Genomic DNA, 144,179 nt, shown 5'->3' on the forward strand with positions numbered 1-144,179 from the left:
TTATTAAGGTTAGGTCTTTGTTATGATGTGAGAAAGGAAACGTGAAGGTAAGTAAATGTATCAAATAGGAACCCCAAAGGGTGTATCAAGTCACAGCTAATGATAAGCAGCAGGTAGCCTAGCGGCTAAGAGCATTGGGCCAGTAACCGAAAGGTCGCTGGTTTGAATCCTCAAGCCGACTAGGTGAAAAATCTGTCGACGAGCCCTGGAGCAAGACACTTAACCCTAATTGCTCCAGTAAGTCGCTCTGGATAAGAGCGTCTACTAAAATGTCAGATATGATATTGCATGAAAAAGATGTCAGCCATGATTTGCACAGACAAAAGATCATGACATTTGACCTTATTCACTACCTCCCAAAGAGTTCACTTGCATGAAAATGTGATTTCTCAATTGTAGTTATAACATACTTCTCATACTTGTGTTCAACTTTGACACATTATTCTGCTTTTTACTGTAGATATGTAATTACTAGTAGGCGTTTTGACACTTTCCCACTGAGCTGTGAATTCCTCTCCCGCTCAAGAGATCCTATTTGTTCCCTGTGTGTCTGGCGACATTTCTAGCCCACGGGCTGAGAGGAGGGGCGTGGAGGGTGTGTGAATGTTCTTGTAAATGCCATCGCGGAAGTGAGTCACCATCACTGGAAGAACACCGACACAGGAGGCGTCTGGCTGCTGCCATTGTTTGTGTTGCCGCGACAACACTTTCATCTCATCAGAGACACGGTTTGTGTTTATGTGAATCTGTGTGGTAAGACCCACTCATCTTGAGCAAATGGAGGGAAACGTTGGCCATTAAGACTGAGATCTGTGATAAAATACTCCCCTGTATCTGTTGGCTTTCTGTGCTGCTGCAAACACGACTCAGCAGGCGTGACTCATGCATTTGCATTACACATATAGCAGGAATATACAATAAGCAGCCAAAGCAGCAACTATCAGAGCAGATGAAATCTGCATCTACCGTAAAGATCTGTAAACATTGAATGGTTAGGGCCGAATGAAGGGTAAGTGATTTGGGACAAGAGGACTCAGCGATGCAAAGCATTGAAGAGAAAGCTCACCCATTTTTACATATGGCCTTATTTTCACTATTTCTGTGCTTGTAGTTGATCCCCCCCAAACTGTTTTAGGATATTTTGTTTTAAGAGAAAATTGGTTACGACATTTTGCTGAGTGATCACTTGCCATTGACTACTATGCATTATGAAAATGTGTGTAAAGCATGTTATAAAACAACTCATAATGCATCAGAACCTCATTCTGCATAATGTCCCAGCACATCCGTGTTTGAATGATGTCATTTAAAACAACTAAAATATGCAAATATGGGACAGTGGAACATACAAAAATACATCTAAATAAATGTAGTGCAGAAACAAAATCCACAATGACATTCTGATGTAATAACATACGGTTTGGAGTGTTTCAGCATTTTATATAACATGTCTAGACACATTTTCATAATGCATTGTAGTCTATGGCAAGTGATGACTCTGAAAAGAGACAAAATATGGAGATTTTTTATTTATTTTTACATTTGGGATATCACCTTCAAGCACAGAAAGAGTCAAAATAAGGCCACGTAAAAATTTGTGAATTTCCTCTAACAAATGTGTTTTAATCTGTAAACTCATATGCGGTCATTCGGTAGGCAAATGATGCCATACCCATCTGCAGCAAGGTAAAATAAACTGTATTTTCAGTCTTCACAGAATACCATTCTGCTGTATTTGTGAATGCCAGTTTGATTCTTAGGCCAGATGGTGAGAAGGCGTAGAATCCAGAATATTCCGGCTATCCACCCCCTCACCCCATAGTTTCATTCACATATGGCAGTGTGCATCTCACGAAGCCACACACGACTAGGCTGAACACATTCATAACCAATTTATTTAGCTTTAAAAATGATCGAGACAAACAACACTACAGGACTTTAACATGAGCACATTTGCACTAAAAAAGAAAACATTGTGATACAAAAATATACACTTCCAGGACTATGTGACTATTAAAGAGCATTCCCCAGATAGGAAGAATGAAGCTTCATAGAATGAACTTACAAACAATATGCAATAAAACAACTTAGGATAAAAATAATAGGATACAAGTACATTATTCCATCAGCCATTATCTCAATAACCCTCCCTTATAAACTAAATGAGTCTCGAGCTTCTGACAAAGAAATAGGAAACAAGTGGTTCACTTTTTCCAACACTTATGCAAAAATATTGTCCTTAACTTGATAAGTTGCAGTTAGTAAGATCAAACAAAAAACCTACATAACACTTGCATTCACAAGGAAAAATACTAATTTTCAAGTCAGAGTTGAACTGCAACACTGCATCAGTCCAATGAAGTTCAGCACTTGTGAAGAGGGGACCAGTTGGCATGCAGGTAGGGATAGAAGTCCCAGTAGCCAACACACCTAGGTGTATCTCCATAATCTAAAGTGGCATCCTTACAGGGTCCTCCAGACATCATTGAGACTTCCTATTTCGTACCTGCACCACTTCTTTCCTCTCCTTCAGGAAGTTCCCGAAGGCTGTGCCCTCCTTGCTCTCCTCAGTCACTGAAAGGGATGATATGTTAAGTCAACAAGGGAACTTATATTGACAGTATTTTTGTGTGTTTGATCATATTTTTGTAACAAATCTTTGCTTTCCACGCAAGAATCATTCACGAATCATGATTAGGCTTGTTGTTAGGAATACAAGGTGATTTGATGTTATGGGTTAAATCAATGATAGGACCTTGAGGCCACTAAAAAGGTTTCTCCCCTTACCGTTGTGATCTATGTCATCCGTGTCGCTGTCCTCCCCCTCCTCTTCCTCATCCTCATCAGGGTTACCACGGTTGAAGATGAGATCACTTCGGCCCGCCACATCAGCTTCCTCTGGAGGACAGGAAGTGACATTTCATTATTTATTTCACAGAAAACCAATCTCATGTACCTGATCCAAGCATATAATACACAAAATGGGATCTTACACTCACACAATCAAGCACGTAATGCATTGGGGGTCACTCTCTCTCTCACACACGGACACACACACACACCTGTCCGTGAGGTCGTCTCCATGGCAACAGCTCCCATGTCCTTCTGTAAATGCTCCATCTGCTCCTGCTGCTTCCTGCTCTGAGCATCGGCCTGGAGGACATACCAGGACCGTCAGAGAATGATAGATGTCCCGTGCACACACACTGGCAAACATACAGTAGTTCTCAGTATTGTGCACAGACGTAGCATTGGTATTTAAACACTCACCAGTTCTTTATGAAGTCTTTCATATTCAGGACGATAATCCCTGAACACAAAACAATTAATTTTCACACAAATATTACACAGTGGTACACAGTGGTGTGCGTGTTTGCAGAGCAGCCCCCTCACTCACGTCTCGTACTCCTTTGCAGCCTCTGCCACCTGAACAAAGAAATCGTCCAATCCGCTGCCTGTGACTGCAGACACACCCACAACCTGCACATGAAACACAGACGTGACCAATCAGAGGGAACACGCGATAAACCCTCTCCAAAATGCACAGAAACACTTCCCCATAGGTTGATGTAAAAGTCCAACACAAAACTCATAGAATATTGTCTCACATACACACACACGCAGATCACACACAAATAATACTACATACAGTTCACAGAAGTGTGCACTGAAGAAGCATAATGTATTGAAAGAGACACATACCCGTAAGTTGGTGTAAAACTCGTCCAGCACAAGGCTCATGGAGCGCGTCAGGTTGCTGACGTAGGACGTCTCCTGGTTCAGAGCGTCCTGGAACACCTCAAAGTCCTGCATCCACTCCACCGCAAAGCTGTGGTCGATTATGTCTGTCTGAAACCACACAACACAGACATGTACCAAAATCTGTGGTTTGTTATCTCTGTATTATTATCCTCCCCCAAAAACATATTTCCTTTGAGCATGTCAACACCTACGACTACACACCTAGTTTTTTCCCCTCATTCAGTAATTCACTGTTACCAAGTTAAAGTGGTTTGATGAAAGTGTTCCAATCATTTCCTACCTTGTTCATGATGACAATGAAGGGCAGCTTTGTCTTGTACAGGATGCTGGGGGGTAGGGGGGACACAGTCACAAAGTGAACAAGCAAAAGCCCCACACTAGTTCTTTATTGCCTATATGTAAAATATTAAATTTGTTCGAACCAATTTGTGGTTTTATTTGACCATCGGAAAGTAGCTAGTGCTCCCTACAGTGTCAGACCTGCAGGCGTAGAGCATGTTGGACATGAAGGTGACTGGGTTGACACTGCGAGACGTGTCCATCACGTAGACCACCACACAGGGGAAGGAAGAGGCCTGGAAACACATTCACAGACACACCAAACAGATCACAATTATGTTGCATCTAGTCATATCTTTAGGCCTAAATGTTATAACACATTACTACTACACACCAGAGTTTCAGTGATGATGGTTCCAGATGCTGACCAGGTGAACACTTCTATCTGTCCAGGAGTGTCAATCAACACATATCTGTAGACATAGGTCAAAGGTTAGGGCAGGTAGGTACACACCAGAAGAGGGGATGGCAAAACAACAGTACAATGCTGTACTAACTATGCTTCTTCTATGCTTACCAGGAGTACATCTACTAACTTTCAGATTTAAAAAAAATACTTACTGGTGATTGTACTGTTTCTTCTCAATGAATTTCATGACCTGAGAAGGCAAAATGGGAGATTTTGATTCATAATATTCAAATTGTGCAAGCAATAATAGTGACATCTATTGGACAGTCTAGGTGTCAAATACACGTCCTGTTATAACAGAAAAAGAGTTGGGCCTACCTGATCAAACCTCGTAGCAAAGAGATTCAACGAGGTGACAATTCCTCCATTAGGACCTAGGCCATATTGCTTCATTACTTCTTTGTAATTCACTGTGTCACGAATATCTACAAGGGGACAATAAGCAGCTTTCAGTTACTTATTAGCCATGCTAGCTAGCTAATACAATAATAGTGTCGTGGGATATCAACATATTTACAATTCTTGAATTCTATCAATAGAATACCAAGGGGAAAAAAACATACCTTTCTGAACATTCAACAAATTAATGATTGGCAAGAAGTATTACAGTATCAACATGACACATGCCAGACACATGCATGGTTATGCATGGTGGTCTGAATGATTTCTTACCGATGTTGGCTGGGAAAGGAACTTCGTGCACCGCAGGGTCTAGGTTGATTACATATGGAGGAGACTTCTTGGTGTGAAGATGAGCATTGAGTCGCTGAGAAGGAATATCAACAACGTCAGCTCTAGCTAGGTAACGTTAGCATAGGTAGCTAAGTTAAAACCCAGATGTCCGTGACTTAGCTAATATATACCGTTTCCAAACTGCTTGACTAAATAGCAAAGAAGAAAAAGACAAAATTCCAGAAAACAATTGTGCTTAGTTTGGTTGAGCTAGCATAGCTATGTCTCATACACCGTACTGGTAACGTTAGCTAGCTAACTTACCTAGCTACTGTAGTGCTAACAGTTAGTTAGCCAACATTAGCTCGTTTTAGCTTACCTGCACAAAAGTTGTTTTTCCAGACCCTGCCATGCCAAGCACTATGAGACAAACGGGTTTCTTCTGCGAAGCATTTCCCGAAGTAGTCTCTTTTGCTGAGTCACTATTGTCGCCTCCTCCATCGTCGCATTCACTCCTTTCTCCTTCTTGACAAGTGCTCCCAGACGCAGTAGCCATGCTTGTTGTTGGTAGAGACGGTTGCTGTGAAGTAGTCGAGTCTGTCGCAAAGGGCCAGCCTGTCTTTCTTATTTCCACCACTAAGTGATGCTATTACCCGCTCTTTTTGTTTCCGTTTTTCTCCTTCAGCGTAAAAAAAGGAAAATGGTATTCAATGGCGTAAAGTACTTAAGTAAAAATACTTTAAAGTACTGCTTAATTAGTTTTTTGGGGTATCTGTACTTTACTTTACTATTTATATTTGACAACTTTTACTTCACTACATTCCTAAGGAAAATAATGTACTTTTTACTCTATACATTTCCACGGACACCCAAAAGTATTCGTTACATTTTGAATGCTTAGCAGGACAGGAAAATGGTTTAATTCACACACTTATCAAGACAACATCCCTGGTCACCCCTACTGCCTCTGATCTGGCGGACTCTCTAAACACATGCTTCGTTTGTAAATAAATGTGTTGGAGTGTGCCCCTGGCTAGCCATACATTTTTTTTTAAACATGAAAATGGTGGCATCTGGTTTGCTTAATATAAGGAATGTGAAATTATTTATACATTTACTTTTGATACTTAAGTATATTTTAGCAATTCCATTTACTTTTGATACTTAAGTATATTTAAAACCAAATACTTTTACTCATGTAGGATGTTACTGGGTGACTTTCACTTTAATAATTTCTATTAAGGTATCTTTACTTTTACTCAAGTACGAAGACAATTGGGTACTTTTTCCACCACTGTTACTATGGTACATCTGGGGATATAATTTGAATATTGAAACGATGTTGCAAATGTCAGAGACATTTTATATTAATAAACAAAGTTTATTCAAATCTCTGCAGTTGAAAACTAAATGTTAGTCTAAAAGAAATGTAAGATAATGTCTAGATGCTTTTTATAGTGGAGATCAAGTTTATAAAGTTGTCACACCCTGATCTGTTTCACCTGTTCCTGTGATTGTCTCCACCCCCTCCAGGTGTCACTTATTTTCCCCAGTGTATTTATCCCTGCGTTTCCTGTCTCTCTGTGCCAGTTCGTCTTGTATGTTATGTCAAGTCAACCAGGTGGTTTTCCCGTACTCCTTTTGCTATTCTTTTTTCTAGTCCTCCTGGTTTTGACCCCTGCCTGTTTCTGGACTCTGTACCTGCCTGCCTGATCATTCTGCCTGCCTTGACCATGAGCCTTTCTGCCACTGTACCTCCTGGACTTCGATCTGGTTTTGACCTTTTTACCTATCCACGACCATTCTCTTGCCTACCCCGTTGGATTATTAAACATTGTAAGACTCCAACCATCTGCCTCCTGTGTCAGCATCTGGGTCTCGCCTTGTGCATTGATAAAAGTGCCTGGATGGGCTGATGAGACAGTGAATTGCGCAATCAGATGGAACAGAGTAAATGGGCATTTTAAATTCATAGATTTAGCCGGTGGTAACTTGTTGGATAGACACTGGCTGGAATGCGATTTTTATCAACATTCAGGATTAGACCCACCCATTGTATAACGGCTGGCAACATTGTTATCCCTTGCTGGCTAGCTAGCCAACTACGGCTAATTTACAGTCGCATCAAAAAGTACAGCCAGAATAACAGCAAAGTAAAGCTGTTTTCTCGTGACATTTATTTGGATACAGCCATAACAATGAGCTAATGAGGTGTGATTTTGCCTGGCATAGAAAATGTTCTCACTCGTCAGGACACTTGTTCAGAGGAGCTAGCCAACAACACAGCTAACACAATCACTTCAAACTGGAGCTGAAAAACTGCAAACTAAATGCACTTTGTTTCGTTTGACCTTTTTTCAATTTACATTAATTTTTATATATCCATAAAAATTATGCCAGCTGATTCATGACTTCGACTGCTGAGAAAAGCTGCCGGTCTGTCTGTCTCGTCCAGACTCCCGACACGTTCATTACTATAGGACAGCTGGAGGTCAAATTTGAATATTGAAACAATGTTGCAAATGTTGGAGAGACAGACAGTAAGGTTTATACAAATCTCCGCTGTCGAAAACTAAATGTTGTTCTAAAAGAAATGTGAGATAACGTCTAGATGTTTTTATAGTGTAGATCAAGTTCATAAATTGCATGGCTGGGCTGCTGAGACAGTGGATTTCGCAGTCAGATGGAACAGAGTAAATAGGAATTTTAACGTCATAGAGTTAGCAGGTGGTAGCTAGTGGCGTAGACACCGGCTGGAATGTGCTTTTAACCAATCAGCATTAAGGATTAGACCCACCCGTCGTATAATACTGTACATGTTAGAATCACAGTTGGCAGCAAATATAGCTGTGAATCTTTCTGGGTAAGTCTCTAAGAGATTTGCACACCTGGATTTGACAATATTTTCGCTTTAATCTTTAAAACATTATTCAAGCTCTGTCAAGTTGGTTGTTGATCATTGTTAAACAGCCATAGATTTTCAAGCCGATTTAAGTCAAAACTGTAATTAGGCCACTCAGGAACATTCAATGTCATCTTGGTAAGCAACAGTGTATATTTGACCTTGTGTTTAAGTTAATTGTCCTGCTGAAAGGTGAATTTGTCTCCCAGTGTCTGTTGGAAAGCGGACTGAACCAAGTTTTCCTCTAGGATTTTGCCTGTGCATAGCTCTATTCCGTTTGTTTTCATCCTAAAAAAAAATATCCCCAGTCCTTGCCAATGACAAGCATAGGCCTACCCATAACATGATGCAGCCACCACCATGCTTGAAAATTTGAAGAGTGATACTCAGTGATGTATTGGATTTGCCCAAATATAACGCCTTGTATTCAGGTCAAAATGTTTAGTTTTTTGCAGTATTACTATAATGCTTCATTGCAAACAGGATGCATGTTTTGGAATATTTTTATTCTGTACAGACTTCCTTCTCTTCACTCTGTCATTCATGTTAGTATTACAGAGTAACTACAATGTTGTTGATCCATCCTCAGTTATCTCCTATCACAGCCATTAAAATCACCATTGGCCTCGTGGTGAAATCCCTGAGCGGTTTCCTTCCTCTCCGGCAACTGAGTTAGGAAGGGTGCCTGTATATTTGTAGTGACTGGGTGTGTTGATACACCATCCAAAGTGTAATAAATATCTGCACCATGCTCAAAGGGCTATTCATTGTCTGCTTTTTTACCCATCTACCAATAGATGTCCTTCTTTGCAAACCATTGGAAAACCTCCCTGGTCTTTGTGGTTGAATCTGTGCTTGAAATTCACTGCTCGACTGAGGAACCTTACAGATAATTGTATGTGTGTAGTAATTTAAAAATCATGTTAAACACTATTATTGAACACAGAGTGAGTCCATAAAACTTATTACGAGACTTGTTATGCAAGTTTTGACTCCTGAACTTATTTAGGCTTGCCATAACAGAGGGGTTGAATACTTATTGACATTTCAGCTTTTCATTTTTAATTAAGCTGTAAAAATGTCTAAACATAATTCCACTTTGACATTATGGATTTTTGTGTGCATATCAGTGACACAAAAACGAAATGTATTCCATTTTTAATTCAGACTGTAACACAACAAAATGTGGAATAAGTCAAGGGGTATGAATAGTTTCTGAAGGCCCTGTATATGTAAATATATTTATGTCTATTACTTATCCATATGTGGTAGTACGTATTTTCCATACAGTACCGTTCAAAAGTTTGGGGTCACTTAGAAATGTTCTTGTTTTTGAAAGAAAAGCAATTTTTTGGGTCCATTAAAATAACATAAAATTGATCAGAAATACAGTGTAGACATTGTTAATGTTGTAAATGACTATTGTAGCTGGAAACGGCTGATTTTTTAATGGAATATCTACATAAGACTACAGAGGCCCATTACCAGCAGCCATCACTCCTGTGTTCCAATGGCACGTTGTGTTAGCTAATCCAATTTGATCATTTTAAAAGGCTAATCGATCATTAGAAAACCCTTTGGCAATTATGTCAGCACAGCTGAAAACTGTTGTCCTGATTAAAGAAGCAATAAAACTGGCCTTCTTTAGACTAGTTGAGTATCTAGAACATTAGCATGTCACGTTCTGACCTTAGTTCCTTTGTTTTGTCTTTTGTTTTAGTATGGTCAGGGCGTGAGTTGGGTGGGTTGTCTATGTTAGTTTTTCTATGATTTTCTATTTCTGTGTTTGGCCTGATATGGTTCTCAATCAGAGGCAGCTGTCAATCGTTGTCCCTGATTGGGAACCATATTTAGGTAGCCTGTTTTCTGTTGGGTTTTGTGGGTGGTTATTTTCAGTCTTTGTGTGTCTGCACCAGACAGAACTGTTTTCGGTTGTTTCTTTGTTGTTTTGTTATTCAGTGTTCAGTTTTTGATTATTATTAAACATCATGAACACTTACCACGCTGCACCTTGGTCCTCACCTTCTTCCACAGACGACAGCCGTTACATAGCATTTGTGGGTTCGATTGCAGGCTCAAAATGGCCAGAAACAAAGAACTTTCTTCTGTAACTCTTCAGTATATTCTTGTTCTGAGAAATGAAGGCTATTTCATGTGAGAAATTGCCAAGAAACTGAAAATCGCTGTGTACTACTCCAACGCTGTGTACTACTCCCTTCACAGAACAGCACAAACTGGCACTAACTTGAATAGAAAGAGGAGTGGGAGGCCCCGGTGCACAACTGAGCAAGAGGACAAGTACATTAGTGTGTCTAGTTTGAGAAACAGGTCACACGTCCCCCACGTCCTCCTCACACGTCCTCAACTGGCAGCTTCATTAAATAGTACCCGCAAAACACCAGTCTCAACGTCAACAGTGGAGAGGCGACTCCGGGATGCTGGCCTTCTAGAAAGAGTTTCAAAGAAAAAGCCATATCTCAGACTGGCCAATAAAAATAAAATATTAAGATTGGCAAAATAACACAGACACTGGACAGAGGAACTGCGGCGCCGACAGAGATGGCCGCCTCGCTTCGCGTTCCTAGGAAACTATGCAGTATTTGTTTTTTTATGTGTTATTTCTTACATTGTTACCCCAGGAAATCTTAAGTTCTATTACATACAGTCGGGAGGAAATATTGGATATAAGAGCAACGTCAACTCACCAACATTACGACCAGGAATACGACTTTCCCGAAGCGGATCCTCTGGTTGGTCCACCACCCAGGACAATGTTTTGGATCCCAGCCGGTTACCCAAAACAACGCCACTGCAGAAGGGGCAGACGGAGCGGTCTTCTGGTCAGGCTCCTTAGACGGGCACATCGCGCACTGCTCCCGAGCATACTACTCGACAATGTCCAGTCTCTTGACAACAAGGTAGACAAAATCCGAGCAAGGGTTGCTTTCCAGAGAGACATCAGAGATTGTAACGTTCTTTGTTTCACGGAAACATGGCTCACTCGGGATATGTCATCAGAGTCGGTACAGCCACCTGGTTTCTTCACGCATCACGCCGACAGAAACAAATATCTATCTGGTAAGAAGAAGGGCGGGGGTGTATGCCTTATGATTAACGAGACGTGGTGTGATCATAACAACATACAGGAACTCAAGTCCTTTTGTTCACCTGACCTAGAATTCCTTACAATCAAATGCCGACCACATTTTCTACCAAGAGAATTCTATTCAATCATAATCACAGTCGTGTATATCCCCCCAAGCAGAATTTTATATCCCCTTAATTTTACTCTATGTAAACTGGAAACCACATATCCTGAGGCTGCATTTATTGTAGCTGGGGATTTTAACAAGGCTAATCTGAAAACAAGGCTCGCAAAATTTTATCAGCATATCGAATGCGCGACCCTGGCTGGCAAAAACCTGGATCATTGTTATTCTAACTTCCGCGACGCATACAAAGCCCTTCCCCGCCCTCCTTTCAGAAAATCTGACCACGACTCCATTTTGTTGCTCCCAGCCTATAGACAGAAACTAAAACAGGAAGCGCCCGTGCTCAGGTCTGTTTAATGCTGGTCCGACCAATCGGATTCCACGCTTCAAGATTGCTTCGATCACGTGGACTTGGATATGTTCCGCATAGCGTCGGACAATAACATTGATGAATACGCTGATTCGGTGAGCGAGTTTATTAGCAAGTGCATCTGTGATGTTGTACCCACAGTGTCTATTAAAACCTTCCCCAAACAGAAACCGTGGATTGATGGCAGCATTTGCGCAAAACTGAAAGCGCGAACCACTGCTTTTAATCAGGGCAAGGTGACCGGAAACATTGTCACGACTTCCACCGAAGGTGGCTCCTCTCCCTGTTCGGGCGGCGCTCGGCGCTCGTCGTCACCGGTTTACTAGCTGCCACCGATTCCTTTTTCTTTTCTGTTAGTTTTGTCTTGATTGTTTTCACCTGTTACTTATTTGTTGTTAATTATTGGCCTATTTAAACTTCCAGGGCCCGCTGTCACGTTCGTCATAAAGATCGGACCAAGGTGCAGTGTGGTATGCGTACATTCTTCTTTTAAAGAAAGAACACTAAACAAACTAACAAAACAACAAAACGAACGAAACGTGAAGCTATATGAATAGTGCAGACAGGCAACTAAACATAGAATAAGAACCCACGAACACAAAAGGGAAAATTGCTACCTAAATATGATCCCCAATCAGAGACAACGATAAACAGCTGCCTCTGATTGAGAACCATATCAGGCCACCATAGACATACAAATACCTAGACCTACAAAACCCTAGACCTACAAAACCCCTAGACATACAAAAACCCTAGACAATACAAAAACTAGCATACCCACCCTCGTCACACCCTGACCTAACCAAAATATAAAGAAAACAGAGATATCTAAGGTCAGAGCGTGACAGTACCCCCCCCCCCCCCCCCCCCCCCCAAAGGTGCGGACTCCCGGCCGCAAACCTGAACCTATAGGGGAGGGTCCGGGTGGGCATCTACCCTTGGTGGCGGCTCCGGTTCTGGACGCAGCTCCCCCTTCTTACGCTGATCCCTCCGCCTTTGTAGAATCGGACCGTGGATCATCGCCGGAGGCCCCGGACTGGGGACCGTCGCTGGAAACCCCGGGCTGGGGACCGTCGCTGGAAACCCCAGGCTGGGGACCGTCGCCGGAGACCTCGGGCTAGGGATCGTCGCCGGAGGCTCTGGACTGCGGATCGTCGCCGGAGGCCCCGGACTGCGGACCGTCGGTGGAGATTCCGGACAGTGGACCGTCGTTGGAGGTTCCGGACTGTGGCCCGTCGTTGGAGGTTCCGGACTGTGGCCCGTCTTTGGAGGTTCCGGACTGTGGCCCGTCGTTGGAGGTTCCGGACTGTGAAACGTCGCCGGAGGTTCCGGACTGTGAAACGTCGCCGGAAGCTCTGGACTGGGAACGTCGCCGGAGGCTCCGGACTGGGAACATCGCCGGGGGCTCCGGACTGGGAACTGTCGCCGGAGGCTCTGGACTGGGAACTGTCGCCGGAAGCTCTGGACTGGGTACTGTCGCCGGAAGCTCTGGACTGGGAACTGTCGCCGGAAGCTCTGGACTGTGGAGGCGCACTGGAAGCCTGATGCGTGGTGCCTGAACTGGTGGTACCGGGCTGGGGACACGCACCTCAGGGCAAGTGCGAGGAGCAGGAAGCACCACCCTTCCTGACTGGATGCTCACTCCAGCCCGGCAAGTGCGGGAAGCTAGCACAGGACGCACTGGGCTATGAATGCGCACTGGAGACCTGATGCGTGGGACCGGTACAGGTGACACCGGGCTGATGACACGCACCTCAGCACGCCCGCTCTACAGCGCTCTCAATGCTAGCACCTCTCTCCGGAATCTTGCGTCGAACTCCTCATCCGACTCCCTGACTGGCTCTGGTTCGCTCCTCGGCTTCGCCGACTGCTCCATGTGCCCCCCCCTGTGGCCTACCTCGTTGGTATAACTCCTCGTAATATCGCCGTTCCGCTTTCGCTGCCTCTATTTCCTCCTTCGGAAGGCGATACTCCCCAGCCTGCGTCCAGGGTCCTGCTCCATCCAAAATCTCCTCCCAGGTCCATTCCTCCTGAACACCTGCTTGGTCTATTTATGGTGGGTTCTTCTGTCACGTTCGTCATAAAGATCGGACCAAGGTGCAGTGTGGTATGCGTACATTCTTCTTTTATTAAAGAAAGAACACTGAACAAACTAACAAAACAACAAAACGAACGAAACGTAAAGCTATATGAATAGTGCAGACAGGCAACTAAACATAGAATAAGAACCCACGAACACAAAAGGGAAAATGGCTACCTAAATATGATCCCCAATCAGAGACAACGATAAACAGCTGCCTCTGATTGAGAACCATATCAGGCCACCATAGACATACAAATACCTAGCATACCCACCCTAGTCACACCCTGACCTAACCAAAATATAAAGAAAGCAGAGATATCTAAGGTCAGAGCGTGACACCCGCCTGCTTTTGTGTGGGCTTATTCTCACTGTCAGTGGTGAGATTGTTGCGCTTACGTATTTTGCTGTCTGTTATTTTCCCTGGTTTTGGGGACATACCTGTTTATTGGTATTTTTGCCTGTTTGTTGGCTAGACCCAGCTTAATAAACGTATGCATTGGAAGCATTGCTCTCTGCGCCTGATACCACACCCACCACTCCTAGCTATCCGTGACAGAAGCCCGCACCCGAAGCCATGGAGTCAGCAGGAGCAGCTGCGCCCCCTCTCCCATCCATGGAAGAGCGTGTCCTCCATCACACAGCCATCCTACACCAAAACGGGACGGCGATGGATCAGATGATGGAGAGAATGGACAGATGGGAGAGGAGCGGCCTCCCTACGTCGTCTCCAGCTCCTCCTCAGCCTGCGCTACCAACTTCTCCGGTGGCGTCCGGACCCAGCGCTCTTCGGCTCGCGCCCCCGAGGGAGTACAATGGAATGGCGGCTGGGTGCAAGGGATTCTTGCTCCAGCTAGGGCTTTACCTGTCAGCACTGTCAGCACTCATTTGTATAGCTTCACGTGTCATTTTGTTATTTTTGTTTGTTTGTTCAGTGTTCATTCTTATTATAATAAAGAATGTACGCATACCACGCTGCGCCTTGGTCCGATTCATACGACGGACGTGACAATATAGCTGTACCATGATATTTGCATTGCTACTAAGTAAACCTCCAATTGGTCCCTACTATTCCACCCGCTAAAAGCCCTCCTCATCCCGAGTTGGGTTGTCATCCCAATGCCCGGCAGAGCACCCTCGACCCCCCATATCCCATAGCCCTGAACCGACTGGGATCCATCCTTTGAAAAGAGCATACAGTGCCATTTACCGGATTGAAGTAGATCAACTGCCAAATGCATTTCCATCGCCCTCACCTCGATTTGTATTATATATAGCTGTGGATTATCCTCTATTGTCCCTAACATCTTTTACTCCTTCACAACAGTTGTGGGATACACACATACACCCACACAACCATAAGCTCACATTCTCAACAATTGCACCATCCCAGAGCCCAACTCAAGATAGGTCTTGATTTACAAATGCACTTACAGTTGCAGCTGCATGAGAAGGCCTGCAAGACCGTGCAAAAAATGGGCAGAAATTGAGAGACTTTATTAAACATGGTCACATCCTAGATGATGGAAGTCAAATGTACACCTTTTCCCTGAAACACCCACAATACGGTCACCCGTATTGACCATATTCCCAAGCATCTCCATGCAGTCAGACTTTGATTTTGTGCCACCAGGGTCACAATAATATACCCCCTCTCTGAATGTCCGAGTGTGACCCCCTCCCCATGGGTTACTGCAGCTGGTGTTGCCAGCACTGCCACTGCCTGGGTGGGGGTACCCCACCGGAATCCCCACCGGCTAGGTACAAGGTCGTCAAGGTTCTCATTAGCAGCTTTGAGAATTTCCTTGTATAGTATGCTCTCCCTATAGGGGGCTTTGGCTTTGCAGGACCAATCCTGCCAAGCAGGCTCAGAATCTTGAGGGGGCAGTGCTACTCTTGGTCTCTGAGCTCATTTTGGCTGCATACAGACCGCTTACAGCAGGCACATAAAACAGTTAGGGACTTCTCCTTAGTATCTGGGTCATTCAGGTGGGTGTCTAGGGTATAGGGTCATGGACCGTACCATTAAAATAGGATCATAAATAAATAATTAGATATAATTTATTTTAAAAAATTTTGTTCCCCATGATAGGACAATAAATACATTTAATGTATAATTTATTTTAAAACTGTTCCACCATGATAGGACAATAAATAAATAAGACGTTATAAAAGTATATCCATCATCTGAACAACATTGAAAGCCCTCTCATACCCCGGTTCACAGCAATTCATTGGTTCTGGGATATGCAACCATTTCATTACTCACTCACTCAACTTTCCAAACATAAGAAATAAAATAAAAAATAAACACACACCACACCATCCACACATACTGTGCCTTCTGTTTACTTAGTTTTTATCTTCACTATGTTGAATATGTGCTTGTGTGTTCAATTAGTTATATGTGAAGATATATAGAAAAACTATATTTTTTATTGTATTGTTACAATCCATAACCGGGCTAGAATTGTGTTTATTTTCCTCATCTATGAGAACTTTGTAATTTTTTAAATAACCATGGAGTAGTCTTTGTGTCTCTGAACATCTGGTTATCAATATATAGTTTATCAACGACGAGAGCTACTCGTTTCGCTTTTAATCTATTTTCTTTGAAAATTGGATACAGAACTTTACGCCGTTCTGCAATTTCCTTCGGAAACTGATCATTCATGCCAATTTTGGTCCCAGCAAGTCTTTTACCCAGGCTTTTAACCATTATTTTATCTTTAAATGAAGCAAATTTGGCAACAATTGGGCGTTCATACCTTTGGCCTCTGTCCGAAGCGGTGTACATGTTCAAGTTGGATTTTGTTGATAGCTTCGCGTGGGATCTGAAGCGCTGTAAGGAGGAACTCTCTAACTTCAGATTCAGGAACTTCCTCTTCTTTCTCCTGGATGCCTGTAAGTACCAGATTCTCTCTCATGGATCTAGTTTGTATGTCCAGTAAGGCTTCCCTCAGAACGGTGTTCTCCTTTTTAATTTCATTCACTTCGGTTTCAATCTTATTGACTGTCCCTTTTAGCTTGTGTGTTTCCTTCTCCAATGTCGTAGCTTTTTCATCACTCATCTCGAGGCTTACCTTCAACTCTTTTATATCCTTACTAACTAATTCAAGTATACCCAGTTTGTAATTTATTGATTTTAACAGATCGGTTTCGACCTTTACCATTCCCGCTGGTGAAAATATTAAATCGTCTGTGTCTGTAGAAGAGTCACGTTTTCGTTTTGAAATCGGTTCCCCTGTCTTACTCTCGGTCATGTTTGGGTGTTGCTTGTTTTCGTCATATTTGTCGATAAATGTCTCTAGTCTTAAAATTTGTTTTGTGTTATTATCCAGATTGAAGGCCCACCACTACCAAATTATGTAGTGGTAATACACTGCTCAAAAAAATAAAGGGAACACTTAAACAACACAATGTAACTCCAAGTCAATCACACTTCTGTGAAATCAAACTGTCCACTTAGGAAGCAACACTGATTGACAATAAATTTCACATGCTGTTGTGCAAATGGAATAGACAAAAGGTGGAAATTATAGGCAATTAGCAAGACACCCCCAAAAAAGGAGTGATTCTGCAGGTGGTGACCACCGACCACTTCTCAGTTCCTATGCTTCCTGGCTGATGTTTTGGTCACTTTTGAATGCTGGCGGTGCTCTCACTCTAGTGGTAGCATGAGACGGAGTCTACAACCCACACAAGTGGCTCAGGTAGTGCAGTTCATCCAGGATGGCACATCAATGCGAGCTGTGGCAAAAAGGTTTGCTGTGTCTGTCAGCGTAGTGTCCAGAGCATGGAGGCGCTACCAGGAGACAGGCCAGTACATCAGGAGATGTGGAGGAGGCCGTAGGAGGGCAACAACCCAGCAGCAGGACCGCTACCTCCGCCTTTGTGCAAGGAGGTGCACTGCCAGAGCCCTGCAAAATGACCTCCAGCAGGCCACAAATGTGCATGTGTCAGCATATGGTCTCACAAGGGGTCTGAGGATCTCATCTCGGTACCTATTGGCAGTCAGGCTACCTCTGGCGAGCACATGGAGGGCTGTGCGGCCCCACAAAGAAATGCCACCCCACACCATGACTGACCCATCGCCAAACCGGTCATGCTGGAGGATGTTGCAGGCAGCAGAACGTTCTCCACGGCGTCTCCAGACTCTGTCACGTCTGTCACATGTGCTCATGTGCTCAGTGTGAACCTGCTTTCATCTGTGAAGAGCACAGGGCGCCAGTGGCGAATTTGCCAATCTTGGTGTTCTCTGGCAAATGCCAAACGTCCTGCACGGTGTTGGGCTGTAAGCACAACCCCCACCTGTGGACGTCGGGCCCTCATACCACCCTCATGGAGTCTGTTTCTGACCGTTTGAGCAGACACATGCACATTTGTGGCCTGCTGGAGGTCATTTTGCAGGGCGCTGGCAGTGCACCTCCTTGCACAAAGGCGGAGGTAGCGGTCCTGCTGCTGGGTTGTTGCCCTCCTACGGCCTCCTCCACGTCTCCTGATGTACTGGCCTGTCTCCTGGTAGCGCCTCCATGCTCTGGACACTACGCTGACAGACACAGCAAACCTTTTTGCCACAGCTCGCATTGATGTGCCATCCTGGATGAACTGCACTACCTGAGCCACTTGTGTGGGTTGTAGACTCCGTCTCATGCTACCACTACTGTGAGAGCACCGCCAGCATTCAAAAGTGACCAAAACATCAGCCAGGAAGCATAGGAACTGAGAAGTGGTCTGTGATCACCACCTGCAGAATCACTCCTTTTTTGGGGGTGTCTTACTAATTGCCTATAATTTCCACCTTTTGTCTATTCCATTTGCACAACAGCATGTGAAATTTATTGTCAATCAGTGTTGCTTCCTAAGTGGACAGTTTGATTTCACAGAAGTGTGATTGACTTGGAGTTACATTGTGTTGTTTAAGTGTTCCCTTTATTTTTTTGAGCAGTGTATTTAGTCTAACTTGCCGATATTGAATATTACGTTTTATCTTGAGGTGCTCTACATAACTTCGTTCAGTCCGCCATTACCTTTACGTCCGCCATTACCTGTGACTCTCTGTGAATCATTCTGAACCTTTTTTGAAGTCACGAGGTCAAATGACCAAGGAGCTATTGAAATTCTAAATTTTGAAAAATTAATGTAAAATCATGTTAGATGAAAATCGACAAAAAAAGTGTGTGCAATGTGTGTCTATGCCATCGGGTTAGCTGCAACCAGTTTTGACAGTTTTAGGAGTAATGGTTAAAGAGCTATTGAAATTTGAAAAATTTGATTTGTCACTATGTTGACATTCCCTAACTGCTGTTGGTGGACTTAAGGAAAACTACAGGCGAATATCCGTTGAATATCCAACCTGAAACTGTCTTTACCTCGGTGAAACACATTGACACAGATTTCCACGAAGTTCCCACTTCGGAATTCCCACTTCAAGACCCAAATATACTTTGAATAAAACGACAACTTATTGACTTAAATTGTTGTGCAACATCATGGGTAAACTCTGGGCATATTCTTTCAGCTGAAAAAAGGGGATTTTCGCTTTTGTGTTACTTTAACGATGCTCCTACGAAGATTCTAACGATGAACTTACCCTTCAAGATGCTTTTGAGCTGTGCCAATTGATTATACACTACCAGGGCCGACGTTATGAGCTGGCCTTAGGGGGCCTGGCCCACCCTACCGTAGCTCCTTTCCACTGTCCAAATAAAATATTGAAATATTGATCATTTATTTGACCGAGACGAGCGCCTACAGAAAGATGCACCAATCTCAGATAAAGCATCCGAGCGAGCGAAACAGCATCCCTCTATCTGCATATGTGTAGACCATGCATCTGATTCTGTCTGGACAAAAGGAGCATGGCATGTCAAGCTTTTTCTGTCCACAAAGCATCAGATACATGGGCTACATATAGTAAAACAGAGCGGCGCTGTTTCGCACGCTAGTTTCAGCAGAGATGAAGAGGCGAAGCGAGAGGGCTCACTCTAGCCAAAATATGTCCTTAATAAGCCCAATGCGTTTCGATTGGCATTATATGCATACCTAAGCTTGTCGCCTGCATTCCTGCCTTTGGTTCCCCTACATACATTGCAGCCTGCCTCAGCCTCAACACTGAGCACCACATCACTGTCTGGCTCAGTAGTCTACTCTTTGTAAAGCAAAGTTATTATGAGAACTTAGTCGCATATTTTTTTTGCTCTTGCTGAGGTAGGCTCCGTTTAACGTTATCTTGTTACTTCATTCATCCTTCTTGCTGGCTAAGTAATGTTAGCTCTTCAACATTACTGCAATAGAAGTCTCTGCTGGCAGCTAGCCACGGTACCTGACTGACATATCTATAAGGCACTATTTACCAATTGTGCAATCAATTTCTCCGAGCAGGGGTGGATTGGCCATCTGGCAGTTCTGGCAAATCCCAGATGGGCTGGACCGGTACCATTCTTTGTTGTGTGGGCTAATAAAAAATAGAAAAGGTGACATGGCTGGTTTTCTGATAGGCTAAGCTGAGGTCACACAAACTCATTCAAAGTCCAATGCGGCATCAGAGAAATGCTCCGACTCCGTCATCAGTTAGATCATGGGTCACACATACGTACACTGACACCCCAACACACGCACGCACGCACGCACGCACGCACGCACGCACGCACGCACGCACGCACGCACGCACACACACACACACACACACAAACACACACACACACACACACACAGTCAGACACACACACACTACATACTGTACATGTGTACTCTCCACAAAAAATAATATGGTAAAAGAAAACTTTTGTCAGAATGGTTATAAACCTTTTTCAAACTATATTGTGTTTTGTTGTGTAACTGAAAGTGTTGGATTTTTCCATAAATAACAATAAAGCAACGCTTTACCCTGATTTCAGAACGTTAAGTGATTTTGTACACCACTCTCTGTCCGCTAGACAAAAAACAGTAACAGGCAAGTCAGAGTAAAGTGTTGCATTAAAGTGATCCTAAATCCAATGGTCTTTAATGAAACTCAGTTCTGCTGGCCAGGAAATCATTTTAGTAGCAAACCCATATATTCAATGTTGTACATGGTAATTGCTAAATAATTACATAATAAGTAATTGTTAAAGGAATTTCATTCCTATATGTTCAATTAAAACAATCTGCCCATTCATAAGAATTTGTAAGATACTTATTTGCATAAAATGGACAGAAACCAGTCTCAAAATCAATCAATCAATAGTGTTTATTCTCGAGAGTACTGATCATAGTACAATTTACATCAGGTTATATAATAATAATGACATCATAGGTTTTAAAATGTCCTTCCTCCTCTCGGATACAATGGCAATACAGTTCACAGCCTCCTTGCATTGTCTGCCACCTGTTAAACAATCTACAACCAGCCCAAGGTCTCTCCCCTCCCTGGGTAGAGATAGAAATTTCCTGTAAGGAACACATCATTCCAGCCTGTCTGATGATAACTCCATTCTTTCTAACAAGGAACAGACATTCCTTGTTCCAATTCTTGATTAAAATTACACACATTATATTCAGCATTATGATTATAATAAGATTCATACATCCATACAGTAACATAGTAGTATTCTGTTTAGTTATAATTCTAAGTGAAATGTATACATCATTTAGTCATTATTCATAAAAATCCCATAACAGTAATTGAATAGGATCTCTGTGGTAATCATATTTCAAATGTAAGCAATTACACTCCGGTGATGTCATCTATAAAATAGCCTCCAACACTCTACTCAACAAACTGGATGCAGTGCCATCCGTTTTGTCACCAAAGCCCCATACACTACCCACAATTGCAACCTGTACGCTCTCGTTGGTTGGCCCTTGCTTCATACTCGTCGCCAAACCCACTGGCAACAGGTTATCTACAAGTCTCTGCTAGGTAAAGCCCCGCCTTATCTCAGCTCACTAGTCACCATAGCAGCACCCACTCGTAGCATGCGCTCCAGCAGGTATATTTCACTGGTCACCCCCAAAGCCAATTCCTCCTTTGGTCATCTTTCATTCCAGTTCTCTGCTGCCAATGACTGGAACGAACTGCAAAAATCTCTGAAGCTGGAAACACTTATCTCCCTCACTAGCTTTAAGCACCAGCTGTCAGAGCAGCTCACAGATTACTGCACCTGTACGTAGCCCATCTATATTTTAGCCCAAACAACTACCGCTTCCCCTACTGTATTTATTTATTTATTTTGCTCCTTTACACCCCATTATTTCTATTTCTACTTTGCACATTCTTCCACTGCAAATCTACCATTCCAGTGTTTTACTTGCTATATTGTATTTACCTCGCCACTATGGCCTTTTTTTGCCTTTACCTCCCTTATCTCACCTCATTTGCTCACATTGTATAAAGACTTATTTTTTCTACTGTATTATTGACTGTATGTTTTGTTTATTCCATGTGTAACTCTGTGTTGTTGTATGTGTCAAATTGCTATGCTTTATCTTGGCCAGGTCGCAGTTGCAAATGAGAACTTGTTCTCAACTAACCTACCTGGTTAAATAAAGGTGAAATAAAAAAATAAAAAATAAAAAAACTCCTCTCTGTATTTACAGTATTTGGACAGTGAAGCTAAAACTTTTAATTTGGCTCTATACTCCATCATTTTGGATTTGAGATCAAATGTTTCATATGAGGTGACAATACAGAATGTCATGTTTTATTTGAGGGTATTTTCATACTTATCTGTTTTACCATTTAGAAATGAATTCATCTTTGACATTGCAGACTGTAGGTTCTATCAATTTAATTGTTTATAATTTCTAATCCCACCTTATTTTAATTAAATGTTTTACTTTCTCTAAACTTTTTGCCCTACCATCCCTACCCTAATTGGAGTAAACTAACAGACAACAGTACTTCTATTGCTACTTACAGCTACTTTGCTCACATCTATGGTACCTGTAGTTAAATAATTTTAACTATATTCCTAATTTCCTCTTTCTTCAAGTGCTGGATTTCCACAAACAGCAGCCAATCCACCATTCATTCTGATCTTAACTCCAACCCTCAGATGTCCACAGATTAACCCATCTTTCCCAATATAATGCCATCTTGCTATTTCGTTTTACAATACATCCCTCCATTTTACTATGATGTCTTACGAGGATACTTTACCCGAGAGCATAATGATATTTACCAATGACTGTTCAGGGTTTTTCAGATCCCCTAAAAATACAGTTTGCAGGTCCATCTGAACCCTGATATTATGACATGACATAAACATTCCTGGACCTGACTCCAAAAGCGAGTCGCAGTACCAGAAAATATGTTCTATTGAATGTGTTTCCTAATGGCAGAGTTTGCACAAAGCTCACTGTCCAATGCCCCATATATTGAAAATTATTTTTGTAGCAAGTATTTTATATAATTGTTTAAATTGAAACGAATGGATTGATGTGTCAATTGTTGTTTTATATGTCAGTTCATAGACCCAATGCCAAGGTATTGGGACATCCAAAAACCTGTTCCCAACTGACTTGAATTTTATATGGTATTGCTGTCAAACCTTTCGACAAGTGAAACTGATGTATTTTCCGATTTATACTAATCATTTTAAGCTATTTATTATTTTTAATGGTTTGCATACAGACTAATTCTTTAATTTCTTCTTTAAGTAATTGTCTCTTCCAATTTTGTGGCAGAGCCGCGATGAGATAATTATTATAATTGTTATAATTATTATAATTGTTATAATTTTGTATTGAGCAAACACCTCCATACACTGTTGTTAGTTACTTGTATGACATAATTTTACCATTCTTGTTAACAATGTCCTTCATAAAATACTATACCCTTGTACATTTCTTCTCTATCAGTATATTTGAATTTAGCCATATTATTTACTGTAATATTAAATCTGGCTGTTCTGGAAACCACTTTATGTATCTAGTCCCCCCATTTGAAGGTGTCATAAGTGTCACGTTCTGACCATAGTTCTTTTGTGTTTTCTTTGTTTTAGTGTTGGTCAGGACGTGAGCTGAGTGGGCATTCTATGTTGTGTGTCTAGTTTTCACGTTTCTATGTTTGGCCTGATATGGTTCTCAATCAGAGGCAGGTGTTAGTCATTGTCTCTGATTGGGAACCATATTTAGGTAGCCTGTTTTGTGTTGGGGTTTGTGGGTGGTTGTCTTCTGTCTTTGTGTCTATGCACCAGATAGGACTGTTTCGGTTTTTCACATTTGTTGTTTTTGTATTTTGTAGTGTTCATGTTTTTTGTCGTTATTAAACATGATGAACACTAACCACGCTGCGTCTTGGTCCGATCCCTGCTACACCTCCTCCTCAGACGAAGAGGAGGAAATCTGCCGTTACAGAACCACCCACCAAAACCGGACCAAGCAGCGTGGTAAGGGACAGCAGCAGCAGCGGCCAAGTACACAGGACTCCTGGACATGGGAGGAAATTCTGGACGGTAAGGGACCCTGGGTTCAAGCTGGAGAATATCGCCACCCTCGAAGAGCTGGAGGTAGCTAAAGCCGAGAGGCGGTGGTATGAGGAGGCAGCACGGAAGCGTGGCTGGAAGAGAGAGGCAGCCCCAAAAATGTATTGGGGGGGGCACACGGGGAGTGTGGCGAAGTCAGGTAGGAGACCTGCGCCAACTTCCCGTGCTTCCCTGCTCCAGAGGGCTCAGGACCTCAGCCTGGGGTGAAGGTTCACCTTGCAACAGGACAGCAACCCTAAGCACACATCCAAGACAATGCAGGAGTGGCTTTGGGACAAGTCTCTGAATGTCCTTGAGTGGCCCAACAAGAGCCCGGACTTGAGACCGACTGAACGTCTCTGGAGAGACCTGAAAATAGCTGTGCAGCGACGCTCCCAATCCAACCTGACAGAGATTAATTTGATCTACAGAGAAGAATGGGAGAAGCTCCCCAAATACAGGTGTGCCAAGCTTGTAGCGTCAACTAAGTACTGAGTAAAGGGTCTGAATACTTATCTATATGTATCTAACTTTCCGAAGGCCCTGTATATACGAAAGGGTAGTGTATTTTGTATCAAATGATGTTGACACCCAAGAATCCTGTTCATGAATGCTGGTTAATGCTGATTAAGAGACACAGTACAGGGAAATTACATGGGGTTAAGACACATGGGATCGTAAAACATTAGGGAGTGCAGTTGTGCAGAAGTGATAGTGAGTCCATTTATAGCCAGGAGTAAGGTGGATGGATTACAGGTTAGCACAGCCAGGGTGGATGAAGAATGGATGGAGTATGGTGGCTTGATCAAAGGGGAAGCAGCCGGTCAGGTGGGCAGGTCTGTGGGTGGACAGGATCCGGGCCAGGATGGGTGGCCTCACGGGCCCCCAAGAGGGGGAAAGGGAGGGAAGCAGGGAGTTAGAAAAGAAGACAAAAGCATAAAGGATCCAGACATAAACATATTTGGAAAGTAAATAAAATATACTAAATGTAACAAAGGTTAAAAAGGTGTGTTTTCTGCATATTCTTCAAAATTTAGACTGAATCTGCTGCCCAGACAGAGGGATGGTGCGCTCTAGGAGAAGGCCTGCCCCTAGTTTTCTGATATATGTGGAATAATGAGAAGGCCGGCTTCCTGTGATCTGAGGGATCTGATGGCTTAGTATTGTATTAATATGTCCTTAAGGTAGGTGGTAGCGTGTCTATTTAAGGCTTTATACTTATGTTAAGAGTTAGACTGTAGGCTGTACCGAACTGGGGAGCCAGTGCAGTTAGGCAAGAATTGGGGTGATATATTCAGATTTGTTGGTTCCTGTTAGGACTCTGGCAGCAACATTCTGTATGACATGTTTTTATTTAATTTTATTTGTGGCGGTACAGCCTGATAAAAAGGTGTTACAGTAATCTAGACGGTGTCACGAATACTACCGAAGGTGACTCCCCTTCCCGTTCGGGTGGCGCTCGGCGGTCGTCGTCGCTGGTCTACTAGCTGCCACCGATCCCTTTTTCCTTTTCGTTTATGTCTGTCTAATTGTTTTCACCTGTTTCTTGTTGGGGTTTTGGGAGGTGTACTATTTAGGTTAGTTTCGCCCGCTAGTGTTTGTGCGGGCTTATTGTGTGTTCATGTTACGTCAGGAGTGGATTATTTGATTGTGGGTTTTTCGCTGTCCAGTTTATTTTAAACAGTTGGTCTGTGGGTTGTGTTTGCGCCTGTGTTTTGGCGTCACCCCTTTTGTACCTGTTCCTGTTTTCACTGTGGACATTAAAGCGTTTTGTTCCCGTAAACTTCTGCTCTCCTGGCGTTACAGAAGCCCGCACCCACTGATGGAGTCAGCAGGAGCAGCGACCACCCCTCTCCCCACGATGGAGGAGAGAGTCCTGCATCATACGTCCATCCTACATCGCATTGGTTCGGCAATGGATCAGATGATGGAGAGGATGGACCGTTGGGAGAGGAGTGGTCTCCCTACTACCCCACCTACCCTCCCACCAGCAACTTTACCATCTCCTCCAGCGGGAGCCGGTGCCAGCGTCCTGCGCATCACGCCTCCGAGGGAGTACGATGGAGCAGCAGCCGGGTGCCAGGGATTTCTACTCCAACTTGATCTCTACCTGGCCACCATTCGGCCTGCTCCCTCGGACGAGGAGAGCGTGAGTGTCCTCGTTTCCTGCCTGTCGGGTAGGGCCCTGGAGTGGGCCAACGCCGTATGGAATGGACCCGACTCAGCGAGGGGTCACTACCTGGAGTTCACCCGCCGTTTCCGGGCTGTGTTTGATCATCCCCCGGATGGCCGAGAGGCGGGTGAGAGGTTGTTCCATCTCCGGCAGGGGACGAGGAGCGCGCAGGATTTTGCGCTGGATTTCCGTACTTTGGCTGCTGGAGCAGGGTGGAACGACAGGGCCCTGATAGACCACTACAGGTGTAGCCTAAGGGAGGATGTCCGCAGAGAGCTGGCTTGTCGGGACGCTACGCTCAGCTTGGATGAGCTGATCGACATGTCAATCCGGCTAGACCATCTGCTGGCTGCTCGCGGACGTTCTGAGAGGGTCCTGTCAGTTCCACCTCCTGCCCCCCCCCCGCTCCCATTCCTATGGAGCTAGGAGGGGCTGCGTCTAGGGAGACCGGAGGAGGAGGCTCCTCCTGTACCCATTGTGGCCGGAGAGGGCACACTTCCGGTCGGTGCTGGAGGAGTCCATCTGGGAGTCGAGAGGGCAGGCAGAACACTCCTCGGTCACCTCAGGTGAGTCAGCACCACACTCTCCCAGAGCTTCCTGTTGGTCACATGTTTTTGTTAATCTATTTTCTAAGGTTTTTCCCATCTCTCCAGCATAAGGCGCTAGTCGATTCAGGCGCAGCGGGGAATTTTATTGATCGCGGACTCGCCCAGAGGTTGAGGATTCCGCTCGTCAAGGTAGACCCCCCTTTCCCCGTGCACTCCTTAGATAGTCGACAATTAGGGTCAGGGCTGGTCAGGGAGGCCACGATACCTCTGAATATGATGACGCAGGGAAATCATAAGGAGCGGATTAGTCTGTTCCTTATTGATTCACCTGCGTTTCCGGTGGTGTTAGGGATTCCCTGGCTGGCTATTCACAATCCTACGATTTCGTGGAGACAGGGAGCTCTCCAGGGGTGGTCTGATGAGTGTTCAGGCAGGTGTTTAGGAGTTTCCATCGGTGCGACAACGGTGGAGAGTCCAGACCAGGTTTCCACCGTGCGCATTCCCGCTGAGTATGCCGATTTGGCTATCGCCTTTAGTAAGAGGAAGGTGACCCTATTACCTCCCCATCGACAGGGGGATTGCGTGATAAACCTCCAGGTAAACGCTGCACTCCCCAGGAGTCACGTGTATCCGTTGTCCCAGGAGGAGACGTTGGCTATGGAGACATACATCACGGAGGCTCTGGGACAGGGGTACATTCGGCCCTCCATGTCACCCGCCTCCTCGAGTTTCTTTTTTGTGAAGAAAAAGGAGGGTGGTTTGCGTCTGTGTATTGATTATTGAGGTCTAAATTCCATCACTGTGGGTTTTAGTTACCCACTACCTCTCATCGCTACGGCGGTGGAATCATTTCACGGGGCGCGATTCTTCACAAAATTGGACCTCAGGAGCGCATATAATCTGGTGCGTATTCGGGAGGGAGATGAGTGGAAAACCGCGTTTAGTACCACATCTGGCCATTATGAGTACCTCGTCATGCCGTACGGGTTGAAGAATGCTCCAGCCATCTTTCAATCCTTCGTTGATGAGATTCTCAGAGACCTGCACGGACAGGGTGTAGTGGTGTATATTGACGACATCTTGATCTACTCCGCTACACGCGCCGAGCATGTGTCTCTGGTGCGCAAGGTTCTTGGGCGACTGCTGGAGCATGACCTGTACGTGAAGGCAGAGAAATGTAGGTTTTCCAAACGAGCCGTTTCCTTCCTGGGTTATCGCATTTCCACCTCGGGGATGGTAATGGAGGATGACCGCGTAAAAGCCGTGCGTAATTGGCCGACTCCGACCACGGTAAAGGAGGTGCAGCGGTTCTTAGGGTTTGCCAATTACTACCGGAGGTTTATCCGGGGTTTTGGTCAGGTGGCGGCCCCTATTACCTCACTGCTGAAGGGGGGCCCGGTGCGCTTGCAGTGGTCCGCAGAGGCGGAGAGAGCTTTCTGTCGTTTGAAGGCGCTGTTCACCGACGCGCCAGTGTTGGCGCATCCTGACCCCTCTTTGGCGTTCATAGTTGAGGTGGACGCATCCGAGGCTGGGGTTGGGGCTGTGCTCTCCCAGCGCTCGGGTACGCCACCGAAGCTCCGCCCCTGTGCCTTTTTTTCTAAGAAGCTCGGGCCAGCGGAGCGGAATTATGATGTGGGGGATAGGGAGTTGTTGGCCATGGTCAAGGCTCTGAAGGTGTGGAGACACTGGCTTGAGGGGGCTAAGCACCCTTTTCTCATCTGGACCGACCACCAGAATCTGGAGTATATCCGATCAGCTACGAGACTGAATCCTCGTCAGGCAAGGTGGGCCATGTACTTTACCCGATTTCGTTTTACGATTTCGTATCGACCAGGTTCCCTTAATACTAAGGCCGACGCGCTGTCCCGACTATACGACACTGATGACCGGTCCATCGATCCTACTCCCATCATTCCGGCGGCTAAGCTGGTAGCACCGGTAGTATGGGAGGTGGACACGGACATCGAGCGGGCACTCAGGGCGGAACCTGCACCTCCACAGTGCCCGGAGGGTCGTAGGTATGTGCCGCTCGCTGTTCGTGATCAATTGATTCGATGGGCTCATAGTCTACCCTCGTCAGGTCACCCGGGTATTTCAAGGACAGTGCGAAGTCTTAGAGGGAAGTACTGGTGGCCTACCTTGGTGAGAGACGTGCGATTCTATGTCTCCTCCTGTTCGGTGTGCGCCCAGAGTAAGGCTCCTAGACATTTGCCACGAGGGAAATTACAACCCCTCCCCGTTCCACAACGGCCGTGGTCCCATCTATCGGTGGATTTTCTTACTGATCTTCCCTTGTCTCAGGGGAACACCACGATCCTGGTCGTTGTGGATCGGTTCTCTAAGTCCTGCCGTCTTATCCCGTTGCCCGGTCTCCCTACGGCCCTGCAGACTGCGGAGGCACTATTTACCCATGTCTTCCGGCACTACGGGGTGCCCGAGGATATCGTTTCTGATCGGGGTCCCCAGTTCACGTCCAGAATATGGAAGGCGTTTATGGAGCATCTGGGGGTCTCGGTCAGCCTGACCTCGGGGTATCACCCGGAGAGTAATGGGCAGGTGGAGAGAGTGAACCAGGAGGTGGGTAGGTTTCTGCGGTCGTATTGCCAGGACCGGCCAGGGGAGTGGTTAAGATACATCCCCTGGGCAGAGATTGCCCAGAACTCACTAAGCCACTCCTCTACCAACATGTCACCATTTGAGTGTGTGTTGGGGTACCAGCCGGTTCTGGCACCATGGCATCAGAGCCAGACCGAGGCTCCTGCGGTGGAGGAGTGGGTGCAGCGCTCTAAGGAGACCTGGAGAGCCGTCCAGGAGTCTTTGCGTCAGGCGAGTGGACGGCAGAAGAAGAGCGCTGACCGTCACCGCAGTGAGGCCCCCGTGTTTGCACCGGGGGACAGGGTCTGGCTCTCGACCTGAAACCTGCCCCTCCGCCTGCCCTGCCGGAAGCTGGGTCCGCAGTGTGTAGGGCCATTTAAAGTCCTGAGGAGAATAAACGAGGTGTGTTATCGATTGTTACTTCCTTCGTATTATCGTATTAACCCCTCGTTTCATGTGTCTCTCCTCAGGCCGGTGGTAGCTGGTCCCATGCAGGAAGGTGAGGTTCCGGAGGTCCCTCCGCCCCCTCTGGACATAGAGGGGTCCCCGGCGTACACGATAAGGTCCATACTGGACTCCAGATGCCGGGTGAGGGGCCTGCAGTACCTCGTGGACTGGGAGGGGTACGGGCCGGAGGAGAGGTGCTGGGTCCCGGTGGGGGATATATTGGATCCAAGTCTACTAAGGGAATTCCATCACCTCCATCCGGATCGCCCTGCACCTCGCCCCCGGGGTCGTCCCCGAGGCCGGTGTCGGCGCGCTGCGGGGGCCGCGTGTCAGGAGGGGGGTACTGTCACGAATACTACCGAAGGTGACTCCCCTTCCCGTTCGGGTGGCGCTCGGCGATCGTCGTCGCCGGTCTACTAGCTGCCACCGATCCCTTTTTCCTTTTTGTTTATGTCTGTCTAATTGTTTTCACCTGTTTCTTGTTGGGGTTTTGGGAGGTGTACTATTTAGGTTAGTTTCGCCCGCTAGTGTTTGTGCGGGCTTATTGTGTGTTCATGTTACGTCAGGAGTGGATTATTTGATTGTGGGTTTTTCGCTGTCCAGTTTATTTTAAACAGTTGGTCTTTGGGTTGTGTTTGCGCCTGTGTTTTGGCGTCACCCCTTTTGTACCTGTTCCTGTTTTCACTGTGGACATTAAAGCGTTTTGTTCCCGTAAACTTCTGCTCTCTCTGCGCCTGACTCTACACCCATCATTCTCCTGGCGTTACAGATGGTATGTAATGAAGGCATCAGTAAATGAACGTTTCTATTCATGTTAAGAGTCTTACTGTCTGTGTTATGTATTGTGTTACGTAAAAAAATATACTTGCTTTGTTGTATGATATAATATTATGTAAAAGTAAAATAGTTCAAAAAGAAAAAGTCACATTATTACATTCACCTTGTTTATTACAGTATGAGAACTGAATTAAAGCATTGAAGACGTGAGTGTAATAGGAGTTCAACTCTTCTCCTTGTTTTCTATTTTATTGATAACACTGACTGTTTACCAAGTGGCATACCTTTTGCTGTCGGGTCGTTTTATATGATTTTAATCACTTTCTGACAGCACCCCTTTTGATTTGAACGAAACCTTCCATACATGTTTGCCCAACGTAGAAGTGGTCAGAAAGTGACTTTTTGGACCTGAATTCTATTCAGGAGATAGAGGTGCTCAAAGTTTTGCATTCCCATACTGCCATGAGAATTCCGTGTCTTCATCACTGACAAATATGAACTATTGAGTTTTATATCATTTGAAGCTTGCAAACAGGTTTGCCAAACTGTTTACAATTTATTGAGAAATTATCTATTATCGAAAACGTACAGTTCATTATCTGTATGTTGTACCTTAGACATTATTCTGCATCATCTGAATTGTTTGTGTTGTGCCTGCCATGGGTTGAGACACAGCATACTCTTGAATGCAGGGTGGATATTAGAATAGACATTCCAATTAAAGTTGGCATTCGACGGTGGGTGGACCGGCGGCCATCTTACTGGTAGTAATTGGAAGTTAAAGTTTCAATTCAATTTAAATGTCTATTGTGTACGAGCTAAATTGCAGGGTCTGAAGGGATAGGTCCATTCTATGAATTATATTTCTATGGTTGAAATGACACCCCCTCTGTATTCAAGAGTATGCTGTGTCAATTGATGATGGGCACAACACAAATTATTCAGATTATGAAAAATAGGTTCTAAGATACAACATTTGTGAAAATGAAACAAATCTGAGTTGAACCATTTTTCGATATTTATTTTCAATAAATCATACAACAGTTTGACAACCCTGCTTGTAAGCTTTCAAATTATATCAAAATAAACTGTTATCTTTTTTCAGTGATGAAAACATGGACGTCTCATGTGGGTTATGTGAAATGGGTCAACTTTGGTCACCTCTATATCCTGAATGTTTTGCCATTCAGGTCCAAAAAGTCACTTTCTGACCACTTCCACAATGGGCAAGCAAGCATGTATGAAAGGTTTCGTTCAAATCAAAAGGGGTGTGGTCAGAAAGGGATTGAAATATTATGGAACGACCCTGTGTTCAAACTAGGTGACATTTTAACCTCTGGGCAGTAGGTGGTACAGTGAGCTGCATATTAGCACCACAGACAGTTTTGTACACCACAATAAAAGTACAGCAACGCTTCCTATTGGACTCTAGTAGGGAGACTGTACTGAACTATGGTTTTATAGACACACAATATATATTTATTTTTCTCCTAAAATATTATCTATTTGGAAAAGATTGAAAGATTTCACAATATGTTTTTTGGTGACTGTTATGGAATTAAAATAACTGTGTCTCCTTAATTTGTGATCAGTGGTAAAAATACTTTGAAGTATTATATACTTAAGTAGTTTTTGGGGGTATCTGTACTTTATATTTTTGACATATTTTACTTTTACTCCACTACATTGAAAATAAAATACTCCCATACATTTTCCCTGACACCTAAAAGTACTGGTAATGCTTTGAATGCTTAGCAGGACAGGAAAATGATCTAATTCACACACCTATCAAGAGAACATGTTTGCCATCCTTACTGCTTCTGATCTGGTGGACTCACTAAACCCAAATGCTTCTTCTGAACATGATATCTGAATGTTTCAGTGTAACCATGGCAACCCATTAATAAAAAAATGTTATGGTGTTGTCTTATTTGCTTAAAGAATTTGAAATTATTTTTATATTTTACTTTTGATGCTTAAGTACACTACATGACCAAAAGTATGTGGACACCTGCTTGAACATCTCATTCCAGAATCATGGGCATTAATGTGGAGTTGGTCCCACCTTTGCTGCTATAACAGCCTCCACTCTTCCACTAGATGTTGGAACATTGCTGCGGGAACTTGCTTCCATTTAGCCACAAGATCTTTAGTGAGGTCAGGCACTGATGTTGGGCGATAAGTCCTGGCTCACAGTCGGTGTTCCAATTCATCCCAAAGGTATTTGATGGGGTTGAGGTCAGGGCTCTGTGCAGACCAGTCAAGTTCTTCCACACCGATCTCAACAAACCATTTCTGTATGGACCTCGCTTTGTGCACAGGGGCATTGTCATGCTGAAACAGGAAAGGGCATTCCCCAAACTGTTGCCACAAAGTTGGAAGCACAGAATAATCTAGAATGACATTGTATGCTGTAGCGTTAAGATTTCCCTTCAATGGAACTAAGGGGTGTAGTCCGAACCATGAAAAACAGCCCCAGACCATTATTCCTCCTCTACCAAACTTTACACTTGGCACTATGCATTCGGGCAGATAGCGTTCTCCTGGCATCCTCCAAACACAGATTTGTCCATCGGACTGCCAGATGGTGAAGCGTGATTCATCACTCCAGAGAACGTGTTTCCAATTCTCCGGAGTCCAATGGTGGCGAGCTTTACACCAGTCCAGCCGACGCTTGGCATTGTGCATGGTGATCTTAGGCTTGTGTGCCCATTTCATGAAGCTCCCTACGAACAGACCAGGCAGATCTAGCAGGTAAGACATTTGACAAACTGACTTGTAAGGAAAGGTGGCATCCTATGACGGTGCCACGTTGAAAGTAATTCTACTGCCAATGTTTGTCTATGGAGATTGCATGGCTGTGTGTTGATTTTATACACCTGTCAGCAACGGGTATGGCTGAAATAGCCAAATCCAGTAATTTGAAGGGGTGTCCACATACTTTTATATATAGTGTATATTTAAATAAACCAGATACTTTTAGACTTTTACTCAAGTGGTATTTTACTGGGTGTTTTTCACTTTGACATGAGTAATTTTCTATTAAAGTATGACAATTGGGTACTTTCCACCACTACTTGTGATGGTTGATGACACACCTACATTTTGGGTAAATGTGTGACCAATTCCCATAGGCAACAACTGCAGCTATTGGTTCTAGACAGTGGATGGTGTGCAATTTAAAATACTTAATTTGAGTTTCATATTTTTTTCTCTAATTACGTATTCTTGATTTAAACTCAGTTTTCTGGGGTCGTGCATTGGCTGTTCTTTGTTTGGTTTGAGGTCTGATACCAGATTTGATAGGCTATCCACGCTGTCACTCAAGCGCGCTATTCAAGCGGTTACAGGTTGTATGATGCTGTGTGTGAAATAAATAATGTGCGGCAGAGGCAGCAGGCGTTTGAGCCATGGAGGTGTACAGAACTTGTCGTCGCCGGAAGCATCTGTAACTTTTCTCTTCATGGCCGCGGCAACAATGTTTCTTTTTTGATTACTCTTCTTTTTCGATGTTCTTCCAGTCAGTTTACATGGGCAATGTAGCTTGAACATGTGAACGCGTTTACTTTGTTCTGCTCTTATGGAAGTTTTAGATTAATTTAGTCTAAAACTGGAGTCTGAACGCTATAATTACCCCCCAAAAATTGAATCCCTGTGACCTGCACTGGGTTTTTTACTTTTTTGATATAAAAGGCACTTTTTTGCGTCTTCGGAGTCTATATCGACGTGAAGATTTGTTATCGCTAGATCCCAAACAACGTGCGGTTTATGTTCGATGCCTCACGGCATTGTTCTGTCTCGACCGGGCATGTAAGGTCCCTCGAGCTGAGGAATGAGTGGCCGCGAGCAATCGGGCGGTGAACACTATTTTCGGATTTAAGAACTGGGTGGAATTATCTGAAGTTTCTGAACATGGATATTACAGTGTCAGAGTTGATGGGAAACTTCATGGATACGCCGCTGGTGGTGTGGGTAAGTGAATGTTCACTGAGCAAGTGCTATGGCGGATAATAATTTAACTCGGTGTCCTGCTAACCTGCTCTTGGCCACTTTCATTTTTAAATATCCTTGCCCATCTCCTACTCCTAATGACATATTTTAAAAAAATAACGTTTTTTTCTTTCAAACATACAGTAGCAGACTGGTAGACCTGTTCGTTTACATTATTTATTTACTGTTTAGCGTTAATCTTTGCTGTAAAGCCAGGATGTCTGACATTTTCCCAACAAGCCAACACCTTTTATTGTGTTTTATTCCTATGGTCTATGGGTTTTATTGGCATGACCTACTATTATTCCCTAAAACTTGGAACCCGACCTTTCATGAAACTGAGCAAGAGCCACGCCAGCTGTTCACACAACCTCTAGCCTGCATTTTGTATCTAGTCCATGAGTGCCAATATTGGTCTATCACAGAGCCATGCCTGTTAGGTCATTGTACTTTGTCTCCATTTTTATCATCACACAAGTCAAGGGAATCATAATGGTGTTGGTTGAACTTGGTGTCACTAGAGTAGAAAGATGAGGACTGGTTCAGAAAACTGTAGCCTGATGGTATAACTTTTGACAACTCCCCTCTGTGTATGTTTAAATGTAATGCATGGCTACATGGATATATGGCATGACAATGGTAGAAGAGTTGGCTACAGCACATAGCCTGGTGACACTGTGTATGAAGGCCTATGGCTAAAGCACATACAGTATGGCATGAGGCAATGGCTACAACATTGCACAGTATGTCACCATTCTATGGATACAGTACACACCATGGTACCAGGCTATGCCTTAAGCACATACAGTATGGCACCAGGCTATGGTGGGGGGGCTGATCCCCCTCATCCTGCCCTGATGTCCTGTTTGGCCAGTCGGCTGGGCCTCAGCCGCTGGCTGCTTGTTCCGCTCTAACAACTCTCTACCCTCCGGTCTTTGTTTCGCTCACTGGGCTTCGTCCTCTCTGCTAGCCCTGACTCACCTCTAGGAGGACCTCCTGGTTCCTAGATCTAGAGCCTAAATATCTTGACATGCTCACAAAGTCGTAGACATTTATTAATTGAGAGTATAAAACTTGCATTGACATCTGTCAGAGCAGGAAACGTCTGTGTATTCTTGGAAACCGAAAGCACTAACACCCAGGTGTGGCCAATCTCTTCATAGGTGAGCTGAGCTCTTTAGAGTAATCCAATCCTGTCTGCCCTTTTCTCCTCCCTTTTCTCCCTCTCCCCCTCTCTCTTCAGGTGAAGACCTTTGGACCCCTGGGCTCTGGCTCAGAGGACAAGCTCTCCATGTTCATGGATCTGGTGGATGGTGTCTTCCTGCACAAGATCATGACACACATGTGAGTGGACATAAACGTGTGTGTGTGTGAGTGCATGTTAATCTGGCAGCTGTTTTGTGGCCTCAATCTATCTCCTTTCGTAACCACATCCTGGCATGGTTTCCCCTACTGGTATCCAACTGTGTTCTGACATCCTCCCCATGCCTTCATGGCTCACTGACTGGACTCACTCACTCTTTCAGCTCCTTTTCTGCCCCTCATGAGTCAATGTGATCCTAAAGTCTCTCTCGCTCCTTCCCTTTCACTCGCTTTTTCTCGCGCTCTCGCCTGCTTTTCATGAGTCAATGTGATCCTAAGGCTGCGGTTATATCTGCACAATGTGGCTGTCTGTTTGGTTAGCACTGGGAGGCCTCTCAGAGCTCTTGAGCTCAGATGCATTCAGTCTGTCTACTGAAAACAGTGAACACAGCCATTATCTCACTGCTGGAAATAATGTATGTGAAAATATTAAAGAAGTGTATATATAATTTTTTCCATAATGATTGTGATAGTTGTCTCTGACACAGAAAGGGTTGCTCGTCTCACAAAATGACTGCCCAGATATCATCTGACAAATCTGACATGGCTCAGGCTAGGTCTTTCTCTAAACTGTCTCAAGTTTCTGAACCATTTCCTGTGCTCTGTCACTTCAAAGGAAAGTGATGTGCCCTGAATGGCAGGCAACCCAGTCGCAGTCAATGACTTAGTTTAAGAAACTCCCTCTAATGCTGTGACTTGTTTCTGAAATCAGCTACAATTTTCTCTCATCTCTTGCTCTCCTTCAATTATACTCTTCTCTCCTCTCTCCCTCACTCTCTAACTGTGCCTAGCGTCTGTCTCTTTGTGTTGCCCCCAGCTGTGCTAACCATACAGTCCCCTCCCGCTCCCTCCTCCCGCCCCTCCCTCTCCCCCACCCCCCCCCCCCCCCCCCCCCCTAAGTCCTGTCCTTTAACCTACTTTCCCCTGACTAGCTGCTCCTGCTTCCCCTGGCCTATCTGTCTTAATGAGGGGCTTTAAATACTGTATGCTCCTCAAACAAAGACAATATTATTATGCACAGGACAAGGGGACAGAAAACAACCCCCGCCAGGACAATGAGTGGTGTAATTCTGCTATGCATGATTTAGCCATGTAAATAAGTCCATATGACATCACTGGTATGTCTAGTAATTATCATACACAATATATAAAAAAGTATGTAGACACCTCTGAAGCGCGTAAGAAATCTTCTGTCCTCGGTTGCAACGTCACCACAAGAACTGTTCGTTGGGAGCTTCATGAAATAGGTTTCCATGGTTGAGCAGCCGCACTCAAACCTAAGATCACCATGCGCAATGTCAAGCGTTGGCTGGAGAGGTGTAAAGCTCGCCACCATTGGACTCTGTAGCAGTGGAAACACGTTCTCTGGAGTGATGAATCCCGCTTTACCATCTGGCAGTCCGACAGAAGAATCTGGGTTTTGTGGATGCCAGGAGAACGCTACCTGCCCGACTGCATAGTGCCAAATGTAAAGTTAGGTAGAGGAGGAATAATGGTCTGGGGCTGTTTTTCATGGTACGGACCAGGCCCCTTAGTTCCATTGAAGAGATCTTAACGCTACAGCATACAATGTCATTCTAGATTATTCTGTGCTTCCAACTTTGTGGCAACAGTTTGGAGAATGCCCTTTCCTGTTTCAGCATGACAATGCCCCCATGCACAACGCAAGGTCCATACAGAAATGGTTTGTTGCGATCGGTGTGGAAGAACTTGACTGGCATGCACTGAGCCCTGACCTCAACCCCATCAAACACCTTTGGGTTGAATTGGAACGCAGACTGCGAGCCAGGTCTAATTGTCCAACATCAGTGCCCAACCTCACTAATACCTTGTGGCTAAATGGAAGCAGGTCCCCGCAGCAATGTTCTAACATCTCATGGAAAGCCTTCCCAGAAGAGTGGAGGCTGTTATAGCTGCAGAGGTGGGACCAACTCCATATTAATGCCCATGATTTTTGGAATGAGATGTTCGAGCAGTTGTCCACATACTTTTGGTCATGTAATGACACAATGACACGGCATACATGTAGACTGGTGTCATTGTTTTGGCCTGCTTTCATACAGCATAGTTTGAAGGTTATTAACTTTGTTTTTCTTGTTGAGAAAATACACAGGTGTATTTGGATCTTTTTGGTTACAATCATATAGCCTAGGTCCTCTATGGTTGACTTCTGGCACCCTTAGATAGGCACACATGTGCACACACAAGTGTCTGAGCTGTTTACGTTAAACCTCTACCACAGATGAGTGGATGGCTGGAATCTTCCAGGCCATAAGTGCCAGCAGCAGAAGTCTTCTAAGTATTTCTCTCTCTCTCTGTGTGTGTCTCTCTTTGAGGGTACACACTGTGGTTAGAGACCCCCCTCTGGTTGTTCCAGATACACTTTATTATTTTCATGGAAATGTTTCTCCAATACTCAAGCCTGGGCCTGCTCTGGGCATGTATTCTAGTAGTTCTGATATAGGATCAGGCTTTATCTTTTAGATGCAGTGCATTTGGAAAGTATTCATACTCCTTGACTTTTTCCACATTTTGTTCCGTTACAGCCTTATTCTAAAATGGATTAAATATCAAATGTTCCTCATCAATCTACACACAATACCCCATAATGACAACGTCGAGGTACAGATCTGGGGAAGGGTACCAAAAAAATGTCTGCAGCATTGAAGGTCCCCAAGGACACAGTGGCCTTCATCATTCTTAAATGGAAGACGTTTGGAACCACCTAGACTCTTCCTAGAGCTGGCCGCCCAGCCAAACTGAGCAATTGTGGGAGAAGGGCCTTGGTCAGGGAGGTGACCAAGAACCCGATGGTCACTCTGACAGAGCTCCAGAGTTCCTCTGTTGGGATGGGAGAACCTTCCAGAAGGACAACCATCTCTGCAGCACTCCACCAATCAGGCCTTTATGGTAGAGTGGCCAGACGGAAGCCACTCCTTTGTAAAAGGCACATGACAGCCCGCTTGGAGTTTGCCAAAAGGCACCTAAAGGACTCTCAGACCATGAGAAACAAGATTCTCTAGTCTGAATAAACCAAGATTGAGCTCTTTGGCCTGAATGCCAAGCGTCACATCTGGAGGAAACCTGGCACCATCCCTAAGTTGAAGCGTGGTGGCATCATCATGCTGTGGGGATGTTTTTCAGTGGGAGGGACTGGGAGACTAGTCGGGATCAAAGGAAAGATGAACGGAGCAAAGTACAGAGAGAGGTACTTGATGAAAACCTGGTCCAGAGCGTTCAGGAGTGGTCCAGCCAGAGCTTGGACTTGAACCCTATCAAACATTTCTTTAGAGATCTGACATTAGATGTGCAGCGACTCTCCCCATCCAACCTGACAGAGCTTGAGAGGATCTACATAGAAGAATGGGAGAAATGCCCCAAATACAGGTGTGCCAAGCTTGTGGCGTCATACCCAAGAAGACTTCAGGCTGTAATCGCTGCCAAAGGTGCTTCAGCAAAGTACTGAGTGAAGTGTCTGAACATTTCTTTTTTTTATATACATTTGCTAACAATTCTAAATGTTTTTTGCATTGTCATTATGGAGTATTATGTCTAGATTGAGGGGGAATAAAAAATATATATATAAAATATTTTTTTATTTTAGAATAAGGCTGTAATGTAACAAAATGTGGATAAAGTCAAGGGGTCTGAATACTTTCCGAATGCACTGTAATAATTTATACGATTATATGGACAGGGCGAGCGGTGAACCTAGATCAGCCCTCTAACTCTAAAAGGCTTTTTGGATACAGGGCTCACTCTGCTTTCTCAGCCAGCCAGTGAGAACTGGGAATGGCCATGTCGGAAAGCTATACATTTAGAACTAAAGGCAGCTAGTACACAAGTTTACCTTAATAAAAAAACTATTCCTTGTTTTTAAACTAAAGCCCTTTCAGAGACCTACTGGAATACTGGCCCAAGCTTGGCAACATTTGCATGGTGTGCCCACAAAACATATGTAAATGAGGTTAGCACAAACAACACTTATCCAGACCTTGCCCTCAAAACAGCCAAGCCTAGCCAGGAAAATGGGCTCTGTGGTAAATGGAACCTTATAGGTCTCTGGTCAAAAGTAGTGCACAGAAAGTATTCACACCCTTTGCCTTTTTCCACATTTTGTCTGACAGTCTGCATTTAAAATTGATTAAATTGAGATTTTGTGTTACTGGCCTACACACAATACCCCATAATATCAAAGTTGAAGTATGTTTTTAGATTTTTTTTATTTTTATAAATGAATGAAAATGTGAAATGTCTGTGTGCAATAATAGTGTTTAACATGATACAATTATCTGTAAGGTCCCTCAGTCGAGCTGTGAGTTTCAAACGCAGATTTAACCAATAAAATAAAGCAGACATTGAATATCCCTTTGAGCATGGTGAAGTTATTAATTACACTTTGGATGGTGTATCAATACACCCAGTCACTACAAAGATACAAGGGTCCTTCCTAACTCAGTTGCTGGAGAGGAAGGAAACCGCTCAGGGATTTTACCATGAGGCCAATGGTGACTTTAAACCAGTTAGAGTTTAGTTGCTGTACTGGGAGCAAACTGAGGATGGATCAACAACTTTGTAGTTACTCCAAAATACTAACTAAATGACCAAGTGAACAGAAATTAGCCTGTACAGCATAAAAACAATTGTCTACTTTCCAACAGACCCTGGAGTCATTCACCTTTCAGCAGGACAATAACCAAAAACACAAGGCGATGTCTACACTGGAGTTGCTTACGACATTAAATGTTCCTGAACATGTATTTACTCGGGTGTGAATACTGATGTAAATTATATATTTGTATATTTCATTTTCAATACATTTTGTTACACTTCTGAAAACGTGTTTTTACTTTGTTATTATGGGGTATTGTGTGTAGATGGGTGAGGGGGGGGATCTATTTTGAATTCAGGCTGTAACACAACAAAATGTGGAATAAGTCAAAGGGTATGGATACTTTCTGAAGGCAAATAGGGTGTCATTTCAGACGCAAACCCGGTCTCAATGCAAACACTCTGGACTCATGTCAGACTATAACTAGTCCAATGTCCACTGACTGTTTACCGAACAAGTACACTAGTTCTGTGACCACCATATTTAAATGTAGTCCTGTTGATCAACTCTATGTATTTCAAGGGTGTTTTCACATTTCTGGTTGGCTTTGTAGATTGAACCCTCTCCTCTGGAGACCTGTGTGTGTGCTTCCAGCTTGTGTAAGGGGACAATGCTGTTCCTGAAAGCCATGTGCATCCATAATAATACATCTGTCAACCAAACAATTGGGTATTCTTGGCCTACTTGTTTCGAGGAAAGAATATCACGTCTGTGTGTTCTGAATAAGCACCATATTATATATGCCGTTCCGCTCTAAAGTGTAGGCTAATCCCCAACAGTAATCTATTTTCCTTTTTTTCTGTGTGTGTGGATATTTGGTTAAAGCAACTCATTCACTAGAGTTGGTCTACAGTACATACAAATGTAGCCTGAAATAGGAATTTATAGGATTATGTACATAATAGTTGTACGTCTCGCATGCCAGACTAAACGCTTCCTAACCGAAACAGTTCCTTAGAGTTCATGCATATATTATGTCAACATTTTGTGTTTTGGACTTCGGTAAGGGTTTTTTCGGCTGTCTTGGATTCATTCTTAGATTAATTCTGACTATTTTGAGAAATGGGCTACAGCGTCTCAAAATGGACAAACAGTACTATTGCTCCTTTTTTCCCTAATTTTTCAAGTGATGGTCTTGTAAGGGAGTATGCAAGCACACTCCTTCGGTTCGGCTAGCAGAGATTGGCTAGGCGCCAGCCGAACTGAAGCATGCTGACGCCTTAAGCAGCTGTTCAAAGAAAATATAGTCAATATAATACTCGGTAAAGGCTGCTGTTTTTTCTATTTTTGTAGTTCATGTACTTTACTACAAAAATATTTTTTCATGTGATGTCTTTTCTTATCCAGAGACCCCAGCCCCACAAATCAGAGAGTGAATAAGAATGTGAATAATGATGTGAACCTACGAATCCAGAACCTCAACATTGTGATAAGGCACATCAAGAACTACTACCAGGTGAGCTCAGTTCTGTCTATCCACTTCCTGCTCACTCATCTCACGTGCCTTTTTTAAAATTTCCTAACCACTTTGAATGCTGCTCACCATATCAAATTATAGCTACTTACTAATGCACACCTCATACTCATTTACACCTCCTTCACGTGTAGAGCCAGGAGATGTGTAGTCTCTGATCTTGGTGATCAGACAGCAGCTGGTGTGTGAGAGCATCCTGGGGATTAGACATGGCTTCTTGGGTGTGGTGGTTATCCCTAGAGGGATGTTTCTCTCATTGTTTTGTCTGCTGTCCTTACACTGACATCTCAATTATCAAACAATTACTAATACATGATGTCCTCTGTTTTAATTAGTTAAATGTTCTGGTGATAATCCTGTTGCAATATTTTTGGAAGGTAGAGGTAGGTCAGTCATGAATGACAATTAGCCTATATCAGAAACCAACAGTAGTCTTATCTTTTCTAGGTTACTGTAGGTTTCATCTCACAACCTGTAATTATAGTAATCTGGGAAAATGAATGCTTCCCCTCACACTATCTTTAGATGGAGTAGGCTAGTAGTGTTTTATTATGAATCATGATCGCTCGTCCTCCCGTGGAAAGCTTTAGAAGAAACTATGCCGACCTTGTTATTCCACTGTAATTGAGTTGGTGAAATCCACTACACACACGGTGAGACAGTGGAGAGCGACCCAACTGTTCTGGCTGACCTCTCTCAACACATTCCTTCTCTGTTTCCTCGGTTTCCCAACTACAGACGTCACACACTCCATTCAAATGCCGCCCTTGGCTGTAACACACCCACAGTCCATTCAAACACTTTCCGACCCTGCCGCTGGCTGCCCCGCCAGGTCCAAAGTTTCAAATCTGTGCCCGCTTTGTATGTTTATGGTGTTACCTGCTTCAGTTGTTCACACCGAACTAAGCAGTGTTGTGTTATCACCCCAAATACTGTATGGAGGTTAGCCTCGTCTCCCTCTTTCAGTTTTACTTTCACACTCTGAATGTAAGAGGCTATTCCCATTGAAGAGCGTTCAATTCACATTAGCAATGGGAATGTCACGAGGTGAGAGACAGTCCGGGACGTTCTTGTTTCGCAGTTAAAATGTACCGTAAATGTCACAGTAGCCACTAGCCAGTAGGCTAGCTAAGCATGCAAACTATTCACCTAGCTAACGTTATGCAAGCAACCTTTCATGCATCTACCGTATTCAACTCTTGATTAATGTGATAAAAACATATTACACTCTTCAATAATGCAACAATTCACAAGCATGTGCCAACATTTCAATGGATTATTTTCTCATCATGCACATTTAATTTAGCTGCAAGACAAATAGCCAATGGCACAGCTGCTAGCTAGCTAACGTTAGCTAACATCAAGTAGGCCAAACTTCAGCATAGCAAAAATGTACGTTTACATCTCTAATATGAATATAAAAGTACAGTAACTGTATCGGTGTGATTCATATTATACAGAGCTAGGTAGCAAGATTAACAAAATGTCTACATTCTCCTCACACATAGCTGCGCTGTGTTATGCATGATAGTTTATCTATGTTTCCATACTCAATGTTACAGGGTAGCTTATACAAAACGCTGCCGTAGTAAGAAAAATCCAACCTGCTCTTGGCTATACTTTCTTTGTTCTCGATTTGGGGAAAAAGGTTATATAAATGTATGTGTTCAGTTGCAAGTGGTGCAACAAATTTGAGGTGGCGTTCAAGATGTGAGAAATTCGCAAGTTTTAAAGTAAGTCAATTTGAAAAGAGCCTCATTCTCTAATTCTTCTGTTTGAAAGTAGATTTTGTGAGCTTAGTGGTTGGTTATAGTTGATAAAGCAATAGGAAACCTAGATGGTGCCACTGCAGTGTTTTTAATTAGTTGTGTGACTGAAGAAACTCAGTAGCCCTTGTGACGTGCACATGCACTGGCAGGGAGGCCCCTTTCATTAGGTAGATAGGCTAGGTCTGAGCCTAGGACACACACAATGCCGGGAGACAATGCCAGTATCGCATTATTCATTAGTACCGTGGCAAGGAAACACAACACGAAGCGGATTTAACTTCTTTAGGAAAACTACCTTAATTTTGGAAACATTTTTTCATCCAGAGTCTTATTTTCCAAGCGAAAGCACACACTATTTGACATGCAGCAGGTTTTTAAATAACCAAAGAGTTTGGTCTGCTTCGTGTTTTAATTTTTACACACACACACGAGGCTAATGAGTAACAGAGCTGTGTGTTCAGATCAGGGACTCGCCTTCAATGTGAGTAGACTCACCAAGCCACATGGAAACTCAAAGGTTTCCCGTGTAAAGTTTTGCCATTTTCAGTTAACTTTTTCGCTTTGTATTGAACGTTTAGAGTCAGATCCACGTGGTTGAGAGTCAACACTATAGGGCTTGATGGAGTAGGGTTCATATCTCTCTCCCCTGGTCTCTACAGAGGTTTCTGTCTGATCTAATAAATGATCGCCAGTGGAGGGGTGGAGAGATGTCTTCCCAGGTCCTGCTCCAACCCTGCTGTGGGAGTCTAGAGGCGGGGGGGGGGGGGGGTTCACCACCCCTCCCTTCCCTCCTGACCAAGAATCAAGAACAGATGTGTTGTCTTTGCCTGGCCTGCCCTGTGGTCATCTGCCTCCCCTGTAGCCTACATATGTATAGTAGGGAGAAATGTGGGGGAGGTGGCTGGTGGTGTTTGATACTGTAAAGCCCCTCCAGGCGCCAGCTCCCTGAAGGCCTGTTTTAAGATTTCCGGGCCGTGCTAACAAACGGTTAGCTTTGGTAATGCATTAGGCCTCTCACTTTAGATTAGCCTCGTCTGTTGTTTTGTTTTCTAACTAAGTCACTCCAGGCCATGTCCTGGTTCACTAACCCCTCGGCACTCTGACCGCTAATGTCTAATTTCCCCTCAATCAGGCAGTTCTTGTTTAACACAGATATCACTGGTTCGTGTGTATGTATGTATGTGTGTGCTCGCAATGAATCTACTCTCCATTTGTTTCAGACGACTGATCGTATTAGTCCCAGTTGGGTTCTGTCCTTTACTCTTTAGCTAACTGCTGTCACACAGAGTTAACTCACTTTGTCAAGCTGGATGGTTGTGTTCTGTTCCTGCCCCCAGCCCAGCAGTGTTGCTGGTCGGTTGTCTTCTGATGCGTTATTATAGTTTGGTTGATTTGCTATGCAGTATGCTGATTACCATATATTAATGTAGATCGATCAGTGTCGTTGACATTTAACCTCAGGTTCCCATCAACCATTGCACAGATCTGTTTTGTACTTTACCATGATTCAATATTGACCCTGACGTTTGATCTAGATTAATCCATGGCAATCCGCATAGCAAACCAACCAAACACCCTTTAGCTACCATTGAATGATCATGCAGCTCTCTGGTTGTAGGTCTCTCCCTCCTTCCCTACCAACCGCTCACCCCCTCAGGGTGTGCATGTTAGTACAGTAAGGGCTGGACGATGTGATATGATCACACAATTGACCATTGAAAAGAAGTTATGATCACACAAACATGCCCAGAAGGCCTGGCTAGATAAGATATGGTGAGCGTTGCAGACTAGCCTGTTGTATGTGTGAGCCACCATCTAAGAAAAACACTATGTAGGGAATAGTGTGCCATTTGGGTTGCAGTCAAAGAAGTTGTAGTTAGATGAATCCTCAGCAGGATGTTGCTGTAGGAGGGTAGTATAGAGCACCCCACAGCTTTGGAACCACTAATCTAAGGCACCAATCGTCTCTGTGTGTGTGTGTATTCGTCACACAGGAAATTCATTTGATATTGAGTTAAACTGAAAACAGTTTCAAAGCTTTGCCAAACACAGCTCAAAACTGACAAGCTTATAGAAAGCATGGCCTAGAAGGCAGTGTTACAGTCCGCCACACCAACCCCCAACTATACAGTACAACCTGGCAACTGGACCAAAAAGTATTATTTCCTTACCTTTCATCTGGACCCTATGCTGTTATAAAATATTTGAGTCTTGTACCTTTAAGGATTGATAATACGTTTAAAACACCAGTTTACAAGTGAAAAGACCAGCCATTTTGTGTGTGTGTTTGTAGAATGAATGTGTGAGACTATTTCTGCGTGTCACAAGGGATGGGGTACTCCTGGTGGCATCCAAACCAGGATTAACAATAACTGCCAGATCTAATACTGGTTTAATACATATACCAGCTTAGCCTGGATTTCAGTCTAAACCTAAAGCATGTCTCACATTTGCTTGCTTAAGCCACCCAGACTGTTCTGGCAGTGCCCCAATTTCATCCAGGGATGGGAGACGGATGTGAAGATATTATGATGACTCTCATCCCATTGAGCCCCATACACAGTACTACACACTGTAGGTCAGAGACAGCAGGCAGGGCCCCTATTCACTCACAGGGATCATCTCTGTGTCTGCATCCCCCGACTCCCCCCTTATATACTCTCCCCAAATTAGATTAGCTCCCAAATAACAATCTCTGTGCGCTGCACCATAAAGCGTCCTACCAAAACCTGGACAATGGGGACACGGGGGGGGAGGGGTGACATTTTTTGGTTCCCTCCTCCTCACCCCGGCTATTGTCTGGAGAGTCAGGGCACTCCACCCCACCTCACTGTAACATGACTCCTTCATTCTCAGATGTGTTACAGGAGAACTGTGTTGTCAGTCAGGACACAGCTCTCAGATCCTGCTGTATTATGCCTCAAGTACCTTCTATCCATCACCTGTGCTTTGTGTAGTTTGGTATGTGTGGTGCTCCTATAACCCTGCAAATGGACCTATATATGGCACAGGCATACATCTTTTGAATGCAGCCTAGTCTAGCTTGCAAAGTCATTAAGCAGATGGTTTTTGGCTTGGGTCTGTCTGTCTAGATTGGGCAGTGTGGAGTCTATTGCACTGCATTGCCGCTGGGGTTGAGGCATGGGGTACTCTGATTTGGCCTCCCGGCTCTCCTCTCTTCTATTTTCCCAGAGGTGTCCAGTTTCTTCACTGTTCACTGTTAGCAATGGAATTCAGCTGTAAAGCTCTAGAGACTAGCACAAGAGCCACAGGCATTCCCATTCTCCTTTCTTTTGTTCTCTCATCTCTCCTTTCGTCCTATTCCTTTTCCTACCTAGCACACTTGTTTCCGACGTAGCACACTCTTGCTCGCTCTCACTCTCCCTGTCCAAGTCTTTTCCTGTCTTTTGTTGTTACCTCTGAAGCCTGGATGTGTGTGGCTCCCCACCCCCCAGTGCAGGAAACCCCCTCCTGAGACCGCTGCCATGGGAAACAAAAACAAGGCCTCTGACTTATTTAATTTTGAGCTCTTGACATTCTCTCACTGATGCCTGTGCCCTAGATGAGGAGCACCATTCCCAGTCCTAGTGTTTTGGCCATTCTGACCTTTGGCTGGCGTGTCGTTTACCTGTATGTGGTGGTTGCCCTGTGGTTCAGTGGCTTATCAGCAGAGGAAAGGCTGACCTTTGTTTACGCTGACCCTCAACACGGAGGCCCCTCAGGGGTGTGTGCTTAGTCCCCTCCTGTACTCCCTGTTTACCCACGACTGCGTGGCCACGCACGACTCCAACACCAACTTTGCTGATGACACGACGATGGTGGGCCTGATCACCAACTAGACCTGGCAGTGTGGTGCCAGGACAACATCTCCCTCAATGTGGGCAAGCCAAATGAGCTTATCGCGGGCTACAGGAAACTGGGGGCCAAACACGCTCCCATTCGCATCAACAGGGCTGTAGTGGAGCGGGCCGAGAGCTTCACTTTCCTCGGTGTCCACATCGCTAAGGATCTATAATTGTCCAAACACACCAAGACAGTCATGAAGAGAGCACAACAGTGCCCCCCCCCCCCCCCCCCCCGAAGGCTGAAAAGATTTGGCATGGGCTCTCAGATCCTCAAAGTTCTACAGCTGCACCATTGAGAGCATCTTTACTGGCTGCATCACCGCTTGGTTTGGCAACTGCTCGGCGTCTGACCGCAAGGCGCTACAGAGGGTAGTGCGTAGAGGTCAACCGATTACTCGGAATGGCCGATTTTTAATTAGGGCCGATTTCAAGTTTTCATAACAATCGGTAATCGCCGTTTTGGGACACCGATTATGGCCGATTACATTGCACTCCACGAGGAGACTGTGTGGCAGGCTGACTACCTGTTGTGCGAGTGCAGCAAGGAGCCAAGGTAAGGTGCTAGCTAGCATTAAACTTATCTTATAAAAAACAATCAATCTTAACATTGTCACTAGTTAACTACACATGGTTGATGATATTACTAGTTTATCCTCTTTGGGATAGGGGGCAGTATTTTCACGTCCGGATGAAAAGTGTGCCCAAAGTAAACTGCCTGCTACTCAGGCCCAGAAGCTAGGATATGCATATAATTGGTAGATTTGGATAGAAAACACTAAAGTTTCTAAAACTGTTAAAATTATGTCTGAGTATAACAGAAATTATTTGGCATGCGAAACCCAGAGGGCAAACCATCCAGGGGGAAAAAAAATTGAGGTGACTGTTTTCTATGGGAATCTAGATTTGAGGTACCTGGTTGCAGTTCCTATGGCTTCCACTAGATATCAACAGTCTTTAGAAATTGGTTGATGTTTTTCCTTTGAGAAATGAAGAAGTACGGCTGTTCAGAATGAGTGTCAAGCCAAGTGTACTCTTTTGTTTGGTGCGTGCTCCAGGTCACGTGCTCCACGTTGATTTTATCCACTATTGAACACAGTATATTCCGTCTTCAATTTGATAGATTATTTATGTTTTAGGATACCTAAGGATGGATTAGGAAAGTTGTTTGGAACAAATGTACAGGTAACTTATTAGATAATTTGTAGTCATGTTGGGCGAGTTGGAACCGGTGTTTTTCTGAATCAAACGTGCCAAATAAATTGACATTTTGGAGATATTAAAAGGAGTTTATCTAACAAAAGGACCATTTGTGATGTTTCTGGGACATATTGGAGTGCCAACAGAAGATCTTCAAAGGTAAGGCATGAATTATATCATTATTTCTGACTTTGTTGTCGCACCTGCTTGGTTGAAATATGATTTTCATGTGTTTGTATGGTGGGGTGCTGTCCTCAGATAATCGCATGGTTTGCTTTTGCCGTAAAGCCTTTTTGAAATCTGACACTGTGGCTGGATTAACAAGAAGTTAAGCTTTAATTTGGTATATTGCACCTGTGATTTTATGAAAGTTAAATAGTTCTAATTTATTTTGAATTTCGCGCTCTGCAATTTCACCGGGTGTCGTCGACACGTTCTGCTAGCGAAACGTCTAGCCGTAACAGGTTATCGTGCTTGTCCTGCGTTGCATAAAATCCATGCGGTGTCTGTTAATTTATCATTGAATCACAGCCTACTTTGCCAAACAGGTGATTTAACAAGCGCATTTGCGAAAAAAGCATTCGTTGCACCAATGTGTACCTAACCATAAACATCAATGCCTTTCTTAAAATCGATACACAAGTATATATTTTTAAACCTACATATTTAGTTAATATTGCCTGCTAACATGAATTTCTTTTAACTAGGGAAATTGTGTCACTTCTCTTGCGTTCTGTGCAAGCAGAGTCAGGGTATATGCAGCAGTTTGGGCCGCCTGGCTCGTTACGAACTGTGTGAAGACCATTTCTTCCTAACAAAGACCATAATTAATTTGCCAGAATTTTACATTATGAAATAACATTGAAGGTTGTGCAATGTAACAGCAATATTTAGACTTATGGATGCCACCTGTTAGATAAAATATGAAACGGTTCCGTATTTCACTGAAAGAATAAACTTTTTGTTTTCGAAATGATAGTTTCCAGATTTGACCCTATTAATGACCTTAGGCTCGTATTTCAGTGTGTTATTATATTATAATGAAGTCTATGATTTGATAGAACAGTCTGACTGAGCGGTGGTAGGCAGCAGTAGGCTCGTAAGCATTCATTGAAACAGCACTTTTGTGCATTTGCCAGCAGCTCTTCGCTGTGCTTCAAGCATTGCGCTGCTTATGACTTCAAGCCTATCAACTCCCGAGATTAGGCTGGCAAATAGTATAGAGAGGAATAGTCCTATAATAACTACAACCTAAAACTTCTTACCTGGGAATATTGAAGACTCATGTTTAAAGGAACCACCAGCTTTCATATGTTCTCATGTTCTGAGCAAGGAACTTAAACGTTAGCTTTTTTACATGGCACATATTGCACTTTTACTTTCTTCTCCAACTTTGTTTTTGCATTATTTAAACCAAATTGAACATGTTTCATTATTTATTTGAGATTAAATTTATTTTATTCATGTATTATTTTAAGTTAAAATAAGTGTTCATTCAGTATTGTTGTAATTGTCATTATTACAAATATATATAAAATCGGCCGAGTAATCGGTATCGGCTTTTTTTGGTCCTCCAATAATCGGTATCGGCGTTGAAAAATCATAATCGGTCGACCTCTAGTAGTGCGTATGGCCCAGTGCATCACGGGAGTCGAATTCCCTGCCGTCCAGGACCTCTATACCAGGCAGTGTCAGATGAAGGCCCCAAAAGTTGTCAACGCTTCCAGCCACCCATGTCATAGACTATCTCTCCAGTACCGCACGGCAAACAGTACCGCAGCGCTAAGTCTCGAAGACCAAAAGGCTCGTGAACAGCTTCTACTCCCAAGCCATAAGACTGCTAAATAGTTTACCCGGACTATCTGCATTGACCCTTTTTTTGCACTAACTCTTTTTGACTCTATGCACACACATTGGACTCTACTCACACATACTTACATTTGACATTTCAACACAAACTCTCACACAACACATGCACACATTCGCCACACACACATCCACACTCATCACATACGCTGCTGCTACTGTCGTTTTATCTATCCTGTTGCCTAGTCACTTTACCTCTACCTATATGTACATAAGGTATCTACCTCAATATCCTCGTACCCCTGCACATCCACTCTGTACTGGTACCCCATGTATATAGCCAAGCTGTCATTGCTAATTTCTCCTATTAGTTTAGATTTTTATATTCTACATTGTTTGGAAGGGCTCGTAAGTAAGCATTTCACTTTTAGTCTACACCTGTTGTTTATGAAGCATGTGACAATTTGATTTGAATGACCAGGACCTGTTAAATATGGTTTCCTCATTTTCCTGGATAGACTCGTACATGGCGAATACTAAAGAAATTGCTCCACTTAGGTTGTGGGGGGGAAGAGGTTCCATACACCAGATTCCATAAACTCCAGCCCACATGCTGACATTGGTGTAGCAGCTTGATTACCTGTATGTGGTTGGATTGATGGTTTCCTGGAAAGACTCTGACATACTCTGAACAAAAATATAAACAGTACATGTAAAGTGATCCGCTGTTTGATGAGCTGAAAAAAAATATCCCAGAAATGTTTCATACTCACAAAAAGCTTATTTCTCATATGTTGTGTGCAAATTTCTTTACATTCCTGTTAGTGAGCATTTGTCCTTTGCTAAGATATGCCACACCTGTCAGGTGGATGGATTATCAAGAAACTGAGTAAACCTTGTGCTGGGGACTATTAACACAATGCCACATGTCTGAAGTGTTGAGGCAGTGTGCAATTGGCATGCTGACTGCAGGAATGTCCACCAGAGCTGTTGCTGGGGAATTGAATGTTAATTTCTCTACCATAAGCTGCCTCCAATGTTGTTTTAGAAAATGTGGCAGTACGTCCAACCGGCCTCACATAAGACAAATGGTGGTCACACCAGATACTGACTGGTTTTCTGATCCACGCCCCTACTTAAAAAAAAAAAAAAAAAAAAAGAAATATCTGTGACCAACAGATGCATATCTGTATTCCCAGTCATGTGAAATCCATAGATTAGGGCATAATGAATCCATTTCAATTGCCTGAATACCTTATATGAACTGTAACTATGTAAAATCTTTGAAATTGTAGCATGATATGTTTATTTTTACATTTACGTTTAGGTCATTTAGCAGATGCTCTTATCCTGAGTGATTTACAAGAGGAATTAGGGTTAAGTGCCTTGCTCAAGGGCTTGGGGATTCAATCCAGCGACCTTTTCGGTTACTGGCCAACGCTCTTAACCGCTAGGCTACCTGCCGCCCATAGAGACCACTGACTCATAGCCTACATAGAGACCACTGAAGCGTTCCACTCCACTTATCTTCTGGTGATATGACATTCTGCACCACTAGATTCCATAATCTCTCGACTGTGGTGGCTTGTTGGTTCTAAAGACAGCTTTGTCACTGTGTGAATGAGGTTCTTAGTAGTCTACATGAACTCAGCAAAAAAAGAAACGTCCCTTTTTCCAGACTCTGTCTTTCAAAGATAATTCATAAAAATCCAAATAACTTCACAGATATTAATTGTAAAGGGTTTAAATACTGTTTCCCATGCTTGTTCAATGAACCATAAACAATTAATGAACATGCACCTGTGGAACGGTTGTTAAGACACTAACAGATTGCAGACGGCAGACAATTAAGGTCACAGTTATGAAAACTTAGGACACTAAAGAGGCCTTTCTACTGACTCTAGAAAAACGGCAAAAGAAGATGCTCATCTGCGTGAACGTGTCTTAGGCATGCTGCAAGGAGGCATGGGGACTGCAGATGTGGCCTGGGCAATAAATTGCAATGTCCGTACTGTGAAACGCCTAAGACAGCGCTACAGGACGGACAGCTGATCGTCCTCGCAGTGGCAGACCACGTGTAACAACACCTGCACAGGATCGGTACATCCGAACATCACACCTGCGGGACAGGTACAGGATGGCGGCAACAACAACTGCCCGAGTTAAACCAGGAACGCACAATCCCTCCATCAGTGCTCAGACTGTCCGCAATAGGCTGAGGGAGGCTGGACTGAGGGCTTGTAGGACTGTTGTAAGGTAGATCCTCACCAGACATCATCCGCAACAACGTCGCCTATGGGCACAAACCCACTGTCGCTGGACCAGACAGGACTGGCAAGGAGTGCTCTTCACTGACGAGTCGCGGTTTTGTCTCACCAGGAGTGATGGTCGGATTTGTGTTTATCGTCGAAGGAATGAGCGTTACACCGTGGTCTGTACTCTGGAGCAGGATCGATTTGGAGAAGGAGGGTCCGTCATGGTCTGGGGAGGTGTGTCACAGCATCAGACTGAGCTTGTTGTCATTGCAGGCAATCTCAACGCTGTGCGTTACAGGGAAGACATCCTCCTCCCTCATGTTGTACTCTTCCTGCAGGCTCATCCTGACATGACCCTCCAGCATGACAATGCCACCAGCCATACTGCTCGTTCTGTGCGTGATTTCCTGCAAGACAGGAATGCCAGTATTCTGCCATGGCCAGTGAAGAGCCCGGATCTCAATCCCAATGAACACGTCTGGGACCTGTTGGCTCGGAGGGTGAGGGCTAGGGCCATTCCCCCCAGAAGTATCTGGGAATTAACCCCCCTTTGTTCAGGGACACATTATTCCACTTCTAAGTCTGTTTGGTTTGTCTCAGTTGTTGAATCTTATGTCCATACAAATCTTTACACGTTAAGTTTCCTAAAAATAAATGCAGTTGACATTGAGAGGATGTTTCTTTTTTTTGTTGCTGAGTTTATTTACCCAAGACCCCCAGAGCACTGGGCCGTGTGCAACAGTGTGTCTCTAAAACACTAATCCGATTTATTCGTGATGACCTCAGTAAGGCAGGCCCAAGAGCGGTCTGAGATGTGACGTACCCTCTCTAATCTAGATAGTTATGAAGCCCCTGGCTGATCTGAAATGTATGAAGAACCCCAGATCTGACTAATGTGGCGATTCCTCTCTAGTCTAGATCCAGCCAGTCCACATCCTGATTGGCTGAGTTATTTCAGGCCACAGGCAGCCAGTGTGTGTGGGTGGGTTTACTGTTTTTGGTATTGATCTCAGATTGCTTAAGGCGGCAGCATGCTTCCGTTCAGCTAGCGGCTAGCCAAACCGAACGCGTGTGCTCACACACTCCCTTGAAAGACCTTAGCTTGAAAACATTTGAGACGCTGTAGCCAGTGCTTTGAGACATACTTCCTCAAAGTAGTCTCAATTTATCTGAACTTGAGTTCTGTCATTAATTTTGATGTTTTTGTCGGAGATCTTAGTCGCGCAATCTTTCATCCAAGATGTTTGATGCAGTATTTCTCCAAAGAATGTGCATGAAAACGAGTCGAAGAATCCCTACTGTTGATCACCGCCGAAGGGGTGTGAACTCTGGCTACTGACTTCGGCTTGCCTTAGGGGGCACAATTTATTTTCTTAACAGCTGAAGAAACCCTTACCGAAATCCAAAATGTCACAAAATGACTTCATAATATATGCACGAACTGTTTCGTCTGGAAAGCATGTGGGCGATGTCTGTCTGCATTTAATTGCCATATGGGCGATTTCTGCCCTGACTGTGTTCGTTAACTGTATTTTGATATGCATCTGTTTTACTTTAAAACAACATTTGCTGCCAACCTGTCCTCTGTGGCACTGGGCCCAAACATTAGAGCAACATAATCAGGGCCATACACCCCATGGAGGGGTGACTTGGCTTCCTCTGTTCATAGCTTCAGGGGTCTGCTGCCACTGGACTATAGAAGCAACGATGCAGGCACTGACTGGTTTCCAGCAGCCAGGTTGCCCTAGGCTGTAGAGACGGGTGTACTGTACTCTGTAAAGGCACTAGACTAACATCAGCTCCAGCCCTGCTTGTACCCCATAGGGGCATGGTCATCAAGTCACCCTATCCCGGTCAACCCATCCCTTATCACACCGACCCCCCCCCCCCCCCAGACCTCTACACTCTCCACTCAGGGACATGATCATGTCAACCCACTCTGGCCCTCAGACCGTCACAGCACACTCAGCAGAGGAGAATGGAACAGCTGGGGAGGGTTCCACAAGACTGCGTCCCCTCAATGGATGGGGGGGGGGGGGGGGTAGGGGAGTTTAGAGGTGTCATTGTACTCAGTCAATAAAGGAGAGGAGAAGTGGGGGGCGGGGTTATCATGGTGGCAGGAATGCCTCTTTCCAGCCTGCTGTTGCATTCACACTGAATGAGGAGTTAGTAGGCCTTGTGGTGGGTGTATCGGCTCTGAGAGGGACACAGTGGGATTTATCAAGTGTGGGGTCTCGGACATTGCTTCAGTCTTATTCTTTGTCTTTCTTTTCGACTGGGGTGTCCTTGTCCCAGGTCTTTTGGCAAGAAGCCTTAATGAGGTCTGGGCTATGAAATATGGCAGACAGCCCAAAATAATATTTTTATGTTTATGAATGATTTCTGATTAATTTGTTACAGAGAAAAGTCTTTGAAATGTGAACAGTGGCGAACCTCCCAGTCAGCCTAGTGTTTGTTGCTGTCATGTGTCTGAGAGGCTGGGAAGACTAGGTACCCTATTTACTCACTCGGTCAAGTTTGAGCATTTGTTTAATCCAGTGTTGAATAAGTTCTATACTAGCTCTGTTCCTTCTTATTTTAGCCCCTTTGTCTTTTCAACGAATCTCTCTGTTTTCTTAACAGTATATTTGTATCTGCACGGACAGTTATTCCCCATCTCTCAGCCTGTATGGTTTTATAAAGTGTATGTGATACTCTGTGGTTAGTGACTTAACTGTAGACTAGACGCCCAGGTGAGAAATAATTCAGCAACCTGTGACTAGAATTCTGAAGCTCTGATTGCAGCCACTGAAGCTCGGCTGATGCAATCAGTGCAGAGAGAAGCTTTCTGTATTATTTCAGAAGCATTCACAGAATGATATAGATGTTAAAATGTATAGATATGAGTGCTTACAGATGTGTAGTCAGTGCTGTGAGAGGAAGGCTGTCTTCCCCACAGGGAATATGGTGCAGGGGGTCAATTAGCAAGGGAGACGGGCCGCGTATATTGAGGGAATTTAATTGACAAGTTGTTTCTCTCTCACGTGCACACACACACACACACACACACACACACACACACACAGGGGAGTGTGCTTAGCTGTGTTATTGATCATAGCCTGGGTCAGCGGTCAGACCAAGGGGGGCATAGGGTGTGCACTTTTTAAATGGGTTGATGGTACATGATGAAATTCTCACTCACCAGGCTGTTCTATTCAACAATGACTATTGATCCACTCTGGGATTTTTACTGCACATCCACTCAACCAAAATTGAGATTAAAAAAAGATTGACATATCATTCTTTATTTGGTATGGAAATGGTATACACCTTACTGCACTTTTTTATACACTATTACATACCCTTTAAAAGTACATCTGAATTATATTGAAGGACCTGTGCCTTTTTCTTTTTTGCATTTTTCATTCACTGTAATGTGACCAAAAACAACCCAGGTAGCCAGTGTGTACCCTGTGATGGAGACAGGTCCTAATCTGTTTCCAGTGCAGCCTGGTAATATCTTCAGTTATTTTGCTGTTTGTTTAGGTAGGTAGGTAGGTAGGTAGGTAGGGTGGCAGGTAGCAGCAGTTGGGTGCAGGGTGTTGGTTTGGCACACTGCCAGACTGTTCCTAGTTGTGACACCCTCGAGGGTCTCCAGCTAGCTAATTGTGTCCCCAGGCTATTGCGGAGCTCTGGTGCACAAGACTACCAGTTAGCTGCTAGCATACACCTAAAAGAAAAGTCCCTTTTTCAGGACCCTGTCTCAAAGATAATTAGTAAAAATCAAAATAACTTCACAGATCTTCACTGTAAATGGTTTAAATACTGTTTCCCATGCTTGTTCAATGAACCATAAACAATTAATGAATATGCACCTGTGGAACGGTCGTTAAAACACTAACAGATTAGACGGTAGGCAATTTAAGGTCACAGTTATGAAAAATTAGGACACTAAACAGGCCTTTTCTACTGACTCTGGAAAAACGCCAAAAGAAAGATGCCCAGGGTCCATGCTCATCTGCGTGAATGTGCCTTAGGCATGCTGCAAGGAGGCATGAGGACTGCTGATGTGGCCTGGGCAATACATTGCAATGTCCGTACTGTGAGACGCCTAAGACAGCGCTACCGGGAGACAAGGCGGACAGCTGATCGTCCTCGCAGTGGCAGACCACGTGTAATAACACCTGCACAGGATCGGTACATCCGAACATCACATCTGCGGGACAGGTACAGGATGGCAACAACAACTGCCCGAGTTACACCAGGAAGGCACAATCCCTCCATCAGTGCTCAGACTGTCCGCAATAGGCTGAGGGAGGCTGGACTGAGTGCTTGTAGGCCATGTTGTAAGGCAGGTCCTTACCAGACATCACCGGCAACAACGTTGCCTATGGGCACAAACCCACCTTATGCTGGACCAGACAGGACTGGCAAAAAGTGCTCTTCACTGACGAGTCGTGGTTTTGTCTCACCAGGGGTGATGGTCAGAGTCGCGATTATCGTCAAAGGAATGAGCGTTACACCGATGCCTGTACTCTGGAGCGGGATCGATTTGGAGATGGAGGGGCTGTCATGGTCTGGGGTGGTGTGTCACATCATCAGACTGCCTGCAATGACAACAAGCTCATTCTCAACGCTGTGTGTTACAGGGAAGACATCCTCCTCCCTCATGTGGTACCCTTCCTGCAGGCTCATCCTGACATGACCTTCCAGCATGGCAATGCCACCAGCCATACTGCTCGTTCTGTGCGTGATTTCCCGCAAGACAGTAATGTCAGTGTTCTGCCATGGCCAGCGACGAGCCCGGATCTCAATCCCATTGAGCACGTCTGGGACCTGTTGGATCGGAGGGTGAGGGCTAGGGCGAGATACTGTTACTTTTGACCCCCCCCTTTTGTTCAGGGACACATTATTCCATTTCTGTTAGTCACATGTCTGTGGAACTTGTTCAGTTTGTCTCAGTTGTTGAATCTTATGTTCATACAAATAGTTACAAATGTTAAGTTTGCTGAAAATAAATGCAGTTGACAGTGAGAGGATGTTTATTTTTTTGCTGAGTTTATAATGTGCTTGTGGGGCCTCATCCTTACTGTAGGGCTTCCCTAACGCAGCAGCACTGTTTATAGACTATAGTGTTGTCTTCTCCTCAGGAAAACTGTTTTGGGTGTGGTCTCTCTTCCTCTTATAATAACCTGGTCATGGAGCTCTGTCTATACAGCCCATTGTTTACAGTGTACAACTAAAATACAATACATTGGAATAGGAGGGAAGGGAATTCCTTTATTTTAAGTGCAATACCTAAATGTCTCTGTCTCTGCTTTCTCCCAGTTACACAGTACACACATTGGTATGTACAGTTGAAGTCAGAAGTTTACATACACTTAGGTTGGAGTCATTAAAACTGGTTTTTCAACCACTCCACAAGTTTCTTGTTAACAAACTATAGTTTTGGCAAGTCGGTTAGGACATCTACTTTGTGCAAGACACATGTATTTTTCCCAACAATTGTTTACAGACAGATTATTTCACTTATAATTCACTATCACAATTTCAGTGGGTCAGAAGTTTACATACACTAAGTTGACTGCCTTTAAACAGCTTGGAAAATTCCAGAAAATGATGTCAAGCTTTAGAAGCTTCTGATAGGCTAATTTACATAATTTGAGTTAATTGGAGGTGTACCTGTGGATGTATTTCAAGGCCTACCTTCAAACTCAGTGCCTCTTTGCTTGTCAACATGGGAAAAAGAAATCAGCTAAGACCTCAGAAAAATGTTGTATCCCTCCACAAGTCTGGTTCATCCTTGGGAGCAATTTCCAAACGCCTGAAGGTACCACGTTCATCTGTACAAACCAGTAGAACGCAAGTATAAACACCATGGTACCACTTAGCCGTCATACCGCTCAGGAAGGAGACGCGTTCTGTCTCCTAGAGACGAATGAACTTTGGTGTGAAAAGTGCAAATCAATCCCAGAACAGCAAAGGACCTTGTGAAGATGCTGGAGGAAACGGGTACAAAAGTATCTATATTCACAGTAAAACAAGTCCTATATTGACATAACCTGAAAGACCGCTCAGCAAGGAGGAAGCCACTGCTCCAAAACCGCCATAAAAAAAAAAAAAGCCAGACTATGGTTTGCAACTGCACATGGGGACAAAGATCGTACTTTTTGGAGAAATGTCCTCTGGTCTGATGAAACAAAAATAGAACTGTTTGGCCATAATGACCATCATTATGTTTGGAGGAAAAAGGGGAGGCTTGCAAGCCGACGAACAACATCCCAACCGTGAAGCACATCGGTGGCAGCATCATGTGGTGGGGGTGCTTTGCTGCAGGAGGGGTGGTGCACTTCACAAAATAGATGGCATCATGAGGTAGGAAAATTATGTGGATATATTGAAGCAACATCTCAAGACATCAGTCAGGAAGTTAAAGCTTGGTCGCAAATGGGTCTTCCAAATGGACAATGACCCCAAGCATACTTCCAAAGTTGTGGCAAAATGGCTTAAGGACAACAAAGTAAAGGTATTGGAGTGGCCATCACAAAGCCCTGACCTTAATCCCATAGAAAATGTGTGGGCAGAACTGAAAAGCATGTGTGAGCAAGGAGGCCTACAAACATGACTGTTACACCAGCTCTGTCAGGAGGAATGGGCCAAAATTCACCCAACTTAGTGGGAAGCTTGTGGAAGGCTACCCAAAACATTTGGCCCAAGTTAAATAATTTAAAGGCAATGCTACCAAATACTAATTGAGTGCATGTACACTTCTGACCCACTGGGAATGTGACGAAAGAACTAAAAGCTGAAATAAATAATTCTCTCTACTACTTTTCTGACAATTCACATTCTTAAAATGATGTGTTGATCCTAAGACAGGGTATGTTTACTAGGATTAAATGTCAGGAATTGTGAAGAACTGAGTTTAAATGTATTTGGCTAAGGTGTATGTAAACTTACGACTTCAACTGTATGTGGTGCTTTTGAAGCAGTCCTGGCGGAGTGGATGGAAGCAGGAGTCCTGCTGTTCCCATGGGCTGTCTGTGATTGTAAGAGAGAGGCTCTGTGATTGGAAGAGAGAGGCTCTGTGATTGGAAGAGAGAGGCTCTGTGATTGGAAGAGAGAGGCTCTGTGATTGGAAGAGAGAGGCTCTGTGATTGGAAGAGAGAGGCTCTGTGATTGGAAGAGAGAGGCTCTGTGATTGGAAGAGAGAGGCTCTGTGATTGGAAGAGAGATGCCTGGGGGAACATTCTCTGACTGTTACTGTGTCGAGCCCAGCACTGGTCGGAGCTACCTAGCCTGTCTCTGCTGTCTCCTTGATCTTGGTTGGTTGGGGAGGAGGAGAGGAGGCTGAAGCTTTTGCTTTTGTCTCAACCTTTCACTTGTGCTTGCTTTCACTTGCTGACTCGTCTCACTCCTAATGACGTACATGTAGAATTTGAAACACTTGGTCTACAGCTTCTCCATCAGCTTAATGTTAATAGCCTATCGGTCTCCAAATAACCATCATGTATTTATAAAGCCCTTCTTACATCAGCAGATATCTCAAAGTGCTGTACAGAAACTCAGCCTAAAACCCCAAACAGCAAGCAATGCAGGTGTAGAAGCACCATCAAGCCAAAGGTCCAGAAAAACAAACAAAAACACGTGGCCTATGGATGTCCTAGATTGCACAGCTCTGTATTGTTCTGCATAGCAACAGAGGAAGAGGAAATAAGGCCCAGGCAAAATTTATTAGATTTTTTTCAAAATTTCTGGCCAGTGATCTTTCTTTGACCCTCTGGTCCCAACACATCTTCAAAGCCATTCCTCCCAATGATGGTTCCATAATGTTACTGAGCTGTAGATGATGATCATGAAGTCATTTTCTTTCTCCTCCCCACTTCCCTGTTTAAACAAAGGTAGATTTTACAGTTGAGGAGATGGCTGTTGTCAAGGGACACGTCTACCTATTGCACAATACACACCTGCGCACACGAAGGGATGAGGTCAGCCAAAAACTATTTTTGTTTTTGTACTGAAGGAGTTACCATTGTTGGGTGGGTAATGGAGAGAGGGTAGGAGAGGAGAGATTTGACTCCAGTACCTGAACATGACCTCACCTGTTCCTGCAGGCTGAAATCGATCTGCACTAATCAATAATGTAAACCAGACTTCTTAGTGTGTCCCAGCCTGTTTTCCACTAACATGGCTGATAAACCAGTATTGTGTTTAGTTGGGCCTACCATAGCATCTCCATCACCCTTTTAAACGGTAAACTGAAAATATATATTTTTTTCTGATTGGACAAGTCCAGGTAGTCCCTCCCTCACTGTTTGTCATTTCAATTATAATTTTTATTTTATTTGTGGCTAATGATTATGACCCAGTACTGGAAAAACAAGGCAAATATCTCCATCAATAAGGTCTAGTTAGAGCCTTGAAGGCACCATCTGCATGGCTGTTGTCATGTTTAATTTACACTGGTTTGGTTTCTCTTATGCTGATTGAGATGATTTGGACTAGCTGACAGCAGGAGTTGACCAGGCAAAGAGATTATGCTTTCTAAATGACACCCTATTCTCTTTATAGTGCGCTACATTTCACCAGAGCCTAGTCAAAAGTAGTGCACTATAAAGGGAATATGGTGCCATTTGGGTTGTAGACAGAGATAGCTAGGGAACTCTATTTAGCTATGCATCATAGCCAACACCTGCAGCTACTGTTAGTGTCCTCACTGGCCCGTCCTCCAGGGGGTAAACCGATAGGCAGCCGGTCTCAGAGCTGCCGTTCTCCCTCAAATTCCTCTCGATGATCACCTGCCTGCTGAAACAACATGATGGCTTGAGCCTGTAACACCCTGTAACACCTCTACAAAGCCCCAGTGCTAGCCATATTATACAAATCTTGTAATGGGAAATTGTTTAATGATGTTGCTTCCCTAAATTGATCTATTTAAGTATTAATAGGTGTTTTCTAAAAAGGCCTGGGGGTGTGATGGATAGAACATAAGCCTGTGTTTGAATATTGATGAGGTGTAACAGAATAACAGACATATGGGGCCCTCTAGTCAGACAGTCTTATGTTTATGGCCATAAGAGGCTCCAGTCCAGATGCACCATGCTTATTTAATAATGTTGCACCCAAACCCAAGCATCTGTTAATAACAGAGAAGTAGTAAGATGTTGATTAAATAAGGCAGAGTTCCCACAGTTACAAAACATGCTAGAGTGATCCCTATCCACAAGAATGGCAGAACAACCAACAAGGTTAACTATAGATGTGTCTATTTTGAGTGTGCTGTCTAAAGTAATTTATGAACAGAGGAATAGATCAAGACTAATATTCTTGGTCTGGTTTTAGAAAGTCCCACTCCACTGACACATCTATTGTTTTTAACATACTTTATTAGGGGAGGAGAGAGAGAGAGCGTGAGTAAGGGGGTCAGAACAGCAGGTCCGGGACAAGATGGCATGACCTGTGAACAGGTTAGTGTTCCATAGCCGCAGGCAAAACACCAGAAACTGGATCAGCAGCACGAGAAGGTAGCACGACTGATGAACAGGTTAGGGTTCCATAGCTGCAGGCAAAACCGCGGAAACTGGATCAGCAGCATAACCAGATGGACTGGGGACATGAACAGCCAGGAGTCATCAGGTCATGTTGTCTTGAGGCATGGTCCTAGGGCTCAGGTCCACCGGGAGGGGAGAGAAAGAAAGTGTGAGATGGGAGAATTAGAGTAGAGTACCTAAGATTACACAGGACATCAGATAAGACATGAGAATTGCACCAGATATGACAGACTGACTCTAGCCCCCCGGCATATAGACTATTGCAGCATAGATACTGGAGACGGGAGATCGGGGAACACTGTGGCCCTGTCCGGGACAGGGCCAACCAGGCAAGATATAAACCCAACCACTGCCAAATCACTTTCTCCACACCACTAAAGGGATATCAACAGACCACTAACTTACTACCCTGAGACAAGGCTGAGTATAGCCCACGTAGATCTCCCCCACTACATGAGCCCGAGGACAGGAAGGGCAAGCCAATGACTGAGCCCCCGTAATAGGGTCAGAGGCAGAGAATCCCAGTGGAGAGAGGGGAGCCGGCCCGGCAGAGACAGCAAAGGTGGTTCGTCACTCCAGTGCCTTGCCATTCACCTGCACACCCCTGGGCCAGACTACACTCAATTATAGGACCTACTGAGAGATGTCTTCAGTAAAGACTTAAAGGTTGAGACTGAGTCTGCGTCTCACGTGGATCGGCAGACCATTCCATAAAAATGTACCTCTATAGTCAAAATATCTGCCTCCAGCTGTTTGCTTAGAAATTTTAGGAATAATAACGAGGCCTGTGTGTTGTGACCGTAACGTACGTGTAGCTATGTACTGCAGAACCAAATTGGTGAGAGGGGTAGGAGCAAGTCCATAATTTGTACGTTAATTTGTAGAACTAGCGTCACTGTTTTGTTTTACTTTTAAACATTTGCTGCCATCCACTTCCTTATGTCTGGAACACAGGCTTCCAGGGTAGGCAATTTTGGGGCTTCACCATGTTTGATCGAAATGTACTGCTTGTGTGTCATCCGCATAGCAGTGAATGTTGACATTGTGTTTCCGAATGACATTACCAAGCGGTAAGATAGAGAACAGTAGTGGTCTTAGAATGGAACCTTGAGGAGCACCGAATCTTTCCATTGATTTGTCAGAGGACACGCCATCCACAGAGACTAACTGATATATTTCTGACAGATCAGATCTGAACTTGTCCGTGTAAACCAAATGTGGTTTCCAATCCCTCCAAAAGAATGTTGGGCTCGATTGGTGTCGAATGCAGGACTAAGGTCTAGGAGCATGAAGATACACACGTTAACAATATGAAATCAGCCTGCTCTCGTAATTGATTTTGTATACAGATGACTCTGCTCTACTGGTGTCCCATAAGAACAAAGCCTCAGTGGAAAAGATCCTTAGTGCAGAGTTATCCAATATCAGTAAATTCCTTTCAGAAAACCTTTCTCTGCATATTGGAAAAAACAGAATCCAGAGTAAAGCTTGAAGGTCCCCTGGTTTTAGTGTCCACGTGGGCAACTCAGTGGTTACACAAAAAACCTTGGTCAGCTACCTTGGGTGTGAATTGGTTGGGTACTTGACTGGTGACACTATGGCCGTGAAGGTTTTGACAAAGATAAACCACAAAATTGTATTCCAATCTCGGACCTCAAAATATCTTGATAGTGACAGCCTAATGACACTGACAGGTGCGCTAGTTCAGTATCACTTTTATGCGTGCACATCATGGTTCACCAGCATCCCTAAACAGCTAAAAAATAAGCTACAGACCAGCCAAAACAAGCTGGTGGAAACTGTGCTTAACTCCCTCGTACTCATCGAAGGTCGAGCATTTTAAACAGCTAGTCTGGCTATCTGTAGAGAAAAGGGTAGTGTATCTTGTAAGATCACCTTTTTTATATACTGTCACGGTTGAGTGGAACAAACTACCACAGCAACTCAAAGCCATGCCGAGCATAACTTCATTTTAAAATAATGTAAAAATCTGGCTAATCAAGGAATAGAACAATTGTTTCATGTCTGGATCTATGTCATGTATCTCTATGTTTATGTATTTGCACCATGGAATTTATGGACTACCAGGGGAACTAAGGACAAGCAACACCTGGTGACATTTTCACTGAGCTGCTGCTAGTGTAAGATGAGGAGCCTAGCAGGCAGTTAGACTCGGCTCTGTTCTGCTGTTTCTTTACCGATCTTGTGCTCTGGCTTTCTAGGTCAGTGCATTTGAAACAGAAGTGGGGGGTGTTTTTTGTGTTAGAGGTTTCTCAGGATGACGTGGGTAACAAATGGAATGCCCAACGGTTTTCACCTGACAATAGAGCTGTAGCTAGGCTGGGGCCTCTGCCAAGGGTCTGCTGCAATAGAAGGGAGGGAGAGTGAAAGTGGTCATTACCCCACACCACTACCACCCAGCCCCTCTATACAGAAGGCCCCTCCCTTGTAGTGGCGGCAGGCCCTTTGATTCTCCCCCAGGCCTGTCTAATCTAATGCCTCCAGAGTCCAGTGAAACCTGTATGGGAAAGGAGGGAAAGAAAAGGAGTAAAGATGTCATAGTAACTTCTTTGCTAATGCTCTCTTGCAATCGCTCTCTTTTTCTCTCGCACTCTCTCAGAATGAGGCTAACCTGACCCTAATCTTTCAGTTTTCCCTTTTTACATATCCTGCAGTATTACCTGAAGACAGTTAAATTCTCCAACAAGAGTCACGTTGTTCACTTTACTACAATGAGTTGTTTGAAGCACGTGCCTGGGGTTTACAGCTATAACCATTACAGGTGACCTACCAGTGTCAAGTTGTGTGGGTGTAATGTTTTCTATGTAGGTGTGTGTTTGAACGAGGAGCTAAGGTCATTTGGACATGTTGGGTCTGGTTTACTGTGTCTGTGTGATGTGTTATAGCTTGTTACCAAGGTGTCCATTGTTCCTCTGGTCCATTCTCTCACACAGACAGACATTGAGCATTCCATTTGTTACCCATGTGAGTGACACGAGAGCACAAACAGTACGTACATGCATGCACGTGTTGTATGTATGTGATTGTGTTCCTTCCTGATTCCCAACAAAAAATGTTTTGTGTGTAATTACAACCCTGCCCATATTCTCTCTCACTAGGAGATTGTTACAGCTGGGCACTGCATTGGTTACTGTATGAACTCCCCTCCTCCCCAAACGTGTTCTCTACAAACTGAAAATGGTCCTTTCCATCAATATTTCCTGTCTGTGTTTAATACGTTTCCCTTTCCCACCTTGCTGTGGGTCTCTGTTCAAGCTCTGTTAGCGACTTCACCATTCAAATTCATGCCAGTGGAAGCTTCCTGTTCTGTTCTAGCTGGAGTCTGTGGCTTTATTAGTTAGCCTAGTTAACCCCTGTACTGCGTTACAAGTCGACACAGTACTTCTGCTGCAATGGTTTCCTTCCTCTGGTCCTGCTCTTACTTAACCCGGTATGTTCTCCTCTGTGTTTTCAGGACAGTCTCCAGCAGCTCATCCTGATGACCCTGCCTAATGTGCTGACCATCGCGAAGGACCCCCTCTCAGGTACTGTGGTGCTCATTCTCTTGTTCACAAACTCACAACAAGCCTTGGGTAGCTACGCCTCTAAATTCAGTTGGCTAGCTGGCTAGTGCAATATTTAAGTTAGGGGTCCCCATCTCTTGTTCACACTCACAATAAGTGCTTACAACTGCCTTTACGTATTCCCTTGTAATCTCGGTCCAGATACTGTTCTGAATGAGGGCCTGTTGGGGTGGAAAGGATGCACATGTTGTGGCCTTTTACTGGAGTCAGTCAGGAAGTGGGAAAGGCAGGAAAAGTCCTTTGGAGCCCTTCTATCTATAGGAGGCTAATCAGGCCATGGAGAGTGCTGAGTGTGTGGGCTCTCCGGCCTGGTGTCGACAACCTCGCCAGCATAGACCTGATATGGCTAGATGTGGCTATGGAGACCGTCAGACCTTATATAGTGGGTGTGAAAGGTCAGAGAGGGCTGCTGTCCGCAAGATACAGGTATAGCTGGGGATAGTTCACCTAAGGCTACTATGGTATATTGAGCCTTGATGGGACCATCTAGTCTGATTAGTAACAACTAAACTTTTATGAGAAGGAAGAGTTGTTTTTGTTTCCTCATCTAATTTTAATCTCTGAACCCAGAACCGTATATTGTGTACACTACTCTGTCATGAGTTTAAATCTAGCTAGTGTGGTTTATTCCGCCTCTGTCCCATATGACTTTTTTGAAACTCCACCTAGCTAGATGACTCCATAAAGCTAATACCCCGTAGTTTACACATACTCTATGTAGTTCATGTATGTACTTGCCGTGCGGTACAGTATGCATGAATGAATAAAAGGAACACCAGACCAGTTATTTCTATGGCTTTTGTAACTGCTGGCGTGAGAGTAGAGTATCTCCAGGATAATGACGTCATGTTTGAAGTGTTCAGCTTCACCGCCAGACAATGTTGTTCCTTCTCCTCCCGGTGGCTAGGCCTTTCATGGGTTGGGCCACTACCATGCCGCTCACACGCTTGTTTTGCATGTTGGTTCCTGCAACTGTCTGTCAGACACACAAATAACTTATCAGGACCCATGTGGCTTATTTTTTTATTTTCCTGCCAGGAGCCAAGTTATCTAGATCTAGGCCTCTTGATTGGTTCCGTATGAAAACGTGTTTAGCAATCAAGGACAATAGTGGTCTAACATTGAATGGTGGAGTTGTTGGGAGGCTTTAGCTGTAAGCCAGCCTTGGTATGTGAACTGAATCTCAATATTGGTTAATGGGGTATGTGTTAATATTATTGTGTGTGGATTGACGCGTAATGTTTGTATTGAATGGCCTTACGAAGTTAGCTTTTCCATGACTTCCTATGTTAAGTGTAGATTAGAAACAGTGAAAAGCTCCTCTCAGGGTTACAGCACTGCCTGCCCTGTGTACCTCTTTTGTCTTTTTAGTTGGTCTCAATGGAATAAGGGCAGAGCTGGGTCGCAGACAGGGTCTCCCTGGCAACCGTGTTGCCCTTTCCCCAGAGTGTTGATCAAGTTTTTTTTAAGTCCCTTCCAGGCCCAAGGGGATGGACACACACACACACACACACACACAGCTGATCCCAGACAAACCCTGCACAAAACGACATGGTAAATACTTTTTTACAATCATGTCTTTCAAAAATTAAGGGCTTGCTACGTCCACAAAAACACCCAAACGTAATCCTGAGCTGTGTCAGATTTTAATGATTGACCCACTAACTGATGGCTCCTAACCATCAGTGATGGGAGAGATCTTCCAGCCCACTGGTGTAAGAACTGGGGGGATGGGAGAGGTCCACAAAACTGTCATTTGGGATTTGCTGCCTGCCTGGCAGGTTGACGTTTATTGGGATGACGCTTGTCATTTCCTTTATGATTGATGAGGATCTTCATATTGCAAATGGACGGTCCCTTACTGGACGTCTGCGAGTGTTTTATTAAAATAGGCCGAAGGCCTCAGGTCGTCCCCCTGGACGCGGTGTTCCGGGAAGTAAAAAAGAAAATAAGTTTCCTGGGCAATTGGTTTCCGCAATATCAAATTGTAATTAAAAAATAATAATTCTGCTCTTCCGGAATATTCCACCAGCTGGCTGTATATGGCAAATGGACATTTCATCACCAAATGGACATGGCCGTTTCTCATAAACAGAAAAGACTTCAAACGAAACTCGGTGAGCACAGGGGTGGCCAAATGTACTTTTAGCCCAGAAACAAGATGGCATCGAGGCCACAACGCTCTTTGAGTTAATGCACATTTTGTGGGATTAAAGGTTGAAAACAGTAATACAGTGTTAATTTGACCGCTTCACGTCAAAGTACATAAACCTACGATGTAAGGAAAAATACAGTTGAAGTCGGAAGTTGACATGCACCGTAGCCAAATATATTTAAACTCCGTTTTTCACAATCCTGACATTTAATCATTGTAAAAATTCCCTGTCTTAGGTCAGTTAGGATCACCACTTTATTTTAAGAATGTGAAATGTCAGAATAATAGTGGTGTGATTTATTTCAGCTTTTATTTCTTTCATCACATTCCCAGTGGGTCAGAAAACAATTAGAATCAATTAGTATTTGGTAGCATTGCCTTTAAATTGTTTAACTTGGGTCAATTGTTTTGGGTAGCCTTCCACAAGCTTCCCACAAGAAGTTGGGTGAATTTTGGCCCATTCCTCCTGCCAGAGCTGGTGTAACTGAGTCATGTTTGTAGGCCTCCTTGCTCGCACATGCTTTTTCAGTTCTGCCCACACATTTTCTATAGGATTAAGGTCAGGGCTTTGTGATGGCCACTCCAATACCTTGACTTTGTTGTCCTTAAGCCACTTTGCCACAACTTTGGAAGTATTCTTGGGGTCATTGTCCATTTGGAAGAACCATTTGCGACCAAGCTTTAACTTCCTGACTGATGTCTTGAGATGTTGCTTCAATATATCCACATAATTTTCCTACCTCATGATGCCATTTATTTTGTGAAGTGCACCAGTCTCTCCTGCAGCAAAGCACCCCCACAGCATCATGCTGCCACCCCAGTGCTTCACGGTTGGGATGGTGTTCATCGGCTTGCAAGCCTCCCTCTTTTTCCTCCAAACATAACGATGGTCATTATGGACAAACAGTCAGAGGACATTTCTCCATGTGCAGTTGAAAACCGTAGTCTGTCTTTTTTTATGGTGGTTTTGGAGCAGTGGCTTCTTCCTTGCTGAGCGGCCTTTCAGGTTATGTCGATATAGGACTGGTTTTACTGTGGATATAGATACTTTTGTACCTGTTTCCTCCAGCATCTTCACAAAGTTCTTTGCTGTTGTTCTAGGATTGATTTGCACTTTTTCGCACCAAGTACGTTCATCTCTAGGAAACAGAACGCGTCTCCTTCCTGAGTGGTATGACGGCTAAGTGGTCCCATGGTGTTTATACTTGCGTACTATTGTTTGTACAGATTAACGTGGTACCTTCAAGCTTTTGGAAATTGCTCCCAAGGATGAACCAGACTTGTGGAGGTCTCCAATTTATATATTTTTTCTGAGGTCTTGGCTGATTTCTTTTGATTTTCCCATGATGTCAAGCAAAGAGGCACTGAGTTTGAAGGTAGGCCTTGAAATACATCCACAGGTACACCTCCAATTGACTCAAATGATGTGAAATTAGCCTATCAGAAGCTTCTAAAGCCATGACATAATTTTCTGGAAGCTTCCAAGCTGTTTAAAGGCACAGTCAACTTAGTGTATCTAAACTTCTGACCCACTGGATTTGTGATACAGATTATTTCACTTATAATTCACTGTATGTAAACAATTGTTGGAAAAATTACTCATGTCTTGCACAAAGTAGATGTCCTAACCGACTTGCCAAAACTACAGTTTGTTAACAATAAATTTGTGGAGTGGTTGAAAAACTAGTTTTAATGACTCCAACCTAAGTGTATGTAAACTTCTGACTTCAACTGTGTAACCATCCATTTATCTATCGTAGTTTACGAGAATTCGTACAAAGTCAATTTCATGATGCTTAAATAAATTTTGTTTTTAAGTTGAGGCGTGTTCAGGCGATACCATTAAGGCGGATTTTGGGGGTCCACGTGATTTTTCTGTTCTCTCTCACACACACAGTCAATATGGAGTGACACAGTGTGGGGCTTACAGACACACAGAGCCTGCAATAGTTACCTGCGTTCGAACCATCAAAGAACCGTCAGACCTAGAACTCTGAAACTTTAGAGCTTAAGTCGGTAGTGCACGGTGAGTTATGTGTCTCTAGAAGGTTCTCAGGCTGAGAAACAGCCTCGTCCATTTGCAATGTCTTCAATTCATTTAACGTCGCAAAAATGACGACATTTAGAGAAGTACAAGAATCACAAGACTAGGTACATTGACATTGTTCAATGTCAGAACTGGACCCGCAGCTCCAATTTAAAAATAAAATAATAATGGTTTTAACAGAAGGCGCTATGAATTGTGGGCCGGCTTTGAAATATGCGATAGTTGGCTTCTAAAAGAGTTGGACAAAGTAAGTTTGTCAGTATGTATAAGTTTGGTGTCAGTATGATATCTTATTGACTGATGGCTGACTTGATGAAAGTATAATATATTGGCATTGTGCGTTTTACATTGCGAATGGACAGTGTACATTTCCATAGTATTTAATGAGGGATTTCCCATCACCAAATAGACAGGCTGAAATCAACACCAACGAGTGATGGAGAGGAACCACTATCACTGCTCGGCCATCCCGAGTTCAACAAGCCAGTCAATTGGGCATTTCTGCAGTATATTAGAGCATGTCCAATTCGTGATGCTAAATGCCCATTGTAATACATTGCAAATGGACAGTGTACAATTGTACATTTCCAATATATTTAATGAGGGATTTACCTTCACCAAATGGACAGCCTGAAATCAACACCAACAAGCGATTGGACCGTGTCCAATTACACACATGCTATATTGTCAGTGTGAACATGCTCTTCTGCAAGTTGACAATGTCCATTGCCAATGTATATCCATAAGTACTTCCCATTACGAAATGGACATGCTGAATCAACACAAATGAGAAATTCTGACTTCCTGTGATCAAATAGATCTTCTAGGTTGATTCAGGGCTTAACATAGTGATGTATATCATTTGGTCAGTATATAGGCCATCTCGACATTATATATGCCATTTGGACATGGTTCACTGACTTTTGGGCTCTGGCTAACTTCCTATGATCATATATGGCAAATGGACAAAACAAAGGCCTTTTGGGCAAACTGAATATAATAAGAAAAATGTAGTCTGGTTACGACATATATATAATTGACAAGAAAAATACATTTTGAAAAATGGTACAAAACATACTTGATATGAGGGTTTACAATTTTGAAAAAAATTAGATTTAGAAAATTTCACCTTTGAGACCTGACTTTGACCATTTCCCATATGAAATCCTACAAAGGAGCGCGCTCACCCCTCAGGGATTTTTGGATAGTGAGACCTGGCATTTGCCATGTTCCGCTTGCAGTATGTTTTTGATGAACTGCCGTCCATTTGAGTGGTGTTTGCGATTTGTGTATATGGTTCGCCCAATGCCAATAAGTAGCCATTCATTTTTGTCCATTTCATGGGGGTCTTCCCTTACCACTAGATAGGCCAGCTGAAAAGCCAATTGGCTATACAGTGCCTTCAGAAAGTATTCACACCCCTTAACTTTTGCAAATGTTGTCTTACAGCCTGAATTAAAAATGTATTAAATTGAGCTTTTGTGCCACACAATACCCCATAATGTCAAAGGGAATTATGTTAAAAAATGTATTAAATGAGAGCTGAAATATCTTGACTCTAACAATTAAACCCCTTTGTTATGGCAAGCCTAAATACGTTTAGGAGTAAAAATATGCTTAAGTCAAGTTGCATGGACTCGGTGTGCAATAATAGTGTTTTAACAATTTTTTAATGACTACCTCATCTGTACCACACACATACTTTTATCTGTAAGGTCGCTCAGTCGAGCAGTGAATTTCAAACACAGATTCAACCACAAAGACCTGGGAGGTTTTCTAATTGAATGTTCCCATGTCTAGTTAGTCTTGACTTAAATTAGCTTTAAAATCAATGGCAAGACTTGAAAATGGCTGTTTAGCAATGATCAACCACCAACTTGACAGTGCTTGAAGAATTTTGAAAAGAATGTGCAAATATTGTACAATCCAGGTGTGCAAAGCTCTAAGAGACTTACCCAGAAAGACTCACAGCTGTAATTGACGCAAAATGTGATTCTAACATGTATTGACTCGGGTGTGAATACTTATGTCGATTTGATATTTCTCTTTCATTTTCAATAAATTTGCAAACATTTCTCTAAACCGTTTAGTCGAGGTAATATGTACATGAAGGTAGAGTTAGTGACTATGTTAACAGAGAGTAGCAGTAGCGTAAAAGTAGGTTCTGGGTAGCCCTTTGATTAACTGTTCAGGAGTCTTATGGCTTGGGAGTAGAAGCAGTTAAGAAGCCTTTTGAACCTAGACTTGTTGCTCCGGTACCGGTTGCCGTGTGGTAGCAGAGAGAACAGTCTATGACACGGGTGGCTGGAGTCTTTGACAATTTTTAGGGCCTTCCTCTGACACCGCCTGGTATAGAGGTCCTGTATGGCAGGAAGCTTAGCCACAGTGATGTACTGGGCCATATGCACTCACCCTCTAGAGCCTTGCGGTCGGAGTCCGAGCAGTTGCCATACCAGGCAGTGATTAAACCTGTCAGGATGCTCTCAATGGTGCAGCTCTAAAACCTTTTGAGGATCTGAGGACCCATGCCAAGTCTCCTGAGGAGGAATAGGCTTTGTCTTTCCGCTTCAGGACTTTCTTAGTGTGTTTGGACCATGATAGTTGGTTGGTGATGTGGACGCCAAGGAACTTTAAGCTCTCAATCTGCTCCGCTACAGCCCCGTCGATGAGAATGGGGGCGTGCTCGGTCCTCCTTTTCCTGTAGTCCACAATCATCTCCTTTGTCTTTGAGGGAGAGGTTGTTATCTTGGCACCACACGGCCAGGTCTCCGACCTCCTCCCTATAGGCTGTCTCATCGTTGTCGGTGACCAGGCCTACCACTGTTGTCATCGGCAGACTTGATGATGGTGTTGGAGTCGTGCCTGGCAATGCAGTCATGAGTGAACAGGGAGTACAGGGGTACGCACCCCTGAGGGGCCCTTGTTTTGAGGATCAGCGTGGCAGATGTGGTGTTGCCTAGCCATACCACCTGGGGGTGGCCCGTCAGGAAGTCCAGGATCCAGTAGCATAGGGAAGTGTTTAGTCCCAGGGTCCTTAGCTTCATGACGAGCTTTGAGGGCACAATGGTGTTGAACGCTGAGCTGTAGTCAATTAATAGCATTCTTGCATAGGTGTTCCTTTTGTCCAGGTGGGAAAGGGCAGTATTGAGTGCAATAGATTGCATCATCTGTGGATCTGTTGGGGTGGAATGCAAATTGCAGTGGGAATAGGGTTTCTGGGATAATGGTGATGTGACCCATGACCTGCCTTTCAAAGCATTTCATGGCCACAGACGTGAGTGCTATGGGTCGGTAGTCATTTAGGCAGGTTACCTTAGTGTTCTTGGGCACAGGGACTATGGTGGTCTGCTTGAAACATGTTGGTATTACAGACTTCGTCAGGGACAGGTTGAAAATGTCAGTGAAGACATTTGCCAGTTGGTCAGCGCATGCTCGGAGCACACGTCCTGGTAATCCATCTGGTTGGGGTATGTACGTACGGTGACGTCATCTTTGCACTTATTGATGAAGCCAGTGACTGATGGCTTTGAGGAGTACACCACATCAGAAGAATCCCAGAACATTTTCCTGTCTCTGCTAGCAAAACAGTCCTGTAGCTTAGCATCTGTTCATCTGACCACTTTCTTATTGACTGAGTCACTGGTGCTTCCTGCTTTAGTTTTTGCTTGTAAGCAGGAATCGGGAGGATATAATTATGGTCAGATTTGCCAAATGGAGGTTGAGGGAGAGTATGTGTCTGTGTGTGGAGTAAAGGTTGAGTTGATTTATTTGTTATTTTTTCCCCCTCTGGTTGCACATGTAAAGTGCTGGTAGAAATTCGGTAACTTATTTACATTTCCCGACATTAAAATCACCGGCCACTAGGAGCGCCGCCTCCTGGATGATAGTTTTCTTGCTTATGGACTTATACAGCTTATTGAGTGCTGTCTTAGTGCCAGCATCGGTTTGTGGTAGTAAATAGACAGCTACGAAGAATATAGATGAACATGCTCTTGGTAAATAGTGTGGTCTACAGCTTATCATGAGATACAAAACATTGAGACTTCCTTAGATTTCATGCACCAGCTGTTTACAAATATGCATAGACCGCCAACCCTTGTCTTACCAGAGGCCGCTGTTCTATCTTGCCGAAAAAGCTTAAAACCTCACAGCTGTATGTTTTTCATGTTGTCGTTCAGCCACGAATTGGTGATACATAAGATGTTAGTTTTTAATGTCCTGTTGGCAGGATATACGTGATCGTAGTTCGTCGATTTTATTTTCCATTGATTGTACGTTGGCTAATAGGGCGTTGTACGTTGAGGCGGCAGGTAGCCTAGTGGTTAGAGCGTTGGACTAGAAACCGAAAGGTTGCAAGATCGAATCCCAGAGCTGACATGGTAAAAATCTGTAATTCTGCCCCTGAACAAGGTCGTCACTGAAAATAAGAATTTGTTCTTAACGGACTTGCCTAGTTAAATGAAGGTAATTGTTTTTATAAAAATGGGACCTATGGTAAAGGGAGATTACCCGCATGCCGTCGGATCCTTACAAGGCACCCAGACCTTCGCCTTCGATGTCTCTTTCTCCTGTAAATGACTGGGATGAGGGGCCTATTCCTCCAGTACGGGCCGAGTAATCGCTGTCCTGATATCTAGAAGCTCTTTTCGGTCATAAGATATCATGGCAGAAACATTGTACAAAATTTGTTACAAATAACGTGAAAAAACACACAATTGGTTAGGGGATCGTAGAACGCCAGCCATCTCCTCCGGCTCCATCGTAGTGTTAAATTGGATAAAAATTAGACTGGTGTGCCACTAAGGTTAGGGGAAAGGTTAGATTTTAAAATGATATTTTATGACTTTATGGCTGTGTCATAGTGACTGCCCTGCAGAGCTGTGGGATTTAAACCAAAATCGAAATCTGAGCTCAAACTCAATTGGCTATAAGGAAAGGGTGTTTTAATAAGTTATGTCTTCATCTTTCATCTTCAACAGGCAAGGGCATGGAGGAGGTGAAGAGAATGCTGCTGTTGATCCTAGGCTGTGCTGTACAGGTAACAGCCTTTTCTAACATATTCGACAGATCTTTCTTGCAAAATTGATTTGATCTCAATGATAATCTGAATGAATATAGTTAAAATTATATAACATTAACAAACCCTTTTAATTGAGCCAACCAGGTAGGCCTACTTTAGAATTAGATACCCATTTGAAGACTGAGTCGGTGTGGAAGCAGTCAGTTTACAGTATAATAAAAGGATATGACTATCTGCTTTGGCAAACATTATACATATTGTGTGTGTGTACAGTACCAGTCAAAGGTTTGGACACAACTACTCATTCAAGGGTTTTTATTTATTTTTACTATTTTCTACATTGTAGAATAAGAGTGAAGACATCGAAACTACACATATGGAATCATTGTAGTAACCAAAAAAGTGTTAAACAAATCAAAATATATTTTAGATTTTTCAAAGTAGACACCCTTTGCCATGATGACAGCTTAGCACACTCTTGGTATTCTTTCAACCAGCTTCATGAGGAATGCTTTTCTAATGGTCTTGAAGGAATTCCTACATATGCTCAGCACTTGTTGGCTGATTTTTCATTCACTCTGCAGTCTAACTCATCCCAAACCATCTCATTTGGGTTGAGGTCGGGGGTTTGTGCCAGGTCTTCTGATGCAGCACTAATCACTCTCATTTTTGGTCAAATTGCCCTTACATAACCTGGAGATGTGTTTTGGGTCATTGTCCTGTTGAAAAATAAATTATAGTCCCACTAATCGCAAACCAGATGGGATGGCGTATATCTGCAGAATGCTGTGGTAGCCATGCTGGTTAAGTGTGCCTTGAATTCTAAATAAATCAGTGTCACCAGCAAAGAACCCCCACACCATCAAACCACCTCCTCCATGCTTCAGACCAATGGACATATTTCCACCGGTCTAATGTCCATTGCTCGTGTTTCTTGGCCCAAGCAAGTCTCTTCTTCTTATTGGTGTCCTTTTTAGTGGTTTCTTTGCAGCAATTCGACCATGAAGGCCTGAATCACGCAGTCTCATCTGAACAGTTGATGTTGAATTGTGTCTGTTACTTGAACTCTGAAGCATTTATTTGGGCTACAATTTCTGAGGCTGGTAACTCTAATGAACTTATCCTTTGTAGCAGAGCAAACTCTGGGTCTTCCTTTCCTGTGGAGGTCCTCATGAGAGCCAGTTTCATCATAGTGCTTGATGGTTTTTGCGACTGCACTTGAAGAAACATTCAAAGTTCTTGAAATGTTCCGGATTGACTTACCTTCATGTCTTAAAGTAATGATGGACTGTTTCTCTTTGCTTTTTTGAGCTGTTCTTGCCATAATATGGACTTGCTCTTTTACGAAATAGTGCTATCTTCTGTATACTACCCCTACCTTGTCACAACACAACTCCTTGTCTCAAACGCATTAAGAAAGAAAATCCACAAATTAACTTTTAACACTGCACACCTGTTAATTGAAATGCATTCCAGGTAACTACCTCATGAAGCTGGTTGAGAGAATGCCAAGAGTGTGCAAAGGGTGGCTACTTTGAAGAATCTCACATTTAAAATATATTTTGATTTGCTGAACACTTCTTTGGTACTACATGATTCCATATGTGTTATTTCATAGTTTTGATCTCTTCACTATTATTCTACAATGTAGAAAATAGTAAAAAATAAATAAACCCTGGAATGAGCAGGTGTCCAAACTTTTGACTGGTACTGAATGTGTATAAATGTATACGTTTGTCACATATACCGGATGCTGTTTTACAGGGTCAGCCATAGTAGTATGGTGCCCCATCAGGCAAATTAGGGTTAAGTGCCTATTTTTTTTTCACGTTGTCGACACAGGTATTTGAACCAGCTACATTTCGGTTGGCCCAGCACTGCTAGTCTACCTGGCGCCCAACCTTGCACCTGATCACACCAGGAAGTAAAGCTGTATTGGCATAACTTTACATGTTTGAACACATCCCTGTATTAACTGAAACTGATAACAGTAAACTTTAGTGCAACAGCAACGGCCTGTTATCTTATCAGCATTTTATGAATCAATTCAAAATGTCCCTCAAACGTTTTGAGATTAATTTCTCTTTTGAAATCAACATGTCCAGTGTAGCACCAATATCACAGAGCATGTAAGAGGCTCAGAGAGAGAGAAAGGGTTAAATAGTGCAGGGCCCACCCACCTGTACCTATACCAGAGGCTGTACTGTTCCATTCCCTTGGCTCTATCTCTAGCTTCAGCTCTGTACACTACTGTTTTCATTCCCTCCAATCCCCTGGCCTCTCCCCCTCTTTTTTTCTCTCTTTGTTACACTGCCCTGTTTTTTCCTGTTCCTGGGGAAAAAGCAGGATAGAGATGAAGTGTTGAATAGTTGACTTTTCCTCAGTTATTTTTCTGATACCTAAAAAGAAATGTCAACGTCATGCATAGATGTAATACATTTTCTAAGTTGATGCTTCATTTATACCTCTTAATTGTTTTCTCCCCATTGAATGGTAATGACTCAAGTCTGTGCTGCCTTAAGTCCTCCACATTACCCTTAACCGTATTTCTATAAGATTCAGAACATTCTTTTCATATGGTTTATTCGGTTTTATGACCATTCAAACACCCAGTCCTTTGTGTTCAATAGAGAATGTGAAAACCAAGTCTTAATCATAATGTCTTTCTGATTAGTTTATAGTCGCGACCTATAGGTATCTCTAATAGAAATGCCTGCCGTTGTTACTTCCTCTGCAGTGTGAGAGGAAAGAAGAGATCATTGAGAAAATCAAACTGCTCGACATCGAGAAGCAGGCAGCCATCGTCTCCCACATTCAAGAGGTGAGTAGTGCAGGTGTTCACGTCAAAGCAGGCACACATGTTCATGCTCATCAGCCTTTTTTTTGTAGTGATTTTTTTTTTTTCTTCTCACTATCTTCAGGTACGCATCTGGCTAAATTTGGCACATTTACAGAAACCTTGATTGATGTGCACTGTCCCTGTCAAATAAATCTAATGATGTAAAGACATATTCAGGTTTTACTCCTAGGCCTACACTTTAACAGTATGTCATTTCCATTGACATTTAGCCAATCATGTTCATGCGTGTCTGTCAATTTGTTCATTGAGAATCTTTTATCACATGTACTTTGCATCTTCACATAGACACATTCAAGTCTTATTCCCAGGCCTACAGTAATATATTCCTTTTGACAATATTATTTTTTGCTTCACAGACCCAGAAATACAAGGGAGGGGGCACTGTTATTACACATGTATTGGGTTTCAATGTAGAACTTATGGCATTCCTGTTGACATTGTTATATTGTCTGTCTACCCCTTCAGGTGACCCATAACCAGGAGAATGTGTTGGACATGCAGTGGCTGGAGCTGCCAGACATGCCCCCTGAGGAGCTCGACCCCCTGTCCCGTAACATGGCCCTGCACCTCCGCAAACTCATAGATGAACGAGATGAATGTGCAGAGGTTGGTATCAAAGACGGAACAAGTCTGAAACACATCCAAATCAACTGTATTACCCACAATAAGACTTGATTTGTGCACTTTCTATACACAGTCAATAGACTGACAGAATTCTTCTCCACCATCCTCCAGGTGATTGTGGAGCTGACCCAGGAGAAGGACTACCTCCAGTCCCAGCAGCCCTCCAATCACATGGGTTACCCCTGTCCTGAGAGGACTGTGTCGGGCCTGGACGGACCCGTCTCACTGCTGGCCAAAGAGGACCGCCAGCACCTGGCTGTGGAGCTGGCCGACACTAAAGCCAAACTGAGACGCTCACGGCAGGAACTGTGAGTCAGAATAGGGGAGAGGTTAGAGTCGGGGATAACATTTTAGCGTTTAGTACATTTTATTAAGACAAATAATTCCCTAAGATGTTAACTTCAGAAACACTGCAAGCCCTCTATCAGAAAATATATTGACTCTAAATAAACTAAACTTAACATGATTACAAAAATGTATATATGTCTGAATAAATTGATTTGCCAACCTAATATGTGCTGTCTCTCTCCCAGGGAGGAGAAGACTGAGCATCTGATGGATACCAAACATGAGGTGGAGAGGCTGGACCTGGAGATGCAGAAACTCAAGCAAGAGGTGTGAATTTTCTCTTTCATTTTGGCTTCCCCCCCCTTTTTTCTCTCTCCCTGTTTCTCACTCACTTATGTAAACACACTGAAACCCAACTTTCCCTTATTTTCCAAGTCAGGATAAAGTTTCCTCCAAATCTTGACCACAAATGACATGTTAGAAAAGCTTTGAAATTTCATCTTCAGAAGTTTCACAGTAGTGAACATTTTAGCTGATGTCATATTCTCAAAGCCATTACCATTTTTGGATATTCACATGAGACCAGGAAATTCTGAAATGGAAAGATTTGTTATTTAGCCGTAACCTCCAGTACATCTAGTTTGTTGTACAATTCATGTGCCTTTACTTTGCAGCAACCAAACAGGCAGTATACAATTTCTGCAATTATAACCTCCAGACCAGATCCATAGTGTGCTTTTATGCCCTGTGCAGAACATGCAGGTGCTGGCGGAGGCACGGTCGGTGCGTGCCTACAGGGATGAGGTGGATGCTCTGAGGGAGAAGGCAGCCAAGGTGGACAGACTGGACACAGAGCTGTCACGCTGCAAGGAGAGGCTACACGACGTCCACTTCTACAAGACACGAGTCGAGGTGAGACACACTGAGCATTGAATTTCATTGATTTAAAGTCACCAACATCAATTTTATGAAAGCTAGAATAAAATACAATACTGTACATTAACAACACATGTAAAAGGAAAATACCTTTGTTTGCTCCACTGTTCATGCACCTTTGTTTGAAAGTGAGTTAGTGACAGCATTTATTTTTCTCATTATCAACACACATCCGCATGTATAGCCTATCTCATCTGTCAAGACGGATTAATATTGGTTGTGCATATTAAGACCCATAATCCTTAGCAGCACGTCTTTCATGTCTCTGGGTCAAATCAGTTCCACTTCATTGACTAGAACCCCTGCTGTCTCTGTCACAGGGGAACAATGGCACCTCCTGATCAGCAGAATTGAGTTTGTCCAGGAAGGGAGCTCCACAGCTGTTAGTGGCAGGCCTTTGAATCACTATATTTCCTATTGTCTCCATCTCTGCCTCATTTATATTTCACACTGTCTCCTTACTGAGAATAAAAAATATATATATATTCGCTACATTTCAGTCCGACTGAACGGAATTACAAATCACCTTGCTTCCCCAAATAACTACTCATTATGTGATCAAGATTAGAAAACATGCACAGCGTCTCAGGCCAATCCCCTTCAACACGCTGTATATATCCCTGTGTTTTAGGGCTGTCCCCCGACAAAAATAAAAATCTTCATTGACCAATCAATTGGTCGAAAATTGTAAACATGTATTTTCCATATATAGACACACCCTATGTGTTTTTAATAAAATCAACTATATCTACTGAACTTGTCTGACGCTTTAAGCATGCTGTTTGATTAAATCATTAAGACACATAAATGACTTGAGAGAGCCAGAGATAAAGATGGCCTAACTGGAAGAAGAAAAAAAACCTGTTCCTGACTCTCTTCCTCCCACTGCTTAATTCTGCCATTAAGCTCCTAAAGTTGCTGGTAATAGGGTACGTTAGCGGTCGGCAACCTTTTCAATTTGGAGTACCAATTTACTCTTACCATTTCTACCGATCTGCTTGCCAGTTATGATTTTCATATGCACATTGTTGTGTAACGGTTTAATTTAATTTCTAATAGTTTCAAAATCATTGTCATGTGGTTAATCTAAATGATATCTAAATTAAAATTATTCAAATCTAAAAGCAGGTAGAAAATATCCTGATAAAAATGTATATAAATCCTATAAATCACATTGACTATCATGGCCTGTCTGCAATGAACTTGTATCAACTATCGACTGTGTCCGGCCCGAAGCTCGCGTCCAACATTGTATCAAATATTCTGGGCCCTCAGTTTCCTGTGCAGGTGATCTCAGGACTGACAGCTGTAGGCTATTTGTGCAAGGAATAAGAAGTAATTGGGTGTTTTATGTTTGCACTGGACCTGAGCATTACATTTTTCCCGTTCATGCCGAGTGGTTATCGATAGGGAGAGAGTTGGAAAATGTTTCAAATACTTTGAAGAGCTATTGTCATTCTCAATGGATAATAAAAATACTTTGTTTACTTGCTGTTTGAGGTGAAGCTTTGAAAAGCTCCACAAGCTCATTAGTGGTGGTGAGTTAAGACAATCAGAAATAGTATCAGATCCCAAATGGGCACATTTATAGCCCTACATTTGTGTGCAGGCCAAGTAGCCTATGCCTAATTCTATGCGTAATCAGGTCCGCGTCCTTACTCAACGTTGACAGGAGGGCTCCAAACAAAAGACAATTAATAAATTGGCAAAACTCGTAAATGGAATGAAATCAACCAAAACTTGTTTCTCACAAGTGTAGCATGCGTTGTGAGCGCTGCAAACATGTCCGTGGTGATATAAGTAATGGGGAATTAATAGACACTAACAATCAAAGGGCAAACAATTCACACAATGAAGTTATGAAACCATGGATTTGCAGGAGAGAGCGCATTCTGGAGAGATACTGTAAGTGCCTTTTGCATCTTAGCCACACACCCCTTTTTCTTGGACCGTGGCATCTCCGCGACCTCAATGGATTAGTCCACTGAGATGGCCGTGAATCAGACAGGTGTCTTGTGTGCCATTTAGGAAAAAACCTTTAAAAAATGTAGTTATTTAAAAAATCTTGGTCAACCAACAGTTTATCGACCAGTCAACTAAATGGGGTCAACCCTACTTTGTTTCCATCTGACAGTTTGTCTGTGTTTCTTCTGTGTGTGTGTTTCCAGGAGCTGAGAGAGGACAACGTGACTCTGATTGATACCAAAGCCATGCTGGAAGAGCAGCTGGGGGCAGCCAGGGGGCGCTGTGACAAACTACATGAGTTGGAGAAGGAGAACCTGCAGCTGCGCTCCAAACTGCATGACATGGAGATGGTAATAAAAGCAGTAGGGATTGGTCCATCTGTCTGTTTGCCTGTACATCTGTGTGTGCTATATGTCGGTGTATGTTATGTCATTGCAGTGTTTGTGTATACAGTGCCTCCGGAAAGTATTCAGACCCCTTCACTTTTTCCACATTTTATGTTACAGCCTTATTCTAAAATGTATTTAATAAAAAAAATCCCCTCATCAATCTACACATAATGCCCAAGAATGACAAAGCAAAAACAGGTTTTTAGAAATTTCTGCAAATATATTTGGAGCTTCTCCCATTTTTCTCTGCAGATCCTCTCAAGCTCTGTCAGGTTGGATGGGGAGCGTCGCTGCACAGCTGTTTTCAGGTCTCTCCAGAGATATTAGATTGAGTTCAAGTCCAGGCTCAGGCTGGGCCACTCAAGGATATTCAGAGACTTGTCCCAAGCCACTCCTGCATTGTCTTGGCTGTGTGCTTAGGTTCATTGTCCTGCTGGAAGGTGAACCTTCGCCCTAGTCTGAGAACCTGCTCCAGAGCACTCAGGATTTCATCAAGGATCTCTCTGTACTTTGCTCTGTTAATCTTTCCCTCGATCCTGACTAGTCTCCCAGTCCCTGCCGCTGAAAAACATCCCCACAGCACGATGCTGCCATCACCATGCTTCACCGTAGGGATGGTGCCAGGTTTCCTCCAGACATGACGCTTGGCATTCAGACCAAAGAGATCATTCTTGGTTTCATCAGACGAGAGAATCTTGTTTCTCATTGGCTGAAGTGTCCTTTAGGTGCCTTTTGGAAAATTCCAAGCGGGCTGTCATGTGCATTTTATTGAGGAGAGGCTTTCGTTTGGCCGCTTTACAATAAAGGCCTGATTGGTGGAGTGCTTCAGAGACAGTTGTCCGTCTGGAAGGTTCTTCCATCTCCACAGAGGACCTCTGGAGCTCTCTGAGTGACCATCGGGTTGTTGGTCACCTCCCTGACCAAGGCCCTTCTCCCCCGATTGCTCAGTTTGGCTGGACGGCCAGCTCTAGGAAGAGTCTTGGTGGTTCCAAACTTCTTCCATTTTTAAGAATGATGGAGGCCCATATATTCTTGGGGACATTCAATGCTGCAGACATTTTTTTGGTACCCTTCCCCAGATCTGTGCCTCGACACAATCCTGCCTCGGAGCTCTACAAACATTCCTTTGACCTCATTGCTTGGTTTTTGCTCTGACATGCAATGTCAACTGTGGGACCTTATATAGACTGGTGTGTGCCTTTCCAAATCATTCCCAATCAATTGAATTCACCACAGGTAGACTACAATCAAGTTGTGGAAACATCTCAAGGACGATCAATGGAAACAGGATGCACATGAGCTACATGTTGAGTCTCATAGCAAATAAATGTGATACAATTTCTAAACCTGTTTTCGCTTTGTTATTATGGGGTATTGTGTGTAGATTGGCGAGGAGAACAAATTAATTTAATCCATTTTAGAATAAGGCTGTAACGTAACAAAATGTTGGAAAAATCAAGGGGTCTGAATACTTTCCGAATGCACTGTTAACTGTATATATGTTGGTGTGTGTGTCTGACACCCTGCTGTCCCTCTCAGGACCGGGACACAGATAAGAAGCGCCTGGAGGAGTTGATAGAGGAGAACATGCTGCTGGAGATCTCTCAGAAACAGAGCATGAACGAGTCTACCCACCTTGGCTGGGAGCTGGAGCAGCTTGCTAAGAACAACGACAACAGCGACAGTAAAGGCGCACACACATATTCTCTCTCTCACACACACACTAAACATGTGTAGGTTTTTCTCCAGCTACATCACTTTGAGTTGTGGTACTGTTCAGTTCATAGGTTATTTTTCTGGGGCCACCCAGTAACATGTATGCACGCATGTAGTCATTGTAGGGTCTGCTAAATGGCACATATATTATTCTGCTGACAGCCAACATGTATAAATCATCTTCCATTAGTGCCTGATGGAGATTTTGGTTGAAAAATCAAAGATTCTCAGTGAATCCTGCCAGAGCTTGTGGCGCAACCTAAAATAAAAATTCAGTTCAACACTATGCTGTTAATACTTGAACTAGAGAATTGAATTGTATCATATTTTCAGTTTTTTTATTGGAGAGGGTGAACATCACTGTAGATTTGCACGACAGGTCTTTGCATTGGTGTGTGTGTGAGGGGTTATATTTTGGCCTCTGTGTTGAAGTTAATATTTCACTCTGTATTGTCAGAAAGGTAATATAGTAACTCAGCAGCTGCCTCAGCTGTTTCCCTCAGCCTCACATTTATCACAGTGCCTGGTCCTCTAACTGTCAACACATACAGATGTGCTCAAATTTGTTGGTACCCATCCACAAAAAACGAAGAATGCACAATTTTCTCTGAAATAACTTGAAACTGACAAAAGCAATTGGCATCCACCATTGTTTATTCCATATTTAATAGAAATCCGTCTTTGCTTTAGATTTTTTATTCAACATAATATTGTAAATAAGAAAACAAATGAATATGGCATGGACAAAAATGATGGGACCCTTAACCTAATATTTTGTTGCACAACCTTTAGAGCCAATCACTGCAATCAAATGTTTTCTGTAGTTCTCAATGAGACTTCTGCACCTGTTAACAGGTAGCTTGGCCAACTCTTCCTGAGCAAACTGCTCCAGCTGTCTCAGGTTTGATGGGTGCCTTCTCCAGACTGCAAGTTTCATCTCTTTCCATAGATGTTCGATAGGATTCAGATCAGGACTTATAGAAGGCCACTTCAGAATTGTCCTATGTTTTGTTCTTATCCATTCTTGGGTGCTTTTAGCTGTGTGCTTTGGGTCATTATCCTGTTGGATGACCCATGACCTGCGACTGAGACAGAGCTTTCTGACACTGGGCAGAACATTTTAGCTCCAGAATGCCTTGATAGTCTTGAGATTTCATTGTGCCCTGCACAGATTCAAGGCACCCTGTGCCAGGCATAACAAAGCAGTGCCAAAACAGAACCCAGCCTCCATGTTTCACTGTAGGTTTGGTGTTCTTTTCTTAAAAAGCTTCATTTTTTCCTCTGTGAACATAGAGCTGATGTGACTTGCCAAAAAGCTCCAGTTTTGACTCATCTGTCCGAAGGACATTCTCCCAGAAGGATTGTGGCAAATTCCTTTCTGGCTTTTATGTTTTTCTTTCAAAAGTGGAGTCCTCCTGGGACTTCTTCCATGGAGCCTGCTTTCGCTCAGAAAGCGACAGATGGTGTGATCAGAAACTGACGTGCCTTCACCTTGGATTTCAGCTTGTATCTCTTTGGCAGTTATCATTGGTTCTTTTTCTACCATTCGCACTCTCCTTCTGTTTAATCTGGGGTCGATGTTCCTCTTGCGGCCGCGCCCAGGGAGGTTGGCTACAGTTCCATGGACCTTAAACTTCTTAATAATATTTGCAACTGTTGTCACAGCAACATCAAGCTGCTTGGAGATGGTCTTGTAGCCTTTACCATTACCATGCTTATCTATTATTTTCTTTCTGATCTCCTTAGACAAATCTCTCCTTTGCTTTCTCTGGTCCATGTTCAGTGTGGTGTATACAATGATACCAAACAGCTCAGTGACTACTTTACTCTATTCAAATAGGCTGAATGACTGATTACAAGATTGGATACGTGTGATACTAATTAAAGAAGCAAATTAGGTTGAAACATCACTATAATCCAATTATTTATTATCTTTTCTAAGGGGTACCAACAAATGTGTCCAGGCCATTTTAGAATATCTTTGTAGAATAAGCAATAATTAATCTTTTCACAGCTTCTTTGCTTTATTCTATGACATACCAAAGGCATGCAAGTATACATGATAAAATAGCATTTAATTTCATCACTTTTTTTCCAGGAGGAAATAAGCATTATTCAATGAGCTGTAAGGGTACCAACAAATTTGAGCACGACTATGTATTATGTAAATCTACACACAATACTTATGATATAGAAATCTACAGTGTGCTATAAATGTGGCTGACTCGAACATTCCACACCGATTCAGTCAAAATGAAAAATATCCATTATGCAAGCAGCCAAAGCTGCTCTCTCAATCACTTCCACCCACTATTCTAAATAAATAAAGACACACTTATGATCCCAATCTCATACTGTACAGTACACAAATGCATTGGATTAATCAAGCCCCCCCCCCCCCCTGTGCAGCGCGCAAGTCATTTGTGTTTGAGCTGAACGAGTCTGCGTCGAGCCGTCTTCTGAAGCTGGAGAAAGAGAACCAGGGTCTGCAGACCACCATCCAGGAGCTCAGAGAGGCTTCCCTAAGTCTAGAGGAGGGCCAGCTACATACCTTGGAGCTGGAGAGTGAGAACCAGGGCCTCTGCAAGAAGGTACTGTACAGACACACACTGATTGCGTATAGACACACATATACTAGAGACAGACTGACAGACTTGCGTACATGCACGCTCAGCCACTCTGATGCACGTACGCACAGGGATGGGGGTCACACACCTTGAATACAGAAAATAAGCATGCAGAAGGTACTGTATGCGGGTCCCACATACTTTTATAGATTGACAGTCTGTGTGTTGTGGGATACTATATGCTGGTCCCACATGTCCTATAAAGTTGGTCTGCAGTATGCATTGCAGTATGTTTTGTGGTGCAGTTAAAGCATGCGGGTGGGCGCAGAGCAGCATGTACCGGATTAATGCAATATTTCTCTAGTATTTGGCATTGGCCCAGCACCGGTGTGTGTGTTTTTAATGTACAGTGCATTCGGGAAGTATTCAGACCCCTTGACTTTTTCCATATTTTGTCACGTTAGACTTCTAAAATGGATTCAATTGTTTTTCCTCCCTCATCAATCTACACACAATACCCCACATAATAACGAAGCGAAAAACAGGTTTTTAGAAATGTATAAAAAAAATTAACACTATCACATTTACACAAGTATTCAGATCCTTCTACTCAGAACTTTGTTGAAGCTTATTTGGTAGATATTACAGCCTCGCGTCTTCTTGGGTATGACGCTACAAGCTTGGAACACCTGTATTTGGGGAGTTTCTCCCATTCTTCTCTGCAGATCCTCTCAATCTCTGTCAGGTTGGATGGGGATTGTTGCTGAACAGCTATTTTCAGGTCTGTCCAGAGATGTTTGATCGGGTTCAAGTCCAGGCTCTGGCTGGGCCACTCGAGGACATTGAGACTTGTCCCAAAGCCACTCCTGCGTTGTCTTGCCTGTGTGCTTAGGGTCATTGTCCTGTTGGAAGGTGAACCTTCGTCACAGTCTGAGGTCCTGAGCACTCTGGAGCATGTTTTCATCAAGGATTTCTCTGTACTTTTCTCTGTTCATCTTTCCCTCGATCCTGACTGGTCTCCCAGTCCCTGCCGCTGGAAAACATCCCCAAAACATGCTGCTACCACCACCATGCTTCACCATAGGGATGGTGCCAGGTTTCCTCCAGACGTGTGACACTTGGCATTCAGGCCAAAGAGTTCAATCTTGGTTTCATCAGACCAGAGAATCTTGTTTATCATGGTCTGAGAGTCCTGTAGGTGCTATTTGGCGAACTCCAAGCGGGCTGTCATGTGCCTTTTACTACCATTAAGGCCTGATTGGTGGAGTGCTGAAGAGATGGAAGAACCTTCCAGAAGGACAATCATCTCCACGGACAACTCTGGAGCTCTGTTAGTGACCATTGGGTTCTTGGTCACGTCTCAGACCAAGGCCCTTCTCCGACGATAGCTCATTTTGGCCGAGCGGCCGGCTCTAGTAAGAGTCTTGGTGGTTCCAAACTTCTTTTATTTAAGAATGGAGGACACTGTGTTCTTGGGGATCTTCAATGCTGTAGATTGATTTTGGTACCCTTCCCCAGATCTGTGCCTTGAAACAATCCTGTCTCATATCTCTACGGACAATTTCTTTGACCTCATTGCTTGGTTTCTGCTCTGACATTCAATGTTAACTGTCGGACCTTATATAGACAAGTGTGTGCCTTTCCAAATCATGTCCAATCAATTGAATTTACCAGAGGTGGACTCCAATCATGTTGTAGAAATATCTCAAGGATGATCAATGGAAACAGGATGCACCTGAGCTCAATTTCGAGTCTCATAGCAAAGGGTCTGAACACCTTATTTATTTCTGTTTTTTATTTTTTTATACATTTGCAAAAATATCTGGAAAGCTGTTTTTGCTTTGACATTATAGGTTGTTCTGTGTAGATTGAATATTTATTTATTTAATCAATTTTAGAATAAGGCTGCAATGTAACATGTGGAAAGAGTTAAGGGGTCTGAATACTTTCCGAATACACTGTCTCACACACGTCTGACATTATGCTTCCATATTTATTACCTCTTTGCTCTGGCTTGATGAATTTGTTCATTTAGTGTTTGTGCTTTCTATCATGATTGTCATTCATTTTGTGTCTGCTGTTTCCTCCATTCCTTCCCTAGCTGGAGCATCTGCAGACCCTGCTGGACCAGGAGAAGCAGACCACCCAGGACATGGAGGGTCTCGGGGAAGATCTGCTCAAAGACAAGCAGAAACTGGATAAGGCTCTGGAGACACTGCAGGCAGACAAGGACAGACAGGTACACACTACTTCTAACCTTACACATGCTAAATGCACCACTGATTGTGTGTGTCATCGATGTTCCCTCTTATGTCACTGTTGTCCCACCTGACTGTCTTTGTGTGTTCTTCAGATCTCTGAGCTGGAGCAGGAGAAGGAGCACCTGAGCCAGGCGGTGAGCTCCCTGCGTCAGCGCGCCCAAGCCGACAGTGAGGCTCGGGTCAGGGAGGTGGAGACGGAGAACCGCGTCCTCCACCAGAACATCACGGACACCGGGTCCAAGCTGGCCCGGCTAGAGGCCCAGGGCAAGCAGTCGACTAAGGAGCTGGAGACACTGAGGGAGAGGGGGGAGCGCTGTGAGGAGCTGGAGAGGGAGACTGCACATCTGGAGAGGAGCAAGGAGCAGCTTCAGAGGGAGGTGAGGGAGGTCATTCTTGCGCTCACACTTGTTTTGCCATATCTGCAGAGGTCTTTGAATGTTTTACTTGCAGGTATTGTGGATCGCAATCAGTGTATTCAACTTAGGTAAAACAACCATATCACAATGATTTCAACATGACTAAACTGTAAATGTAAACATAGGTGGCGTCTCTGATGATCACGTGTGACCGGGCCGAGGCCCTGGAGAGAGACAACGCCAGCCTGGAGCAGGACAACCGGAGGCTCAAGAAGCAGGCGGACACGGCCCAGAACATCAGCCTGCGCCTGACCACTCTGGAGAAGGACCACAGCCTCCTGGACCAGGAGAACCTGGAGCTCCGCCGCACTGTGGAATCTCTCCGGCCGGCCGCCGTGCGCCTGCCCCAGCTCCAGCAGGAGAATGGGGAGCTAGAGCGGGAGAGGGAGGAGCTGGCCCGGTCTGTGGAGGAGCTGAGGTCCCAGGGGAAGAGGGCGGAGAGGCTGGAGATGAGCGTCAGCAGCCTGGGTCAGGAGAACCAGAGGCTCCAGCAGAGCCTGGACAATAGCTGCACCAAGATCCAGGGGCTGGAAAGGGAGCTAAGGCAGGCTGAGGCTGAGACAGGGGGGTTAAGAAGGGAGCTGGAGGAGGTGTGCCTGGTGGGGAAACGCCTGGAGGAAGTGGAGAAGGAGAAGAGGGGGCTGGAGCAAGAACTGGGCCAGTCAGAGAAGGTATGTCTGTGTGTTATGTGTAAACTGTAGTTGCTGTGTCTTAAGTACTCCTGATTTCAATTCAATTAAATTGCAGGAGAGGAAGCAGCTGGAGAAGGAGGCACGGAGGCTGTGGCAGCAGCTGGAGGTGAAGGAGGGGGTGCTGGAGGAGAGTGCTCTGAGGCTGGCCTCCCTGGAGAAGGAGGGCATCACCAAGGAGAAAGAGCTGGAAAGGTTAAAGGAGGTGACTGGGAAAGTCAAAGAGCTGGAGAGGGAGAACAAGGAGCTGCAGAAACAGGCCACGATTGACAAGAGGACCCTGGCCACACTCCGAGAGGTATGTATGGGGAAGGTCTGAGGATAATATAGGCTACAGTAGATTGTAGAGAAGTACGTGTACTATGCAGTATATACAGTGCCTTCGGAAAGTATTCAGACCCCTTGACTTTTTCCACATTCTGTTATGTTACAGCCTTATTCTAAAATTGATCAAATAATTTTTTCCCAGCAATCTGAAAATACCCCATAATGACAAAGCAAAAACAGGTTTTAGAAACCTTTGCAAATGTATTAAAAATAAGAAACATATACTGTTTCCATTGATCATCCTTGATGTTTCTACAACTTGATTGAAGTCCACCTGTGGTGAATTCAATTGATTATACATGATTTGGAAAGTCACACACCTGTCTATGTAAGGTCCCACAGTTGACAGTGCATGTCAGAGCAAAAACAAAGATATGAGGTCGAAGGAATTGTCCGTAGCGCTCCGAGACAGGATTGTGTCGAGGCACAGATCTGGGAAGGGTACCAAAACATTTCTGCAGACATTGAATGTCCCCAAGAACACAGTGGCCTCCATTCTTAAATGGAAGAAGCTTGGAACCACCTAGACTCTTGCTAGAGCTGGCCAAACGGTGCAATCGTGGGAGAAGGGCCTTGGTCAGGGAGGTGACCAAGAACCTGATGGTCACTCTGACAGAGCTCCAGAGTGCCTCTGTGGAGATAGGAGAACCTTCCAGAAGAACAACCATCTCTGTAGCACTCCACCAATCAGGCCTTTATGGTAGAGTGGCTAGACTGAAGCCACTCCTCAATAGGCATATAACAGCCCGCTTGGAGTTTGCCAAAAGGCACCTAAAGACCCTCAGACCATGAGAAACAAGATTCTCTGGTCTGATGACTTCAAGATTGAACTTTTTCACCTGAATGCCAAGCGTCACGTCTGGAGGAAACCTGGCACCATCCCTACGGTGAAGCATGGTGGTGGCATTATCATGCTGTGGGGAGCGTTCAGGACCTGACTGGGGCAAAGGTTCACCTTCCAACAGTACAACGACCCTAAAAACACAGCCAAGACCATGCAGGAGTGGCTTTGGGACATATCTCTGAATGTCCTTGAATGGCCCAGCCAGAGCCCCGATTTGAACCTGTTCTAACATCTCTGGAGAGACCTGAAAATAGCTGTGCAGCAACGCTCCCCATCCAACGTGACAGAGCTTGAGGATCTGCAGAGAAGAATGTGAAACTCCCCACATACAAGTGTGCCAAGCTTGTAGCGTCATACCCAAGAAGACTCGAGGCTGTAATCGCTGCCTAAGGTGCTTCAACAAAGTACAGAGTAAAGGGTCTGAATACTTATGTAAATGTAATATTTCAGTTTTTTTATTTTGTAAATTAGCAAAAATGTCTAAACCAGTTTTTGCTTTGTCATTATGGGGTACTGTGTGTAAATTGATGATGGAAAAAAACAATATAAAGTCAAAGGGTATACTGTATACTGAACACAAATCTAAACGCAACATGTAAAGTTTTGGTCCCATGTTTCATGAGCTGAAATAACAGATCCCAGAAATGGTCAATCTGCACAAAATGCTTATTTCTCTCAAATCTTGTTCACAAATTTGTTTACATCCCTGTTAGTGATAATTGTTCCTTTGTCAAGATAATCCATCCACCTGACAGGTGTGGCAAATCAAGAAGCTGATTAAACAGCATAATCATTAGAGGTGCACCTACTCAGGGCAATGAAAGGCCACTCTAAAATGTGCAGTTTTCACACAACACATTGCCACAGATGTCTGAAGTGATGAGGGAGCGTAAAATTGGCATGCTGACTGCAAGAATGTCCACCAAAGGTGTTTGAGGATAATTCAATGTTAATTTCTCTACTATAAGCCGCATCCAATGTCGTTTTAGAAAATGTGACAGTACGTCCAACCGGCCTCTCATGAGGCAAATGGTGGTCACACCAGATACTGACTGGTTTTCTGATCCACGCCCCTACCTTTTTTTGTAAGGTATCTGTGACCAACAGATGCATATCTGTATTCCAAGCCATGTGAAATCCATAGATTAGGGCATAATGAATTAATTTCAATTGACTGAATTCCTTATATGAACTGTAACTCTGTAAAATCTTTGAAATTGTTAAATGTTGTGTTTTATATTTTTGTTCAGTGTAGATGTACCATACAGCACATGGAGTTCAAGTAGAAAAAGAAATGCAGGGTGCCGATGAATGGATAAATATTTAGTTTTTTATATATAAATTATGGATCACACCATGAGAGATTAATATTCTGTGCATATTCTGCTTATGTCAATGCGCCTCTAAAACTGCAGTAAGGGTTACAGTAGCCTGTCCGTATACTGAATGTGCAGTGTGTTTCAAGTCTGTCTCTAGATCTGCATTTCTGCTACAACTGCCTCTCTAAAACTGTTTGGTGGACAGCTCAGTAGAATCAGTGCTATATTGTGTGTGTTCTGTCTAGGACCTGGTGAATGAAAAGCTAAAGGTGCAGCAGCAATGGAACGAGTTGGAGACACTGAGCCACGAGCTGGAGAAGATCGGCCTGAACAGGGAGAAACTACTGCAGGAGGAGCACAGCTGTGAAGACAAGTAAGAGGCTTTACGCTATGTATACCAGCATGCATCACACTAACTACATCTACACTGTACCAGTATGCCATCACCCTACCGGTGTCTCAGACTCAATACCCTACCCTCATAATACTGCAGGCATTTTTTTGTATAAAAAAAGGGAGTGTACTAATATTTTGTAACAGGTATTTATAGCATTTGTGTGTGTGTGTGTGTGTGCTGAAGTGCTTGTGAAAATGTGTGCCCAATGTCCACTTTGGATGAGGTACAGGGGACATGTTGGTTTTGAGTTGTAAAGGGGCTTTTCATGTTTAGCAAGTTATTTGCTTTAATGGATTCTGCCCTACCTCCTGTGCCAGGTATAGTGGGTGAGTCCTGGTTTCTGTTCAAACCTGCGTTTAATCACTTTCTCTGCAGATTTAATGTGCCATCTTTTATTTAGGCTCTTATTTTATTGTTTGGTGCAGTTGGTGGCATGAACACGTGTTCCACTCAAAAGTGTATGTGTTTGAGCGATCTCCAGCAGCAGGTGTGCAGTGTTCTGTTACAACCAATTTCATAAGACTATATGGGAAAATTACAGGGGAAAGATTATTTCCTTTCCTCTGTCTTGCAGCAGTTTTAATTTTCTCTGGAATTTTCCCTGGAGAGTGGAGGCGTTCTAGAATCTAGTCCTGCTGGGTGAGGTAATGTACAGTGACCGGGAGCACCATACCTGGGTTCAAATAGTATTGGTTTTCCTTCAACTATTTTGAGCATTTGAGCCTGCCTGCCTGGGGTGCCAGATGGGTGAGGTTTTGGGACAATTACATTGGTTCAATTGTAGCAGCTAAAGTATTTGAAAGAAAAAAAGAAATACTATTTGAACCCCAGGTCCGGTGAGGCAAGCAGCAGGACAGCGCTGTGAGAATAGCTGAACTGTACACTCCTGAACTCCAGCCTTTCTGAAGGGAAAATATATGAAATAAGACACTTTGGAAAAACTTGTATTGCCTGAAAGGAGGGCCTCTTCTTGAGGGGTTTTCTTCAGTCTCTGAGGATGTGTTAAGAGGCACCTCTCAAGGTAAGAGTTAGAGACCCAGCTGGTTGTCACCCAGGGGGATTGGATTAAAAGCAAAGACATTCCTTCTCCAGCTATTTGTGCTCAATGAAACCCAAGCTGCCACTATTCAGTTAACGTCAAATAAATTCACCACCCTGAGTTACATTTCTACAGCACTTAGTAATCTCGTGTGCTCTGCACGCTTATGAAATATATTTATTTTTATTTAACTATTAGGTTCAACTGCTTGTGGCTAGGGTTTTTCATATTTTTCCTTCATAGTTGTCTTAGTGGAAAGCTAATACAGTGACTCCTTAGTACAGATGAAATTCATATGGTTGTAAAACTTTTCAGATTACCTCAGCAAGCAAACCTCTGTCTCAAACTTGATATCCCATAGTATTACTCTAGTCTCTCCTAAGTGAAGGCTTGATATCTGCCACACATGCGGTCTCCCTCTTGGTATTAGAAATAAGGTACAATAAATGGTACATTCAACCTCAAAAACATAGATAAGTAAATGCACATCGTTCTGCAGGAATTTCCATTATGTTTGATCATCATCGGACTTAAATAAAAGCCCCACGTTGCTGATAAATTTGCATCACAATTAATGAATTTGTCTGGGACTTTCTATTGGCCTTCATGACATTTAGACATATTGTTTGCCTGTCTCTTTGCCCCCTCAGTAAGTTCAAGATCTTGGAGAGTAAGATCGAGTCAACGCTGAAGAAGACTCTGGAGATCCGTGAGGAGAAGATTCAGGGGCTGGAGTCCCGACTGGAGGAGTCTAGTAGTCTCAACCAGCAGCTACGCACTGAACTCAGCACCGTACGTACCTATACGCCTCTCTCATTCACTCACACACACAGACGTGTGTACACACTCAAACATGTATTTGGAGCACACACAGTCTACTAATCATACTCTTGCACGTACTCAATCTTTCTCACACAAACACTTTCACTCGTATTTCTACTCTCTTAAGTAACTTATTCACTTACAATCTTTTTACTCACACTGTTGTCCTCTTTTGTTGTGGTGATTAGGTGAAGAAGACTCTAGAGGCTCTGCGACAGAGGCAGGAGGAGGAGGCGGCCCACTCCCAGACCCAGAGCTCCACACTGCAGGCTGTAGGTCAGGGCCAGGGCAGGCCCGGCCAGAAGGAGAAGTGGGAGACGGAGACTAGAGAGGCCACCACGGAGCTCCTCAAACTCAAGGACCGCCTCATCGACATAGAGAAGAATGTGAGTGGGGATGGAATTTAAAAGGGTTGAATGTTTAGTTGACCATTGACAAGGACTTCTTCCTGTAGATCCCTCAACCCTTGCTGTGAATGCTTAGAACATGCGTAGCAAAACAGCTACTACAGTAACGGTCAAAACATACTGGCCAATGCAAGCATCAGGCAAATTGTTATACAAATGGTATATTGTGCATGTTTAATCATACCTGGATGCTTTTACCTTCAGAATGCAACCCTGCAGACAGAGAAGCACCTTCTGAAGGAGCAGCTGAGACAGCTGGACACCCAGAACAGTCAGCTGAATGCCCAGACTGTGGCCGTACAGAGGCAGGCTGCTTTACTGCAAGAGCACAACACGGCCCTGCACACACAGACAGCCAAGCTACAGGTACTACAATACATACTACAGGGGCTCTGCTCCACCATGTTCGCACAGCTACTGTGCTTCTCTCTCTCTCTCTGAGCTTGGTTGTGTGTCGGTCTGGCAGTTGTTTCTCACCCCCTTGTTTGCATTCCTAGTAGGGCTGTCCCTGACTAAAAAAGATCTTGGTCAACCGACAGTCTTCTGTTCTTTCGTCCAATCGATCGGTCCAAATGTTTAAACATGTATTTTTCCATATATAGACACACCCTATGTCCCCCCCGCTGCTGGCCTTTAATAGGCTACACCAGGGGTGGGACATTTTTTTTCATGTTGAGTGCCAATTTACTATTTATCTTACCATTTCTACCGATCCAGTTAGGATTTTCATATGCACATTTTTGTGGAACAGTGTTATTTAAATTATAGTATTTCAAAATCATTGTCATGTGGTTAATCTCAATTCTATTTGTATTGAAAATTATACAAATCTAAAAGTTACTTCTATAGAAGTAAGCAAATAGCCTACATAAAACCAACAAATAAAAACATTGCAGGTAGAAAATATCCTGATTTTAAAAGTAAATATCGTATACATCACATTAGCTACGCATGGCCTGTCTGCAAGGAACTTGAAACATTCAATCAACTGGGTCTGGTCCAAAGCTCACACTACTAACTTACAAAAAAGCTAGAAAGAATTTTCAAATACATTGAGAAACTTGTCATTCTCAGTGGATGTAAAAACAGACTTTGTGGAGGCTGTGGGGATGGCACCGTACATCAGTCTAAGACATGTGCTACTGAAATTGTATATGGTTATATTACATAAGAACAATGGTGCAACCCTAATAAAAATTATATTAATTTATAACAAATACGCTTTCTCCAAATTCAGCTGTTTTTAATCTTTGCTGTAAAGGCTTTACACTTTTTTTCATTATAACAGCCTCTCTGGTATTATCATTTATTTAGTGTTTACACTGTTCCAAATTGTCCGAAACATTATATTTAGAATAACAATAATGCTCCTTTTTCTTGATCTCCTTCTTATTGGTGTTGTTATTATTATTATGATCATAAGTAATGTCATTATCATTAGTAGGCTTAGTATAGCAGCCTTGTATAACCACCATTTGAGATTCAGGCATTTTTTTATTTTTTATTTTTTTATTTCACCTTTATTTAACCAGGTAGGCTAGTTGAGAACAAGTTCTCATTTGCAACTGCGACCTGGCCAAGATAAAGCATAGTAGTGTGAACAGACAACAACACAGAGTTACACATGGAGTAAACAATAAACAAGTCAATAACATGGTAGAAAAAAGAGAATCTATATACAATGTGTGCAAAAGGCATGAGGAGGTAGGCAATAAATCGAATAATTACAATTTAGCAGATTAACACTGGAGTGATAAATCATCAGATGATCATGTGCAAGTAGAGATACTGGTGTGCAAAAGAGCAGAAAAGTAACTAAATAAAAGCAGTATGGGGGGTGAGGTAGGTAAATTGGGTGGGCTATATACCGATGGACTATGTACAGCTGCAGCGATCGGTTAGCTGCTCGGATAGCAGATGTTTAAAGTTGTTGAGGGAGATAAAATGTGCATAAAAGCACATCCTTTTTAATTTGGCCTATATTTCAATACTTTTTTAGGCTACTGTATCAATCAATTGTTCATGTCATCACACAGCATATGAATCATTCATGATTTGAAATGCAATCAAGCATTTTAGTTTTTTTTAAATAAAATAATAAAGCAAGCCTTGAATAATTACCTTAAAACCTCTTATGGCTGAGATCCCGTTAACGGGATCGATTTGACAACAGCAAGTGAAAGTGCAGGGCGCCAAATTCAAACAACAGAAATGTCATAATTAAAATTCCTCAAACATACAAGTATTTCACACCGTTTTAAAGATAAACTTGTTAATCCCACCACAGTGTCCGATTTCAAAAAGGCTTTACGACGAAAGCACACCAAACGATTGTTAGGTCAGTACCTAGTCACAGAAAAACACAGCCATTTTTCCAGCCAAAGAGAGGAGTCACAAAAAGCAGAAATAGAGAAAATGAATCACTAACCTTTGATCTTCATCAGATGACACTCATAGGACTTCATGTTACACAATACATGTATGTTTTGTTCGATAAAGTTCATATTTATATCCAAAAATCTCAGTTTACATTGGTGCGTTATGTTCAGTAGTTCCAAAACATCTGGTGATTTTGCAGAGAGCCACATCAATTTACAGAAATACTCATAATAAACATTGATAAAAGATACAACTGTTATGCATGGAATTTTAGATCCACTTCTTAATGCTACCGCTGTGTCAGATTTCAAAAAACTTTACGGAAAAAGCACACCATGCAATAATCTGAGTACGGCGCTTAGACAACAAACCAAGCCATACAGATATCCGCCATGTTGTGGAGTCGACAAAGTCAGAAATAGCATTATAAATATTAACATACCTTTTGATGATCTTCATCAGAATGCACTCCCAGGAATCCCAGTTCCACAAATGTTTGATAAAGTCCATTTATGTCCAAATACCTCCTTTTTGTTTGTGCAATCCAAACCCACGACGCGCGGGCAAGTCCAGGCGAAAGTTCATATTACAGTTCGTAGAAACATGTCAAACGAAGTATAGAATCAATCTTTAGGATGTTTTTATCAGAAATCTTCAATAATGTTTCAACCGGAGAATTCCTTTGTCTGTAGAAATGCAATGGAACAAAGCTAACTCTCACGTGAACGCGCGTGATCAGCTCATGCCACTCTGGCAGACCTGACTCATTCAGCACTCATTCCCCCCTCCTTCAGAGTAGAAGCATCAAACAAGGTTCTAAAGACTCTTGACATCTAGTGGAAGCCTTAGGAAGTGCAATATGACCCCATAGACACTGAATATTGGATAGGCAAACCTACAAACCTCAAATTTCCCACTTCCTGGTTGGATTTTTTTCTCAGGTTTTTGCCTGCCATATGAGTTATGTTATACTCAGACATCATTCAAACAGTTTTAGAAACTTCAGAGTGTTTTCTATCCAAATCTACTAATAATATGCATATATTAGCAACTGGGCCTGAGTAGCAGGCAGTTTACTCTGGGCACCTTATTCATCCAAGCTACTCAATACTGCCCCCAGCGATAAGAAGTTATTAAACAATAAATATACCGGTGTAATTTTTGGTCTCACCTGTGGCGGCAGAAAAGCGAAGACCGACCATGTCTATAGGTCAGGCCCTATTCGGACAGTATTAGTTTTACTGGGGAGGTCGGGGAAATGTGGCGTTTTGTGCTCATGCACATAATTACATCTGTAATATTAGTCCTGTCCAAATGTCAGATGGCCATGTCAGTCATTTTTACATTGCAGGAGAGTAACAATTCCAGCCAGAATAACATACTGTTTTTTGGCAAACTCCAAGGTCCTCTGATAATATTAGTCCTGTGCAAAATTGACATCCCTGTATTTGGAGAGAAATGTCTGCGTTTGACAGGTGTTGCTCACTGTTTGCGCAAGAAAACAGTAACTGATTCGATAAATTGAACTAAGGGATCCGCATAAGCTATATATGAATGGCGTACATGTAGCCTATCAACTTTCACAGTGAATGCTTTTGTTTTGTGCATATGAATTGAGTATTACCAAATGCATCAGTAAAAAAAAATTGAGCCTATTTAATGCAACCCTTGCTGTTAATATATCGCAAAGCAGCAGCATACAACTGACCTTTGTAAATGATAAGATAACTTTTTCATCCATAGCCTTTAAATGCTTTTCAAGTGTAATTGCACTGTTTACTCACATCTGAAGGCTGGGGGGCATTTTCGATGCACTGCGGATTGCTAAAATATCCTAATGATTTATGATCACACTTCCTCAATTGAAATATTATGGTGACACTATAGGAAATATGGTTTGGTATGGTTTAGAAACTTTGGAACCAAGCTTGAGTTATCAGTGTGGCCCTATCACCTGGACATGTTGAAATACTGTATCTTCACGCCTAGAATAAAAACCTTCCTTCATAACTGTGTAAATGTATATAAAATAAAATTACAGGGGGCAGTTCGGGGGGAAAAATTATCCCATCTGAATCGTCCTCTGGAATAATGGGCATTCTGGAGTAATAATTACATAACCAACTTTCTCCAGTAATACTTGTCCTGTGCGAACAGGTCTTTGGTCATGTGCATGCAATGCATACATGTGTCACGTAAAGAGAGCAAGGGTTGAGGGAATAGGAGGTTTTTCCAAAACAAATGATGGATTCCGGTAACAGAACTTTTCAGTCAGAAATGGCTGTAATTATGTTGCAGCTTTAGCAACACAGACCGCTCGATAAACACTTTGATGTTCTGTGGTAGACGATGCAGCAGGGAGGAGAGAGACAACGGGTGCTAGTCAGTCACTCGCTGTCTTTTTTTGTTAACACAGAGCAGCAAGTCTGAGTCGGTCACGGCACAATCAAATCAATTGCTCTAGTAATTTCTGTGTCCTAATTATTTAATCAAGCTGTATGCTTAAAGCATCAGACAAGCTAATATAGTTGAATTGATTAAAACACATAGGATGTGTCAATATATGGAAAATACATTAAAAATGTCTACTAATTGATTGGTTGAAGGAACAGACAACTCTTTTTTTTTTTGTCTGTCAGCCCTACACGTGTGCCATGGAAAAAAATATATGTATATTTGTGACCGCTCAACAACAACAAATCTCTGTTGACCAACAGCCTATCGACCAATCGACTAAATGGGGTCAGCCCTAATTCCTAGTTAGAGTAGCTGTGTCAGTTGTTGCCAATATATAGATGTTGTAAAATGAAAAAAATGTCTCCCTCTTTTAGGTGGAGAACTCCACCCTCAACTCCCAGAGTGCATCTCTCATGGCCCAGAATGCTGTGCTGCAGGGCCAGGTGGGGGCGTTGGAGAGTGAGTCAGAGGCGTGGCAGCGGCAGCGGGAGGAGGCGCGGGTGGGCAGGGAGAGTGTGCTGCAGGATCACGAGCGCCTGCTGAGTGTACATGAGAGACAGGCAGCGGAGTATGAGCAGCTCATTGCCCAACACGCCACCCTGAAGGGCAACCAGAGAGCTCTGGAGCAAGAGCACTGCACACTGGAGAACAAGTGGGTCACACACATGGGGCACACGCTCAGGGGTTACACAAACCACCCAGCATACACACACCAAGTGGTAATGCCCTAAGGCAGGGCTATTCGACTATATTGTTACTGGGGCCATATGTAAAAAAAAATAAAAAAAAAAAATATATATATATATAAAAAAAATGGTTCATTGCAGGGGTGCTGGATATTTTCCACATGCGATTATTCTTCAGAAGAACTGTATAAAAAAGCAATGCACAACCGCCAATAAATAACTTTTCTTAAAATGGAATGTTGCTTAAAGTAATTATGAAAGAAGTGGAGTACACTCAACTTGCGTGAGTCAAGGTGCAACCAAAAAATGTTAGCATCGTTGAAAAGGCGCAACGCTATTAACATCTTCTTAAAGATGCACTATGCAGAAATTAGAGCAACAATAAAATAACAATAAGGCTATTTCTATGTGAATTTGGTCGGGTTACCCAAAAAGTTACATATTGCAGCTTTAAAATAAATTGGGTATTTTTTTAAATCGTCTGAAAACTATGCATCTCAATAAATGACAATCAGCCAATGCCAAATTCCAGTCTGAAGGAGGTATGCTTTGAATTAATTTCCCTCAGTCATTAGGTGTGTTTTGTCACACACAATGAGTCCTTGTGAGTATCAGAGAGGGAAACAGGAGGCATGTACTTGTTCCTTGGTCTTAGCTTTCAGGAATGGGGTCATAATATTTTGTGGCTTAAACTGTTCAAACGCTAGAGCCAAATTCAAAAGAAGAAAAAATAATCAACATGCTGCTAGAATTCACACTTGACAACCACCATAGTACTTGTCATTTTGGCAGGGATTTTTCATGGACCTTTTATTCATGTTCAGAAATTATCAAAGGGTATGGAATAAATAAAGATCATATTCTCCAGTGGTCAACTACTATGGTCACACATACACTCACCAAGATGTTACACTGAGAAGGTGTAATAGAAAAAGGTCAGATTCGTTTAAAATAAATATATATAATTATTATTATTATTACAGAGTGGTCATGTTACTGTTGTCCATGTCATGTGTATTGACCTTGGCGAGTCTGCGTAAAATATCAATTGGTTACATGTCATCAAGAGAACTGTGTTAATATATTTCTCTGGGGTTAATTTTCCAATAACAGACTTCCTCATTTGATAAGCCACATATAAACAGCCATAGGCTAGTGAAAGTATGTCCTTCCAGACTGGCTTGGCACTGGGACATTGAGAGACCGCCCTAAGGAAGTGACCTAGAGGATGTGTTGCGTGCCCTTCCTGCCTCTCCCCTGCTCTCTCCTGACCACCCCATGCCACCGGGCTGGAACAGTACAGCAGTAACAGACTGGGTGTGGTTTCACTCTGAGACATCCTGGCTGGAGCTGGGAGAGACTGCTGACACCGCAATGGTTGGGTTGGGTTGGGTGGAGACAGGTAGCCTATCGCTAGGGAGGGGCAGGACAACAAAGTTAACATCAGGCCAGAACTGTGACTGTTCAATAACTCTGGGAGACTAATTTCGTTCAGTTGGTGTTCAGATAGGCTTATGTCAGTGGAGCTCTTCTAGTCTGCTGCTTTTATTGTTTAACAGTGGAACCTTATAACCTGTACTGCTTCAGGCAGGTCACTCCTGGGGGGAGGGCCTGAGGGAGACACGTGTCACAAGTACATTACTACTCTAACTATGGCGAATGTGTTCTCTGTTTGTTTTCTGTGGTTATATTTGGACTTGGTTATATTATGTACGTATATCTCATAGGGCTGAGCTGTATACCTTATTTTATGACATACCGGTATTGATGCAGGGACCGGTTTGGGTTTTTACTTTACCTTCTATACCAATATTTTAATGTTTGGTTTGTTAAATGCGATACGCCATCTGTAATGTTACCTTTTAGTTTACTTCGCTACTTGACTCATCCCTCTCCACTCTCTCTCCGTGCCCCTTTCCATACAGACCTAGCCACGCCCCCTATCACTCAAGGAGCGCATTTGATGTTCCTCAACCACGAGACACTTGCGTTGAGTCTGCATGGTCAATGCAGCACATGCAACAATGTTGATGACAACGATGCTGTTTTCACTTTGCTTCTTAATATAAATCCACCAGGGTTCTATAATGACACTATTAGTTTGTGTTTCTTACATCAGCAAATTGATAGTTAGTCTTTTCTTTGCAAGTTGCCCTAAATCTTGAGATGCTAATTGTTAGCCGCTAATGCTATAATAGCTAGCTAATATATGTACTGAGTAAGAGCAAACGTAGCTAGCTAATACAGCCTGATAATACCATTGATGGTGTAGACCTAAATCAGCATGTTGTTTGTGCAACAGTGTCTTCTAAATCAAAGAGGAATATGCAAAGCAAAAATATGTTAACTACATGAAGTAGCTAAGAGAACATGCAATGTAGCCAAAGCTTATAGGGTCCCCTAGGAAACACGTATCAACACTTTAGTTGTTACCCTGTCACAATAACTCTTTCCTGACATTTGTAATTCGTTGTCATCTCAAACACTGTATTGAAAGTGCCATCTATTCTAACTATTGAATTAGAATAGTCATTCTATTTCCATGATTCCAACAGTATTGTTCTAATTCGCAAGTCAAATCGCAATTGCAACATTTGGTTAAAAATAAGTCCTAGATTATTTATAGTGTGCATCCCTAAGGTGTAAAGTACTTAAGTAGTACCCAAAGGTCTTTCCTTAAGTCGTTTTTTGGTATCTGTACTTTACTATTTTTATTTGACAACTTTTACTTCACTACATTCCTAAAGACAATACTGTACTTTTTACTCCATACATTTTCCCTGACACCTAAAAGTACTCATTACATTTTGAATGCTTAGCAGGACAGGAAAATGGTCCAATTCACGCACTTGCCAAGAGAACATCTCTGGTTATCTATTGCCTCTGATCTGGAGGACTCACGAAACATAAATGCTTTGTTTGTAAATTATGTCTGAGTGTTGGAGTGTGCCCCTGGCTATCCGTAAATAAATTTAAAAATGGTGCCATCTGGTTTGCTTAATATAAGTAATTTAAAATTATTTTTTACTTCTATACTTATATTTATGCTTAAAATACCGTGATATAATATTTTGGACATTTCGCCCAGCCCTAATATCACATACACACATGATGAGAACCCACACATAATAAACGCTTGTATTCCCACTGTCCTGTACGAGAAAAATAGTCCTATTGGGAAGCTTACTATCACATCAGTTTAAATGGAGTAATGTGAGATGTGACATGGAGAGATTTTTAGTTAGCCAGCTCAGCCATCTACTTTTTCTCTCCTTTTATGAATAATGGAGCAGGGTCCCTTGGGGCCCGGGTTGAGGCCCAGGGATTAGAGGAGTTTGCCTGCTGTGCCGTCAAAGGACCTAATCAGCTGGAATATCAGATGGTCCATATATGCCTCAAGGCCTGGGTTGTGTTCATTAGGGTACACAGTAGAAAAACATTTAAAAAATGTTTTACAACACAACTAAAATGAGAGGTTGTAATTGGACAGGCTGAGGTAGTCCCTCCCTTTTCCAGTCAGTTTCTTTAATTTTTGGGATATGATGAAAGAATGAAGACGACCCTGATGGGATTGCTTTGATCTGTGATCTTAGCAGCTCTTTGAACACACCACCACATATATCATGGATGCTCAATACTTCATGACTTTTCCATCCAGCTCTTGTCGGACCCAGTATCGATATTGTTCTTTCGGTGGTAATAGGAATCTATATGGGATGGGATTGCCATGGCCTATTTTTTTTTTTTTTTTAGATGTAACACAATACAAAACATGTACAGTTAATTTGGCACCATACAGTGCCTTGCAAAGTATGCAGACCCCTTGGATTTTCCCCCACATTTTGTTACAAAGTGGGATTAAAATGTATTTAATTGTCATTTAACTGCCTCCTTATTTTCAAGCGTGGTGGCTTTTGACTTAAATCTGCTTGAAATACTATAGAAATTACCCACGATCCCCAACATCTTGAAGAATTTTGAAAAGAATAATGGCCAAATATTTCACAATCCAGGTGAGCAAAGCTCTAGAGACTTACCCAAGAAGACTCACTGCTGGAATTGCTGCCAAAGGTGTTTCTAACATGTATGGACTCAGGGAGCTGAATACTTATGCAATGACTATTTTATTTATGAAAATGTTCTTCCACTGTGACAATAGAGTATAGATTGATGACAAAAAAATCTATTTTAAATCAATTTTAATCCCACAATAAAATGTTAAGAAATCCAAGGAGTCGGAATACTTTGTGACCTCCGAGGAGAAATTGTCTTTTAACCCAGTCTTTGTTTCTGTTTTTCTGTGTCTGTCTCTGTGTGCAGGTACATAGTGCTCCTGAAGCAGAAAGATGCCATGGAGGCGCTGGAGTCCACCCTCCAGAAGGAGAGGGAGAGTCTAGGAGAGGAGATCCACAAAAACGCCCTGATCTTGGGGGAGAATCAGAGCCTGAGGGGGGAAGTGGACAGGTGAGCTCAGTCAGTACAGCAGCACCTGAATACAGCACCAACAACATACTCCAGTTTTTCAAAGCACCACATAGAGAACAGCCTGACCCTGGCACCCTCTGGTGGTTATATACTGTAATGGCTGTTTCTAACTATCTTTCTCCAGCTACACACACTTGGCCATGGTTTTTTAACACTACAGTTAGATAAAACTGGCTTTTGTTGCCAAGTGGGCAGAAAAAATAAGTATGGCTAAACTCAACTCTCAACAGAAATCTAACAAAATTAACTAACTACAGAACTGACTAGCTCACCCTAAAATGTGTATTTTGAAGATGAATTTGTTTTGCAAAGCACCAGGAACTCATGTCTCTCCATACGTTCTCTCCACACCCCCTGAAGGTTGACCCAGACACATACCCAGCTACGTGCGGAGTATGATGGGCTGCAGGTGCAGACCAAGGAGCTGAAGACTAGTCTGAATGGAGCTCAGCTGGAGGTGAACCGCTGGCAGGCCAGATACGACTCAATGAAGGAGCAGCACCAGGGCCTGGACATCTCCATGACCAAGCTGGACAACCACTGTGAGGTACAGAGATGACTGAAAGACCACACCGGGACCTCAATGAGCTACTGCACAGGGGACTGTCTATGGGTTTTCCATAGAGATAAAACGGCTCATCTCTATTCTGTGTTCTGTCCCAGTTGCTGACGCGTCTGAAGGGGAACCTGGAGGAGGAGAACCACCACCTGCTGAGTCAGATCCAGATGTTGAGCCAGCAGAACCAGACCCTGCTGGAGAGAACCATGGAGAGCAAGGAGCTCTACCACGAAGAGCAAAAACAGTACATGTGAGTAGGGAAGGGTGTGTGTGTGTGTGCACGTGCGGGTATATAGAGGGAGATATTTTCTACTGGAATTTGATTAGTTTAATGTCATAAATAAATAAATCAAATCCTGTGTTTCCAGTGACAAGTTGAACTCACTCCGGAGGCAGAAAGAGAAGCTGGAGGAGAAGATCATGGATCAGTACAAATTTTATGATCCAACCCCTAAAAAGTAAGTTTTGTTACAGTTTGACTTGCTAATCTAAGTCAATGGAATAGGATGACAAATGGATGCATTTAGCAAGGCCTAGGTCCCTGAGTTGTTCCTGGTCAGGTCACATGGTCTGTAAACCCTCCTGACCCTAGCTATGCCACTTGTGCAGAGTTCCCCAAGGAGGGAAAGAGAGCTTACTTTGTGGGCCCTAGAGCATACATAGACAGGAAAGAAATATGACGCAAGTGAAGATGACCTATGGCCTGAGGATAGATGGATGTCTGAGTGTAACTGTGATTTCCTGTCTGTCAGGAAGAACCACTGGGTCGGGGCCAAGGCCTTGGCCAAACTCATCAAGCCCAAGAACAGACAGGACAGCTCGAGGGAGAGGGTGCGGAGCGCCCCAGACATCCCCCTGCCTGAACCTCCCACCCTGGACTTCGCTGACATACCTCCCCCCCTGCCTCCCCCTCCTCTACCCCCCCGCCAGTCCCGCCTCAGCCTGGACTCTGTGGGGAACCACTCTCAGGAGGAGAACCACCACGGACAGGGGCACTCCCCTACCCTCACCCCCACCCACTCCAGCAGAGGTAAGACTGACACGGGGTGGGGGGTGGGTTGGGGAACTAAAGGAAAATGCAGTGTATTTTCGTCTACTCATCCAGGATTGTTCTTAACTGAATAAGGAAAGGTGTCAAGGCCATACAGTTCTACAAGTCCTCTTTACCACAAGAGGGAGCTCTAGCTACACACAATCTCACATTTCCTCCCCCTCCAACTCATCTTGCATGTTCTTCATTATCTACTAGTTCAATGGGGATCTATTGCATGCCTAAACATTTTAATACTTTAACTCTTCATCTTCTCTGTTGGACTATTTTGGACTCTGTTCATTCATATAATGCATGTAGTTAACTACTTTCTTTCATTCACTCATCTCTCTTTCTCCCCCTTCTCTTTGTCGTTGTGTGTATAACATAATCCCCTATCATTCAGCACCCCCAGCCCTGCCAGCAGTACTCCCCGTCAGAGCAGCCAAGCGGTTTGGTTTTCTGAGGAGTAAGAGCCAGGAGAAAATGAAGGTTCCCAAGACGCCTCTCTCACGGCATTCTCTCTCTAGACAACTTCGCTTCTGGTCCTCCTCTGACATCTCCACCTGTACCACCGAGCCCCTCTTGCCCATCATTGGACAGTTCTAATACCACCATCTTCGTTATCTTCATGTTCACTCACCCCCCTTTTTTAATCTGCAACATCTTAACTTTTTGGCCCTCTGTCATAATTTACTTACAGACAACTGATCTCTTAATGTACACATTCCTCCCATTACAACATACACTATCACACATACCAACACAAACTGAACTCTGAACTGAACTGTTTGAGGCCTCTAGCCTCATACCCTGCACACTCCACTCTGGACTCTGGCTAGACCCTGCAGTAAGTAGCCTTGTTTTGGATTAGAGCCCGCCTCTACTGCAGCCATCTCTTACTGCAGCCAGCAGCTTTGCCTCACTCTGTGTTAATGAGATCTGTGTGTCTGTCAACTGATGTTTAATCATGTAAAGTGGGCAACTGAAGAGCCATGACACCAGCCCAATAAAGGCAATTACTCTGTCTGCTGTGTCTCTTAGTCTGGCAGCTGGTATAAATCTCATGTTGCACATGGCTGGAGGGATGATGAGAGGAGAACTTGTTACAGGGGCAATCTGCAATATTTACTGCTGTTTAAAGGATTGTGCTTTTAATCCCAGTGCGAAAGAAATGCCACTTTGGGGAGTGATGTGTGCACATGCTGTCTGTGCTGCGTTGTTAGCCTGTGTCACGTTGCTGATAATATGAATGCCTCCAGCTAGCATCATACTCTCTGACTCTCCTTGTCAAACTCGCACCACAGTCTAACATCATCCTATCCTTTATTCCATATCCTTCCTTATCTGTCACTCTCTGCCATGCTTTTAAGCCACACTCTCTGTCCACCTCTTTTCCCTCCACACCATATCCCTTTGCTCAGCCATAATGACAATGGCTGTGCAAAAATACAGAATAGCTGTTCTATTGGATCTATTGATGTCTGAGACTACTAACACAGTGATGTTTGCATAAATGACCAATCCAATGCTGGACTGAGAGAGGGAGCAGGGAATGCAATAAGACTAAGGTATAGAACCAGATCCTCCCTGAGCCAGTAGCCTACCAGACTGACTGAGACACCACTGTCTTGTAGGCTACCCACACACACTCTCTTTCTCTCTCACTTTCTTCCTTTCTTGAGAGTTAAAAACCAGACAGGAAACTGCCAAAGCCTTCACTTCCTATAGAATAGTAGAACTGCCAGTGTTCTATTCTGTCTCAGCAGGCCAGGGTTCAGTCTGACTTACTATAAAGGGATTTAGCCTTTTATTCTTTTGTAAAAAAAAAAAAAAGACTGATCGGATAGAAACATTGGTAGGTCCAAAATGCATCTAAAAACCATTGGTTTGCGTACAGTATCTTGCCATTTGGAAAGTGGTCTGACTGAAGAAATGATAGTTGAGACTACTGTATATCATTGTGTACTGTAGCAAACTGAGTCAACTTGTGTCCTTTGAAAGCTTTTGCTGACACTTACGCTTCACTGCTCTAGCACACACTTGTCTACCTGCCCTAACTGTCCACTGTCCAGCAGTCTCCAGCTCACCTGCCTCTGCTGTGTCCAGAATGGGGTTGTTTGTTTGGACGGATGTGGTACCATCATAGATACTAACTGCTCTGTTATTGTTCCCCTAGCACTAAATGACAGTGGAGTGTCCCGAGGCAGGGAGCTGTACCGAATTCCAGGGGGTAGCAGTGAGAGTGTCAATGGCACAGAAGAGCTCTATGCCAGAAGGAGATGTGTGGCGCTAGGGGGCGCTGCTCACTCCACCCTCGCCAACCACACCTCCACTTCAGGCCTGACACCCAACTCAAGCTCCAGGCCTGGACGCAGACCCAAAGGTACGGTAGGCCCAATGCCCATTTACTGACTAGCTGCCATCTTCAATGTTAAGATGTCATGATGTAGTGTAGATCTGCAGTATGTTCTTTCTATGAAACTATAACTTTCTATGAAAGTCTCAAAGTCAGTAATTAAGTTTCCATTCACAGTTAAGTAAAGTCATTCCGTTAAATAGATCAAGACGGGTGTGATGGAAACACGATGTCTATACAATTTCATAAATGTTGACAGACAATTTGTTTGCTTGACATGGTGTGATGTTTTTGTCGGTAAAATGTATTATGCGGTGGAAAGTCCTTTATGCCCATGATATGGAGTCATGTGATGATATGCTATGTTGTACTACCACAACAATGTGGAAAAGCGTTGCGTTTTATAGGCAGATGAAATAAGTTATGATAAACTGATTGATGGTGATGAGCTTGATGCAAATTTACAATAAATATCAAGGGTATTATTTGAATGCTGGTGACATGATGATCGATGCTTGGCTGCAAATGATCAAATAAATTATATTGCTCTTATCCATATCTCATAACCTATCCTGTCCACTTTATTAGCCACCTGTTGTCTAGAGAGAATGCTCCAAAACCAGATTGTTTTTGTGACAAAACCATCGGTAGAGTTTAAAATGTGATGGAACCCCATTCAATCAATCAAATGTATTCATAAAGCCCTTTTTACATCAGCAGTTGTCACAAAGTGCTTATACAGAAACCCAGCCTAATACCCCAAAGAGTGAGCTATGCAGATGTGGAAGCATGGTGGCTAGGAAAAACTCATTAAAAAGGAATGAACCTAGGAAGAAACCTAGAGGAACTAGGCTCTGAGGGGTGGCCAGTCCTCTTCTGGCTGTGCCTGGTGGAGATTATAAGAGTACATGGCCATTAAGTCCAGATCGTTCTTCAAGATGTTCAAACGTTCATAGGTGACCAGCAGGGTCAAATAATAATCCGTGGTTATAGAGGTTGCAACAGGTCAGAAGTTAATGTCAGTTGGCTTTTCATAGCCAAGCATTCAGAGGTCGAGACAGCAAGTGGGGGAGAGAGGGTCGAAACAGCATTGAAATTCGGTACATGGGAACTTCAGCGACCAAAGTGATTTTTATGTGCACTGCGTTATCACACACAGCATTTTATCCACAAGAAATCAGTTTGATGGAAGCGTACCTCCAGTGAGAGAACATGCAGGTTTTAGAATATTTGCATGAAAATCTGTCGCCAATTGGATGGAAACCTATCTAGTGTTCCAGAATAACGCCAAACAGGTGACTTAAATCCCTAATCTCCCAGAGCGCAGTGCTGAATAATTGACACGTCACTTAGTGTACCAAGAGGTCAGTTATCAGTGTTTTGGAATAATTCTGCCATCCTCAGTCAATAATCACAGTCGGGGAACATTTGTTTACTTTCCTTGAAACCTTGTGGTCCAATCTCAGAACGTTGTCCCATCAACTGGAAAATAGATACACTTACAGGAAGGAGCCTTGTGGCTCAAGGCTACATCATCGTACAGAGCCAGTTGTTACATTATGTTATACAGTAGCAACATTTGAATTCAGTATGTAGAAGTGAAGTGGATTATCTATAGTTGATCTACTGTGTATAAACATGGGGTTTTCCTACAGCTTAGAAATATCCCCTTAATCATCCTTAAACACTACTGCCCTTTTAGTGTGCACAGTTTTAATTGTATAGGGGGACAGTACCAGCATGTGGGGGTACACGTCTGTTGGGACAAATGACTCGTAACACACATACCTTCATCTCTCTATCAATATGTGATGCCGTGGAGGAGTAACTCACTTCCCTCTGTGCTCTGCAGGTTTCATCCATGAGGACGACCCTCGGGTTCACTCCCTTGACGCCCTGTTTGGGAGCAGTATCCATGGAAACGCAGGTAAGACCAGGATGATCAATACAAGTTCAAACGGCTGCTGGACCCTTGGGCTCCCTTTCACTCTCTGTGTCCCTCTCTCTGTTTCATTCTTTCTTGCTCTCTCTCTTTCCCGCCTCCATCTCTTTCTCTGCAGGTTATCGACCAGGCTCTGCTGAGCTCAGCCGCAACACCTCCAGCAGCAATTCCCCTGTTAACTGCAAAGGTACAACCAACATTATGCCTATCTGCAAACCCTGCAAATTACTTCAATAGATGCCATTTTATATTTAACTAATTTCTAAACCAGATGTGTCATTTATATTGGGCATGTCTCAGGCTACTGTTTTAGCCTGCTTTCTAGTACTATCCCCCACTGTGGACTTAAGTCATTTTCAGCATTTAGTTGACTAAAAAGCAATACTGTATCTCTTATCCTGATTGTCTATCTTTACCTCTCTACCTCCCTCTGTCCATCTAGATTCCCTGGAGCGCCTGCAGGGCCGTTCTGCCAGCCTGTCCAGTGATGACGTAGTGGGCGTTAGTCACGACGTCTCCCTGTCTCTCCCCCGGAGCTCCACGGTTCCCTACGACACCCATACACACACCCCGACCAAGAGGAGTGCACCCCGGCCGGGCCGCCACCGAACCTCCTCCCCTGGCAGCGATATGGTCACCTTGGAAGAGTTCCTGGAGGAGAGCAACACCCTCTCACCACCGACTGTAAGAATAGAGGGATAATATGTCATAGGGAGATGGATGAATGGTTTGGGATGTGGATGTACTAGCTTAGTATGGTAAAACAGAGTGCATTCGGAAAGTATTCAGACCCCTTTACTTTTTCCACATATTGTTATGTTACAGCCTTATGTATTAAATCGTGTTTTTTTCTCTATATACACACAATACCCCATAATGACTAAGTAAAACTTATTATTTTTTATTTTTTTTATTTTAAATTTTATAAAACGCTACATGTTTGGCACACCTGTATTTGGGGAGGTTCTCCCATTCTTCTCTGCAGATCCTCTCAAGCACTGTCAGGTTGGATGGGGAGTGTTGCTGCACAGCTATTTTCAGGTCTTTCTTAGAGATGTTAGATTGGGTACAAGTCCGGGCTCTGGCTGGGCCACTCAAGGACATTGAGATTTGTCCCAAAGCCACTCCTGTGTTGTCTTGGCTGTGTTTTTAGGATCGTTGTCCTGTTGAAAGGTGAACCTTTGCCCCAGTCTGAGATCCTGAGCACTCTGTAGCAGGTTTTCATCAAGGATGTCTCTGTACTTTGCTCCATTCATCTTTCCCTCGATCCTGACTAGTCTCCCAGTCCCTGCTGCTGAAAAACATCCCTACAGCATGATGCTGTCACTACCATGCTTCATTGTAGGGATGGTGCCAGGTTTCCTCCAGACATGACGCTTGGTATTCAGGCTAAAGATTTCAATCAAACCAGAGAATCTTGTTTCTCATGGTCTGAGAGTCATTTAGGTGCCTTTTGGCAAACTCAAAGCGGGCTCTCATGTGCCTTTACGGAGGAGTGGCTTCCGTCTGGCCACTCTACTATAAAGGCCTGATTGGTGGAGTGCTGAAGAGATGGTTGTCCTTCTGGAAAGTTCTTCTATCTCCACAGAGGAACTCTGGAGCTCTGTCAGATTGACCATTGGGTTCTTGGTCACCTCCCTGACCAAGGCCCTTCTCCCCCAATTTCTCCGTTTGGCTGGACAGCCAGCTCTAGGGAGAGTCTTGGTGCTTCCAAACTTCTTCCATTTAAGAATGATGGAGGCCACTGTGTTCTTGGGAACCTTCAATGCTGCAGACATTTTTTGGTACCCTTCCCTAGATCTGTGCCTCGACACAATCCTGTCTCGGCGCTCTACGGACAATTCCTTCGACCTCATGGCTTGGTTTTTGCTCTGACATGCACTGTCAGCTGTGGAACATTATATAGACAGGTGTGCGCCTTTCCAAATCATGTCCAATCAATTGAATTTACCACAGGTGGACTCCAAGTTGTAGAAATCTCAAGGATGATCAATGGAAACAGGATGCACCTGAGCTCAGTTTCGAGTCTCATAGCAAAGGGTCTGAATACTTATTTACATAAGGTATTTCTGTTTTTTAAATAAGACATTTGCAAAGATAATCTAAATCCTGTATTTGCTTTGTCATTATGGGGTATTGTGTGTAGATTGATGAAAAAAATAGATATTTCATTGATTTTAGAATAAGGCTGTAATGTGGAAAAAGTCAAGGGGCCTGAATAATTTCTGAATGCACTGTACATCAACCACTGTAAGAACTTGCACATTCTATGACATAAAGTGATGTATGGTGGTTTGGCTTGGATGAAATTGTGGATATAGCTTCTAGTTTAATATGACACATCGAGTTAATTTTCACAGCTAGCTATAAGCATATAGTGTCATAGGGAAATGGATGAAAGGTTTGGGAAGGCGTTGTGGCTTCATATAGCCAAATCTGATAAAAAAAAATTTTTTTTACATTATGATACATTTAGTTAGATTTCTCAGCCAACCTAGACAGGCGCCCAAAAACAGTGTCTAAAATGTTAATGGTCTGAATTACGTTTATTTTACGTTGGCTAATGAAGAATACTGAACTGGTCTCTGTCTGTAAGTCCCCCAGTTTCAGATATAAGGTAAGGTTTCGTTCTGCATTGAGTGATGCTACATAAAGCACAGCTTCCCTCTCTCCAGCCGCTCTGCAGGAGAACTCCTCTCCACCAACAGCTCCCCTGACTGAGGCTCTGTATTGGTACCACCAGGCCAGGGTGATGGATGGGAGGCACTGTTAGTTTTTGATCATTCACCTCACTTGACAGGCTTTTGTAGATGAAATGTTAGGATCAAATTTATTTATATAGCCCTTCTTACATCAGCTGATATCTCAAAGTTCTGTATAGAAACCCAGCCTAAAACCTCAAACAGCAAGCAATGCAGGTGTAGAAGCACGGTGGCTAGGAAAAACTCCCTAGAAAGGCCAAAACCTAGGAAGAAACCTAGAGAGGAACCAGGCTATGAGGGGTGGCCAGTCCTCTTCTGGCTGTGCCGGGTGGAGATTATAACAGAACATGGCCAAGATGTTTAAATGTTCATAAATGACCAGCATGGTCAAATAATAATAATCACAGTAGGATGTGCACACCTACACACTCTCCATTCACCTCACTTTCTAACTCACACAGTAAATAAAATAGTCATCACTTAGTGGGCATACTGTGGCAACGGGGGGGTTCAACACCACACAATGTACATTTTTCTTTCTCGTTCTCTTTCACTATATCTCTTGTTTTCTTCCTACCTCTGTTTTAAAGAATGTAGAGATCAGTCTGATTCTCGCTTCCCTGACTAACCACCTAAATCAGTGTAAAATGGGTTAACACACCTAAAGTTTTTGCCTACAAACCTGACTAAATATGATTGAGAGGTGTTCATGCCTAACTAAACACACTCACATTTACCTGCATCCCAAAGTGCTGTATCAATCAACATCTGAGCAGTGGTGTTACCTCCCATAGTCCCTCTATTTTTAATGGTGCAGGTAGATGAGACCAATTCAATACTTCTCTTTGATTATAAAGGCATTTCCTCTTCCTCATTAGATTATTTCTCATGTCATTGGCTGTTAGCCCTGTGAGCAGCGGGCCGCTCTGATTGTCTTGCCATTTAATATCATTTATATAGTGCTGCAGTGAGATGTGTATGGTCCCTGGTGTTGTAAACACATTCCCTAATGATTCTACATCAGAGGCATAGGCAGACAGACCCATGGGCCATATTTCCAGGAATCTTTATACTGTTTAACAATAGACAATCTAAACAAGCACTTCACTGATTGGATCAGTCCTGAGTCCCATGTTGTGTCTGTACAGTAATCCAGGAAGTTGAACATGAACAATAATAGTTTTGGATGGATTCCCTCTGTGTGATAAGGGTTTGGTGTTGAAGTCTTTACTTCCTTGATTCATCTAAGTGCTGTGTGTCGGTCTCCCTCATCCCTCCCCTCAGGTGCAGACAGGCAGTCAGGAGGACCTGATGGAGGACTACTTCAGCAGAACAGGAGAGCGGGAGAGATCCACCTCCGGCCGGCCCCCTCTGAGAGATGGAGCCAAGACCCCCACCAGCTATGTCACGCCCACCGTGAAGAGAGACACAGACCCCCAACGGGCCGGCGACGTGCCAGGCAGGAACTCCAAACCAGGCCAGAGCGTCAGGCCTATCGTCCGGCTCCCTGAGGGATCCACCTCCACACCCCAGTCCCAGACCCTACCCAACCGGGCCAGTAATGGGTTAGGGACAGGGGGGTGGCCCTCACCCCTGGGACCCCCTGCTCCCCGTGGAGGTGGTCTGGGCAGCAGCAGTCTGTCTCGGACCTTCAGCCTGGCCTCTGCTGATCTGCTGCGCTCAAATGGTCCAGATAGCTACCGGACAGACAGGGAGGCAGGTGGCTCACCCAGCCAGAGTGGAGGTGGTGGAAGTATGGACGGGGTGGTCAGGAGGCCTGGGGCTGGAGCCATGGCCAGGGAGCGCCCCCAGTCTGCCAGGCTAGCAGGACCCTCGGACATAGACCCCCGCAGGCTGCCTCTGGCTCCACCCAAAGAGGAACCACTCAGCCTGACCCTTCCCCAGCACCACTCCTCCTCCCTATCCTTGCAGCCCGAGCGAAACGGAGGAAGAACAACACCAGGCTCCACCCCCAGGAACAACGAACCCAGCACCGGACAACAGGGACGGCCCAACCCCCAGCAGAATCAGAAGAACCATTGTGGGGAGGTTGCCATGGTGACGCCAGTCAGGGCAGTGCCGGCTCTGAGACTGGAGGAGGAAGAGGTGCAGCGCAGGGAGGCGCGGCTACAGGCGGACTCCCCGTTACTGAAGAAACCGGAGTTGGGAGGAGGGGGGCTGAGCAGTGGCACAGAGGAGCCCCCCACGAGCACCCCTGCCTCCCCAGACCCCAATAACGACCCCCAGACTGTGTGGTATGAATATGGCTGTGTGTAGGAGCCGTTAGTGTAGTTACAGACCACAGCCTCAGTACTGTACAAACACTGTTCTTCCTGCTAAACCACAGGATGTCTGGTCTTGTCTGGCACTCCTAGGCTGGTCCTTACTGTACTGGATATATCCTTTATGATTCGGGCTGTTTGAAACTTCCTATCTGCAATCTTTAATGGTGAAACAGCCAACAACAAAGAAGTTACTGCAAACAACGAACACTGTTTTTCCATTCTGACATCATTACACGCACGACAGAAGAGCAAAATGTGTACTGCTTGTTTTTTTTACCATGCTGCGCAACGTCTTCTCAGCTCGGCATCAAAAACAATAACAGCGGTGGTGTGGCGGCCAGTGGCGTTGTTTCCCCATACTGAGGATTCTATCTTTAAAGCTTCATAAAGGAAATGCTGCCCCAAAGAGACCACCTCAATCAACACACCACAGGGGCCTGTACCCAGCTGGAAAAACAAATGGTTGATTTGATTTGCATGACCAAGGGACCGCCAGTACCGCAGTTACATTAGCATATGAATGTACATGAATGCTTTGAGGAAGACAAAAGGCACTAGGGAGCGACGAATGTATTTAAATATTTTTCTATTGGACACCACTGATTCCCCTAGGCTCTCTGTGCACTGTATACACAGCCTTGGCCTTGTCCAAGAAGTTATATTCTGAATCTGAAAAACAAACATTTTGGAAGGAGAAAAGAACCACTCCCAGAGTAATTGCATGGTAATTTCTGTCCTCCATCTTTAGGAGCTTAAGGACAGACAGTGTTTGATTGTCTCAACACAGCCTCAGTGACACATTACTGGAAAAAGGTCTGCTCCAACTTTGAACATACTGTTTTCTGTTGTGGCCTGTGGGTGACCAAACTATGGGCTTTGTGAAACTAGCTTGTGGGGAGCATGTAATTCATCCCATATCTGTCCTTGTGCACGCGAGGCAGGACGAGAAAGTAAAGGGAGAGAGCACCGCACTGACCAACTTCCGAAAAGAGAAAAGGCAGGGATTTTGTAGCAAGACAGGGGATACTTTTTAAATGAAAGGAGTGAAGGAGGATTGAGAAAGTGATGGAGATGGCGCGAAAGTGAGTTTTTTTTTAAAAATTTATATGGACAAGGAAGGTATTGGTGACATGATGATAACAGATGAAGATGAGCGTTAGAGATTGGTCAGGTTGAGAAATAAAACGGTGAAATATTTCATACTGTCCATGACTGACCACCGTGAAAGCCCCCAGAAACTAGTCTCTATACCAGAGCTCTCCAACCCTGTTCCCGGAGAGATATCCTCCTGTAGGTTTTCACTCCAACCCCAGTTGTAACTAACCTGATTCAGCTAATTATTAGAATCTGGTGCACTAGTTTGGGGTTGAAGTGAAAACGTGCAGGACGGTTGGAGAGCCCTGCTATATACAGTAGAACACTGTCAGTTTTGATGTTTTGTATATGCATATGATGAATATTATTTTCCAAATTCATTCCAAAAAGCACTATACAATGAAGTAGATAATGAGTCTGAACACTGGATACATTTTTACTACAGAAAACGAGTACATTGTCGACCAAGGGTTAAGGGTTTGTGTTTTTCATTTTGAGTTCTTGATAGTGTTGAATTTTAGTTTTTTAGATACTGTGTCTGCTACCCAGCTCTAAAATGGCAATAAGACTCAATGTATTTGTTCCCCTCGATGATAAAACTACAGTATGTCTGCATGTTTTTTTTTCTCTCACCTAAATGTGTTTGTTGTGAAGTGAACAGTGTGTGTTTCATTGTAAGGGTGGTGGTGTTTGAATTGTGCACAACCTCATTCATTCAAAAAGTATCGATGCGTTTTCTGTATTAGTAAAAAATCTGTGATACAATTCTAATTAGATCCCTGTATTAGGTGGATGACTAGTCTGCCTGTTACAGTGTAATATAATGCATCAGATGTCTATATAGAGCATGAAAATTGACCATATTTGGCACTTTTCTCTACTAACTCAAATTTCCCTTCCAGCTGTTCTCTTCAGATTTGATGAAAGGTTGGTATGGTTGGCATTCCCAAGAGAAATATCATCTGTTTTGTGTTGAATTCCACACGTGTGTGTGTGTGCACACACACACCTATGCACAATATGTGTGCCATCACCATGTGTACAGGTTTCTAAGGTCTTGTCTAACTGGTGCACAGTTCCTGTGTGTAATGTACAGTAGGTTAGAGATTTGATTTTGATAATCATGACCAAACACTATTAAAAAATGACTGGAGTTCTAAAAGACAGACCTACCAACGTGCACAGATACTGAAATGAAAATATTGCAAATGTTTTCATAGCTTAATGTAGATACATAGACCTTTTCTGTCCAAAAACAATGGAAACATTTTTAAATAAAGATTTGTAAAATGAAGTTTCTCCTGAGTGTCTTTGTAGGGCTACACTACATATACAAATGTATGTGGACACCCCTTAAAATTAGTGTATTCGACTATTTTAGCCACACCTGTTTCTGACAGGTGTATAAAATTGAGCACAGCCATGCAATCTCCATAGACAAACATTGGCAGTAGAATGGCCTTACTGAAGAGCTCAGTGACTTTCAACATGGCACTGTCATAGGATGCCACCTTTCCAACAAGTCAGTTAGTCAAATTTCTGTCCTGCTAGAGCTGCCCTGTCAACTGTAAGAGCTGTTCCTTTGAAGTGTAAAAGTCTAGGCGCAACAGCAGCTCCATCGCGAAGTGTTAGGTCGCACAAGCTCACAGAACGGGACCGGCGAGTGCTGAAGAATGTAAAAATCACCGGCCCTCGGTTGCAACACTCACTACAGAGTTCCAAACTGCCTTTGGAAGCAACGTTAGCACAATAACTGTTTGTCGGGAGCTTCATGAAATGGGTTTCCATGGCCAAGCAGCCGCACACAAGCCTAAGATCATCATGCACAATGCCAAGCATCGGCTGGAGTGGTGTAAAGCTCGCCGCCATTGGACTCTGGAGCAGTGGAAACGTGTTCTCTGGAGTGATGAATCACGCTTCACCATCTGGCAGTATGACAGACAAATCTGGGATTGGCGGATGCCAGTGGAACCCTACCTGCCTGAATGCATAGTGCCAACTGTAAAGTTAGGTGGAGAAGGAATAATGGTCTGGGGCTGTTTTTCATGGTTCGGCCTAGTCTTTTAGTTCTAGTGAAGGGAAATCTTAACTATACAGCGTACAATGACATTCTAGGCACTTCTGTGCTTCCAACTTTGTGGCAACAGTTTGGGGAAAGCCCTTTCCTGTTTCAGCATGACAATGCCCTGTGCATAAAGCGAGGTCAATACAGAAATGGCTTGTTGAGATTGGTGTGGAAGAACTTGACAGGCCTGCACAGAGCCCTGACCTCAACCCCATCAAACACCATTGGGATGAATTGGAATGTCGACTGCGAGCAAGGCCTAATCACCCAACATCAGTGCCCGACCTCATTAATGGTCTTGTGGCTAAATGGAAGCAAGTCCCCTCAGCCAATGTTAATTCATCCAGTGGAAAGCTCTTCCAAGAAGAGTGGAGGCTGTCATAGCAGCAAACGGGGAGACCAACTCCATAATAATGCCCATGCTTTTGGAAGGAGATGTTCGACGAGCAGGTGTCCACATACTTCTGGTCATGTAGTGTATTTCTGTTACTGTGTTACTATGGTTTGACCATTGTCAAGGTAATATGTCACCATCAGGTTAAGAGATGTCTGTCATGTCATTGTATTATGGGCAGTTACACGGTAATGGTCCCTTTTTCACTTTAAAATGTATGCCAAGCAAGAGCCATTTGATTGCAAAGTGTATCAAACCATACACTATATGCAGAAGTCTACTTTTAACAATTGTCACTGAAAATGTTACTAAAACACAGTTTACTTGAGTAACAGTGCAGATGCAAAGTTTCATAACAGAATGACAGTAAAACCCGGTAACAGGACAGCATGGGTCGTTGATCTGTACTCTACAGAAATGAATAATTATGAATGTCCCTCCCTTCATTATATTTAAATGTTTGGGTATTATTCTACACACTAGCTATTATAATGAGCTCGATCTCCAAACAAGACCAAATTTGGTTGGACCAAGCTAGACTAAATCTGTACCAATCATAGACGTCTATATTTCACAAGTTTGGACATCACAGTACATTACACTCGAGTTCAGTACAGTAGAGCACAGTAAAGAGTATAGTTCAGTTGAATATATTACATACAGTACACTACTCATGTGTGTTCTACTGAACTGTAATGCACTGAACTATACTCTACTGTGCTGTACTATGCTCTACTGCAACGTGGTTTGTGACTTATGAAGGCAAATCATTAATGCAAAATTAATTATAAACGTTATTAGTTTTCAGGGGCCTTTACATAAACATTGTGTTTTGATGCATTTCTAATACTTTTAAATACTTTTTCTAGTAGTTTTTTTTTTGGGACCCCTTTTCCATCGGTGTGCCCAGAAATCAAAGCCTTTTGCCAACCATTTCTCATCCTAAATATTAGGAATAAGCGAACTTATCTATGCCTTCATTTCACAAAAATATAGACTCTTCACTTTCATTTGACATCAAATTTGATATACTCATATAAACTTGGTGCTCTTTGGTACCTTTTACATGAAAATTACCTTATCCTTTAACCATACAGCCACTGCTGAATAAGAGCTAGACCCAACCGTGCAACTGACGCAAGTTTAAATATGACCAGAGGGTCGTTTCCAACATTAATCGCATGAATAGACACACAGGCTAGGGTTGTAGTGTACTGGAAAGGGGGAAGGAAATTACTCTGAATGATGATATAGTTCAAGAAGATATGCTGACAAAATAAGGCACTAGCGAAACCAGCATTGGGGTTTCTCAGAATCTGTTGGTCTGTGGCACTGAGCCCTATAAAGCCTTAACCACCGTGCCCTCCCGTCTCTACCGCCAGATGTGAACAGTGCCAATTTCGTGCTACAGCAGCCTTACTTTCGGATTGGTCAATAACCAAGCGCATGGTTCTTCAAAGCACTGAGAGAGTTACTACCGAGAAACCTAGCGACTCTCACCATCAAAGACCGCGAACAGCCTATTTCAAGGGGCGTGGATAAGGTAAAATCATATCTTTAGTATATCGCTAATTATTGGCGTTAGTAGCTTAATTAGACTACTGTATAGTGTAATATAGCCTGTTCATTGCGGCACTACCAATGTATTTCGAGTTTTTGAATAATGTATAGGCTAAGCCTTGGTGGATCTAATTGTTTTTTTTTTTAAGTATTGTTTGAAATGTACTATTATAGTTTCTCAGTGCGCTTATTTATCTTTGCAAATAATTCCTAAATAATGTGCTATTTGCAATTGTACAGTAGGCTTTCCAGTGTTTGGTGTCTGAGGGAAGTAGCCTAGATTGTGTATTATATAGCCTGCATTTGCATGTATCCTATTAAAACGCCTTCTAAATACAGTTCTACTATTGAACATCTTTACAGTAGCTTACTTAATGGGAAGCGCATGGTGCTGTGTTGTGTACCGTAGGATAGCCAGTGGACAAGAGTTCTGCATGGAGACCAATGCGATTAACAGGTGCAAGATTTTGGAAAGGATTTTGTATATTGTTGAGTGAGTAATATCAATAACAGTAATCTCTTTTCTAGCTTTAAAAATAATGAACATAGGCTGCTGTCCTCGTTGGGGACATTATTCTAAAGTATTTTTTATTCTGGGTGGTATTAGGCTATGTTTTAATATTTTATCATTGTCCAATATTGGAGTATGCATCAGATTCTGCTCAACTGGTGGTGGAATAAGTATTTTTTGGGAGTTCAGCACAAGAGTACTAAGTAGGTTAAGAAGTCAAACAGAGGAAAAGAAAATATGCCGATGCATATTGGAGCTTCTCAGTGGGCCAAACCATTCCCCCAGTTTCTCTTAGTGGGCCAAGCAATGCCCTCAGTTTCTCTTAGTGGGCCAAGCAATGCCCTCAGTTTCTCTTAGTGGGCCAAGCAATGCCCTCCGGTGACAAAAGTTGGGTACCACAGAGCTGCCAGTCTTCATCTCCTGTGGCATTGGTCTATGAATGAATAGCTTGGCTGGCATTGAGCTATGAACTGATTCAGACTTTGTCTCCTACACACACAATCCCCAAATGACTATTTAGAAAGGAAAGTAGAGACTGCTGAAATTAACCAGACATGAAGTGGATCTCAATACTCATTGGCAACTTACAGTAGTGATTTTGTAACAGACTTAAGAACGCACCGTAAAATCAATCCACAGCTAGCTTGAAATGTCACCGATGGAGCTATCCTATTAGTACATTTTGGATAACTCGAACAGTTGGTACGTTGTCAAGGAGGGTGGTAACTTGTGTTAGCGAATCAGAGGTCCTGGGTTCAAGCGTCGGTGTGCGCCGAATCAGGAGGAAGCAGTACTCTCTAAGTAAGCAATGCACGGTCATTTACAGTGGTGCTGTGACCTAGATCTACAGTTGCACTCAGCTCAACGCTGGGGTCACTGTTAAGGACGTTTGAGGGATGAATGTAGCACATGGGGATGTGTGAAACTTAATCTTCAGCCTGAAGTGTCCTCACCTGCTCCAGCGAATAGCTAGTGTTTCGTGAGACGCAGACTGGTAAGAAGCTTCAGGAGAGCGGTCACTTGTTCTAGCAAGGCAGAGGACCTGGGTTCGAGCTTCGGTGTTAGAAGAGTCAGGAGGAAGTGGTACTTCCTAAGCAAGCAGCGTGAAATCCTTTAAACTCTCAGTAAGATATTAGCTCAAGGTCTGATTGTGCTGTAATGTTTGTATTCTGCTGATTTATTGTTCAGTCTTTATTGGTCTGGTGCTGGTAGAGAAAGTTATGGTATGCACTTAGACTCCTCATTCTGACCATAATGTCAGCCACATCCTGCAGAAAGGACAGGGAATGTTGTTATTGATCTAAAATATTAATACTAGGAATCATCCTAATACAATATCAATCAGTAGCTAATGTCCTCGTAAACCAATTATGATTTGGTACTGTACTTTTGCCCAATGGGATCACACAACAAAGGACTAATGTGAGTGTACATTATGATTATAATGAGGATGTGGTGGTTATAATGACCAACTTGTTGCCTGGTACACCTGTTGCGCTCTCTGCTTCTCCTCCACAGCTCTGTAATTGCCCCTGATGGGATATATAAATCTGTATTTAATTGAACTGAATAGAACCAGAGAAGGATATAAGCCTGTGGAACAGGCATGGGCCATGTTCCAATATCCACACTAGCATAACACTTCAAATTAGAATGCATTACCAATACAGTACATTGCTTTTTTGAAGTGGTATGCTGGTGTGGGTATTGGAAGAACTGTTTTTGGTTCCATGTAGAACCATTTCCACAGATGGCTCTACATGGAACCCAAAATGGTTCTACCTGGAACCAAAAAGGGTTATCCTATGGGGACAGCCAAAGAACCCTTTTGAAAATATTTTTTCTAAGTGTATAGTCTTGCGTGTGACAATACAGAATGACCACATGTTGATGCTTTACTTGATTTCTCATGGTTTGTGTCTGAAATGGGACCCAATAGGACTCTGGTCAAAAGTATTGCACTATAGATGGAATAAGGTACTATATAGGAAATATGGTACATTATACAGGGAATGAGGTGCTATTTCAGACACGTACATAATTCCATGTCAGACGTGATTAGACTGAATTAGCCCAGATAGGACAGATTTGTTATTCCAGGCTTGTCTTTATTGGAAAGAGATGCTCATTACATGCTAAGGGTCCACTGGGAATTCCAGGACTTGTTGTGAGATGGACCTGCCTGTCAACAACATCATCAGCCTCAGCACCTCTAGGGGTTGGCTGTTCCTCGACTACAGAGATCTGCTGTATGAAATAGGGAGCACAGGTTAAACAAATATTTGTTGTGTTCAGCACAGTGTAGTTAAGCGTTTTTGCAACCAAATGTGTGTTCTAAATGGCTTCACGTTTCCTGCCTACTGAACACGCCCGTGGCTACACATCAGTTTGAGTGGGGGATGGTTTATGGCTTTGTGTTGATCCAAATCTCCATCTGCACATGGGCATATTTAGACAGGTTATATGAGGACAAAAGTTATCGCAGAGTAACTGATGGACATGTTCATTTTGGAATAATATCACAGTGTAGGAACGACCTGAGGCTAATGATGCGTTTAAATATTTCATCACTTCATTCTTGAAAAGTAATGTTGATTTGAGACAAACTCCTTGTTCTTCAGCAGCACATGTTACTACTCCAGGCATGAGTACAGTACATCTTGACCACAGGGGGAACTTTATAAAATGTTGGTCATGTGACATACACTATCTTGCTTGTCCTGTTTCCATGGTTACCGTGCTGTCCTCCCTCTGTGTTGACTATCTTGTATTTCTGATATACAGCCACAGTAGTTCCAATTTAGTTTGCCAAGGTTACATGCTTAGGGCTGTTGGCAGACTCACTAATCACCTGGAAGCAAGGCCTGGCCAATCAATACATGTAGTCCAGGCCAGCTAGTAGAGTGCAGACCTCACCGATCTCTGCCTGTGTGATAAAGCAGAGGATAATTTCACAAAGAACAGCAAAAGCTCTTGGGAAATCACACCAGCTAGTGTGTGTAATTCATCATGCCTGAACATTGCAATGCCCTGTATTTTAATGCTCACACACTGAATGTTATAGTGTTGTTACTAGTGTAATTAAACTGTTACTACACAGGCATAATATAAGTTTTCATTAGGTTTGTTATTCATGTGTTAATGTTTTACAAAAGAGCATATGGCTTCCCTGAGAAGCTGTGAAGTTTTGACTGGGTCTAAGTAATGTTGAGATCTTCTCTGTCTTGCAGGCCTTTTTGTGGAGGGCTAGTCTGAGATAAAGTTGGGCAAACTGTTCCCTGTACTCTCCTCCGTCCTCCTGAGGTCACTCACAGCAAGAAGAATCACTCTAATTGGAGGTCTGGAGTTATTAAGTAAAGCTTGCCAATAGTTGCATCTGTAACAGGATACTGGTATGCTACACTGCTCAAAAAAATAAAGGGAACACTTAAACAACACAATGTAACTCCAAGTCAATCACACTTCTGTGAAATCAAACTGTCCACTTAGGAAGCAACACTGATTGACAATAAATTTCACATGCTGTTGTGCAAATGGAATAGACAAAAGGTGGAAATTATAGGCAATTAGCAAGACACCCCCAATAAAGGAGTGGTTCTGCAGGTGGTGACCACAGACCACTTCTCAGTTCCTATGCTTCCTGGCTGATGTTTTGGTCACTTTTGAATGCTGGCGGTGCTTTCACTCTAGTGGTAGCATGAGACGGAGTCTACAACCCACACAAGTGGCTCAGGTAGTGCAGCTCATCCAGGATGGCACATCAATGCGAGCTGTGGCAAGAAGGTTTGCTGTGTCTGTCAGCGTAGTGTCCAGAGCATGGAGGCGCTACCAGGAGACAGGCCAGTACATCAGGAGACGTGGAGGAGGCCGTAGGAGGGCAACAACCCAGCAGCAGGACCGCTACCTCCACCTTTGTGCAAGGAGGAGCACTGCCAGAGCCCTGCAAAATGACCTCCAGCAGGCCACAAATGTGCATGTGTCTGCTCAAACGGTAGCAGCAACGTATGGTGTGTGTTAGGAGAGAGTCATGTGAATAGAGGCACTGCAGATAGTGCTGATGACTGAACTCACCACCAGTGATGAACTGGTCTGTCCGAACCACGCATGAACAAGGGAATCTATTCGGAGAGCCTGTTTCTGTCCTGCCCTTGACTTTGGTGCAGGTCATGTGATGTCCATAGTCTCTTCGTCGCAAATGTCCCTGATCTTGTCAAAAAGATAAGTTTGTCTAGCTGTGTCCAGTCCAGGTGGTGATTGTACAGGCAGACCATCTATGGGAGGAAGAATGTCAGCTTTGCTCAACAGCTGAAACCTGGTCCCGACTGAGTCCGAATGCTCGTTGGCGACAACACCAGGCTCCAGTGCATCGAAGCTGTAAAACAGGAAATAACAAAACAAATTGAAAATGCATTACAACCTTGCATGACATCAATTCACCTCCCAAGTTTAGATACGAAGAATAACCTCATGCAATGAAAATGATATTCACCTGAAGTGCTGGTACTGCTTGATCTGTGGCAGCAGCCTGAAGTACGGAGTCAGGTGTTGTTACCAGCCATAGCTTTCCACCAGCACCGTACCATCCTCCAGTCCAACCAGCTGTGGGATGTTGACCCCTGTCACAGTGCTGTTCTAAACAACACCAGCAATCTCAGGCAAAAGTGTTCACTCTGGTCTTTCTAAAAATGTAAAATATCTGAAACTGTAGCTAGACTCTTAACTGTATACATGGGGCTCCCAAGTGGCGCAACAGTCTAAGTCACTGCATCGCAGTGCTAGAGGCATCACTATAGACCCTGGTTCGATTTCATGCTGTATCATAACCGGCCATGATTGGGAGTCCCATAGGGTGGCGCACAATTGGCCCAGCGTCGTCTGGGTTAGGGTTTGTCTGGGGTAGGACGTCATTGTAAATAAGAATTTGTTCTTAACTAAAATTATTAAATAAAAATGAACGCTTCACGGCAGACTGCAACCCCTTTCATTAAATGAGTTTGATTTGTACAGCTTACTTGGCCCGTTGTGTCAAGTCACTCTGGTTCACACTGACCGTGTGCAATGGCATAAGAATCGTCCTCCTGAAAGTAGTCCATCACTGACCTTAGTCGATAGCGCCTGATAAATTCAGGGGATCAATGTTATTGGGAGAAGTAGCAACACATTTGCAGTTCTCCATGGCTAACGTTATATCTTTCGGGGAAAAAACTGCAGTAGAAAGGATTGCACATAACGAGCAGCTCATTTTATAGACAGAAGATGCTACACAGCAGACCAATCTGAAACTCATCTCTCAGGATGTCCAGCCCATTCATTATCTCAGCCAATCATGGCTAGCGGGAAGGTTCCTGACTTTTTTTTCTGTAGCTAAACCAACTAGGCTCGTAATTTAACTTTAACTTTATTCGTATTTACACATGACATACAACTTTGTTATTAAGGCACATGGTTAAATAAAGCATGAAAGTTCAAATGTTCCAGAAGGCATTTCTGCCCAAAAATGCATACAAAAAATATATAAAAAAGAAAAGTTCAAATGGCTCTCCTGTGAAGTCGTAACTTGCGACATACGCCTAGTTTCCTGAAACTAGTCACATTTTAGGATGTGAGTAGCTAATTAGATTGTCACAGTCTGCTGCTAAAGCCTTGTTCTTAGTCCATGCATTACTGTATTACTCTATCAAAGAACTCTCATTGTATCATTTTGATTTCAGGAAGTCAATGACAAAACATAAATCCTCGTGACATTTTGTTGTTTCTTCTTCCAGACACTACGGTGTCCCCATACCGGGACGGTTGTTGCTAACGTGACTATAATGACGTAAGTAACAGCAAACCTTCCAGGACATACACATATCTTTATATGGGCAAAAAGCTTACATTCTTCTTAATCTAACTGCACTGTCCAATTTACAGTAGCTATTATAGTGAAAAAAGACCATGCTATTGTTTGAGGGGAGTGCACAACAACAAAAAACTTTTACCATGGCAACTGGTTTGATATATTCACCTCAAGGTAAATAATATACTTACATTCAGTAATCTTGCTCTGATTTGTCATCCTGAGGGTCCCAGAGATAAAACGTAGCATAGTTTGATAAAATCAATTTTTATATTCAAATGTAGGAACAGGGTTCTACAGTTTAAACCCATGCCGGGTGTCCGCACCCACACTGCCAGGCCATCTAGATGTGTGAAAGTTAATGTATAAGCTAATGATCCATCATGTATGACACTCCTGGGAGTGTATAAACTTAAAATGTTGTATTACCATATCATTTTTGTATGTTGTCTGTAGTTATGCACTTGAAAATGTATCAATTGACCAGTTCGGCACATTTGGGCAGACTTGAAACAAAATACTGTGCAGTATTGCAGTGCTTCACTGGATCACTCTGAAACTTTGCACATGCACTGCTGCCATCGAATGGCCAAAATCTAAATTGCGCCTAAACCCCTATATTACATTATGGCCTTTCTCTTGCATTTCAAAGATGATGGAACAAAAACAATTATAGAAAATGCATGTTTTTTTTGTTTGTATTATCTTTTACCAGATCTAATGTGTTACATTCTCCTACATTAATTTCACATTTCCACAACCTTCAACGTGTTTCCTTTCAAATGGTATCAAGAATATGCATATCCTACCTTTCGGTCCTGAGCTACAGGCAGTTAGTCATTTTGGGTGAAAATTGAAAAAAAATGTCAGATTGTCACAGTCTGCTACTAAAGCCTTGTTCTTAGTCCGTGCATTATTATATTACTCTATCAAAGGACTCTCATTTTGATTTCAGGAAGTCAATGACAAAACAAAAATCCTTTCCTCGTGACATTTTGTTGTTTCTTCTTCTTCCAGAGCTGAGTGAGTGGAATGGCCGGGACTGTCGTTGTTTTGGGTCAAACTCACTGTGCTGGGCCCCACAGCCTGGTACTGTGTGGGTGCTAACAGAGAGGAACAAAGCATGTGGACCACGTCTGCCATGACAGTCAACATGTCTGAGGCTGAGCCAGACCACATTAACTGCACCATCAGCCATGAGATCCACCAGTACCTGTTCTCTGTGGCCTACATCCTGGTTCTTTTGATTGGCGTTCCCACCAACGCCTACTCCCTCTACCATGCCTGGCTTCAGCTGAGAGACAAGAACGAGCTGGGGATCTACCTTCTCAACCTGACCGTGTCAGACCTCCTCTACCTGGCCTCTCTGCCTCTCTGGCTGCAGTACATCTTCCAGGGAGATGACTGGAGACAAACTGAGTGGCTTTGCCAGCTGTGTGGCTTCCTGCTCTATGAAAACATTTATGTTAGTATCGGATTCTTATGTTGTATCTCTATAGACCGTTACCTAGCCGTAGTGTACCCATTCCGCTTCACAGCTTTTCGAAGTATGCGGGCAGCCACGTTGGCCAGCGCCTTCATCTGGCTGAAAGAGATTGCTGTGGGTGTTGTCTTTTTCAAACACAAGGAACTAAGCAGGGACAGCACCAACCAATCGGTGTGCTTTGAGCACTACCCCATGCAGCCGTGGGAGTACCCAATCAACTACTACCGTTTCGCCGTTGGCTTCCTGTTCCCACTAGGCATCCTGTCCGTGTCGTATCTCCGCGTCTTGCGGGCGGTCGGAAAAAGCGTAGGCACGCAAAGCACCCAGAAAACGCGCATCAAGAACCTGGTGACCAGCACCATTGTCATTTTCCTGGTGTGTTTCTCTCCATACCACGTGTTCCTGCTGGTGCGTACCATCTTGGAAAGAGACTGCCCCTTCATAATCAACATCTTCAACTACTACCACGTCTCCCTGCTGCTCACTAGCTTCAACTGCGTGGCCGACCCAGCGCTGTACTGTTTCGTCAGTGAGAGGGCCCAGCAGGGGATCCAACAAGCCCAGGAGGCCTGTACCCAGGCCCTCTGCTGCTGCTGCCACAGGGGACAGCACAGCCCCGTCACAGCCACAGGTACAGACTCCGAGGTGGCCACCTCCAACGAGAACAGAAAAGTCTCAGTCACACTGCTGACATCTAGTAGTAATATTAATAATACATGGGTTTTATGAAGCTCTTTTGAAGGACCTAAAGACACTTGAATAGTAGACTAGAAGCTAGGGTTGGATTTAGATGAGCGAGAAGGTCGGGGAAAAAATACATAGTGACAGGACATTGGACATGAGACATTGGGCAATGATATGATTATGGGCAGTCCCAAGAGCAGTAACATGTGAAGTTCATAGGAGCCCATCAAATTTGCTGTCAAATGAAAGCTAAGAGTCTATATTTTTGAGAAATTAACATATATACATTTTTCAACCATTTCCAATGCAAAAAATGTGGAATAAGCAAAGGCTTTGATTTCTGTTCAAACAGATAGAAAAGGGGTCTTATAAAACATCTACCAGAAAAAGTCTTAACGGTATTAGAAATACATCAAAACCCAGTAATGTTGAAGTAAAGACCCTTCCAAGTAATATCTATATATTTATATTTAGTTTTGCAGAAATTATTTGACGTCTGTAAGTTTAAGGAATATTGCCTAGTGTCTTGTCACTCTCTTACCAGAAACATTAAGATATTTTCTAATTTCTCTCCCTCATGAGGAGGGAGGATAATGAAAGTTCACATAAGTAACAATTAAAGGTAGACCTACCGATTTAGTGATTTTACTGATAACAATTTGGTTTATGATTTATTAAGTGATTTAAAACGTGTCATTTTGTTACCAAATTGGTAACAGAATGACTGCAACTGAATTGGCTGCAATGGGAGTTCATAGTAGTTACATACCAGGTGGGTCATCTGCTAATGTCCTCCCTTCTACTGGCATACTGTTATGTTCAGCTCATAACTGTTTTCTTTCTCTTTCCGTTGTGTGGCGGTCAAAGCAACAGTGTGAAAACAGTCTGGACAACCCCGCCCTCTCTCTCCCTGTCTCTCTTCTCTCTCTCTCTCTCTCCAGTTGAAGTCACTTCTCCTGGTTCTTATTGACACCTAGCCATGACTCTCATGAGCCCTCTCTATTTCCAATTACTGTAACCAGCCCTCTCACCCACTGAGCACCGACAGACACCGGACGTCCATGGACGTGGAAAAGTAGTTTACATTTTGTCAGTCCAAATCTAAACCAATCATAGATGTCTGTTTCTACTGTACTGACCTTTACTTTTCTGAACTCTCCTGTACTGACCTTTACTTTTCTGAACTCTACTGTACTGACCTTTACTTTTCTGAACTCTCCTGTACTGACCTTTACTTTTCTGAACTCTCCTGTACTGACCTTTACTTTTCTGAACTCTACTGTACTGACCTTTACTTTTCTGAACTCTCCTGTACTGACCTTTACTTTTCTGAACTCTCCTGTACTGACCTTTACTTTTCTGAACTCTCCTGTACTGACCTTTACTTTTCTGAACTCTACTGTACTGACCTTTACTTTTCTGAACTCTACTGTACTGACCTTTACTTTTCTGAACTCTACTGTACTGTATTTTGGTGCTGTACTTTGTTGTCCAAACATGTGAAACAATGACGTCTATTATTGGTACAGATTTGGTCCGAACCGGACCAACCAAATATGGTCTTGTTTGGGGCCGGAGCTCATTAGAATAATAGCCATTGTGTAGAATAATACATTACATTTGTTCTACCTTTGTGTACCTTTTCAGAATACATCACAATGAGGAGAAGGACATTCATAATTATGCACTTCTGTATAGTACAGATCAGGGTCTCGTGATGTGACCATCTGTTTCCGGGTGTTAATCCACTTCACTTACTGTAGTTCAATAACCAAAGTAGATTTTTTTTCAAACTCAAGTTGTCATATAGCTGACACCGATTCTTTCTGCAGACATCTTTGAATCTTAATTTGGAGTAAAACGTGGTCCAAAAAAACTGAGGGAGATTATATTGGCATTCTGTTACCAAACTTTACATCTGCACTGTTCTTCGAGTAAATGTTTTTGTAAAATATTCAGTGGAAATTGTTAAAAGTAGTCCTTGTGCATAGAGCTGTATGTTTTGTAGAACTTTGCAATCAATGGTTTTTGTCTGGCATACAGTCTGTGTCATTCTGTTACAGTGGCCTTGGACATATGACATCGTAAAAGTGTTATAATTAAGGTATAACATATGAATATGATGCTTTTTGTTTTTTAAATTAATGCTTTATACTTTCTTTAACATGTGCAGGACACTTGCACAGGTGATGCTGCCTTGTGTATAAGCCTGAGTTGAAAACTCTCTTGCATACCAAGTTCTTTCTGCAACATTGTCAGGTTTTTATCTTTCATCACGTTATGTAATATTCATTGTGTGTTTTTGGTTTTGGGAGTGACTCTGAATGCATACGACATATCAGCACAGATTCGACATATCAGCACAGATACGACATATCAACATAGCCTCTTGACCAAACGTATCTCTATTTCCTGTTTGTTTATTTTTAAGTACACTGAACAAAAATATATAAAGTGTTGGTTTCATGAGCTGAAATAAAATATCCCAGAAATGTTTCATACACACAATAGCTTATTTCTCTTAAATGTTGTGCACAAATTTGTTACATCCCTGTTAGTGAACATTTCTCCTTTGCCAAGATAATCCACCTGACAGGTGTGGCATATCAAGAAGCTGATTAAACAGCATGATCATTACACCTTGTGCTGGGGACGATAAAATGTCACTCTAAAATGTGCATTTTTGTCACACAACACAATGCCACAGATATCTCAAGTTTTGAGGGAGCGTGCAATTCGCATGCTGACTGCAGGAATGTCAACCAGAGCTGTCATTTTAGAGAATTTGGCAGTACTTCCAACCGGCCTCACAACTGCAGACCACGTGTAACCAAGCCAGTCCAGGATCTCCAGTACCGGCTTCTTCACCTGCGGTGTTGTCTGAGACCAGCCACTCGGACAGCTGAAGAAACTGTGGCTTTGCACAACTAAAGAATTTCTGCACAAACTGTCAGAAACCATCTCAGGGAAGCTCATTTGTGTGCTCTGCGTCCTCACTCGGGTATTGACCTGACTGCAGTTCGGCGTCGTAATCGACTTCACTAGCACGCTGGAGAAGTTTGCTCTTCACGGATGACTCCCAGTTTCAACTGTACCGGGCACATGGCAGACAGCGTTTATGGCGTTGTGTGAGCGGTTTGCTGATGTCAACATTGTTAACAGAGTGCCCCATGGTGGCGGTGGGGTTATGGTATGGGCAGGCATAAGCTACGAACAACGAACACAATTATATTTTATCAATGGCAATTTAAATGCACAGAGATACTGTGACGAGATCCTGAGGCCCATTGTCGTGCCATTCATTCATCATTCACCTCATGTTTCAGCATGGCAATGCACGGTCCCATGTCGCAAGGATTTATACACAATTCCTGGAGTTGTGAAAATGTCCCAGTCCTTCCATGGCCTGCATACTCACCACAAGTCACCGATTTGAGCATGTTTGGGATGCTCTGGGTCGACGTGTAGGACAGTTTTTTTTTTATCCACACCCCTACTTTTTTCTTTTTAAGGTATCTGTGACCAACACATGCGTATCTGTATTCCCAGTCATTTAAAATCGGAGATTAGGGCCAATTGAATTTATTTCAATTGACTGAATTCCTTATATATAATGTAACTCAGTAAAATGTTTGAAATTGTTGCATGTTTCGTTTATATTTATGTTCAATGTACACGTAGTTATTATCTTAATAGGTCCTCTGGGATTCTTGCTGCTTAATATATGTGAATTGCTCCCAGTTTCAGGGGTACGTAAGGATTCCTCAGCTCAGATTCATAACTGACTGTGTGTGGAGAGCATAGACATACTGTATATACATACATCATTGGTTGAGAGCCTTAAGGGAAGCATCAGCACCGGGTCAAGCTCAGTAGTACCCCAGAGGTCTTGACTTCTGTGTTTAGCATAAGTTGTTCAGTGTTCTCTACTGCACTCTTTCCCAGGGGTTTGCCCCTCTTAAGGATGTCTGAGTTGGAACTGCCCCATGATGCCCCCATCCCTTTTCCCGTTCCCATGTCTTCCCAGGCCATGTCCTGGCCACACAGCCAGAGTATTTCCAGGTTAAACGACCCACATGGGAACTAACGTAGCTGACCTTTCACACTCTCCACCGATTATTTTCTGCTGCATGTTTTCCCTCCTTACATTAGGAGTTTGGTTTTAAAGTACCACATCTCCCCAGAACAGAGAGAGAGAGCGAGAAATAGGCTTTTCAATTGTGAATTATGCAGTTGTAAATCACTGAAGGATGGACTGGTTGTTCTACAGTCAAACATTGAGAGTTCATAAATCAAAGTATTTCAAAGCAGAATAAGAACCCAGGGGTCAATAAATTCACACAGAAGGAGCCAGGGTGACTCTTTTATATAACATTTCACAGGGGCTCTAATGGGATCAAATGTAATTTGTTTAAATGTATGTTTAACCACATCATGAAAATATGAACATAAATCTGTAGAGCAAGTACTGTAACCAATTCATTGGTTTAATGTTATTTTCTCTTGCTGTTTGAGAGATTTGCTTTGTGAACATGCAGTCATGCCTGATGTTAGCAGTGATACACTGTACTCAGTGATGCATGAAATGCCTTCTCACTGCGTGTTTTTCTTCTTCTGCTGAAGTTATGAAAGGAAACAAAGAGGTCATATCAGTTTGGTCTAATCGGAAATATTCTCTTCACATCTGTCTCATATATCCGGCAATACCGCTGTTAATCCGGCACCTAGTGGTTAGCTCAACAAGTAGAAGGAAGTAGAGATGCTGTTGCATCCTCTTGACAAGAGTGGTGATGGTGTTGGTTCATGACAATGTGGACACCGAGGAACTCTCTGATACAGTCCCATTGATGTGGATCGGGGCATGTTCCCTCCAATGCTCCCTGAAGTCAACAATCAACTCCTTTGTTTTCTGACGATGAGGGAGAGGTTGTTGTCATGACACTACAATGCCAGTTCACTTACCTCACTATAAGCTGACTTGTCATGGTTGGCTATCAGGCCTACAATCGTGGTGTCATCAGCAAACTTGATGGAGTTGGTGTCGTGCAAAGCCACGCAGTCGTGGGTGAACAGGGAGTACTGATGACACACCGCTGTGTTGAGTCAGTGTGGAGGAGGTGTTGTTGCCAATCCTCACAGCCTGCGGTCTGCCTGTCAGGAAGTCTAGGATCCAGTTGCAGAGAGTGGTGTCCAGACCCAGGCCTCTGAGCTTGGTGTTGAGTGTGAAAGGAACAATAGTGTTGAATGTTGAACTGCAGTCAATGAACAGCATTCTCACATAGGTGTTCCTCGTGTCCAGATGTGTTACGGCTGTGTGAATAGTGATAGAAATGGCATCTTCAGTGGATCTGTTGTGGCTGTAGGCAAATTGGAGTGGGTCCAGTGTGCCTGGCATGCTGGCCTTGGTATGGGCCGTGACCAGCCTCTCGAAGCACTTCAGGATGACATAAGTGAGCACGACGGGACAATAGTCATTTGGGCATGTCACGTTGTTATTCTTGGGCACTGGGACGATGGGGGTCTCCTTAAAGCAAGTGGGCACTACAGCCTGGGACAGGAACAGGTAAAATATTTTAGAGAAGACGCCCGCTAGCTGGTCAGCACACACTCTGAGGACACGGCCTGGGAGGCCGGCTGCTTTGTGAGTGTTTACTCTATTGAGAGTTTTCCTCACGTCAGGCTCCGAGAGCAAAAGCACCTGGTGGGCGATAGGTTCAGTACACATCACTGTATTCTGTATCAGAACGTAGGCTTGCACTCTTTGAAGTATCGTAGATTGATGCATTGCACTCTTTGTTTATAAAGCCCTCCTGCATAAACTTCCGCCGTACCTTACTTCATTGTTAACAGATGTACGAGATGCCAGACCATGGCTAACTCTGGAGATCCCTTCAGTTGGGTTGATCTGCTTTTTAGTTTTTATGGAAGAACTTAGGTAAAAATATTTAAGTTCTACTTGAGTAGTTTTTGGGGATATCTGTACATATTTATATTTTTGACAACTTTTACTTTTACTCCACTATATTCCTAAAGAAAATGAACAAATTTGCCTCAAAGACCAATAAGGTCCCTCGGAATAGATTGTCTTCCAACTTGGACATTTTGGAAAACCATATAATACCAAATTCGGTATGTAGGCCCATGCTACATATCTTAACTTAGTTTGAGAAAAGGTAAGGGATTTGTTAAGAGATGGCTGAGTTAGTGATAAAGCAGGAAATCAGATGTTACATGTCCATTTAAATCCTTTGTGAATCCACTTCACAATGACATAACAGCTTGAAACTGTTTAGGGTTACTGAAGACATTACCATGATGAACCATGTTAAGTTTGGCATTGACATCTTAAAAAATAAGGAAACTATTAATAGTTCACTTGACGATGTAACGCTAATACTTAAAATACTTCTTCTCATGGTCTAAAAGTCTGATCCACTCTGAATTTAATCTTTGTCAATAGTCCCTAAAGAGTTTGAGAAAATAACATTGATGCATTCAAAGATGCTAAAAATACTAAAGAAATCTTCTCATGAACCATAGGATCAAATGACACCACATTTGGAATGTAGGCCTATCGTATGTCTTAACGTAGCTAAGGAATTGGTCAGATTTTACGTGTCCATTTTAAACCACTGTAAATCCACTCTGATCTTGTCCTTTCTGTCATCCTGTGAACCCCATTCATTGCTGCTTCCAGCTATATTTTATGATTGTGTTTTGCTTTTCATGTATTGTTGTGTATTATAACATGCATTTGAATGTGTATATGGATGTGTTGTTAATGTGTATGTTGTATTTTGATGTGTATTGTTGTGCTAAACAGGACTCATCTGGAAAAGAGCCCTTGGTCTCAGCATTGACTCCCTGTCAAAATAAAGCGGGAAAAAAATTGTCATGATGGTTGATGTTTGGAGTTGTGTGGATTCCTCTGTAGAGTTGTTCTCTGGAAGAGAGGGCTTTCATGTAATTTTATCTTATTCAGATCTAGGGTTGCAAAAGAAGGGTATATTACTTAAAAGTTTCTAAGTTTACTAGTGAAATACCCACATTTTTTAACTTTTTTAAGGAATCTAGTGGCCCTTTTGGGTACTTCAGATTTTTACAGGTGTCTGTAATTATCGCTGTCCCTCTGTGTGGCCTTATCACATGTAAAATGTATGAAATAATTCAATAAGAATTTCCCCCCCAAAAAACTATGTTAAATATAAACCATCAACTTAGTGAATACCGTTGCTTAGTATTAGGGTTTCAGCATGAAATATCTGTATTTTACTATGTCAGTATGTATTTGTTGTCAATGTTTTGGTGTGAAACTGGTGGCAGTTTTGAAATACAAATAGTTGGAAAAGTTGTAGAGTTAATTGAAAATAATGCCGTTGTTGATTACAAAAACGAGTTGAATCAACTTTGTTTCCATGTCATTTCAACCCCAAAATATTAACTGATTGGACTTGCCAAAAGTTATCAAAATAAGCGAATTTGGTCTTTTTTTCACCCAACTTTTAACCTAAATCCAATGATAGGGTTACATTTTTGGTCAATTCCACATTGCATTCACGTTAGTTGACATCTCAACCAAATGTAAATCAAAACTAAACTTTGAACTGACGTCTGTGCCCAGTGGGGAGATGCTTTTCTTTATTAGTTAGGCTATTTTCTCTTATAAACTCGGTGGTTCGAGCCCTGAATACTGATTGGCTGACAGCCATGGTATATCAGACCATATACCACGGGTATGACAAAACATTTTATTTTTACTGCTCTAATTACATTGGTAACCAGTTTATAATAGCAATACGGCACCTCAGGGGTTTGTGATATATGGCCAATAAACCACGGCTAAGGGCTGTGTCCAGGCACTCTGCGTTGCGTCGTACTTAAGAACAGCCCCTAGCTGTGGTATATTGGCCATATACCACATCTCCTAGGGCCTTATTGCTAATTAGACCATATGGTCTATCTACTAGACACTCATGGACAATATGGAGACCGATATAAAAAAGTGATACTCTCTCTCATATATATATATACAGTGGGGAGAACAAGTATTTGATACACTGCCGATTTTGCAGGTTTTCCTACTTACAAAGCATGTAGAGGTCTAATTTTTTATCATAGGTACACTTCAACTGTGAGAGACGGAATCTAAAACAAAAATCCAGAAAATCACATTGTATGATTTTTAAGTAATTAATTAGCATTTTTTGAAGTTGAAGTGTACCTATGATAAAAATTACAGACCTCTACATGCTTTGTAAGTAGGAAAACCTGCAAAATCGGCAGTGTATCAAATACTTCTTCTCCCCACTGTATATATATATATATACGTTTTTCAAGTATTAATTACTGAAGATTCCGGTAACTTTGGTAAACTACCGGTAGCTTTTTCAAACCTATTCAGATCTCTGCTCTGGCATATTTTAAGAGTAAAACAAATCGTCTTGTATGTTCTCATATTTCACCCTCTATCTCTTTCACCTGTGAAGGAGTGGTACCTTGGCAGTTTGGATTTGATTCAAAATACAACTACACACTTCAAAACACATTTCAACAGACTAATGCATCTCACTCCAAACACACTTGTTAGGGAATGACGGACAGAGACCCAATCAGAAATGCACGCACACGCATGGCTCGGTGGAACTAGAGTTAAATCCACACTGTAATTTTATCAACTAAGCAACTAATTCCATCATCGAATAATACTTAACATTCTCAGGTGTAGCCAGTAGCTAACTAGCTAATGAATATCCTTGGTTTATTTATTTCCCTAGCAACAGAAGCTTCCTTGGACGATATCAACTTGACTTTGAGGGAACCTAAAGGAAAGAGCTTCATTTGGAAAGGTTACACCTAATGTCTTCGCTTTCTATTATATACATGTTAGCTAAGACAATAACAGATCAACTAACTGTGTGAATGAGTGTGAACATAATGTTGGAAGTCATTTTTTGGCTGGAGAATACAGTATGTCAACTGTCTTTGCAAAGTTGCCTGAAACCATACCATGTGTTTATCAGACTGTGTTGACTGTATGAAGTGTGTGTGGAAGATTGTTTTAGACAGATCTGTGTCTGACTTGGCTCAGTTGGCTGGGGAGAGAGGGATGGAAAGTCAGGGAGGGTGGCCCTAGCATGGCACACACTGGCACTGGTATTGACAGTTGATGAGATTGTGTTAGAGCGCAGACAGTGGGGCTCCTGATTCTAACCAGATGTCAAGAGCACTTCATTTATTAAAATAAACTGCATAAGCTGTTACATCATAAACATAAATCAGTATTACAACAGTCAATTGCATACAAGTGAGTTCTGATTTCCAATACAACATTTCATATTTACACCATTAATATTACTAAGGAAACGTGTGTTTAAAAAATCTAGATACAGTTGAAGTCGGAAGTTTACATACGAACATTTAAACTCAGTTTTTCACAATTCCTGACATTTAATCCTAGTAAACATTCCCTGTTTTAGGTCAGTTAGGATCACCACTTTATTTTAAGAATGTAAAATGTCAGAATAATAGTAGAGAGAATGATTTATTTCAGCTTTTATTTCTTTCATCACATTCCCAGTGGATCAGAAGTTTACTACACTCAATTAGTATTTGGTAGCATTGCCTTTAAATTGTTTAACTTGGGTCAAACGTTTCGGGTAGCCTTCCACAAGCATCCCAGAATAAGTTGGGTGAATTTTGGCCCGTTCCTCCTGACAGAGCTGGTGTAACTGAATCAGGTTTGTAGGCCTCCTTGCTCACACACGCTTTTTCAATTCTGCCCACAGATTTTCTATAGGATTGAGGTTAGGGCTTTGTGATGGCCACTCCAATACCTTGACTTTGTTGTCCTTAAGCCATTTTTCCATAACTTTGGAAGTATGCTTGGGGTCATTGTCCATTTGGAAGACCCATTTGTGACCAAGCTTTAACTTCCTGACGGATTTTTCCTCATGATGCCATCTAGTTTGGGAAGTGCACCAGTTCCTCCTGCAGCAAAGCACCCCCACAGCATGATGCTGCCATAGGACTCGTTTTCCTGTGGATATAGATACTTTCGTACCTGTTTCCTCCAGCATCTTCACAAGGTCCTTTGCTGTTGTTCTGGGATTGATTTGCACTTTCTCACCAAAGTACGTTAATCTCTAGGAGACAGAACGCGTCTCCTTCCTGAGCGGTATGATGGCTGCATGGTCCCATGGTGTTTATACTTGCGTACTATTGTTTGTACAGATGAACGTGGTACCTTCAGGCATTTGGAAATTGCTACCAAGGATGAACCAGACTTGTGGAAGTCTACAAATATTTTTCTGAGGTCTTGGCTGATTTCTTTTGATTTTCCCATGATGTCAAGCAAAGAGGCACTGAGTTTGAAGGTAGGCCTTGAAATACATCCACAGGTACACCTCCAATTGACTCAAATGATGTCAATTAGCCTATCAGAAGCTTCTAAAGCCATGACATAATTTTCTGGAATTTTCCAAGCTGTTTAAAGGCACAATCAACTTAGTGTATGTAAACTTCTGACCCACTGGAATTGTGACAGTGAATAATAAGTGAAATAATCTGTAAACAATTGTTGGAAAAATTACTTGTGCACAAAGTAGATGTCCTAACCAACTTGCCAAAACTATAGTTTGTTAACAAGAAATTTGTGGAGTTGTTGAAAAACGAGTTTTAATGACTCCAACCTAAGTGTATGTAAACTTCCGACTTCAACTGTATATGAAGAATTACAGAAGATGGTTTTGGGACACAGTTTGCGGTGGTGCTTTGCTCTTAACAAGTGTTTTGCACACTGACTCATAGTTAAGGAAGACTGATAAAAGGTTACCAAGGCAACGTTTCTGGTTTGAAACACATATACACATTAACATACACACACTCCCCTTTCTGTTTTTTTTAATCTAGAATCAGAGTGGTAGTGGCAGGAGCAGGAGCAGAGCTCAGTCGGCAGCTTGCCACAAAGGCAGTTAACTGTCCCTCAGAGCACTCTGCCTTCTATGTGTCTGCTCTGTGTGTGTGTGGTGTGTGTGTGTGTGTGTCCTTGTGTGTTTGTCTGCCAATTGTGCATGACTGATTCTTTATTTGGTCCTACTAACTGAAGATGAGACATGAAATGTCAGTTGGGAGTTCTTAAGATTGGGAGAATATGATTCGCTTTTCAAATGTAAGAAAACATATTGAGGCAAATTTTTGCTCTAACCCTCCCCCTCCCTTCGTGCCACACTTCAGTCTGTGGTTAGTTAGAAACTGAAACTACCAGGAGGCTGATGCAACAGTGTACTCTGACCTCAAGTCTCAATATTTCCATAATACAAGTAAAAACAAAATCATTTTACCTAAGAAAAGTTTCGGTTTTCTTCTATCACAAGCTAAAACCAGGTTTTATTTTGTTCTATTCGAGTGCCTTGTTTATTCTAGATGAGATCACAGAGCTACATAAACAACTTGATTTATGGCATTTTTCATATCAGGTTTTAGCTTCAATCATGGGATAATGATGGTTTATAATCTATTACATTTCTAATAAACACGCATTCGGGAGGAAAATTGAGAGCAATCAAATGCACAGCTGCAGCCAACTCCACCTTCTCACAACAGGTAAATCAACCACAAATCTCAGTTCTTGGTTTGATCCAAACATGACAGTCTACAGTGCATTCTAAAAGTATTCAGACCCCTTCACTTTTTCCACATTTTGTTACGTTACAGCCGTATTCTAAAATTGATTCATTGGTTTTTTTCCCTCATCAATCTACACACAATACCCTATAATGACAAAGCAAAAACATGTTTTTGCAAAAACATCCTCAAGCTCTTTCAGGTTGGATGAGGAGCATCACTGCACAGGTGTTTTCAGGTCTCACCAGAGATGTTCAATCGTGTTCGGGCTCTGGCTGGGCTACTCAAGGACATTCAACGACTTGTCCCGAAGCCACTCCTGTGTTGTCCTGGATGGGTGCTTAGGGTCGTTGTCCTGCTGGAAGGTGAACCTTTGCCCAAGTCTGAGGTCCTGAGCACTCTGGAGCAGGTTTTCATCAAGGATGTCTCTGTACTTTGCTCCGTTCATCTTTCCCTCGATTCTAACTAGTCTCCAAGTCTCTGCCCCACAGCATGATGCTTCCACTCCTATATTTCACCGTAGGGATGGTGCCAGGTTTCCTCCAGACGTAACGCTTGCATTCAGACCAAAGAGTTCAATCAATGGTTTCATCAGACCATAGAATCTTGTTTCTCATGGTCTGAGAGCCTTTAAGTGCCTTTTGGCAAACTCCAAGCACAAGCAGGCTGTCATGTGCCTTTTACTGAGGAGTGGCTTCCGTCTGGTCAATCTACCGTAAAGGCCTGATTGGCGGAGTGCTGCAGAGATGGGAGAACCTTCCAGAAGGACAACCATCTCCAAAGAGGCACTCTGGAGCTCTATCAGAGTGACCATCATGTTCTTGGTCACCTCCCTGACCAAGGCCCTTCTCCCCTGATTGCTCAGTTAGGCTGGGCTGCCAGCTCTCGGAATAGTCTTGGTGGTTCCAAACTTCTTCCATTTAAGAATGATGGAGGCCACTGTGTTCTTAATGGGGACCTTCAATGCTGCAGAAACATTTTGGTACCCTTCCCCAGAGCTGTGCCTCGACACAATCCTGTCTCGAAGGTCTACTGACAATTCCTTCGACCTCATGGCTTGGTTTTGCTCTGACATGCACTGTCAACTGTGGGACCTTATACAGACAGGTGTGTGCCTTTCCAAATCATGTCCAATCAATTGAATATACCACAGGTGGACTCCAATCAAGGATGATCAATGGAAACAGGATGCACCTGAGCTCAATTTCGAGTCTCATATCAAAGGGTCTGAATACTTATGTAAATAAGGTATTTCTGTTTATTTTTAATACATTTGCAGAAATAAGAAAAAAAAATGTTTTTTTGCTTTGTCATTATGAGGTATTGTGTGTAGATTTGATGAGGATTTTTATTTTTATTTAATACATTTTAGAATTTTGTTAGGCTATAACATTACAAAATGTGGAAAAAGTGAAGTGGTCTGAAAACTTTCCTAATGCACTGTATATAGAGCTCGAGCCTTAAAGAGCGACTGCCACTAAAAAGCAACTTCTGCTTTTGAAAATGGCCTATGTGGCATCGATATGAGCCAGAAACATTTATTCTAGTGTCAAAATTTACTACAAAGTATAAAAAGTATAATGTTGGTCATAAAGTCAGTCTCATCCAAAACCTGAGATTTGCGAGATGATAGGACAAAATGGTATGACATGGAATGAAAGGCACCGTAACAGTTTTCAATGGGTTGGGTTTAAAATGTTTAATCCTGCTCACATCCTGTCTGTGCCTCCCTATAGTGTCTTGTCTTACTGTAACAGTGAAGGGCGCCAGCTCTGGCCCCATGCCTAAGATCTGCATGTGGTGAAGCATAGACATGCACATAAAACTAGTGTAGTCTAGGGCTGGGGCCTAGACATTCTTACCTTGGCTACATTAAACCTGCTTCTGTCTTTGCTGTGAGAGTAAACCAATATCACGTAAACCTGGGTCACTATATCACGTTTCAAGTTCAAGTTTCAGGAACCAGCTTTGAGATCTCTTTCTGTTATGAAAAGCGCTATACAAGTTAAATTATTATTAAGTGTCATGCGTAATGAATTAATTGGAAATCTCACTCGAGCTGTGTGTACGGAGAACAGGGTCAGGAAAGCGGCGGTGTGGTAATGGTCAAACAGAGGAGAGGACACAACACACACATGGAAACTACTTCTGCTCTGGTCTCAATTAATCATGGTGAGAGGATGTCTGACTCTGCTTCAGCGAGCAACACACTTCCTGTCTATATGAAATGCAGTTAGTAATACACAACCCTTGCGTCAAACCTGAGACAACCACCCTTCTGCCTGTCAAGGGCACTGGAGAATGTGAAAGCTCCAATCTGCTCATAGGAAATCTAAACGCGGTATCTAATAATATAATTTAGTAATCATGTAAGAATGGATTGCTAAAGGCGACTTCACACGTAAATAAATGTTTAAACGAATACATTCATTCCCAACCTGCTGTGAAGGCGAAGTCAGCAGCCATGTCACAGGTTGTCAGGCTCCCGTTGGGCATGTGTTCCCTCACTGCCTCCTTCAACTTGCCAACGTCCACCTCGTTCCCTCCATCCCCTATCCACACACACACACACACACACACACACACACACACACACACACACACACACACACACACACACACACACACACACACACACACACACACACACACACACACACAATCATTTAAGTCTATATTGAGACAGGCATATTATCGTAAAGATCTGTGTGCATACTTGGTGGAACTGTCGGTACCTGAATCCATAACATCTGTACTGACCTGTGGTGCTGATCCCCTGGATGGTGCTGGCTG

The 144,179-nt window shown here is 43.2% G+C and overlaps 3 protein-coding genes across 3 annotated transcripts; 2 read left to right on the forward strand and 1 right to left on the reverse strand.

The window, feature by feature from the left end:
- Window positions 1-1,877: 1,877 nt before the first annotated feature.
- gpn1 (GPN-loop GTPase 1) lies at window positions 1,878-5,756 on the reverse strand. Its single transcript, XM_039008999.1, has 13 exons — window positions 5,562-5,756; window positions 5,183-5,276; window positions 4,829-4,935; window positions 4,663-4,700; window positions 4,436-4,514; window positions 4,243-4,337; window positions 4,043-4,088; window positions 3,703-3,849; window positions 3,398-3,480; window positions 3,271-3,310; window positions 3,063-3,153; window positions 2,788-2,898; window positions 1,878-2,574 (listed from the first exon to the last, which is right to left on the reverse strand). The coding sequence occupies exons 1-13, from the start codon at window positions 5,736-5,738 to the stop codon at window positions 2,483-2,485; spliced, it is 1,200 nt and encodes a 399-aa protein (XP_038864927.1). The 5' UTR covers window positions 5,739-5,756; the 3' UTR covers window positions 1,878-2,482.
- A 28,381-nt stretch (window positions 5,757-34,137) lies between these two features.
- On the forward strand, window positions 34,138-118,364 carry LOC120060405 (protein Daple-like). The gene is made up of 32 exons (XM_039009710.1): window positions 34,138-34,706; window positions 35,968-36,068; window positions 42,046-42,154; window positions 66,050-66,119; window positions 75,340-75,398; window positions 78,118-78,201; window positions 78,706-78,846; window positions 78,976-79,172; window positions 79,398-79,479; window positions 79,906-80,064; window positions 82,257-82,403; window positions 83,982-84,126; window positions 86,568-86,749; window positions 88,827-88,964; window positions 89,079-89,363; window positions 89,528-90,073; window positions 90,150-90,389; window positions 92,827-92,954; window positions 94,668-94,809; window positions 95,028-95,225; window positions 95,451-95,612; window positions 100,457-100,734; window positions 105,089-105,232; window positions 105,614-105,800; window positions 105,917-106,062; window positions 106,181-106,270; window positions 106,565-106,842; window positions 109,022-109,228; window positions 111,054-111,128; window positions 111,262-111,330; window positions 111,586-111,827; window positions 115,130-118,364. Exons 1-32 carry the CDS (start codon window positions 34,647-34,649, stop codon window positions 116,120-116,122), a joined length of 6,084 nt encoding a protein of 2,027 aa, XP_038865638.1. The 5' UTR covers window positions 34,138-34,646; the 3' UTR covers window positions 116,123-118,364.
- A 10,353-nt stretch (window positions 118,365-128,717) lies between these two features.
- On the forward strand, window positions 128,718-129,809 carry LOC120060035 (ovarian cancer G-protein coupled receptor 1-like). Its single transcript, XM_039009099.1, has one exon. It carries the CDS (start codon window positions 128,718-128,720, stop codon window positions 129,807-129,809), a length of 1,092 nt encoding a protein of 363 aa, XP_038865027.1.
- The last annotated feature ends 14,370 nt before the right edge of the window (window positions 129,810-144,179 follow it).

The sequence above is a fragment of the Salvelinus namaycush genome, chromosome 15 (assembly GCF_016432855.1).
Source record: "Salvelinus namaycush isolate Seneca chromosome 15, SaNama_1.0, whole genome shotgun sequence".
Lineage (NCBI taxonomy): Eukaryota > Metazoa > Chordata > Actinopteri > Salmoniformes > Salmonidae > Salvelinus > Salvelinus namaycush.

Excerpts from the sequence above, each read along its gene's own strand:
- gpn1 (XM_039008999.1), bottom strand. The coding sequence starts at position 5,738 with ATGGCTACTGCGTCTGGGAGCACTTGTCAAGAAGGAGAAAGGAGTGAA. Across the intron at positions 4,701-4,828 it reads TTGCTACGAGGTTTGATCAG|GTCATGAAATTCATTGAGAA; the intron begins GTAGGCCCAACT and ends TTGCCTTCTCAG. Across the intron at positions 4,338-4,435 it reads CCATCATCACTGAAACTCTG|GCCTCTTCCTTCCCCTGTGT; the intron begins GTGTGTAGTAGT and ends ATGTGTTTCCAG.
- LOC120060405 (XM_039009710.1), top strand. The coding sequence starts at position 34,647 with ATGGATATTACAGTGTCAGAGTTGATGGGAAACTTCATGGATACGCCG. Across the intron at positions 90,390-92,826 it reads CCCTGGCCACACTCCGAGAG|GACCTGGTGAATGAAAAGCT; the intron begins GTATGTATGGGG and ends TGTTCTGTCTAG. Across the intron at positions 106,063-106,180 it reads GAAGAGCAAAAACAGTACAT|TGACAAGTTGAACTCACTCC; the intron begins GTGAGTAGGGAA and ends CTGTGTTTCCAG.
- LOC120060035 (XM_039009099.1), top strand. The coding sequence starts at position 128,718 with ATGTGGACCACGTCTGCCATGACAGTCAACATGTCTGAGGCTGAGCCA.